At 45.2% G+C, this 121,896-nt stretch overlaps 9 protein-coding genes and 2 long non-coding RNA genes across 28 annotated transcripts in view; 7 read left to right on the top strand and 4 right to left on the bottom strand.

Moving 5' to 3' along the window:
• Window positions 1-8,039: 8,039 nt before the first annotated feature.
• On the bottom strand, window positions 8,040-10,090 carry LOC148391418 (uncharacterized). The gene is made up of 2 exons (XM_088389743.1): window positions 9,775-10,090; window positions 8,040-9,266 (listed from the first exon to the last, which is right to left on the bottom strand). Exons 1-2 carry the CDS (start codon window positions 9,986-9,988, stop codon window positions 8,413-8,415), a joined length of 1,068 nt encoding a protein of 355 aa, XP_088245869.1. The 5' UTR covers window positions 9,989-10,090; the 3' UTR covers window positions 8,040-8,412.
• An 812-nt stretch (window positions 10,091-10,902) lies between these two features.
• Window positions 10,903-40,228, top strand: plekha6 (pleckstrin homology domain containing A6). Of its 12 annotated transcripts, none has more exons than XM_088389065.1 (29): window positions 10,903-11,230; window positions 11,309-11,394; window positions 15,386-15,524; window positions 19,530-19,613; window positions 20,029-20,134; window positions 20,282-20,386; window positions 20,634-20,706; window positions 22,234-22,334; window positions 26,705-26,904; window positions 27,312-27,839; window positions 28,049-28,517; window positions 28,797-28,907; window positions 29,595-29,648; window positions 29,829-29,909; window positions 31,165-31,233; window positions 31,406-31,486; window positions 31,688-31,837; window positions 31,974-32,069; window positions 32,261-32,372; window positions 32,486-32,625; window positions 34,273-34,440; window positions 35,014-35,089; window positions 35,342-35,439; window positions 35,983-36,141; window positions 36,406-36,558; window positions 36,628-36,761; window positions 36,944-37,092; window positions 37,361-37,464; window positions 38,008-40,228. In XM_088389065.1, the coding sequence occupies exons 4-28, from the start codon at window positions 19,564-19,566 to the stop codon at window positions 37,444-37,446; spliced, it is 3,549 nt and encodes a 1,182-aa protein (XP_088245191.1). In that variant the 5' UTR covers window positions 10,903-11,230; window positions 11,309-11,394; window positions 15,386-15,524; window positions 19,530-19,563; the 3' UTR covers window positions 37,447-37,464; window positions 38,008-40,228. The 12 variants fall into 12 exon arrangements, with proteins under 12 accessions (XP_088245191.1, XP_088245190.1, XP_088245195.1 ...); XM_088389064.1 differs by having other exon boundaries at window positions 10,903-11,234; XM_088389069.1 differs by lacking the exon at window positions 19,530-19,613 and having other exon boundaries at window positions 10,904-11,234.
• A 551-nt stretch (window positions 40,229-40,779) lies between these two features.
• Window positions 40,780-42,485, top strand: golt1a (golgi transport 1A). Its single transcript, XM_088389074.1, has 5 exons — window positions 40,780-40,916; window positions 40,996-41,087; window positions 41,185-41,363; window positions 41,495-41,558; window positions 41,670-42,485. Exons 1-5 carry the CDS (start codon window positions 40,892-40,894, stop codon window positions 41,697-41,699), a joined length of 390 nt encoding a protein of 129 aa, XP_088245200.1. The 5' UTR covers window positions 40,780-40,891; the 3' UTR covers window positions 41,700-42,485.
• A 94-nt stretch (window positions 42,486-42,579) lies between these two features.
• On the bottom strand, window positions 42,580-47,904 carry LOC148391415 (macrophage colony-stimulating factor 1-like). The gene is made up of 7 exons (XM_088389073.1): window positions 47,646-47,904; window positions 45,201-45,314; window positions 44,836-44,898; window positions 43,332-43,502; window positions 42,951-43,143; window positions 42,732-42,779; window positions 42,580-42,623 (listed from the first exon to the last, which is right to left on the bottom strand). Exons 1-7 carry the CDS (start codon window positions 47,676-47,678, stop codon window positions 42,613-42,615), a joined length of 633 nt encoding a protein of 210 aa, XP_088245199.1. The 5' UTR covers window positions 47,679-47,904; the 3' UTR covers window positions 42,580-42,612.
• A 1,957-nt stretch (window positions 47,905-49,861) lies between these two features.
• On the top strand, window positions 49,862-53,184 carry optc (opticin). Its single transcript, XM_088389788.1, has 7 exons — window positions 49,862-50,013; window positions 50,912-51,115; window positions 51,254-51,389; window positions 51,467-51,625; window positions 51,690-51,892; window positions 51,992-52,087; window positions 52,554-53,184. The coding sequence occupies exons 2-7, from the start codon at window positions 50,915-50,917 to the stop codon at window positions 52,719-52,721; spliced, it is 963 nt and encodes a 320-aa protein (XP_088245914.1). The 5' UTR covers window positions 49,862-50,013; window positions 50,912-50,914; the 3' UTR covers window positions 52,722-53,184.
• A 622-nt stretch (window positions 53,185-53,806) lies between these two features.
• LOC148391413 (dihydropyridine-sensitive L-type skeletal muscle calcium channel subunit alpha-1-like) lies at window positions 53,807-70,053 on the top strand. 3 transcript variants are annotated; one of them, XM_088390892.1, is made up of 42 exons: window positions 53,807-54,074; window positions 54,323-54,428; window positions 56,745-56,884; window positions 57,097-57,239; window positions 57,353-57,505; window positions 57,680-57,885; window positions 57,944-58,047; window positions 58,145-58,290; window positions 58,452-58,533; window positions 58,943-59,103; window positions 59,590-59,815; window positions 59,898-60,105; window positions 60,211-60,331; window positions 60,410-60,524; window positions 60,677-60,779; window positions 60,851-60,920; window positions 60,986-61,118; window positions 61,339-61,468; window positions 61,538-61,597; window positions 61,670-61,776; window positions 61,847-61,934; window positions 62,026-62,133; window positions 62,242-62,294; window positions 62,454-62,600; window positions 62,698-62,899; window positions 62,996-63,154; window positions 63,434-63,544; window positions 63,692-63,775; window positions 63,896-63,943; window positions 64,057-64,083; window positions 64,141-64,266; window positions 64,713-64,778; window positions 64,875-64,966; window positions 65,319-65,478; window positions 65,650-65,777; window positions 66,081-66,177; window positions 67,580-67,682; window positions 67,771-67,872; window positions 68,120-68,254; window positions 68,332-68,450; window positions 68,637-68,766; window positions 69,044-70,053. In XM_088390892.1, the coding sequence occupies exons 1-42, from the start codon at window positions 53,887-53,889 to the stop codon at window positions 69,079-69,081; spliced, it is 5,025 nt and encodes a 1,674-aa protein (XP_088247018.1). In that variant the 5' UTR covers window positions 53,807-53,886; the 3' UTR covers window positions 69,082-70,053. The 3 variants fall into 3 exon arrangements, with proteins under 3 accessions (XP_088247018.1, XP_088247017.1, XP_088247019.1); XM_088390891.1 differs by having other exon boundaries at window positions 61,538-61,776; XM_088390893.1 differs by having other exon boundaries at window positions 61,339-61,597.
• A 3,399-nt stretch (window positions 70,054-73,452) lies between these two features.
• LOC148391412 (uncharacterized) lies at window positions 73,453-86,914 on the top strand. Of its 2 annotated transcripts, none has more exons than XR_015861502.1 (2): window positions 73,453-73,782; window positions 81,704-86,914. It is a non-coding gene; the product is annotated as an uncharacterized LOC148391412 (long non-coding RNA). The 2 variants fall into 2 exon arrangements; XR_015861501.1 differs by lacking the exon at window positions 73,453-73,782 and adding an exon at window positions 75,133-75,358.
• Window positions 86,915-93,809: 6,895 nt separating this feature from the next.
• On the top strand, window positions 93,810-100,309 carry klhdc8a (kelch domain containing 8A). 2 transcript variants are annotated; one of them, XM_088390898.1, is made up of 8 exons: window positions 93,810-94,023; window positions 96,579-96,916; window positions 96,988-97,198; window positions 97,417-97,581; window positions 97,699-97,917; window positions 98,001-98,102; window positions 98,266-98,414; window positions 98,724-100,309. In XM_088390898.1, the coding sequence occupies exons 2-8, from the start codon at window positions 96,752-96,754 to the stop codon at window positions 98,775-98,777; spliced, it is 1,065 nt and encodes a 354-aa protein (XP_088247024.1). In that variant the 5' UTR covers window positions 93,810-94,023; window positions 96,579-96,751; the 3' UTR covers window positions 98,778-100,309. The 2 variants fall into 2 exon arrangements, with proteins under 2 accessions (XP_088247024.1, XP_088247025.1); XM_088390899.1 differs by lacking the exon at window positions 97,417-97,581.
• On the bottom strand, window positions 98,126-101,584 carry LOC148391410 (uncharacterized). 2 transcript variants are annotated; one of them, XR_015861504.1, is made up of 4 exons: window positions 101,504-101,584; window positions 99,340-99,446; window positions 98,660-98,747; window positions 98,126-98,542 (listed from the first exon to the last, which is right to left on the bottom strand). It is a non-coding gene; the product is annotated as an uncharacterized LOC148391410 (long non-coding RNA). The 2 variants fall into 2 exon arrangements; XR_015861503.1 differs by lacking the exon at window positions 101,504-101,584 and adding an exon at window positions 99,632-99,771.
• Window positions 101,585-102,236: 652 nt separating this feature from the next.
• slc41a1 (solute carrier family 41 member 1) lies at window positions 102,237-119,171 on the top strand. Its single transcript, XM_088390896.1, has 12 exons — window positions 102,237-102,797; window positions 104,120-104,236; window positions 104,411-105,162; window positions 109,109-109,216; window positions 111,772-111,843; window positions 112,120-112,264; window positions 112,838-112,984; window positions 114,286-114,433; window positions 114,642-114,721; window positions 115,129-115,269; window positions 115,395-115,543; window positions 116,076-119,171. Exons 3-12 carry the CDS (start codon window positions 104,695-104,697, stop codon window positions 116,259-116,261), a joined length of 1,644 nt encoding a protein of 547 aa, XP_088247022.1. The 5' UTR covers window positions 102,237-102,797; window positions 104,120-104,236; window positions 104,411-104,694; the 3' UTR covers window positions 116,262-119,171.
• Window positions 119,172-119,403: 232 nt separating this feature from the next.
• Window positions 119,404-121,896, bottom strand: part of LOC148391408 (EF-hand and coiled-coil domain-containing protein 1) — a 4,072-nt gene continuing 1,579 nt past the window's right edge. Inside the window, exons 2-10 of one of the 2 annotated variants that reach the window (XM_088390895.1) lie at window positions 121,790-121,896; window positions 121,581-121,715; window positions 121,174-121,223; window positions 120,847-120,976; window positions 120,642-120,771; window positions 120,377-120,481; window positions 120,231-120,297; window positions 120,031-120,165; window positions 119,404-119,940 (exon numbers count right to left, since the gene is read on the bottom strand). The exon at window positions 121,790-121,896 is cut by the window's right edge and continues 326 nt beyond it. In XM_088390895.1, the coding sequence (XP_088247021.1) occupies window positions 119,939-119,940; window positions 120,031-120,165; window positions 120,231-120,297; window positions 120,377-120,481; window positions 120,642-120,771; window positions 120,847-120,976; window positions 121,174-121,223; window positions 121,581-121,715; window positions 121,790-121,896 (861 nt within the window). In that variant the 3' untranslated portion in view covers window positions 119,404-119,938. Of the gene's footprint in view, window positions 120,166-120,230; window positions 120,298-120,376; window positions 120,482-120,641; window positions 120,772-120,846; window positions 120,977-121,173; window positions 121,224-121,580; window positions 121,716-121,789 lie in introns of both variants that reach the window. The other variant, XM_088390894.1, reaches the window with a different exon arrangement.

Raw genomic sequence — 121,896 nt, 5'->3', positions numbered from 1 at the left:
GTGGTGGTCCGGAGCGGAAGGACCTTAATCCAGGCTCAGTCTTCTATGAGGTGTAGCCTCGCTCATGCAACAGCACATTGCACCACACACGTTTAATGTTGGACCCTAAATGGCCAATTGGCACAGGTTCCAAATTCTTACCCCTAATACTCACGTCCCCTAGTCCAGCTTAGGTGACTAGGCCGAGGATGCACCGGGACCTAGGCGCTGTAGAGTAGGGTTTCTTTTTCAGCCTTTCCCTCCACAGGTATTGCAATACAGTTGAGTTCCCTCTAGGTACTTGGACTTTCCTGGAGCCTCGCGATGGAGGAAGCACAGCAAAGTTGGAGGAACGGATCCAGCATCTGCTTAGGTCGTGCGTTGACCTGGGACAAAGAAGATTGCCCGAGAAGAAAGAAGCTTTTTTTTTTTCAGGTACAACCGGGAGGAGAGCACTGGGGAGGCACTGCTTAGTCAGGGCTGGCTCCAGTGCTCTTGAACCCCGGTCAGAGGAGAAAGGCAGCGGTTCACCGCGGCTGGTTCTCACTCTGATTGGGGAGGATTTATCCCCAGCTCTTCTGCCTTGAGTTGCTTGACCTGGATACCTAGCGGTGTTAACGAAGGGTCAAGCTGACTCAGGGCTCCAGTGCTCAGGGGCTTCAGTGCTCTTGGACCCTGATCGGAGGAGAAAGGCAGCGGTTCACCGCGGCTGGTTCTCACTCTGATTGGGGAGGATTTATCCCCAGCTCTTCTGCCTTGAGTGGCTTGACCTGGATACCTAGCGGTGTTAACGAAGGGTCAAGCTGACTCAGGGCTCCAGTGCTCAGGGGCTTCAGTGCTCTTGGACCCTGATCGGAGGAGAAAGGCAGCGGTTCACCGCGGCTGGTTCTCACTCTGATTAGGGAGGATTGATCCCCAGCTCTTCTGCCCTGAGAGGCTTGACCCGGATACCTAGCGGTGTTAACGAAGGGTCAATGCAACTCAGGGGGTACGTATGCGGCCCCCCTGGGTTCCTACTCTAGGGACAAAGCACGCAGGGTGTGGTGGTCCGGAGCGGAAGGACCTTAATCCAGGCTCAGTCTTCTATGAGGTGTAGCCTCGCTCATGCAACAGCACATTGCACCACACACGTTTAATGTTGGACCCTAAATGGCCAATTGGCGCAGGTTCCAAATTCTTACCCCTAATACTCACGTCCCCTAGTCCAGCTTAGGTGACTAGGCCGAGGATGCACCGGGACCTAGGCGCTGTAGAGTAGGGTTTCTTTTTCAGCCTTTCCCTCCACAGGTATTGCAATGCAGTTGAGTTCCCTCTAGGTACTTGGACTTTCCTGGAGCCTCGCGATGGAGGAAGCACAGCAAAGTTGGAGGAACGGATCCAGCATCTGCTTAGGTCGTGCGTTGACCTGGGACAAAGAAGATTGCCCGAGAAGAAAGAAGCTTTTTTTTTTTCAGGTACAACCGGGAGGAGAGCACTGGGGAGGCACTGCTTAGTCAGGGCTGGCTCCAGTGCTCTTGAACCCCGGTCAGAGGAGAAAGGCAGCGGTTCACCGCGGCTGGTTCTCACTCTGATTGGGGAGGATTTATCCCCAGCTCTTCTGCCTTGAGTTGCTTGACCTGGATACCTAGCGGTGTTAACGAAGGGTCAAGCTGACTCAGGGCTCCAGTGCTCAGGGGCTTCAGTGCTCTTGGACCCTGATCGGAGGAGAAAGGCAGCGGTTCACCGCGGCTGGTTCTCACTCTGATTGGGGAGGATTTATCCCCAGCTCTTCTGCCTTGAGTTGCTTGACCTGGATACCTAGCGGTGTTAACGAAGGGTCAAGCTGACTCAGGGCTCCAGTGCTCAGGGGCTTCAGTGCTCTTGGACCCTGATCGGAGGAGAAAGGCAGCGGTTCACCGCGGCTGGTTCTCACTCTGATTAGGGAGGATTGATCCCCAGCTCTTCTGCCCTGAGAGGCTTGACCCGGATACCTAGCGGTGTTAACAAAGGGTCAATGCAACTCAGGGGGTACGTATGCGGCCCCCCTGGGTTCCTACTCTAGGGACAAAGCACGCAGGGTGTGGTGGTCCGGAGCGGAAGGACCTTAATCCAGGCTCAGTCTTCTATGAGGTGTAGCCTCGCTCATGCAACAGCACATTGCACCACACACGTTTAATGTTGGACCCTAAATGGCCAATTGGCGCAGGTTCCAAATTCTTACCCCTAATACTCACGTCCCCTAGTCCAGCTTAGGTGACTAGGCCGAGGATGCACCGGGACCTAGGCGCTGTAGAGTAGGGTTTCTTTTTCAGCCTTTCCCTCCACAGGTATTGCAATACAGTTGAGTTCCCTCTAGGTACTTGGACTTTCCTGGAGCCTCGCGATGGAGGAAGCACAGCAAAGTTGGAGGAACGGATCCAGCATCTGCTTAGGTCGTGCGTTGACCTGGGACAAAGAAGATTGCCCGAGAAGAAAGAAGCTTTTTTTTTTTCAGGTACAACCGGGAGGAGAGCACTGGGGAGGCACTGCTTAGTCAGGGCTGGCTCCAGTGCTCTTGAACCCCGGTCAGAGGAGAAAGGCAGCGGTTCACCGCGGCTGGTTCTCACTCTGATTGGGGAGGATTTATCCCCAGCTCTTCTGCCTTGAGTTGCTTGACCTGGATACCTAGCGGTGTTAACGAAGGGTCAAGCTGACTCAGGGCTCCAGTGCTCAGGGGCTTCAGTGCTCTTGGACCCTGATCGGAGGAGAAAGGCAGCGGTTCACCGCGGCTGGTTCTCACTCTGATTGGGGAGGATTTATCCCCAGCTCTTCTGCCTTGAGTTGCTTGACCTGGATACCTAGCGGTGTTAACGAAGGGTCAAGCTGACTCAGGGCTCCAGTGCTCAGGGGCTTCAGTGCTCTTGGACCCTGATCGGAGGAGAAAGGCAGCGGTTCACCGCGGCTGGTTCTCACTCTGATTAGGGAGGATTGATCCCCAGCTCTTCTGCCCTGAGAGGCTTGACCCGGATACCTAGCGGTGTTAACGAAGGGTCAATGCAACTCAGGGGGTACGTATGCGGCCCCCCTGGGTTCCTACTCTAGGGACAAAGCACGCAGGGTGTGGTGGTCCGGAGCGGAAGGACCTTAATCCAGGCTCAGTCTTCTATGAGGTGTAGCCTCGCTCATGCAACAGCACATTGCACCACACACGTTTAATGTTGGACCCTAAATGGCCAATTGGCGCAGGTTCCAAATTCTTACCCCTAATACTCACGTCCCCTAGTCCAGCTTAGGTGACTAGGCCGAGGATGCACCGGGACCTAGGCGCTGTAGAGTAGGGTTTCTTTTTCAGCCTTTCCCTCCACAGGTATTGCAATACAGTTGAGTTCCCTCTAGGTACTTGGACTTTCCTGGAGCCTCGCGATGGAGGAAGCACAGCAAAGTTGGAGGAACGGATCCAGCATCTGCTTAGGTCGTGCGTTGACCTGGGACAAAGAAGATTGCCCGAGAAGAAAGAAGCTTTTTTTTTTTCAGGTACAACCGGGAGGAGAGCACTGGGGAGGCACTGCACTGCTTAGTCAGGGCTGGCTCCAGTGCTCTTGAACCTCGGTCAGAGGAGAAAGGCAGCGGTTCACCGCGGCTGGTTCTCACTCTGATTGGGGAGGATTTATCCCCAGCTCTTCTGCCTTGAGTTGCTTGACCTGGATACCTAGCGGTGTTAACGAAGGGTCAAGCTGACTCAGGGCTCCAGTGCTCAGGGGCTTCAGTGCTCTTGGACCCTGATCGGAGGAGAAAGGCAGCGGTTCACCGCGGCTGGTTCTCACTCTGATTGGGGAGGATTTATCCCCAGCTCTTCTGCCTTGAGTTGCTTGACCTGGATACCTAGCGGTGTTAACGAAGGGTCAAGCTGACTCAGGGCTCCAGTGCTCAGGGGCTTCAGTGCTCTTGGACCCTGATCGGAGGAGAAAGGCAGCGGTTCACCGCGGCTGGTTCTCACTCTGATTAGGGAGGATTGATCCCCAGCTCTTCTGCCCTGAGAGGCTTGACCCGGATACCTAGCGGTGTTAACGAAGGGTCAATGCAACTCAGGGGGTACGTATGCGGCCCCCCTGGGTTCCTACTCTAGGGACAAAGCACGCAGGGTGTGGTGGTCCGGAGCGGAAGGACCTTAATCCAGGCTCAGTCTTCTATGAGGTGTAGCCTCGCTCATGCAACAGCACATTGCACAACACACGTTTAATGTTGGACCCTAAATGGCCAATTGGCGCAGGTTCCAAATTCTTACCCCTAATACTCACGTCCCCTAGTCCAGCTTAGGTGACTAGGCCGAGGATGCACCGGGACCTAGGCGCTGTAGAGTAGGGTTTCTTTTTCAGCCTTTCCCTCCACAGGTATTGCAATACAGTTGAGTTCCCTCTAGTTCCCCAGCTCTTCTGCCTTGAGTGGCTTGACCTGGATACCTAGCGGTGTTAACGAAGGGTCAAGCTGACTCAGGGCTCCAGTGCTCAGGGGCTCCAGTGCTCTTGGACCCTGATCAGAGGAGAAAGGCAGCGGTTCACCGCGGCTGGTTCTCAGTTTGATTGGGGAGGATTTATCCCCAGCTCTTCTGCCCTGAGTGGCTTGACCCGGATACCTAGCGGTGTTAACGGAAGGGTCAATGCGACTCAGGGGGGAAGTACACGGCAGGGATGTGCGGGTCATAAGAGGCAAGGGAGGCTTGCTACACCTCCCCAGTCATGGGCTACACCATAACCGAATCATGCCCTCTCGATTTGTTTAAATGTTGAAACCAGTTATACAGCTAAAGGACAATCGTAAAACAATTGTTAGTGCTAAAAATGTTTTTACATATCAAACTTTTCCACCCTTATCATTGTTGGATAAATTGTAAATATATGTTATCATGCGTTCCCTAATGAGTATTTATTAATAAAATTATTGCACAGAATGCTTGCTGTTTCGCCTTGCAGACGTCCACCAGTCCACAACAAGTCATACGATGCTGTCTGGAGCTTCCTGACCTTCATCTCTGGGAATCCAAGAAAGCTGTTGATAGCTCAAACTATTTTGTTGATGTCTGTGACTTCTTATTTCACATAGCATTTTGTCTTTGCACTCTTTTCTCATGGTGTCTTGTCTGGAACTTCTTTTTTCACATAGAATCTTGTTTCTTCTCTTATGAGACAAAGCCCGCGCTTTCCCCCACCCCAGGGGCTAGTCTCACATTGTGGGTAGGGCATTTCCTAAATAAAAAGAGTGGGGGGTGTAACAGACCTTTAGTGTATTTGGATTGCTGTAAGTCTGGATGCACTCCTCGCGAGAAAAGACTCAATATTCTGCCTCACTGGTTTTGTCTGCTGATCCTTTTGCTGATCTTGATCCTGACAATCATGGTGGCATTACCATGAAAAGCAAGATATGACAAAGGTGTAAAATCAGTGTTAAAAAAAAATGCTATAATGATAATACTAATAATAATAAATATAATTCACACATAAAGGGGTTGAGGGGATGATTTGGAGATGCGGTAATAGTATTGAGGAGTCGATTCAGTGAGACCTCTCCTGGTCGGCAAACACCGCGTCACTGGCAAGGAAGGCTCAGCGCCGCCTGTACTTCCTGCGGAAACTCAGGCGTGCATGTGCTCCTCAGGCAGTCCTGTCTACATTCTACCGTGGCACTATTGAGAGCGTCCTCTCCAGTTGCATCGCTGTCTGGGGTGGTATCTGCACTGACCAGAACTTGAAGGCCCTGCAGCGCATAGTGAATACGGCTGGTAAGATTATTGGTGCTTCGCTCCCCTCCCTGAAGGACATTTACTCCTCCCATCTCACCCGCAAGGTAACCGCGATTGTGAGTGATGTGAGTCACCCAGCTCACTCTTTGTTTGACCTTCTGCCCTCTAGGAGGAGGTACAGGAGCCTGCGCTCCCGCACCACCAGACTCACCAACAGCTTCATTTTCCAGGCTGTTAGGACCCTGAACTCGCTACCCCCTTCTGCGTAGCGTCCTGCACTTTTGCGCTATTTTCTGGAATGTCTGCTTGCTGTACGCTCACTTGCTCCTTTTTGCTCCTCTTATTTATTTGTTGTGTTATTTATTCATTATTTATTCAGCACGCTGTTGTTTACTTGATTGTCTATTGTGCGCCATGTCTTGTCACCGTGGGATAGCGGGGAAGGAAATTTCGCTTTCTTTGTGTGTCTTTGGCATGTGAAGGAATTGACAATAAAGCTGACTTTGACTCTGACTTTGACTTTGATTCAGTCGCTGTTACAAAACTGTATCCGTGTAAGTATATCCAGCTTCAAGATAGAGATAAAAACAGTGAATAGATGATTGTGTAAGCAGTGGTTTGCGTAGTCCTCTGGCTGACATGTTATTGGGAAAGAAAAAAAAAAGCTTCACGTTCTCCCAAATTTCACAACAGCACTCACACCCACACTTTTCCACTGCATGTTTAGAAAAGCAGAGGAAGGAATGCGGCCCTGCAGGTCTTTGGTCTGTGACGAGGCGCAAGCTTTTATAGTCTGGGGGAAACGGGCAAACGATTTCATCACTTCTCATTCGTTATTCTACGCCACTCATTCTGCTTTTCTAACTAGGCTTTAATGACGGGGCTTTCCACGGATAGCCAAGATGTGAAGAGTGAGTTTAGAGAGCCATGTCATCACAGCGGAAGTGCAAGTGCTTCTCTGACGGTGTGAACATTTGATATTCATCCCTAATTAAAGACTATAAATACATCTGATTTGCATATGCAACATTCAACAGCCTGGCAGGCAAACAAAAACAAAAACAGCACTTCCATGATGAAATCGGTCAAACTTGATTCCTTTGATGAAAATCACATTTAACATGAAAATAGGACAACTCTGGTGTCATGGTTGACTTTCTTTTTCCTACCTTTCTGTATAGTTAAATTGCTGAATTTTATTGACAGTATTTCTTGATGATTGTTTTTTCTTTTGACATTAGTCAAGTTTTTGTATCCCTTTGCTGTATTCATTTGAGGACCACAGGAAGACGAAGCACCTCTATGCTATGCGCTCGCTAATGGGGGTCCTAATGAAGAATAATGTTTGAGTATCACCTTGAATTCTTTATCAGCTGGAAGAGGGTTCGACTTCCTACAACTCTGAAAATAGATGCATGTGATCTCTACATACTATATTGATAGGCAGGGCAGCTGGCGTATCCTGATGATCGTAGCGATGATCGTAGCCTCGGTATGCTCCTGTGGGAATTTGGTTTATCCCTCTGCACCGGCCGGGCGTTCGGGCGCACAGCGCGTGCGTTATTTGACGTGCCGTGCCACTCACTCACTCACTCACTCACTCACTCACTCACTCACTCACTCACTCACTCACTCACTCACTCACTCATGGGCGCATCTCACCAGTTGCTGACTCCAAGTAGCATCAAATTCTCCAAATAATTGTAGAAATGAGCTCATTGAATGCTTATGCTCATCTTTAGTGTAAACTAGAACAGGGGACTCCAGCAACAATGTCTCCTTCTGCCAGGACTTTGCAGATTTGGCCCACAGATTTGTTTTATTTTATTTTTCTAATGGAACGAGAGGAGCCGTTTCAATCGTCAGTGGACCGTGTTCTCGTTGTTTTTTTTTCAACCGGGTCAAGCCGCATCTCTCTGCGAAATCAGCGCAGGGGCAGGCTGGACTGCTTTGGTAGTTTACGCTGGAAAATAGAGGCCATTGTCTAAAATCATGAGATTAGTGATGATGATTGTGGTCACTGATAAAAGAATTCCAAAGTTCAAAAGTTGAATGTATTAGGGTCAGCTGTAAGTGCAAACGAGCCATGTCTGCCATGCAACGGTGATCATTCCAGGGCTGTATGAAATTCAAATTTAAATATGGAATAATCCCTAAATTACAATTTACTTCTTCAATTGAAGTTGATGGCAAACAGGAGGCGTGCAGAATTGCAATTGAAATTAGAATGGCGGGTTCCATGAAATTCCATGACTCCAAATTAAAGCACACTTATTTACCATGAAGCTTTGCTATTTACATGCATTTCATACAAATGTTGTGAGGAGGTTAAGTACACACACACACACTCAGTTATAGTAAATAGTGAAGTGTAAGCATTCTTTTTAGTGACATTCAAAGCCTACTCAAATATAGCAAATCATCCAAATTGTAAATGTTGAAAAAGCACTTCATTACCCAGAAGAATTTGTTGTTATCAGATCATCAATGAGCTTTTATCTAGGGATTTTGCGCCCCCTTGTGGAGGTGCCCTGTAGACATGCGTTCGATTCCACCTTGATTTGTAGTAAGGTCAGCATCCCACCCACTTTGAAAGGGGTGAAAGAAAAGATGAGAGTAAGATGATGCAATTTCACAGTGACATGTTGTTTCATAACAACATTGAGTTGACATTGACAATTGACACTAGCTTCCCAGTTCATTCAGCTTTCGTATTAATCAAGCATTTCTAAAAAGTTCTATTGTATGATGCGGTATTCGGGAAATGGTCGCGCTAAATCCTTCCTATGTTTTATCTCATGTAATTTGTCATGTGCTCGCATGTGCTTTACCAGCGTGCCTCTGTTATTATAACCTTTCTTGCAAACGGAGCAGGTGAAAGGCCTCTCCCCGGTATGAACTCTCATGTGTGACGTCAAGGAGCCCCTCCTAGTGAACTTTTTACCACAAAACATGCAACTAAAAGGCTTCTCTCCTGTGTGTACTCGCTTGTGCCTCTTCAAAGTTGCCTTTTGATTGAAACTTTTGCCACATTCAATACAGCCAAACGGTTTCTCTCCTGTGTGACATGACATGTGTCTCTGCAAATTGTGGTTATATTGGAACACTTTGCCACACACTGTGCACTTGTAGCACTTGACCTTATTACAAGAGCCAAGATGACTTTGGGGATCACTGTCCGAAAATGGCTGACCGTCAATAGTTTGGTTCCTGCTGTTATTGAAGTTGTCAGCCTTACAAAGGACCGGTGGAGTGTTGTTTGTCGTTTGTAGGAGATGAGCAACATTCCAGTCAAACAACGCATCAGAGCCTTCTTCATTCGGTTGGCCTTGAACCGGCTCGTATGAATTGGAAGGAGGAGAACGTGCCTGTCTGTGCACTATCGTGGGCAGTTTCTCTTCATTTCCCAAAGAGGCAATCGTCTCTTCTGAGTTTTGACCCTGAGATACTAATATTGGACTTGGCCAGACTTCTTCCACTTCCTCTTTGACAAACGGGGGTGGCGTCGGAGCAAGGCTTTGGCTTCTGCTCTCTTGATGCACAGGGGGGATTTTCAGGCCCATTAGCTCAGGCTGGATGCACTCAGATGCATCTGAAATAGAAGAGAACAATTAAGGTGGAAGTCACGCTCATGGTGTAACAATAAGCATTCGGCCGTCTCTCCGTTCCCACTCGGTGACACTGTGAACGCGGTCTGAATGATGCTGCATCTCTGTGAGACCTGTGACAAGCGGTTGTGACATGTCTTGTGAGCTTTGGCTTCTCATCTGAGCAGGCTTCAACAGTTCATGTAACAGGCTAGTTAGGAGTTAGAACAGCACTCGAAGGGGGTTGGGATAATCTCCAGATCAGACGACTCTAGAAAATGGATTAACCCCCCCCCCCCAAAAAACAAAAACAAAAAACTCGTTATTCAAACGAGAATGACTGTAGACTACTCAGTCTTCCAATGGAGCCGTGTTTGAAGAAGTTGAAAATATTCCATTGCTGATTGATGGACGTGTACTCTCAAAGCCCCCCAAAATATCAAGGCAAAATCATTATGTTGTAAATACTGACAGGCAAAATAACATAAGACATTAATGAGCAATGGATTTGACCTGATCCGCGATGATGGATTGTTTTGGTGGCGAGCTGTCCAGAGGCAGAGGCAGAGGCAGAGGCAGAGGCAGAGGCAGAAGCCTGCAGCATGCGATGGTGCTTGAGCTCGTCCTCGTATTGGGCTATTGTTTGCTCAAAAATCAGCATGATCTCGTCAACAGCTACGGTCAGCCTCTCACTGACAAATGCTCTCAATAAGTGAGCAGAAGACATTGTCAAGGAATCGTTCAAACAATACTTGATGCTGCTTTTCTGATGTAGTCTCTCTCCCCACAACCACAACCACAATCACAATCACAACCCCGAGCCCAAGCCCAAGCCAACCCCTCCTTTCTCTACTTCTAGCGTCGCCGGTTGCACAATCATGAATTAAAGTGGCTAGCGCCATCCTGCGTTGAGGATCTACATGAAAGGTAAACAGTCTTTTTTCTTTTTTTTTAAATTGAACTACTACAAGGATGTAGAGTCTACAAAAGAAATGCATGAAAAGTAGGTGGATAAATAAAGCAAGTGATCAGGTCATTATAATAGAGATATTGCAGTTAAATCATTGTCAAAGAATCCATTAACTGTGTGTAATGAAACAACGGTTGCTGGATGCCTTTTTTAAACCCCGACTTAAGAGTAGCGTAAATACGCTGCATGTTCATCCTGAATTAAAATGCTGACCTTATCCTGCACTGTGATGTTGTTACGATGAGATTCACCTTCCAAATGTAACAGCTGTGTAGCTCACTAAAAAGAATTCAAATCAGCAGGAGGTTGTGATATTTTCAGGATTGATTTGAATGTTTTTTGTCCAGGGGATTTCTTTTGTCCTTCTGGGTTTTCTGGCTTTTGTCTCCCTGCCTGCCTGCCTGCCTGCCTGCCTGCCTCCCTCCCTCCATGTTTGCCTCGGTGTTGGCACTTGAGCTCAGGGAGGGGCTGGAATCAGCACGGTACGGTCCTGGTGTATTATTGGCTCCTGCCTCCGATGTCTCGGTGACTGTAATGAAAAGGAGGTTTGAGCAGCACTGTGACATCCCTCCTCCCCGCCTCCCATTCACTCTTGTCTTCCTTCTCGCTCCCTCCCTCCCTCCCTCCCGCTCATTGCTTTTCTCCTCTCCACTTGTTCTGTGACTGGCGGTGGAGATGGGTGGTCATGTGATGTTTTAATACCCTGGGATTTTGTGCCGGGCATGCTGTGAAGCGCCTCAGTCCAGCCAGCCAGCCCTATCTGAGGAGGGCTGGCCTATTTATTGCCTATCCAGCTACCTTTTGATTTTTTTTTTTTTTTTTCCGCTTCTTGAGGGATATACATACGTACATGTATTATTAGCTCCTAGCCAGCCACGGCTCCACTTGTTGGTAGGATGACGGCTTGGAGAAGCGCCCTTTGATGCCTGGCTTGGAATACATATGCGGCAAAAACAGACGCCAGCAAGACGTGGCATCCGTTGTGCAGGTGGCTGGTAGGTAGGTAGGTAGCCTCCGATTCAATTCTTATTGGATTGCTGACTGGTCATGCTAACGGCAGTAAATACCTATTCTCAGGTGGGGTTTCTGCTTCAAAATAAAAGGAATGAAAAAAGGGATCACAGATATTGATCCGCTGTGGTGTGTGTCGACTGGTAACAAATGTACGTATCTCTTCAATGATGAATGCATGGCCCATTTTCATCCTCTATGCATTATCCATTGTACACATGATTATCGATGCCTTGGTTGACTGTTGAATGTGACATGTTGGCATTTTCATTTCAAGCCTGAATTCTCACATTGTAATTTAACGGAGATGTCACACCTCGACTGTCGACCTATATCGTCATCATCATCATCCTCATCATCTATATGATTCATTCGTTTATCTTCCCAACCTCTGTATCCTCACAAAGCATTCCGGAGCCCTCTATAGCAACTCGACAAAAAGCAAAATGATGTGAGGCCAGGTCAGTCCAATTTTTAACCCAAATTGGGTTGTTTGGAAGCCAGCATTGGTAAGGCTATAGACTGGACTCTGCATCACCATGGTTACCGGAGGGAGCAAAATTGTGGAACAGGCCAGCGTCTCCCAAGCAAGTCACCCATTAGTCAAATGTCACAGCATACAGGATTGGAATACTGCAATCATAATGCCCTTTTGTTCGTTTGGGCTCCGTAGCGTTGCTAGATGTGCAGTGTGTGCTACGACACCTGGTCAGGGATCACTCGTATGGAATGAAACTGGACTTGATAAGACAACGCGGTTTTACCGTGCGTGGCCTCTCGGTTCGGGGTGTCCCACTCATTTTTGTCAGAATCAGCTTTATTGGCCAAGTTTGTGCATGCATCAAACTGCCACAGCTGTCATGTCTGGCTTATGTTGGTAAAATTGTCTTTTGAAATAGTACATCATGTGTTCTCAGTTTTGTGTCAAGTTTTCCCAACCACACAAACGATAAACAAAATATCCCAATCAAAAATCCTTTTGTTGGACGATCTTACACCACCCTTGCAAATGGGGACACTACTTTATTTAGGTCTCGTTCAATTATATGTGAAGCAGTTTTATCTCATGCTCTACAGACTGGATGTGCAAGTGTTGCACGATAAAATGTGTGTTCATTTACAGGAAAGAACACATTTCTTTCACTGAGAAAAGAGCTTTGCCAAAAATGCAAAAAGTGGCCAATGTCCGTTCATTAAAGTGACTCATCGGCTTGTGTGTGTGTGTGTGTGCGCGCGCCGCGTTGCACTTTGTCATGTCGCCGTCCGTCGCTGAGTTGAAATGGCATCAAAGAAACCGATGAACCCTCATCCTAAAGAATCATGAGCGTTGGCGTTTTGCAGCTAAAAATAGCCCGAGAGATTTTGTCTTTGGTGCTGATGGCCACATGGCTGCGTTAAACTAATCCAAGCCAATTCTACGCCAATCCTCCCATCCCACTAGAGCTCATCACAAGCAAAGCGGGATGAAAAGGATTTAATTCAAGGTTTCCGCGAGCAGCGTCTTTCCCAAGTCCCAGACTCCGTGTTTCCAAGAGGAGACAGACGGATGTTTTCAGATCCTAGTTGGTATATTCACAGCTGCTGCATGAATAAGGGGGATACCATTTGCTCCATGAAATAAGGAATGACAGCAGTCAGTTGTAATATCCGAACACACCAAATATCAGATTCCCGATATTCCTTATTGGATACGATATGAAATTGATGCTAGCGCAGGGAGCTGTGACAGAAGGCCATGAATGATTCGGAGAGGAGTCACACAGAGAGACAAAGACCATTAGCAATTCCCTAAGGAGACAAGAGAGGGAGGGAGGGAGGGAGGGAGGGAGGGAGGGAGGGAGGGAGGGAGGGAGGGAGGGAGACGCATAGCAACAACTGCAACACAAGGTAATCGAGGAATAGCCAAATAATAATACTAATGATATTCATTGTTTTCTGCTGTAGTGCAAATGCTTTTCTTTAAATGATCCGAATATTTTTCACAATCATCCACCCTCCAAATGGTTGATGGGATTTTAGTGAGCCTTCCCAGTGAACCCATTGCAGATGATCTGATTGACTACAAGCGTGCAATGTTGCACAGGCAGACTGCGAGTGTGCAGTCCCTCTGCAGCAGCCGCCTATTTGTACAACTCTGACTCTTCCCACCCTCTGTAGAGTCCTAGTACCGCCGTCCACTTGGGAATGCAGATGTTGCTCTTTCAGCAAATAAGAGCAGGCTAAACGTCCGCACAGAGGGGCATCTATTCTCGAGGAAACATCTTCATTTATTTTTAAACCTTAGTTAAAGGGATTAGTTGGAATTAAAAATCCGACCTGATTTAGGCTATTGGACAGAAAACCCCCTTGAATGCTCACCAATTACTCGGATGTGCCGTTGCTGAGTAGTGGAGAAATCTCATTGTTGAAAGGTACAAAAATCCTTTGATTCAGCGATTGCCTCAAAAGATTGTGCAGCAAAATATTAAGGGAACCATTTTCGTCCAGACCTGTTTCATGCAGGTCATTTTTCCCCCCCATTAATTCTGAAATCACAATTCAAAAGCAATGTCTGGTTTTAAACTACTCCTACGACTTATACCTTTATTATTTCACATCTCATGATTACTTTTGACATGACGCTAAATATCATTGTTCAACATTTCCAATGAACCATCATCATTTGTCAAGACACCTGACACAACGTAGTAAATATTACAAAATGATATATGTGCTATATTTCTGTATTTAAATCCATTTTCAGCCACCCATGTAGCAATGGATTTTTCTACTGCATGAAAAATGTACGTACGTACGTAGTATATTCCTCCCCTCCCCTCCCCTCCCCTACCCAACCAACGAGTGGTTCATATTCCTTCTGCATCACAGTCACACGCTCCTTCCTCTCCACTGGTGAACTCTGGCAAGTTCAAATCTAATTACTATGCCCAGTGCACGGTCTCTCCAACCAGGCCACGTGATTTTTTTGTTTTTTTTACCAAGTTTGATCGAGAGTCGAACTTTAAGACTTCAAGAACCAAACGGTGCACATTCGAAACCTTCAAACTGTGTTAACAGTCAGTATCTGCTTGCATACATCAAAGAAGTCTCGTACTTTTTCTAGCATTCTGACCTTTCCTCTGCTTGGATGGTCTGCATTTTTTTTTATTAATTGTTTTCTTTCTTACCAGCACAATTCAAAAGACCGCTTCACTTTGGCCCTTGGGCAAATGATTAGTGCTTCATCATGATCTCAATTAACTTTGTTTGTTGATTTCCTAAATGAAAAGCTGCACTCCCTGGATTCGATTGGATTTGTTTTCTGGTGTCATGATAGATGAAGACGTTTGCTCACAAGTCTGAATTCATGTTCATTCAGTTGATTTGAGCGTTTTTGGCAAAAGTTACAACATTAAAGTCGTAAAGTTCAAATGTACAGCGCGGTTGCACTTTTCTCCTTTGCACAAAACCATCCAATAATTTCATGTTGAGGTTAAGGGTAGTCAATTGAGAATCTTCATGTCAGCCTTGTCTATACATTCCACAAGCACCTTGGATGTGTGTGTGTGTCTTGCTGCAATTGTCACCCTTTCAAGCATCTGCTTTGAGGTTTGCTGAAGAATTTTCAGGCTCGCATCCCTTTTCATGACTTTGTCCAAACGCTGCTTGGCGGCCATCGTATACAAATTGGTTCGGATTGAGCAAAGCGTCTTTGATATTCAATTGCTTCTGAGGTGGATGCAATGCAACAGTGGTGTCAGCGGCAACGTTTGACAAAGTGCATCTCCAATTTTCAGCGACATGTGCTGGGAAGAGACACAAACCCCACAAGACCAGATGCGATTTTTGGTAATACAAGATCAAGCCTAATATGAAATACTAAGAAATGAGAAGGGCAAAGACGTCAAATGAACATAGTGTAACCTGGAAACAAAGCACCGTTGAATTGGCATAGTATGAAACGTGCCGAGGTCGACGAGAAGAGCAGGAGTAAAGCGGTGAGAGGGATGGAGCTTGCAGAGAAGAGGAAGGGTGGGGGGTTGATTGTTTCTGGAGACTTGCTGGTTTCAAATTTCTCTTCTCTTTCATTTGTGCACTCACATGCATTCAAGCTCTCTTACTTTCTCTTTCTCTCCTGACCACTCGGGCTTTTCTCCAAACAAGCCCATTCCAGCCCAGCCCAGCCCAGCCCCATCGTCTCGTCTCGCTTCGTCTGGTAGGAGCTTGCTGGAAGCACGCAGGAAGACAGGCAGGAGCGTAGAAAACAACAAGAAGAGACGTGACGTGACGTGAACTAAGAAAGGTAAGTCGCAGCACTTGTACATTTGAGAGTTGAAAGGAGGGAGCACACGTGTTTTTTTTGTCGTTGTGCTTTTTGATTGTGGATCACATGCACATGTGTGAGAGACATCAGGCTAGACATGGCTGTGACCAACATGATTACAGAGAACGTCCTAAGAAATGAAAGGACTTCTCGAAAGATTCATCTTCTACTGAGATGGCCGTGTGGTCAGAGAATTGATGGTTGGAGCAAGTTTCCGAGTCATTGAAAGCGCTGTCCAATAGCGACGGCAGCCAGCCTTCTCTGGCAGGCTGCAGGTGAACATCAAGCATGGCTCCGTTTGTTGGTTAACCATGATATGAAGCTGGTGATGAAATATTTCTTTGCATGATCTGGATGCGGTTGAGCACTGGCGCTTTCAAATTCCAACTTGTGTTTGTTTGTTTTTCTTTCTTTCTTTTCGCCAATAGTTGTATCCTTTCTTTTCTTGTCGTTGTCAGTTCTTGGATCAGATGTTTGCTTTTTAGCTCGTACATTGCGTGAGCCTCTTGTCACATGCTGAGGAGCTCATTTCAATTGGATGATGTAGGTAGATTGTATGCCCAATAGGAAAATGCAAACTAAATTTAAAAGTGATGGAGGGCAGGCTTGCTTCAAGTGGAGAGGGACAGGGAGGGGAGGAGTGGGAGAGCGTGAACAGATGTGTGTCATCTCGGGTTTGCGCTGGCTCGCCTGGAAGAATTGTAAACACAAAGAAGCGCATTCCTTGTCTTTGGACACGCAAAAACATGCGAGGGACACGTGCGCCAAATGAAAAATCAAATCAACTAAATACAAATGGCATGATTTCTATTCATTTGATCAAAGTGCAAATGAGATGCACATCTGTCATGAGCATACAATGTGTTGATATTCATTCATGCAAATGATCCAGCGCTTTGATTTCACACGACTTGAGTCATGAATGACTTAGCACCCAGCGCATCTCACGCTACTGGGCCTTCTGCTCGGATTTGTCATACGCATCAATTCCCAATTTGACAATTCCAATGAAGATCTGGTGAGCGCATGGCTTCGGCGGTACTCGCCGTCCTGTCGTGACAGGCCGACTTGCTGGTAAGGAGGCTAATACCCTAGGGCTCTAGAATTAGTTGCCATCGTGGCTCTTGGTGCGTCAAGGAGCACTTGAAGCACAGTGGCTTTCGACATGATTGCCAGTCATGCCTTCTGTACGGATGACTAGCTCCTGTGCTCGGCCAGGAGGGATTCATGGAAATGAAGACTCCTGCTACAAGAGATGTGCTCAGGGCAGAGCATACAGTGTAGGCAGTAGTGGAGGAGTCTAGCCAATTTTCCTTGCAAAATGAACATACTACATGTCAGAAATAGTCAAGTATATCTATTTCCATGACATTCCATTTGTTTGTTCTTTTTTCATCAATCCATTCATTTTCTGCCACTAGGCAGGCGTGCAGGAGCAGCAGTCTTTTTCTTTCTTTCTTTCTTTCTTTCTTTCTTTCTTTCTTTCTTTCTTTCTTTCTTTCTTTCTTTCTTTCTTTCTTTCTTTCTTTCTTTCTTTCTTTCTTTCTTTCTTTCTTTCTTTCAGCGGTAGGCGGGATATACGCTGCCTGAAGTGGTTGCCAGACAATCGCAGGGCACAATTAAATAAGCATTCGCAATCACACCTACGGACAATTTGGAGCAGTCAATCGGCTTATGGTGTCTTTGGAACGTGGGAGGAAACCGGATTAGCCAGAGAAAAGCCATGCAGGAACGGGAAGAACATGCAAAATCCACACAGGGAGGCCAAAGTCGGAATCAAACCCACAACCTCTGCACTGTGAGGCGGACGGCATTTTTTCAATCACTATGTTCTGTTTGTGCAAACTTTGGAATATAGATAAATAAAAAACATCGTATTGTCACAGAGCATATTGAGTACCCAAAAGAACTGACTATATGTGTGTGTCTGTTTTTATCCACCAGAGGACAGCACGCGTCCTCTGGTGGCTGCATGCCATCGACCGACTGATGAATTTGCCAACTGGGACAGACGTCTGCTGTCTTTGTCATTTGCCCTACTGCTGAGTATTTCTGTAAGCAGAGTGATGAGAAGCACCTGCTCGAATTGCAATTGCGTGATCATAGTATTTACACCATCTGCACCAAGGCACGTCTGCATGCGCTCACAACCCATCCGAGGGAAAAGTGAAGCTTTGAGCCCCATGACCACAGCAATTAACAGAATGCATGGAGTCAAATTAATTTGGACAATAGCCGGTCTGTGAAAATGTTATCGGACAAGAATCCGGTCGTTGGTGCTAAAAAGGTTGGCGACCGCTGAGTTACAGCATACTGCAGTTCAATGTCCTGCATGTTTATTGGCTGCACTATCAACAACTAATGAAGCTAAAGGATGGTTCTTTTTTTAGCAGAGAAGCAAAGGACTGTTTGCATAAATACAGCAAATCTGAGCTGGGCACTTGCCTTAAGCCTCATAGAAGATGTCCTGCCTGAGACATCTATCACATGGTGCTTCGGCTGAACTTGTAGATTTGGAGATTATGACTACTGTCTCTGTTGGAACCGAGGTACAAATGTGAATGTCCTCCTTTATCTGAGAACTGGCTTCTCTCCCGATGAGGGAAATGTTACAAAGAGGTAAACATTCCTGTGGCGCAGATAATATCTTCATTTCGTTGTAAATCAGTTGTACAATGACAATAGTCATTTTATATCCGTACGTACGTATATATAAATGTGTGTGTGTGTGTGTGTGTGTGTGTGTGTATACAGCATGTACTGTATAGCTATGAGATATGCTGAGTTCCGCATTTCTTTGCCAGAAGCCGGCGAGTGTGCCTGTGGTGTGTGCGTGTGTGTTTGTGTGACCCAACGAGAGGAGGGGGACTAAAGAGAGAGAGAAGGGAGAGGGTGAGGCAGGTGAGGAAACAGGCAGCCAGGGGGAGAGAGAGAGGCATGCGGTCTGAAGGAGAAAGAGGGTGGCAGCAATGTGACTCCCTCCCCTTCCCCATCTTTACTCAGCTCGCCTCCTTTCTCTTCCTTTCTACATCTGTGTCCTTCTGTTTGTGCCGTCCGCCATACCGTTTGTACATGAATGATCCAAGGGAGGATGCTGAAGTTCCGTGTGGACAGGAGAGTCAGGTAGGTGGAGGCAGGGCAGTATGGAGGCGGGATGTGGGAGAAGGAAGAGGGGAGGCTGACACACACAGAGAGAGAGAGAGACAGAGAGACAGAGAAAGAGACAGAGGAAGGAGCCGATGGATGGCCAGACGCTTGTAGGTCACAGATGACTGCAATGCAGTATCAATGGGAAACATGAAGCTGTTGCGTTAGCTATCAATGCTGTGCATTGTGTAGCCAAATGGATCGAAAAGGAATATCCCGTGCTTGTGTGGTGACCCACTGAGGCTCAATCTCCTCCTCTGGTGTGTTGTTGTGGCGGCTTTGTCAACCGTTATTTGGCTTAACATCTGGCGTCAATTCTTATTAGCTGTTTGTACTTGGGGAAAAGTGTTTATCCACCCATATACTTCATTAGCAGCTGCCTCTAAATAGGTTTGTAGGTTAACTAGAAACACGTACACACACACACACACACACATATGCATGCAAGCAAACGCACACACGCACATGCACATGCACCCAACACCTGCTCGCACTCTGCTTCTAGGCAAATTCATACATTCACATGCCGATAAAAAGCTTTGATAATGAGTACTATCTAGAGCAGTGGCATGAGAGTGAACTATCGGATAAGTTACTCTCGTCATCTTGCTTTCGTAGGCAGCTCTTACATTCATTTTAGCGAATAAAAGTATGTCGTTAGCAATGTCCTAACAATTTAGCCACCATGTTCATCAACGGACGTTTGAGCGGTTAACCGCTGGCTGCCCTGACACGAGCCGCCGTCCAAATAGCCACCGACGTTCGTAAACGATTTGATATGAAACATCTTTATTTGTTGTTTATTTGTTTATATGTTGCAAATGTGTCTGTTTGCAGTCAACATGACGGCAGTAGAACAGCTGGATCAGCAATGAACGCTCTCCAGCTGCAAGAACCTGCAGCAATACACACCAATCTGCAGTGAGTCAACGTGCTCTCCACACACTTGCTAATTTCATCACAGTGCTGGAAGCTCTTCACACGCCAAACTTTCTCAAAGCGATTTCGATTGGTGGTGATGAGTAATAACGGGACAGTGAATCAGCCTGTATTGCAGGACTGGTCAAAGAGCTTATTTACTCGACTCTGGATGCTGAAGGAATAAACCACAATAACAAGCTGTAGCACTGCAACGCAATGTCAATGATGTATGTACGTACGTACGTACGTAGAGCATACTGTAGTTTAACGGGAAGGTAAATGTGACTTCTTTCCGCTATATTCGCTCTTGTCTCGACAGGACGACAGATTTAAACGTGAGTTTCATGAAGCTTGAGTGCATTTTGAGAAAGATGAGGGAGGCAATGTCACATGTTGACATGATTGTTCTTGTCAGGAGCTGTGATTTGACCATGAAAGGAAAAGTCAACACCGGTGCTGAGAAGGTCAATCACGCCAAAAGTACAACCATGGTGTCTCAAGAAGTGCCACCTTGTGCGCGGGTAAGAAACACACATGTATATGTATAGTTGGTGTGCCCCGAAAAAAATACCATTTCTGTATATACATTTGCAGCACTTGATAGTACGTATCTACCATAGTGGAATAAATGGGCATTTGGTCATTTCAAATGTCCTCCTGACTTTCAGACATCTCGAACTCCCAGAAAGGCAGCTACGTTTGGGAAGCGCTCCAACTCCATGCGCAGGAATCCTAAGGCAGAAGTCCACAAAGCAGGATGGCTGTACAAGCAGGTACCATGTCTATTTTTCAAAACAGACTGGCGTATTTGCCATAGTAGCTGCAGGAAGTGAAACCTTTGCTGGGCCTTCTTCGGGATGGCGCTGATGTTGGACAACTGACAAGTTCCCAAGCTGTAAAATAATAATAATCATAATTCTACCCAGGTCTTAAAGAGATGAGATTATGCCATATCGTATTGGTCGTGCAGTATTTGAATTTGATGGAATAATAATTGCATCGCATGTGTGTTCCCAACAGGCCAGTAGCGGAGTGAAGCAATGGAACAAGAGGTGGTTTGTCCTCTCTGACAGATGTCTCTTCTACTATAAAGGTGTGTTTGAAATTCATCCTTAATAACATCTGGGGTGAATTTATTTCTAGCCAGCAGGAGAGCTAATATGGCTTATCATAGACATAGCGATATGAATAATGAAACAACTACAATTGTATTCATTGCTGAAGCGCGACGATGGCGTTTCAAAACGTGCCACTCTATAAATGATCAACTAAGTATGTGACCTGTCTTTTGGACCTTAGTGCCGCTTTACAACCGAATGGGAATGCTACATGGGTCTGGACAGTCACCGTGCACTTCTATTTGTACGAAGCGGCCTTTTTCACTGGAGGATTTACAAAGTATGTTCATTTGTATTGAAATAGGTCTGAAAAGGAAAAGACAAATCACCACACCAAATCATTTGGCCAAGCTGCAATTGTAATTCCGGTCAAGCTTATTGCTTCCAATTGGGATGACTTAGTCCAAGTCTCTTTCTCTTCATTCTGACCACGTTTCCTTCTTCCCTGTATTTTGGAAAAGATGGCCTGGCGAGGAGCGGAGTCGTCGTGTCACGTCGCGACGTGATAGCTATGCCAGCAAAGAATGGGCTCAAGAAAAGCACTTTTGTGCTCCCTGCTGTGATTTATAAAGTTGCCTGTGCTTCTCACAGCGCTGTGGTTGGCGCCGCTGCATGCGTTTACACATCCACTTAGCTAACATTTCGTCCGACTTGAGTGCCCCTAGTTCAGACAAATCAGTGCATTTGCACTCAAACTGTAGCATCCAACTTTTTGGGAACATTCTTTCTCTTTTCAGTTGTTGTCAGCTTGTCACAATTTTGATCACCAGCTTGAATGAGGAAACAATCTTTAACGTTTAATATAGTAGGCAGTAATTGCTTCTATTGCGGCAGAAAGTCAGAAAGAGGCGTGCGTGTCCCGATATCGTGCCATGCGTGTGCTCGACGCTGAATTGGTTCAGACCGGCAGCAGGTACAGCTTGCGCCGCGGTGCCCGAAATTCCTGCTGCACTGACTCATATGGGCTGATCATTATCACACACACGCACGCACGCACGCACGCACACACACGACGAACATGCACGCACACACAGAGGAGGGATCAGTGTATTGTATGATTGCACAAACCCTCCCCCTCTGTCTGTCTCTTGCTCTCTCGCTCTCTCGCTCTCTCGCTCTCTCGCTCTTCCTCAATACGCACACAAACACACAGCAGTCAGTAGCAGGACGATTGGCCACGCAGAGCTATCCATTCAGAGAATAGAAGGTAAGAGAAAAGGACAAATGAAATCATATCCATTTGAGGAGCTCTTAAGAAATCATGCTGTCATTCATTATTCATTCATTCATTCAACATGAGTGCTTTTCTACAGCGCTCCTATTTGTGACCACTGGAGCCATTAGAAGTGCTTCTCATTTTTTGAAAGGAACATGATGGGTACTGTCAGCGGGGTTCAAAGTGCACGCGCCACGGTCTTGCCCGGACTTTTCGCTCCAGCTCAATGCTCGATGTGAACCTGTTCCTTGAGCACATTTTCACACTGTTGTTTTCTTCTCCACAGATGAGAAGGAGGACGCCGTTCTAGGGAGTTTGCCTCTGCTCAGTTTCCGGATTGGAGGAGTGCAGCCTTCGGATAACATCACCCGCAAGTTTGCCTTTAAGGTCAGTATATCCCGAGCAAGGGGACAGACAGACAGACAGACAGACAGACAGATGGTAGTGTCAAGAGGTCTGCGGAAACTTCACGTCAGGAATGGGACATAATATCTTGTTTGCGTGTCAGCATCCGTGTGAAACACACAAAACGACCAAAAGCTGGAAATTGGTTGCGGTCAGTGTTTGTCATTATGACTTTCCTTCACCTTTCAGGACATGTAGTTCTTTTTGTTGACTCTCATTGCATTTACAGCATGGGAGCAAAGTCCAGCACATGTAGCCATCGTGCACACACACACACGCACGCGCGCACACATGCACACACGCACGCACACACACACACACAGACAGACAGACACACACACACACACACACACACGTTTGTACACATGCAGCTGGATCTGGTACGGCAAATACACTTAGCATGGACTGCCTGCCTGCCTGCCATGGGGTTCATTTCATCAATATTCCTGATTGGACACTGAGTTCTGTTTACTGTCACCGTAGTTAATATTAACAGGGATCAACTTATGATCGCCACTTTCAATAGCTTTCAATGTTAAAGGCCACACAGTAAAACACAAATGCACTAAAAAGTCAAGTCAAATGTAGTGATGCAATGTCACAAGGAGGTCAATAATATAAGATATTTGAAGTCATGTCAGTCCATTTTAAGCTGAACAAAGTGTGACAGTTACATCGAGATCACAGAAAGGCTTGTCTAATTTTAAACAATCCGATAGAGTAGAGTGAATCATCACTATTCCCAGGGCTTAAGGATCAAGACGCACTATAAATAGCAAATTTCATTTATTTATTTGACGGGACACTTTAACTTCATGAACATCATCTACGAATTGCAAAGCCAGGTCGTAGCCATAGGCAAAAACTCTCAAACAGTAGACATCCATCCATCCATCTATCCATCCAGCCAGCCATTTCCTCACAAGGCTCGCCTATCCCACCAGTCGACTTCAGACACCCTGAACGAGTTGCCAGCCAATTGCAGGGCACACATAGCCAAACGACTATTTGCACTCACACTTCGGGGCAATTTGGAGTGCTGAATCAGCCTACCATGCATGTACTTGGAATGTGGGAGGGGAGCACCTGGAGAAAAGCCGCACAAAGACAGAAACAAGAAGGCTTCAGCTCTGATTTGAATGCCAAACAACAGAACTGTGAGGTGGAGGTGCTAACATCATGTTTTCGGGTTGCTGTTTTTTTACAAACACACCCTGAACTGGTGGCCTGTTTCTTTGGCATCTGGCCAAGGCTGCTTGTTGTTGACGTCAATTAACGGCACCAATTTTGCTGCAAATGTTGGGGTTAACCACGGTGTTGATCTGCAGAAACCTCTGGACCGTTAACCAATTAGAAATGGAGACGGGAAGGTTGTGAGTGAGAAAAGCTACCTTTCCTTCACGTCCCCCAAAATTCTGTTATCATGAATCAGTGCAGAGTAAATTGAAAGTATTACTTCCTCAACCCTGCGGCTTTGGAAACATCATTGATTTTTGCACCAGCAATGACACACATTGATTTGAAATGTGCAGCACAGTGGAAGAGAGCTTCGCATGGTTTTCTCCCATTTGGCCACATTTGGCTTTTGAATGTACCGCAGGTAGTATATGTTATCACCGTGCTTGCGTTGATTGGTACGATTGGTGTATTCCCACTCACTCCCGCATTCTATAAGAATTGCTCCTCCTTTGCTACACGCCAAATTGTCTGAGCTCATTATTCTTTCTCGTCACGGTGCTTTTGGTCATTTGTCAACAATGCTGTACAGGGTACAGATGAGGTGACGTAACAATGTGGAAGTTTCCCAATCTCCCTCAGGCTGTCATTGAGAAGGCTCATGTTCCAACCTGTAGCTTCCAAACTGCTTCTGCCTTTTACATGGAATTATGACAAATGACTCACAGATGACGTGAGAAAGCAAGCAAACCTCTGTTTTCAGTCCAAAGTAATATTTATTTGTTTGTTTGTTTGTTTAACAAAAGGAGCAAGCAAGCAGGTGTGAACAGGTGTTGATCTTTCTTCATCTCATCAGACATACTTGAATGAAATCTGTGTTCATGTTATATGGTGACGCCTGTCCAACGCATCCCCACAGATGAGTGACTTTCATACCGAGAGTTGTTTTATTTCTGGTTGTCTATTGTGCAGTTCTCCAAACCTGTTGTACCTGCAACTTTACAAAGTGGCAGTCGTTCAGACAGGGGTGTGTCCATAGCCAGAGGATATCTTCTGCGGGAAAAACGTCTCAACTGCCTGTTTGAAAGCATTTCAGTTCTAGGTGAAGAAATATACGTAGTACTTTGTAATCAATCGTATACAAATAGTTGATCACCCATGAAGTGTAAAGCTACACAACCTAGCCAATCTTTGATTTAATTCATACTTCCTAAAATGTGTCTGAAAGCGATCCGCCTGAAGCCGTTGTCGGTAAACCATTTGGAATTTTGCAGATTTGTGACATCTTAGCCAGCCAGCCAGCCAGCCAGCCAGCCAGCCAGCTAGCCAGCGCAGTGTACGTGTGAGTGTGCAAGTTTGACTCAATACTCCAGCGCACTTTTGTTAAACTTATGGGTGTGTTTGTATGACTTGTGTGGGCCGTGCAAGTATGCCTCACCCTCACATCCTTCAAGTGTCAGCGTGTGAACAAAATAGTCGCACCTTTTTATCGACTTATTTATTTTTATCTGCTGTGATTAGCAGAAAAAACCCATCTCAGATGGCTAAAGATGAATCAAAAAAAGATGAATACAATCAAAAGCATCTTTATTGATATATTATAGGATATTTTTCACCCACAACGAACTGTCAGGTGAGGCAATCCTTTGTCCTTCTTGTTCTTCAGTCCAGACACTGGAAGTGCAAAATGAGTGAAATTCTCAAGGCTTTCCATTGCTCTGTAATTTCCTCTTCTTGCCCCGTGCGCTTATTCGCTAGCGATCAGCCAATCGGAGTGATCGAATGTACGAAGCCGATGAATCCGCCAAAAACGCCCCACGTCGCTTCCCACCGGTCAAGTACCATTGCATCTTTCCTTCCTTCTGTATTCAGTGAAGGTTAAGTCAAGGAACAACGAGGAACAAAGAACAAACACACACTCGCACAGATGCACTCGCACACCAATGCACACACTCGCGCTCATGTGCACACAGCCCCTCCTCTGTTGCTAGGTTACTGCTGGGTGGTGCTGTGTCTGTCGTCCTTCTGCCCATTGCATTGCATCACATCAGATCACAGCACAGCACTGGCACCGCAGTAGGCGGAACATGTCAGTGCTCCAAGCTGGAACAAGAAAATGAGTTCACATCATTTCCTCCTGGTGCTCCTCCTTTAATCTTGAAGGATTTGATCTATAGTATACGTAGATATCTAGTCAAGTCAAGTTTATTTGTATAGCCCTAAATCATATCAATCTCCGTATTCGAAGAGTGGTGGCTGGAAATGGGCCTCGATGTCGAAATTGCATTCAGAAGCAGACGTTTGCAGCTAGAATAGTCATTTACCACAGTAACAATGTATAGAGTGTATTCCTGATTCGTTTATTGTTCTCCTCTCCTCATTGAAAAAAATAAATAAAGGCGTTTATAAGTGAGCCCAAAGAGTTGAACGCTAGTGGTAAAAATGAAAACAATGTGGTCCAAATATCAACTAAAGATTGCCATGGAAGATGCTTCCGTGCTAGGCGCTATATTCTCTTGTTTGGCTCTGCTTCCTCCCTGTGGTAGTTGTAACAATTGCTAGTGTGAGTGCTTTCAACGGGAAGGAAGCGTTGACGTAGCAGGATTTATAGCACAGCTTGAACTTTTCCAATTTTACACGTGCAAATCGTTCGAGCCAACAGACCTTTTTAATCCTAACGTGTAACCTTGCCTCCCCTCCCCTCCCCTCCTTGTCTCTTCTTCCTACCCATCCCCGTGAGGTCTGCCGGCCTTCACTCCTTGTTTCCTGTTTGGCTATAAAAGTAAAGTAGGTACAAGTGGTGTTTTTTTTTTTTTTTTTCCTCTCTCTCTCTCTTATTGAGTGTGTGCAAATACGCATGCCTGGTATTGACATGATAGTGCATGCTACTATTGTTATTTCTGGAAATAGTAACAAGAGAACCACAAAGAATATGCATAACAGATTTTTTTAAAAAATATTTATTGCTTAATCCAAACCCATTTTTGTCAAGATGCTTGTGATGCTCCATATCCAATTTTGGGATCTTCATGCACATGCATAAAAACGTTTGCATCTGAGCAAACATCTCCCGTGCACGTGGGGATGAATTTGTTGCAAATGACTTGAACGGAAACGCTGACGAGCGTGTGCTTCGTTTGTTTTCTTATCTGTTCTTGTTCTGTCATCATCCCTAGGTGTGGTTGCAAGAAGGAGAAGAAGAAGACGAAGAAGAGGAAGAAAATGGGGAGTTGAAAGCTCCTGTTGTGTTTTGCGTACAGGCGGAACATGCTGGAACCAGGACATATTACTTCAGTACAGACAGCTATGAAGAACAGAAGGAGTGGATCACAGCCATGAGCCAGGCCGCCGAGGTCAACGTTAATCCATCGCAGAGGTGTCGCACCCGCACCGACACAGAACCAACCAACTTAACTTGCGTATTAAATACACTCATTCGTTGATGGAATCAGAACGTATACCAATAACGGCAATTGAAATGAGTGCAGTTCAAAGGATGCACTGCAATGGTGGCTGGCTGCTCAGTCTGTAGCAGCCTTCCATCTATATATAGTCTATATACTGAAAGACAAAATGGACACGGCGCATGGCGTTTGCCCGCAGTCTACTTTGTACACTAAGTGGTGGAGCTCTGTGACGATTGCTTGGTGAGCGGTGCAAAGCGTAGGCCAGCCCAGCCCTCAACCCAAAGTCCACTGTGCTCCAGTTCATGAAGACAAGTGGTACAGATAACGGACACATACGTATCATGGAATATTTATTGTTTTATTGTTTCTTTTTTAGATCCAACACAGCCGTCAGCCCAGAGCGGACCATGGTTACTCGAGACAGCGACCCGCAAATAGAAGTCAAACAACAGATAACGGCAAACCAAAATGACAATGGGGTCGACCACTTGGAAACGCCGCCACTGTCAACGTCTTGTTCCGATCAAAGCACAGTGAACAACAGTGCCAGACAAGAGGACTGCGGAGGAAAAACGGAAGACGAAGGTGGAGGGCCTGCCTGTGGCCATGCTCAAAGCAACCACAATCCAAACGGTTGGGGTCATCATTTCCCCACACCCCAAAACCCTAAGAGTCAACCCCCTCAAGCGCAAAATCACAGCACGGGTACGCCTCAGAGACAAGCGGGAGGGGGTGTCCAGCCACCCAATGACACCAGGGAACAGCATCCCAACGTGGTGTTGAGAAGAGGTTTTGTTCCTAGGACTGGCCCCGAGAGAGTGGCCCAAAGGAAAAGCTCAATGGCGCAACTGCAGCATTGGGTCAACCAGCGGCGGGTCATGGTGTCCCAGGAGGACATCAACAGGTACGTACGTAAACATCAACAAAGTTAATGGCGGGCTGGCGGGCTGGCTGGGGACCTCTCCCTCCTCCAAGCTTGCCGATCATTCGGATCTTGGAAGAGCCCATTTTCGTTTAGCTGGTTAGCTGCTTGAGTATGAAGAAGTGTTTGACACATTTCCTCACTCGCATCTCATCGGATTTGTTATTTTTTTTTTTCCTCCCTTCCCTCAGTCCATCGCATTATTACCCGGCAAACCAAGGGTTCAACTACTATGGCTACCCCAGTGGCGGCCCCCAGTATTTGGAGGAGTACCCGCTGTACCCACCAGGAGTCCGTCCTGACAGCATTTGCTCGGCCGCCGGGGCATACGACCACCGCTGGGCTGTCGAGGATAAGCGTCGCTCACTGAGGGACGGGCCTCACCAAGCGTATCCCAGGGACTCTTGGGGACCGCAGTACTACGGCGGCGTGGACGTGAAGTCTTTGAGACGCCTTTCCATCCAGCCTCGTTCCAGGTCTGTGCCCAGGTCGCCGTCCTTGTCCTCCGGGGGGGCCTACTCGCCAGTAGCGCACAACTTTGCCTCACCGGCTCGATCACCATCGGCACGTTTTGACCGCTTTTCGGGGCGAACGAGGGAAGACGGGATCTATGCCGATCCGTCCGCCTATAACCTGAGGAGATCGCTCAGCTCGCCAAAGGTGAGCAAGATTGCGGATGATCGTACACTCGACTGACGGTGCTTTGGAATTTTCCGTCCATGTTTTTTCGAGGCGGCGGGCGCAACCAATGTCCAAACGAACCAAATGCCTGCATTTCATTTCCAGATTTGTTTCTGTGTTAAGCATAGTAGATGGAGATGAAAGAGAGAATGAAAGATTAATGTTGTGAGCATTTTCACCTTTCTCCAGTCTAACGTCCTTGCTGTCACTCTTGGTTTCATCTTCCTCTTTCCTCATTATGGTCTTCCCTTCCTTCAGTATGACTACTCTGGTGATAGGAGGTCCATAAATCAAGGACTATACCACCACCACCACCACCTCCACCACCTCCACAACTACCCTGTTTCCCCTTCCATCCACAATAAAATGGTACGTGCTGCATTTCAATCTAGAGGGCATCATAGAAGATCAAGAAAGTGAAGTGGTGGTAGGCCCGTTGTTTTGAAATATATGTAGTCAAGCTTTGTTTTGCAGCTGCTAATGTCTCTCGCATAGCCATATTGACGGCAATTTCTTCCAAACATTGTCCTATGACCTTCAAGTATGTTTGCGTGCACGTGTGAGTGAGTGAGTGAGTGAGCGCCTGAAAAAACAATGCTCATTTAGAGTTCACATTTAGATTGAAGATAGAGAACAGCAATTGTGGTAGATGCATCAATGCATGAATGGTGCTACTAGTGATGGGTGCTGGCTCCAGCAGATACCAGGGATTTTCCAAGAATGCCAAACAGATACCGTACCGTATGGCTGATATCCATAAATCACTGATTTGCGGGAAAGATTCCTTGCAACTCATGACCACATAATAATATCTTTGCAATGTAATGCGCAACCATAGTTGGTCATGACGTTGTCTGAAGCGAAACCCGGCCGAGCGAGGGAGCGACCGACCGCAAGAGCGCTTTATGGAGTCCTCACCCCACATTTGTTTGTGATGCGATGGGGGGCTTTGTTTGCTCTGCTTGTGTCCGATCTGAAAATGCTGCTGCTGCTGCATATGTATGTGTCTGTGTGCTCACCCACCCTATTGATCACCATTGCTGCCGCACGGTTCAGGACGACATATTAGATCTCCAGCTCCAACGCAACTTGGATTATTTAGACCAGCAGGTAGGCATGCACATCTGCATTGTCTGTAAACTCATGCCATCCCCAGTGTTTCGTGCAGACATGATGACTATTTCATCCAGCCATCATTTTTCCCCTATTGAGGAAAGATTGAATTGAAAGCGCAAGGTGTTCCAGGTTGTTGTGATTGTGAGGTGTATGTCATTTGAGCTGAATCTTCAGGTGCTGGAGGGAAGCCGCTTAATTGGTATGGTTACCCGAAGGGTGGAGAGATCCTCCTCTGCAGCAAAGCTCTGCATTCAAGTAAGAGAGGAGCGAGCGCGAGAGAGAGAGAGCGCAGCAGGGAGGCAGGCTTCAGCGAGCAATACTGCTTTGTTGAGCACCAGATAGAAAGAATCACAGCTCTCACGCTGATGCTATTTTGGAACTTTTGTACAAAAGTTACAGTAAGGAAATCAATTGTATCCTTCATCCAAGGCCAAAGTGCAGCAATTCATCAGATAAACCACACTTCCCTAAGCCTGCCTCTCTTTTGGTCGTGTTTTTGTCTGCATGCGGCGTTCTGTCACCCGCCTTTTTTGCTTTCTCTTTTCCATCACATGGTCGGTCCCGTTTTCCAAAATAGCCGCAATTTTTGTGTATGGCACTTTTGTGACGTGGGCAAAATGGGAAGGACATATTTGCAAATGGCACACTTTCTTGTAGGTTCATATACAGTAGGCACGTACGGCTCTGTCACTCTTCCGATTGAGTACGAGTCTGGATTTTTTGTTTGTCAAAACGAGATGAGTTGATTCGTCATCAAGCCACAGCTTTACATCCATGTCATCGTACTCCTTTGTGCACGAAATCAGATGACTAAAAGCCAGTCTAAACATGACAACTATTTTCCTTGTGTATCTTTTAGGGTGCACATGTGCACACTTTCTAATCCTCCCTTGAAAAGATGACTCATTTTCCAAAAACCCTTGTTTGACCTCTAATCCTTGCATGTATACAGACAGTGCTGATATTTTCATGATGTAGTACGTATATGAAATGCATTTGTAACCATGGTCATCTTCACTTGTGTTTTTGTGCGCTTTGATTGTTGACTTCAGATCAAGTTGTCTGTTTGAGACATCATGCACACCACCAACGTTTGTCAATCATTTTCACCTCAAAACAATGGTTACTTTATTTGACCTCAAAGACTGTTTTCTAAATTGAATGTCTGCAAGAAAAAACGTGCCATGTTGATCACCATGTTGTTTGGTGGAATATTCCAAGTCCCTACATTTTTACCAGCATGTTTGTTTTTGCTGTTTCATTTTTTTTACTTTCATGTCATGGGGAACGTGCCATTTTTATTATTATTATTTTTTTTTTTTTAAATGAAGGAATCCGGAATGTGTAACCCTAACCCTTTTATGTATCTCGAAAAACTCAGGTATCATGTACCTCGAGGCACCCATCCATGTTCCATTAGTAGAAATGGCGAAAACTGGTTCCCACATTGCAGTGTTTTCATTTGTTTTCCGCCTTTGGGAACACGCCTTTTGATGTCTTTGTTTTACAGGTGCCTCCTTTCCATGATGTCTACAGAGAGTTGCACCCAACACTCAAGCTAAATGAAATTGAAACGAGTGTAAGTTACACTCTAAATGGGCTCGCGCCTTTTGAAATAGACTGTGTGCGCGTGCCTCCGTATGTCTTTGTCCTTTGTGTGCGTGCGTTTGTGTTCGACATACCTTTACATTTGTTTTCATCCCAGTTTCTGTTTGTTTGTTTATTTGTTTGTTCGACATGATATCTGACAGAAACTCTTGGGCCGGCTCTGTGAACAGAATCACATTGTGAAAGATCATGAAGCAGTTGTTCACAGATTACGAATGGACAAGGTAATTGTTTTTTCTTTTCTTGTCACGCTGTAACACGTTCATCAATGAACTGCTTTGTATTTAACGAGGAGTGTGCAAAACATACAGAGTAAATCTTCATAATAGGGTAGGCATAGTCGTATGAAACCTCCGTTGGAAACCCTAACCCTAGTTTGAAAGCCTAACCTAAGAGGATGTTGCTGTCGTGGTCGCTGTTTACAGGACAGCCTCGAGGAGGCGTTGGTGGCTACTCATCAGGAGATGGAGAAGTACCAGAACCAACCTGTGGCCATGGAAAAGCTACATATCAAAAAGGAAACGCTACAAAAGCAGCTCATCAACATCAGAGGGGAGCTTTCCCAGGCCTCCAATGTAAGACAAAGCCAGATGCTTGCCTTTTACACTTGGAGTTGGTTTTGAAAAACCTCTCAAAGTCACTGTCAGTTGCCACGGCAAAACATCCTTTGCCCAACTGCAGAAACAATGCAATCAGAAAGTCTACTTGCAGGCTTTAACTACCACTCGTATGGAATTTGAAGCATTAGAGGATGAGGCTCATGCCATTCATGGAGATCTCTGGGAACAACTTAACGCAGGCATCCAGGTAATTGTTTTCATCTTTCACTCCAAATCTGGACCGGGAAGGTGGAGACACTTTTTTGAGTCAGTATTCTTTCTGCAATGATGTCATCTTTATGTCAATTGACAAAAAGAAGTCGTACGTATGTGATTCAACTGCACATTCTGCAAGGATCTTTTCTGATATGCTATTCCTTTCTTTTGTTTTGGGTGTAGAGCGAATTGGTTCGAAGGCACATCCAGAAAGAGTTTTGGAGAGTCCAGGATGTATTAGAAGGTCTACACAAGAATCACTCATCCAGAGGCACGGACACAGCAAAGCACAAAGGTATCGTCAGAAATAAAAGCATGTGCTTTGCTACAAGTGCAAGTGTCTCACTATCCATCAATCAATCAATCCATCAATCAATCAATCACCTGTCTCCCTCTCTTCACCTGCAGTGGCCAGTGGTGCTTCGGGCTCCTTTAGCACCAATAGTCCAGCCAGTCCCCTCAGCTCAGTAAGCCTCACCAGCCCTCTAGGCCCTTACTCCCCAGTGCCCGGCTCCCAGGTCTCCCCCTCTAAACAGCTGGGCCCGGAGGTAAGCACCGGACACACCCAGCGAGGAGTCCATCCTTTTTCAACACCCGTCTCGCACTCTAGAAGCAAGCCTACCCCTAAAGCTCGTCCCAAATCTTGCGTCGTGCCTCAGTTCGACACTGAATCGAGTCCCAAAACAAGACCGACAAGTTACAGGGAACCTGACAAAAGCACAAATGCTGAAAAGATGAACACAGCCGCTAGCTGTGAATGCGCATTTCCTCCGTCGGCCTTAGTTTTGCAGAGTCCGAACGAATCCTCGGCTAGATTGGACACTGTGATTGAGGAAACGGATCAAAATATCACAAGCAGGTTTGGAAAGCCTTCCAAAGCCACACATATTGACTTTCTCCAAGTACAATGCCAGGACTCTACTTCCAATCAGCATTCAGACTTGGTACAAGATCACATGCAACTCCAAGATTTTGCTTGGATCAGGTCAAATATCTGTAGCCAAGAGGTCAAGATTGGACAAAGAAAAGATGTATTTCCTGACACCATTCGTGCATCTCCCTTGTTAGTAGAATATCCGAATGGTGAAGAGAACAGGCACTTTACTGTGCCTGAGTCTCCGATCCTGCTTTTCCAGGACATCTTTCAAACGAATGTGCTAACATCATGCCATGGCCCAGATTTCCCACTTGCTGACACGCAACAGCACCAGCAAGTATTCCATCCGACACGTCATGCTAAAATGCTGACTCGCCCCTACGATCAAACGGAACCTCACGCTGATCCAATGCTTTGTATGCTAACACAATCGGATTCATCAAGTCAGCCTTCAGATAAGGTTTTTATGCAGACTCATCTTTAGAAAATGATTCAACTTCCTTAGACTCCTTAGATCCTGGTTATTACAGTCGTCACATCCCATCTTTACAAGAAAAAAAATAAAAATAGAACCATTAAGACTTTAACATATTACATATATCAACATTAGAAACGATTTGAACTCAGTGGGATTACAATCGGATTCAATATGTTCCAGATGATATGATGACTTTTTTTGTTGGGCCAACTATCCTCCTCACAATGTCCAGTTTTTAAGAAATGAATATTTACTCATGTCCAACATTGGTCATCCAAAATAAGTCAGCACTACGGTGCACGTCGCAAGTCGATTCGATTCTACATATCGGAAGAATTAGCTCAACCACTAAAAGGATGAAAAATATCAACATGACTTTCCAGATCTTGTTTGGTGAGTCTGAAATCCGATTGGAAAAAATCGGCCATTGCCGATCGTGTGTCATCAGTGAAGGGCAGATTACAGTGACGTGGCAACACAAGGAGGAATAAATGTGAAAAGCGAATGCTCCATTTACGCAACTGGAGTGAGGCTGGCCAACCGAGAGAATGGCTATGAAATGAGGATAAAATCGTGGTGAAAATAAATAAATAAATGAATGAATCGAATTTCATTCAAGTTGTAAATGTAGTAGGTTGCTACTGATAGGGTCCAGGCCAGGTGATTCCTGGGCACATACGTACGTACGCACGTACGTACGTACTTGTTTCCTCACTCCTTGCTACTCTGCATTTAGCTGGCTTGTTTTCACTCCCGCTGAGGCGCACAGTTCTCTTGCTTCAACCTTTTCCATGTTTTGCTTCCTTTCTTGCTTGGTATTCTTCTCTTCTGGTGATCTAGGAAAGTGCACCCCCAAGACCCCCACTCCCCAAGTCCTATTTCCCTTTGGAATCCTCCACTACCTTTCCCCCTTCCATTCCCCCCTTGCCCTATGACAGCACCATCTGGCTACGCGGCTTGGGCATCGATGATGATTACTTTGATGTTGAAGATTCTCACGTCGGAAAGGTATTTTGTAGATTCTACGTCTGCCGTGCCCCACCCGTAAATATTTCTCACCGTCACGTTTTTGAATGCGCTTCATCCGACACGGCCGTCTGTCGGTTGAAGCCGTCGCTGAATCCGATAGCCCTTGGTCCGGGTCGATGATTTGTCGCTGATTCGAAACCGGGTCAAACCGTGGCAATTCAATGCTCTGCATTTGCATTTGAAATGCACTGCAAACGAAGGCTCTGCACCAATGATGTTGGACTAGCCACTTCCTGTCATCAAACATGTGGCGCGTACGTAACTCACCTCATGGATACATTTGGAGTGACCATTTCATTTTCCACAGTAACTTATTGTAATGGGTGAAAGATTTTGAACGATTAAAGCTGCCTGAGCTGGTGTGATCAGGCGCAAGAAGTAATGCAATGCTCGTGCCATTCAAGTACACTGTGGATGTTCAATGGAAAGAAGCGCACGAGGAAAGAATCAAAGTCTTAAATCGTATTTGCTCCTTTCAGATGCTTTATGTTCTCATCTAGGAGGGACGTTCAATCGCTCAAGTATACGTAGTATCTATCTTCTCTCTTGCAGATGACTTTTGGCGGTCCGAATAATATGAGTGAGCCACAAGACCAAGGGCTGGAAAGGCAATCCGGCATCAAGAAAGGTACAACAATTGAGGTTTTCATGCGATAAGTTAACTTAGCGAGTCCGACTCAGCTGATGATTATTCTCCTGTGGTTGGTACAGAGTAACTCATGGGACATGGGATTAACATGCCCTCTGGCATGTTTGGAAGCCAGATGAAAGAACAAATCAAAATGCATAACAATGATGCTTTGTCATGCACAAGAGAATCATGCTTTGAGCGCACATAATCTCCTTTCCCACGGTGGTGACCAAATCTTGTTGCTTTCAGGGCTCCCTTCAAGAACCAAGTCACCTGCTGATGATTCACGGAGCTGGTCTGCTGGACTTTCCCGTCAGAATGGGAGAATGGCTAATGGGATTTCCAGGGTAAGTCAACCAAACACGAGCAGCCAGTCAAGCTACGTACGTACGTCTTGCTTCAAGCTTCAAATAGAACTTGTCATGTGGAATTCACACCATGGATTCAATTGAGAACAATACAGTCGGGTCTTTTTCAGTCTCACTGAACAACGACCAGTTGGTATCGCTAGGGAAATACCGTTAGCAGTCAGTCGAGGAAATGAAAAGCTGGACAAAGCATGGCCCTTGCATTTATTCGCTCCGCAATTTTGAAACTATTTATACAGGCCTCCGAGATGGCAAAGCATAACGGAACCCAAAAAACCCCCAATGCGTGTAACAACGGCCGAATCTCACTCTCGAGACAAAGCGCGTTATGTTGTGCCTAACGTTCCGACCATCTCGGTATCGCTTGGTGAGGATCAATCCGTTTGGAAGACGGATGGATGAAGTTGAATGGTCTAAACGCTTGAGTCCACCACCACTCATGATGATATTTGGCCATTCGGATCACTGTGAGTTTTGGTAGTTGAAATATCACGTGTTTTTTTCTCGTGGTCTTTGACGCAGGAACGTCCGAAGAGCGCTGTGTTTCCAGCTGAGCTTCGGTCAAAGATGAGTCTGGAGGAACAAAACGAAAGGATCCGGCGCAACCAGAGCAGCTCTGTACGAGACAAAAGGAGGAGTCTCAATCTGTCAGGCGTGCAGTCTCCCGCCGGCTACAAAGTGGTATTTTGCCTCTGCCGCTGTGAAATGTTGAGGAAGCTCACTTATGTTCTTGGACTGCTTGCTTGTTTGTTTGTTTGTTTCGAATGATTGGCCCCCCCGTCTTTGTCAAATGTGGCTTGCGCTCTGTGAGCGTGCAATGTTGCCCCTGAAAAATGCCAATCTGGTTTTGCTCCATCAGCAGTCCAAACTGACTGTCAACAGTACCGATGCACTATGAAGTGGAGCGCCACTGCTTTAATATACGGTAAACCATCATGTGTGCAGATTCGACGGCGGCTAACAGCTCACGAGATTGACATTAATGACTTGGAGGCAGCAGTCAGAGGTCAGGGACTGGAGTCACCTCGCGAGGAAATTGCCCGCTTGAGACGCTCGCAGGTCGAACCCGAACATTATGATCTGGACATCAAGAGAGAGGTAATTCTTGACCAATGAAATATATGAATTGCACATCCTTTCTGACTAATGATACATTGTACCTCTTAGCTAATGGCTCCGGAGAAGGTTCTTATCCCAGAGCGCTACCTGGAAATGGAAGACAACACCCCTTTGAGTCCGGAAGAGCAGAAGGAAAAGCAGAAGAAACTTGAGCGGATCAAAACTCTGATTGCCAAATCCAAGTATGTTTGTCACACAATTGAAAAGGTTCATTCAAAATTCAATTTCCATTTAGTTAGTTTGAGCAACAACGACGACAAAACAATCTGTAGATTGTGTGTGGGCGGGACTCCAAACCCAAACCCAAACCTTCCAGTTCTCACCTGTCTGTCTGTGTGTGTGTGTTTGTTGTGCCTTTGCTCAGTCTGCAAAACGTTGTTCCTGCCTTGGACGGGCCTGTGGAGGGTGGAGCCCCAGTCAATTCCCAGCAGCAATTGCAGGAGCAGGAAAAGCGCATTGAGATCTCCTGCGCTCTGGCTGCCGAAGCCTCCCGTCGCAGCCGCCTTCTCTCGGGTGAGCCGAGCCGTCCAAAAGATCCCATGCTGTTTGTCTGAGAAATATTGTAGACGTCAGGACATTGTCACAAAGTGCGCTTCAGTCGACTGCCTGAGAATTGCTTCCCACAGATCTGATGTATGTTGTGTTGCGCCCTATTAACAGGCACAAACAACCTCAAGGGTGTTGTTTGTGTGTTTGCATGCCGCAATGAGGGAGAAAATCCCGCCTTGAGCTCCTTGACGTCTTTATTTTTGATGCTTTCCCTTCCTTCATTTGACTCCAGCCCAGTGCGCCCCAGATACCCCCACTTCCCCAACCAGCCTGCACTCTCCCCCTTCCTCTGCTGACTATCCCACCTCCTCATTATGAATGCCTGAACGGGACCAGGTAAGTGACTGTTCACCGATCGACCGACCGACCGACCGACCTTTTTCCTCTGGCACCTTGCTTCACCGGCTGAAGAAGTGGAGCAATTAGAAAGAGAATCGATGCGTCTTGACTGCACTTTGACTTTATTTTGCATTCACTGGAAATCAAGGCAGGTGGCACACTGCCCGCCCGCACGTCCGCCTCACAGTTCAGACGTGCGGGCTTCCGTTTCGGATCAGTTTGCATGTTCTCCTCGTGCCTGCGTGGATTTCCTTCGGGTGCTCCGTATTCCTCCCACATTTCAAGAAGCTGCGTGGTAGTTTGAAATAACATATAACATAACATAATGAGAGAAAAGCTGCAAATTTAGTACAATGTGAATGCATGGGTGAGCGGAGGAAATGGCCAGTGCACTAAAGCATGGTCAAAGTATCAAGTCCTAGTCATGGTCATCTTGGAAAGGAATAAACCAAAACGAATGCCACTGCTCGGTACTATTTGACACCTGAAAATGTATTCCCTTTGACATTCTCTCTTTACTCTACATTGTGTTGCCTACAGCTCAAGCCCTGTCTGCTGTCAAGTTTGATGGAGCATCTTTTTGAGGACTTACTGTGTGAAATTTACAAAGAAGATTACCTCAAACAAACAAACAAACAAACAAAGTGACATGAACTTTTGAAGCGCCCCATCCAACACAAGCATGGCCAGCTGTCAACATGGCCATGAGCATTTGTCTCCTACCAAGGAATCAATCTCTCGCTACAGTACAGGCTTAGTAAATATCAAGAGCCCAGCTTTGAAGTTCTCAAGTCCTCCAAAGCAGTTGCCAGTATACAGCCGATGTTCCCTGAGCCAGTACAAGAGCTCTATACGTCGTGTAATGTATCGAAATTATGTCAACATAATGTAGCTCAGGACAATTTAGAGATGACTGACGGACTGTGAATGAAAGACAGGTAGCGTAAGAAGGTTGCATTCTTGAACAATCTGCAGTAATAAGAGCTGGTTTCATATTTTAAATGACACCTCAAACCCATTCCTTTGAGGTTGGGCCTTTAACCACCATAACGGCCAAAGGAACCTTGACAATTGGCACGCGCACACTCGGTCATTGTGAAAAACCGAGTTCTCTCGTGGATGGTAGAATGGGGCCGCAAGAATCACATTAGGATCTTTTTTTCGGCTTGGGAAAATTGTCGCATTTCCGTTTGGGGGGCCAGAAATCATTCCAAAATTGACTCGGCTTATGCGCCAGAGATATTTTGCAAGGGCCGCAAATGAGTCCAAAAGCAAGCATTGGTGCAGGCAGCCAGGCAGGCAGGCTACCATGCGCAGCTCATCCACAGATTGATTCCAACACATTGTACATACTACATATAGACGTCCCACTGCTCAAGAAATGAAACCCGTACACGTGTATGTTTCGAATGATGGCTATTTGTTGAAAAGAAGTAAGCTACACACGTTCAGTGGAAATAGAAGTGACCTTAGAAGTGGAACTCAAAAGATTGTCTGTGCAAGTTGGCGGGGAAATACAGTATCTGAGAAATACTGTCTCACAAGAAAATGATTACAGTTCATGCAAACGCGCATTGCAGTCTGTCTAAAATGTGTTTGATACGTACCTTTTCCTTTCGATAGTGACATTCCAAATCATGTTCATACAATGAGTCAGTCAAGTTTTGAAAGATACGTAAATGTCGTGCCAATACAAGTCCACAAAGGCCAGCATAATGTTCGATTTGAATGGAATCAAAAGACATTTTGGAAAAATCATGTATAATTGTACATTTGGGGACTTTATTTCTATTTACTATGGCACTTAAGTATTTCTTGTCATCGTATAGCTTTAAGAGCGCAACTATGTGAATATTGGTCCAGAATGAACTACCTTTATAAAGCAGGATAAATGAGTGGTAACATCTCGTCTTGTGTATCACCCACCATTTCCATTTTCCTTTCTTCAACTCAATGTCCAAGTGGCCTGTCTTTGTGATTTCAATGGGGGGAAATTCATTTTATGCTGAAAGCAGTTGTGCTCCTAAGCACGAAGCAAAAACAAAACAAAGATTTATTAGATGGATCTCTATTTTTTCTTTTTTTAAGAGAGGCAATATGCTCAAAAGTGGCAGTACTTCTATTTTTAGATGCATGGAAAGACAAGATGTCATTTTTACACTTTTCATCAACAAAAGATTTGCTTTAAGTTTGTTGCGCTTGTGGATGGATTGAACATAGATTGCTATTTTTCAATAGATGGAAACATGTCAGCATGGTCAGCCAGCCAGCCAGCCAGCAAGTGGTTTTCAATGTTTATGTTGGGGTTAAGGTCCAATTGTTAAAGAATATTGGGTGGTTCTTCTGGTATATTTTCCAAATCCCCCAGGTTGTCTGTCCTTCTCTTCTGTATAGCAACTATTACTATGGTGGAAGAAAAATGTACAAACTATGCAAATGATTCAAAAGAAAGTCCAAAAGACAATGTGCTTGCTTTCACAAAACTTTGCAATAAAGTGAATGTATCCAAAAGTCTTTTTTCCAGCCAGATGCTTCATCACAGTATTTTGTATGTCTTGTTTGGAATGAAAATACAGTACACATGTACGTATGTATGCTCTTTAACTCCACTTGCTAATGAGGTATTTCACTGCCAAAAACACTGCGAGAGACTACTGAGGTGAAACCTGCTTAACATCAACAAGCGCATTCATGATGATGATGATGATGATGATGACGCTCTTCAGTCTTGCTGTATGTCGAAATAAAAGGCGAAATCAAATCACTTTGTCGTTCATGTTGAACAGTAGACCATGCGCACAACCTCATGGGTTGAGAGTTGTGTTCACAATAATGTTGAGTTCCTCATATTGGTCAAATGGAGTCTGAATGACGTACTACGATCAAACCCAGGCCGCGAAAGCTCCGCGTCCTACCCACTGGACCATCAGGTCTGCTGACAATGAATAAATGAATGAATAATTGAGTTTATTTAAAGGACAGCATGTAATACCATAAATCATTGTCGCATCAGAAACAATAACCAGATTTAGCAGAGGTGCTATTTTCCACCCGTCGTCCTTCATGGTTGCTCGCGTGCTACCGCACTGGCTTCCAATAATGTGAGCTCTGCTGATGTGTTTCTCACGATGACCATTCAGTATTAAAAATATGTAGGTGATGTTAATGGCCACCTCAACAGTGTACAGTGTAGTACATGCAATCAGCTACAAAGAGGAGACAACCAATCAATCACGCCAGCCAGACCAAGGATCAATGATCTCACTGTAGGGCAGGGCGAGTCTGCATGCTTCGAGTTAATCTTCACCTCACATAGGCTACATGACACAATCAGCGCTCAAAGGTCAGATGAGAAAAAGAAAGCACTCAGTCATTGAAAAGCACAGTACTGGAGGAGAAACCATCGCAAGGGTTACTTACTACCATGGTTGCCATTACTGAGTTTCAGAGTAAGTCTTCTATGTTGCTTTGAAGTGCAACAACATTCAAACAATTTGATGTTGCAATGGCAAATGTCGTTCCTTTCAGAGATTGGCATTGGCCTGGTGGGATTTGCGTTGTTTTTTCTGCTCTTTGGTGTATTGCTCTACTTTGATTCTGTTTTGCTGGCCTTTGGGAACGTAAGCCGTATTCAGTCGGACACTTTCTCGTTTCCGTCGGATCAAATCGGCTTCAGTCCAAAACATGTTTCATTCTAACCCTTTTCTCTGTTCTCAGATTCTCTTTTTGACAGGTTTAACGTTCATCATAGGCTTCAAGAGGACATTTCACTTCTTCTTCCAAAGACACAAGTTCCGAGGCTCCTTCTTCTTTCTGGGAGGTGTGTCGCTCGTGCTGTGCCGTTGGCCCATCATCGGTATGCTCGTGGAGGGATACGGCTTTGTCCTTTTGTTCAGGTCAGTTACAGACAAAGTGTAACCAACAAAATGAATTTGGATGACGTGTGTACTTTGAATGGAATCCCAGTTCAAATAAACAAACACCTGCCTTAGTACGTAAATTGATGGTGGTGACTTTGTGTCCGTAGGTCTTTCTTTCCAATGGCCTTGGCATTTGTGCTGTCAGTGGTCAACATCCCATTCCTCAATGCTGTAAGAATATTTTCCCAGTAGCTCAACACACAATTGGCTTCATTTCCAATTCCCTTTCTTTTTTTGACTCTCACTACGATTGGCAATCACATGCTTCTCTTTCCTTCATAGTTTTTGCAGAGTGGTTCCAGCATGGTCTAAGAGAACATTTCAACACTGAGGGATCGATCAAACGTTGTTCAGATACTGGAGAAGAGACTCTCAACTACTTCATTCTTAGTACATTTCACCACAGTATTCAAAAATGACAGTGTATTTACTCCATGCGAACTACTACATGGTGTAACGCTTAGACCTCGGTGTGTATTTCAGACTTTTTTATTTATGAATAGTATATTACATTTGTTGTGCATTGGATCGAACTCTTTTTGTTGCATGACCTATCCGGTGGCTCTTAATGTGTTCAAAAAATCAATTGCAGTAACATGACATCCAACGGTTTGTGGATGTCTTGGAGACAACGGCGCCCAAATGTTTTGTTTGCATTGAAAATTGGATTTCACGACCGCAGTCGACTGTGGTTTGCATTTGTCTTTGCCGCTGGACTTTGATTGGCTTTGATGATAGGACTGCGCGTATCTTTCTCATGATCTGAAAATGAGCTAATCGTTTCTGGGCAGCTGTCCTCATCCTGCTACCAGGGAAGGAACGCACAAACGGTTAGCCCGTGCAAAAGAATCATAATTGACATTCAAACAGCAAACGGACATTCAATGCAAGAACTCATTTGGCGCACATTTTCACCAAGTTTCCATTCGACATGACCATATGCTTTCCCGAGTGTCACTTCAATCCCCAAATGAATCATAATGAATCCTCATCCAACAGGTTGTATGCACGTGTGTGGGTGTGTGGTTGTTTTCAGGGTTTTTGTACGATGCACTTTTTTGTAGCTCTTCGTAGAGTCATTAAACAAACGTCAAGGAATCATTTTTAAAACCATTTTACTTTATAAAATTACAGCAGAGCTTTTTCAAAATCAGATTCAATTTACTGTTATACATAATGTGGATGTAACATCGTTTATTGTTTAATAAACCCTTGCTTCAGTTCCCTAGTATTGACCTGCAAAAAAAGAAACGAAAACGCCTCTTAATTGAAGTTGTTGAGCTTGCGAGATGTTGTAAAACCTTGGCTGGCAGTCTCACACGTACATAGGTCATACGTACGTACCGGCTATTGGAGGAGACGGGCTTTCTTTGTGGCCTCCTTCTGCTTCACCTGAAATGAAGATTGCAACAAATTGCAAACAAACTGGTTAAATTAGACAGTGGTACCTGAGAGTTTCAACGTGGCAAAAGTTGTCATTATGTCTGTGTTTTGAAGAACGTGAAAAATGTTGAGGTACCACTGTACAGCATTTGTTTTCCATGTGAGGATTGTTTTCTTTACCTGAGGTGTCGGTGGGTGTAAATTGAGTGGCATTTGAATAATCTCCGGCCGAATATTCAGATTGACAATTCCAGTCCACAGGACAAGTGCTTAATGTCATCAGTTTCATATACATCCGGATCACATGTTGGGCTTTTTTCAGCGCCTCCCTTGGTGAGCTTTCTACCATCTTCAATAACCTTGAGGGACTGTCCTAAATACACACAGAAATGGCCTTATTTTTAAAAGATGGGTTTGCCCCCCCACCCCCCATGAGGATAACATGAGACTAATCAGGAAGAATGACTATTCTAGCTGCAAATATTGCAATATTATCTCCATAGAGGCCCATTTCCAGCAACCATCCATTGCGTTTGCTGATTGTGCTCATGAACATCTTACCTCAATCTCTTCATTTATTTCCGATATACATCCTTGGGAGTAAAGGTGGTAGATGGCCTTTTCCACAGTGTCGACATATCTTCCATTGTCTGAATTCCTACTGTAATGGAAATGCGTTCTCAGAAGCTCAAGTACTTGTGGGAGCGCTGCTTTGACATAACAGATTTTACTCTGTAAGACATAATCAATCCATAAATAAGGACAGCAAAATATGAAAAGAGCAAGGCACGTTCTTGGAAAGCATTTAGGAGGCTGTACTTTCATTTTCCAACTCGTGTACATTTGCTGATTGCATAATAGGCTCGAGATGAGGCATACGCTACTACATATACGCTTCGCATTGCTGCTCTTCTTCTGCGCACATTTAACGAGCGTAAGCTACCAGATGAAAATAAGGCAGACTGGCACGGAGGATATGTCCTGCCGCGAGTCACATTCTTTCATGGTAAATACGTATTGATCAAGTGTTCCAATTCTGTTCTTATGGGCTCGACAATTTCCGCAAACTCTAAAAATGTGATTTACGTCACCGCTGTAGTGGAATTTTCCACACTCTTGTGTTCTACAATTCTTCTTGTCCCATTTCTAAACCGAGTCACTCGCCTGACTTGACTCGTGTGCCGGGAGCGTGGGAATGATTCCCACTCGGTGGCAGTGGTGTGCATGTGGCTGGGACTGGTTGGCTCTCTCTATATGTGATGTGCCTTTTTTCTTTTTCTTTTTTTTGGGGGGGGAAATGATCATGACTCAAGATGTAGTTAGCTTTGCTGTTAAGATGTGAGTAAAACATCTGGTGAACTAACATCAACAAAATGAGATGATCACTTTGGACTGAGCTCAAAGTCTGTACCACCTTGAGCAGGGTCATTGTTGTGCAGATAATGATGATATCTTTTCCACAAAGCGATTTTGCAGCTTCTGAATTGGAGCTAGTCATAAGAGGGAGGCATGTGATAGCACTTATGAGAACACTCCTTCCTACACTGTGTCTCATTTCGTCTGGGTCATTTCTGCGCCCTATGACAGTCGGTGCTGCCCCCTCCCACTTTGAATATTTCGATGCAATGCAAAGCAAATTGCGCACGCTCGCCAGTTCCAATTCTCCCACGTCATACGAATTTTGCGTGTGCAGTGCTGTAACACATTTCTCATGAAGAAAAACCCTAAAGCTAACGGTGCAAAATCCCCTTTTAAATAGGCTAGTCTTTTGAATACAGTAGTCTTCACCATCCTTCCATTAACCGTACGGCTTGTTCCCGCCCCCGACAGGGGTGGCCTATCCCGGCAGTCATCGGGAAGCAAAGGTTTTGCCCTATCGATTGATTTTGTACAATTTAGATGTTTATTTTTAGACTGCAATTGAGGTAGATACAAACCCAACAATCCATTTAATGTCATGGTTATAAAAAGATGACCATGTTTATGACAAATTGTCCAAAACCGTATTCAAATGAATAGGAATTGCCCAGAAGGCAGAAAACGTCATGCGTTAATATCCACTTACCAAATTCAAATGTTCAGTAAACTGATAGATTAGTAAACAGCCATGGTCCAATTGATTGTCAATCTACAAAGGGACAAAAGAGTGTTAGTTTTCTTTGAAAGACTCAAACAAAAGCAACCTGATACGGGACCAAGTTAGGTATATTTCAATCAAGCGTTTCGTCTGAATAAAGTGTCCATGTAAACATAGCCAGTATTGATCCATTTTCAGGAAATGGCTCCGTGTACTATTTTAAGACAACACGATGTCTCTCAAAGGCCTATTGAAGCTCTGGCATAGTATGTTGATGGCTGGATGGATGGATGGATGGATGGATGGCTGGATGGATGGCTGGATGGATTGATGGATGGATGGATGATTCTCACCAGGCGATTGAGGCTCCGCAGGTGCTCCTGCGTTATTGAGTGTCGGCATGGACCGGGAACACCACCCAGTACCAGGTGAAAGCAGACGATGAGAAACAAGCGCGGATGCCGAGCCTAAAGGAAAGGACAGATGATAAGTCGACAAATGAAAGGGCATATGTACGTATATTAGGGTCGCGTGGTCATCTCCCAACCCAGAGGTTGCCAGTTCCATGCCCTGCCACTGTGACCATGTTGAAGTATCCTCGAGCAAGCGACTGAACTCCAGGCTGCTCCTGATGCTATGTCACAACTCGGTGAATTAGGAAATGGTGTGAAAGTACCAAAGGTAGAAAAGCGCCATGGAAGGGAAAGCCCATTGAAGTCAGACCTCTGGCTTGGGAGTCCCAGACGGCACATAGTACGTATGTATGCGTGCATCCATTCGTCCACACAGATTACTTTCTGTCGTTTGGATCAGCTACTGCAAATGCTGTGACCAAGGCAAGCTGATGAATGATAGTATTAAGGAGCCACCTCTAGAAATAACAATTCCTAGAAAGCATCGCTATGCATACCAGGCCTAGCAATAAAGACAGATACTCACTCTGTGTGTCAGTGGTTAGACAAAGCCTGGAAGAGCAGGTCATGACCACACCAGCATCAGAGCAGCGATTAGAAGAAGCAGGTGAGGGAGGCTGAACAAAGAGGTACCTGCACATAGTAGCAGGCTTTATTAAGACCCAGGCCTCATCCGAGGCGCAGATAACTAGCAAACAGCCACTTCAGTGCCAAACACGCATAAGAAAGTTATAATATACCACAAACCACGGAAGAGAACAGTCAACAAATAAAGCCGCAGTCTTGCAATTCTGCTTCTAATTCCAAACATTTGTTGGCTGATAAATTGCACATAGTGGTGAGTAATAGGTCACTTTAACCCAAGAGTAACATTTGAAAAGAAAGTCGAAAAGAAATCTATCGAGAGCAGAAGGAACCTCGCCGAGCCCGCAGAGCCGACCGAGGAAGAGCCACTGCGCTGAGCCATGCAGCGTGCCGTGATGCGCGACCCCACTCAACACATGAGCGGTGTGCTCGGGGGGCAGGCATGCGTGCGTGCGTGCGTGCGCTTTGCTGACAACAATGAATTGCGCAAAGTTCACACATGAAAGGGATCGATCATCCGTGGTGCATTTTTCACTGACAAGCACACTTTATGTCTTCTTTGTTTTCTTCTTGTCTCTCCATTCGTTTTGATGGAATAATGGAATGAGCGATGCTTTGAAAAATGGCCATTTTTGACGAGGATTCTGGCCATGGCCCGTCCCTTCCCCACCCTTCATGTCTCGGTGGGAGTGACGACCCATCGATCACAGTTTGTCTATTCCAAATGATTGTAAATCCATCTGTCCATCCATCCATCCATCCATCCATCCATCCATCCATCCATCCATCCATCCATCCATCCATCCATCCATCCATCCATCCATCCATCCATCCATCCATCCATCCATCCATCCATCCATCCATCCATCCATCCATCCATCCATCCATCCATCCATCCATCCATCCATCCATCCATCCATCCATCCATCCATCCATCCATCCATCCATCCTGTGAGGCAGACATGCTAACCCCTGCCCACTGAGCCACCCTACATTGATTGATCTACAAAACAGCCCGCTTTTTCCCTCGCTCGTATCACTCATGCACTTGTCCGGTGCGGGTTAGGCTCCGGTTGCTACCGTACTAAAGCGTTGTTACAGTTTGGGCATCCCACCTGCCACTGACAAAAGGTGTCGTCTGTCTCACTGTGGCAATGTCACCATTCTGTTGCACCTGATGTTGCCCGGTCGGTGTAGTCGTAAGTTAGGAGAGGCACAATGTTACCCAACAACAAGAACAGCACAAACCTAGAGAACAAAAATCTCTAGTGACCAAAATACAGACTGGTAAAATGATGAATCTATCTTAAACAACATGAAAGGGGATATTTGTCTCAAGTCAACCTTAAGAATATACTACATGCATCATATTTTGCGGCGAAAAATGTCATGACACCAACCAAGCGCCAGGCTTGCTTTTTCCTTGAAGCACCTGTCAAGTAGCACGCAATGAACATGTGAGGCCAAAGAACTCGCCAAAGCAAGTCACGGATGAGAGAAGTCGGAGAAGGAACTGGGAGCAAAGTGCTCGACTGGATACTTTGCAAGTCGTCCTCTTGAGCACCGAGTTCAAAAAGTAGGTTTGACGTTCATTAGAAATAGCAAATAATAATAATCATAGAAGGAAGTCTCTCATTTGATTCATTTCTTTCCCTTGTTAGATGAGGTGAGATGAGATGAGATGCTTACATGATCTTGATCTGTAGCAAAGTCATATTGCTTGAAATAACACAATGGAGCAAGAAGCAAATGATTTGAGCCACGATACTGTACTAGGGAACATTTGGACATGACTCTTACCTTAGTGATGAAGTCTAGCGCGTGTGTGTTCATCTGGATGAGATGAAAAGCCAAAGAAGTTTCTGCGTCATTTGCCCAACAATGGAGCCTGTAGAATCTCAGCCGAGGTGCTCAACACTCCGAGGGTCTTGCGGAGGAGATCTGAAGACTCACTGAGCCACAACAATCCATGCATATAGACGACATGGGTGGGAGGCTGGATCACAAGTCTTCACCGCCTGCCTCTGCCTTTGGAGAACCTCCTCCCACTTACTCACAGATGAGGCAGGTTAACAAATGTTCTGACAACCTCATATTTATTGTGATTTCTAGATTTAAAAAAAAGACATTTTTTGGGGTGTTATTGATTTGCATTTTTAGTCCAACTCTATCTTGTGGTCTATTTAAATATTTAATGATGTAGCTGACGTTAAATTATTGATTGTATTGCGTCAAATTGGATTGCTCTCAAACGTAATGACGTCGTATTGAAGAGTTCGACCCTTTCTAATGGAATGGCAACTTGTGTATCACGATATGGCTCAAATCTTCCCAAGGCATTGTATGAAGCTAGATGTCACGTCTCGTCCCCAACTGCTCCACTATGTGTCTGTTGTCTTGGTTTCTGTCTGTGTGCTCGCCCCTCCCCTCCCCTAACCTCCCCTCCCCTCCCCTCCTGTGTGCCCATGATCAGTGTGATTATTCCCACCTGCCTCTCTCTCTCGTTACCTGTCGTGTATATAAGTCCTGTCTGCCTGGCCCTCGCTCCCTGTCGGATCATTGCTTGTGGTTGTTCGGTGTTGGATTTACGTTGTGTGTTCCTGCCATGAAGTCTTTTTTGGTTCCTGTTGTCGTCCGGTCTTGCTGTAGTCATGTCCTGATGTCGTCCGGTTTCACGTCCCCGTCGGTCGTTCATGTTATTGTGGTTCCGTCGTGTCACTTTGCCTTTTTTGAGTTCACCGATAAACCAAGCTGGTCCAAGCTGCACTCGGTCGTCGTGCTCCATGCTCCACCCGACCGTGACACTATACATGGCATGCTCAAGACATTTCTCGAATTCTTCCATTATTGCCCTACAAACATAGCCACTTTGTTTTTGTATTGGATCGAGCACATGATCTCTCCAAAGATTGTTAAATCTTATCGTACAGTCTCATCACAGCAAAGACCCTCAGGATAGGCAACATTATCAAACGGCGTTTCTTTTCACGTTATCACATGATAAGAAATCTTTCAATTTCCTTTTGCATCCACAACCTACTGCAAAGTGTCAACGAACAGCTCTCTTGTCTCTTCATCTATCATTATCTCAAGCCTTTTAGATTGGGCAGTGATTTTCAATTGGAGCGCCAAATCAGTTGTGTTGTTTAAACCAGCTGCTTGCTGCCTTTCTTTTCTCAACAGCACTTGGAAACACTAATTCATGCCTTGCTTCATTATATCTCGGTTGGATCACTGTAATCCACCAGTCCTCCCTCCCCCAAGCGTCTCCGGTTGGTCCAACATGCCGACGGTGCTTGTCAGAGGGAGCGCATAACCCCAATTCTGGCCTCCCTTCACTGGCTCCCAATACATTTTCCGAGTGCTGCCGGTCCTTCCCTCTGCAAAGGCCTCCCCTTGAATGTTAGTTGGGCTAGCCCCTTCCCTCTCTGTCCATTCATAAAAGGTATTTCTTGGCTTTTGAGGGACTTTGGAGCATTTTGTCCCGATGGGGAGGGGGGTTAGGTGACATCCAAATTGCAAATGGCGAGATCTGAGGCCTCAGATGACCCCCTCGCATGACAACTGAGGCCAGGCATCTTCCTGCGCTTAAAACTCATCTCTATGTTCCAAAAGACATTTCGAGTTTCAAAGAAACCAATTTCCTGTCATGCATCAACACCATCACGGTTTGCACATCACTCATTGACGTTGAACTTTTCTCAACAATAAATCAAGCTCGAAACACAATAAATCAAACCAGAAATTGGTCAAGAAACAAACTCAACATAAGCTTCATTTCGAACCCTCATATCTCAATAACAATGGTGAAACATTTTTCATTGCTTGGGTTCAAGCTGATATGGCAGAGCGCATCATGTTATAAATATTTCCGTAGAATTTGACAAATGGTCCTTACATCTTGTTCCATGTTTGTTGTCAGGGACATGTTGATTGCTGAGTACACATTTAGTGCAATGAGCTGGCCAGCCCCCTTTTCATTTTGCTAAGTCATCAAAACAACACCCCGCTGCCTTCATAATGAAGCATTGTTCAGAAACGCAGCTGAGGCCAAGGCTAGAACAGGGCACGTCCGAATTCTGGGACCAGTCTGGGAATCCCAAAAGGAATTACAAATTGAACGGAAGGTCTTGGACTCGTCAAGATCACAAAGAGGAGAACAAAAACCGTAAGTTTCTTACTTCACCGTTAGTCAATTAAACCGGGTGAAAAATCAAGATAGAATCATGTTCATACGCCATACAGATATTGGTGTTGAATGTAGTATTTCTTTTCCCCACTTGACATCTGTATAACGTGTTGGCATGTTCATCATCTTACGGTGAGCAATCAATCCTGGCCAACTTTTGAAGAAGAATTACTTTGACAAATCATTGTATAGATTATTTCAAAATAATAATCAAATAGGTTTTCAAAATGATTGTTTTTATCCACATGACAGAACATCTCAAGTTCATTGTAATTGGTGTATGCTGAGCATATGCAGGAAAATATTGTTTCATATACGACGTAGCTCTTGTCACGGATCTCATCATCGGATGTGTCGTTTGTGATGTCCAGTCAGGCGATCAGTCATGGCTCCTGCCTGACAGGAGAAGATTGGCTCCTGCAGTCCAACAGCATTCACAGGCTCGTGTCACTTTCAAAGTCAACATTCTTTCGGCATTCTGACCAAACCGTTAAAAATACCCCTTTGACTCGGCTCAACGGGTAAACATCATAAATAGCCCGCTCGTTGATTCCAGTGGAAATGATGCCACCGTATCTCGATCGATAGAGAATCGGGACTTTGTGTTCAACATGAAAACAGAACACACCATTTGAAAATGAATTTAGCAATATAGCAATTGAAAACACGACAAAGACACCATGCAATGTTGTACTTCCCCTTATAGACTGGAACATTTACAGTAATGCCAATTTGAAATGATAGGTAGCTATACTATTGATGGACTCATAGCCGCCGCCAACAGTAAGGTTGACAGCTGAGGTGCCTGCCCTTGGTGGCTCTCTCTCCCAGCCACCGTTCCTAACTATGGAAACAAAGCTCTTTGTTCTGCGTGCAGGTGATGAACACCCTCATCACCTCTGCAATTTTGATGGCCCTGGTCTTCTCGGGGCCCTCCCCTTGCTTGACGGCCCCCCTCCACGAATCAGATGATGAGAGTTTTGACCTGGACAACTATGACCTGAACAGCGTAACGGACTGGGACAACCTGGAAGCCCACATTTACGGTGACACGTACGATGATGAGGACTCGGACCAAGAAGTAAGTGGCTGTTATCCATACCGCTATTTTTGACCGGGGTGGACAAAGTAGGCTACCCTTATTATACGACCTCTTGTCGGGGTATTTGAAGCAACAATTACCAACAGATCACTCAACTCAATTCCACTCAATTGACAGATTGAAGTCGAGACTGAAGCAGCAAGCGTCGAAGGGTTCGGCAGCGAAGCAAAAGTTAACCACCGTGATGAAAAAGTGACTCTGCCTACTCTGGATTTCAAAGGATCCGGCCTATTTGGACTTGAGACCGGACTGGGTTTGTAAACACTCTCATTGTTCTTATTTGACGGCACTCAGCCATGAGAGTGAGTCTGTGCATTGGTTTGTGTGCAGGAATGCCTACCTGCCTTCTGTGCGTGTGCATTGGAGGGAGCGTGTACTGTGATGACACAGGCTTGAAAGAGATACCTCCCCTGCCCAAGGACACCAGGCATTTTTACGGACGCTTCAACAGCATACGGCACATTAAGAACACTGACTTCAGAAACCTGGGTGGGAAAGCGCAAGCAGATCTATTGTCAGGCTAATACAATGACACGTGAAATTTGCCTTGCAGGTAAGCTTCAATCTATTGACCTTACTGGAAACCAGATTGCTGAAATGGATGAAGATGTATTTGGCTCACTGGAGCAGCTGCGTGACTTGTTCTTAGCTGAGAACAACCTCCAGGCCTTGCCAGAACTCCCAGTTAGCTTGACGCACATCGATGTGCGAAACAACAGACTCAACAGCCAAGGGATCCATTCAGAGTCCTTCAAGGTAGAAACAAGTCAAATAGGGGTGCAATCCATTTGGGGACCGTATTCAAAGGGTTACTGTTGTATTGTTGCTATCAACGTGTATTTCTCTTTCGCATAGGATATGAGTCAGCTGGAGTTCCTCTACCTATCAAATAATGACCTGGATTACATTCCAACGCCGCTGCCATTGAGTCTCAGAGTATTGCACTTGCAAGTAAGCACACAGCGAGAAGGAAGGAAGAAACACGACACTTTGGTTTCATTTGGTGGCCATCTGATATGTTTTGGTGATGAAGGGCTAGAGAAATGAATTTGACTTGGCATTTTTCGCAAGAAGCTGCACTCAAAGATCTCAAACATTTCCTACATACCCAAAAGGCCTGTCCTCTCAAATATTGTTCAAAACTTGGTCTAAATCCGTGGCATCCGATCCATATCCATGTTGGCCATGCAAGAACCGGGGTGTCTTCAACTTTCACCCATTGTGGACTCGTGCAACATTGACAAGCTGCAACACAGGGTGATGAATGGCACAACAATGGGCTTGAGGCTCTCGATATGGTATCGCTGTGTCCTCAATAAAAGGACACGGAGAGCTCCAGCAAAGAGATGGCACCGTTTCACCTCGACTTTGAAATGTGTGCAAACAATAAGAAGTTTTCTTTGTCATTTGCAATCAGGGCAACAACATCCAGTCGCTGCATGAAGACACCTTCTGTGACAGCCATGACCGTTACTTCATTCGGCGCAAGCTCGAGGACATCCGTCTGGACGACAATCCCTTGAACGTGAATTTATTTCCTCATGCCTATGCATGTCTGCCACGCCTGCCTGTGGGGAGTCGTTAATACGTAGTTACTGATCAAAAGAAAAAGAATGATGACTTTTGTATCAGAACACTTCTTTGTTTATACACTTGGCTGTGGGTACGCTTGGTTATTGACGGCCCAAGATGTTGCTGAAAACCTCCCTGTCTTTTGCAGCTAACATTGTACCATGTGGGTCAAGTCCCCAGGCATTAGGAAATAGGCTTTTCCAACACTGTATCTCGTTTCATAGACATGAGCAAAGCCCTTTCACAATTCACTTTGTATCGCGCATTGACCTGTTCATGACATGTACATCGAGAAAGGGAGACGGACGGACGGACGGATATATATATATATATATGAATGCATGTAGATGGATACATAAGCGTCATTATTTGTTTGAAATAAAAGTACACTAAGCCAGGCATATTGACGCTGCCTAAGTCGCAAATCTGTAACCCCATTTTGTTGTTTGAACTGAATAAAAAGGCGTCGACATTCAGTTTGTCACGGTGCAAACCACACAGATGGAGTTTCGTAAGAATGCAGTTGTACTTGAAATCTATTTCAACTACAAGTGTGGAGCTCCCGAGCTACAGCGCTTTGAGTGTCACATTACTGAGCTGCAGCTGTCTGAAGACTAACACCTCTGGTGCAAGCATCCGTCAGAGCGTAATGTGTGTTGATGGCTCAGCTAAACAGTCAGCCTTGTGTCTGGTCCATTTTGTCTGATGAGCACACTGCCCATGATTTGTTGCCTCCTTACCTAGCCCTGTCCTACCTATGCTTTCACACACCTAAGGGAAGCGGAAGGAGCCTAGCAAAAAGAATTGTGCTTGAATAACCTCAAAGGTTTCAATCCATCTATCAATGGATCTATCAATGGACCTTTCTATCTCTCTCTCTCTATCTCTATCTATCTTTCATCTCTGTCTTAGACAATAACCTCACTCCCTCCCTCGCTCGCTCGCTCCCTCCCTCCCTCCCTCGCAATCCAGACTATCTGTGGCCATACGTCATGTCAGCCACCTCACGCTACCACTGCCAAGTTCATTGTCTATATTTATTCTCTGGAGCAGGCAGCTGTTCAGTCAAGCAGTGGTCTACAAGTCAAGTCTGGGGACAGCTATTCCCCAGACGCATAAAGATGAGCGGGAGTGCAGCATGAACACTGTTCGTTTTCGGTAAAAAGTCAATTGTTGCCATGGCAGACAGTAACAGTCCCCCGTTGTCGTCCTTCATCATGGATGAAGAAACGCTGAAGAGAAAACAGAAGGAGAAGTTAAAGAAACTGATGGCTACCGGTGGCAATCCGAGGCCTGCTCGTTCTCTCCTCTTCTTGACGCTCAAGAATCCCTTCCGTCGGGCTTGCATCAGTATCGTGGAGTGGAAGTATCCTCATTTCAAGGCAAATGGATCAAACATCTATTTGGATGAGTACACTTTGTTAGTTTTCAACTTGACTCGATGATTTTGGAGTGTGAATTTGAGTTGGTGAGCAGGAGTTTGAAAGAGGGGTTCGTTTTGAAAAATGTCCTTTTCCTGTCGACAGCGAAGCAATGTTTCTAACACCGTACGGAATGTGAACGGATTCAGGTTCAATCAAGGTATGCATGTTCCTTCCTATAAATGACATTCAGGCCATTTGAAATTATCATCCTCCTGGCCATTTTTGCCAACTGTGTGGCCCTCGCTGTGTACTTACCCATGCCTGAGGAAGACAGCAACATCACCAACAGCAATCTGGTGCGTCCGGTGCATGATTGTGTGCATTTTTGTCTACGTCTATGTCTACGTTGTCTTTTTACTCTTTTTCAAACCACTTTGGTTTGGAGGAGCTGAAATAACCCAATGTAGGATCAGGGACGCGAGCATCAGTGAAAAGGAGTCAAAATGCCACACTTGGCACGGCTCTGAACAAGAAAGATCAAACAGAAAATCAATGGGTGAAGTCTGCAAAAACACCAGGCTGGTTTATTGGTTTTCTCCATTTGTGTGACGCCATTGTCATCGCGTGACCAACATGTTCTTATGCACCATGAAATAAAATGCCAGCGGTGGGCCGGCCACCTCACAGCACAAAGTTAGGGCTGCTTATCTTGGATTGGACCTGGGGCTTCATGTTCATCCTGTGCTCATATTTGCCATGAAACGAATGTTGGTGGAATGTGCCCTGTGGCTGCTGATCCTTCCAACGTCTACTCTGCCCCTTGCTCTACGTCAGCTGGCACAGGCCTCGGCTTCCCCGTGACCCTGAATAGAACAAGGAGAAAAGGACTAAGTGGATAAAATCGCACTACACTCAGTACAGAAGGGAGTTGTAAGTACCGCGTTACTGTAATTTCAAATTGTCCCTTGAGAAAATAATCAAACGGCTACTGTGCTGTTGTCACATGTCGGTCACCTGGAAAGAGCAACACAACACTGGTTATGTTTTAATAGGACTGTCGCTTGTTGTTGTGCCACCAGCAGAGCGGCAGAGTAACCAGCCCGTTACGCCTCCGCCGCCGCCACCACCACTTGTTTTGCTGAGATGTCATCGGTGCGGGCTTTTCCCGGTTTCATTTTCCAGCAACTCGGCAAGGGGAGAATGTTGTAAAGGAAGCAGAGGAGAAAAGAAAAGAATGAGCGATGCGCAAAAAAATGTGACGGTCCAAAGAGCAAAGCAGAAAAATCTTCAGTGGCGTCTAAGATGCTGCTGAGGCAGGATAAAGGCAAAATCGGAAGCCTAGCATACCACACGTTTCTTATGCAAATGATTTGGTCACACATTTCAACATTCATTTTCTAAACCGCTTATCCTTACGAGGGTAGAGGGCGTGCAGGAGCCTATTCCATCAGTCCGTACCCTGAACCGGTTGGCAACCAATCGCAGGGCACATGCACGGACAAGTCCGTATGGCCTACCGTGCATGTCTTTGGAGGACCTGGAGGAAATCCACACAAGCAGGCGGAGAACATGCAAACTCCACACAGGGAGGGCCGGAGGTAGAATCGAACCCGCACCCCGACTGTGCTCGCCGCCCACTGTTCTGCAGTATTGAGAATGTCTTCCATATGGAGGAGGAAAAAAAAAAGGTTTGGAACTGCAGAGAATCCTTAATGAATTGAATTGGAATTTTGAACATCAGACTTAATAGCCAGCCCTAGTAGCAACTCTTACTGATGCCGACATGCAACAGCATCAAACTTTGATCGTATAAATGGTCCAAAAAAAAGGTGTCAGCAAAATAAAGCAACAAAAAAATCCATCCATCTCTACAGATCCACTCGCTCGCCTTAGGGTAGCAGGATAATAAATCAATCATAGAAAACACTAATAACATAGAAAGTTTGATTCAAACAGAATCGGAACTACCTACACATTTTCAAATGGAATGCATGATTACTTGCAAGTTGCGAGGACAAGTCTACAAGGACACGGATGGGCTCATGTAACTGCTTTATCCCCATGAAGGGCAGCGGGATAAGTGCGGCAGTGTGTTATGTATCGAAAATAGACTACGCTACCATGCTCGCTGCGTAAAAGCAGAGCGCATGCCTTGAGAGCGCTGAAATGGGAGAGGCCATAAAAAACATTCCCATACACTGCGGCCTTGTAAGTGACATGCATACATAGGATGGACTGCAAGTTAGTAGGCATAGGTCCAAGGCAGAACAGGTAGAGTGAGAGGAACAGGTAGGTAGAGGGGGGATTGGATTGGATTGGATTGAATCACTCCAATATACGTAGTTCTAGGAGTGAAATTGCTTCAACCCCTTTCCCATTTTGGCAAGTGAGGTGATGACAGTGCATGAAATGAAATGTACAAACAAACGGATTGTATAACAAATACTAGTCTGGAGGCCTAAGAAAATACTGTTGATTGGTGTGTGCGCGTGTGTGTGTTTTTTTGAATGTTGTAGTTACCGTACCTTTTGTGCAGCGGTGTGATGGTGCGTGCCCTTTAACAGATGTCAACTAATCCTTTGTGAATGAAATCAAATCATAATTTGCAAATAAGGTTGAGGTTGTTTTCAGTAGCGTCACTTAGCAAGTATGTCATGGTTGTTGTCTTACAGGAAAGCCTGGAATACATTTTCCTCATCATCTTCTCTGTCGAATGTTTCCTGAAGATAATTGCCTATGGATTTCTTTTTCATGCCGACGCTTACTTAAGAAACTGCTGGAATATTTTAGACTTTGTTTGTGTGTCAGTTGGGTAAGTTTTGCTGGTTCCATTGATGACAAATATGACAACAATCTTTTAGAATTGTTACTTTTTTATTTGTTTGTTCATTGTTTCCTTCGTTTGAAAATTGTGATGAAATACATGCACATTATTTGCTAGCTTTCACCGCGTTTGTAAGTCAAAAGTACCCGTTGATGTTCCGATTGTTACTAAGCCCGAACGTACTTCATGTGCTATTTCAGACTCTTTACTGTGGCGGTCGATGCTATTAATCATATCAGTGGAGTTGAGCCTGTAGTTGGCGAAAAAGGTGGTGGTTTTGATATGAAAGCTCTGAGGGCTTTCAGAGTCCTTCGACCGCTCAGACTGGTGTCCGGAGTCCCAAGTAAGTCAACCGCAGCCATCCGCAACACACAACAGTCGATAGATAACCTTGAAAAGAGAAAAAGACGGAAAGATGGATGACTTTTGTCCAAAATGAAATGTGTTCCTCCTTAGGCCTGCAAGTGGTCATGAACTCCATCCTGAAGTCCATGCTGCCCTTGTTTCACATAACCCTACTGGTCTTTTTCATGGTCACCATCTACTCGATCATGGCTCTTGAGCTGTTCAAATGTAAAATGCATAAAACATGCTACTATACAGGCACTGGTATGCTGTACTTTCTTCTTTCCGCAGTATACTGTACACATGACAAACACGTATTGTAGGCTTGTCAGAGGCGATTTAGTCGTATTTCCTGCATGTGTAGAAGGTGTACCTATTTAAATACGTATGAGGGGCACGCCCAGGAAGTGACCTTCTTGCAACGTCGTCCTTACGCAGACATCGTTGCAACAGTGGAGAACGAGAAGCCGGCCCCATGTGCCCAAGCAGGGAACGGCCGTCGCTGCTCCATCAACGGCACGGAGTGTCGAGCCGGCTGGCCCGGCCCGAACCATGGCATCACTCACTTTGACAACTTGGGCTTTTCCATGCTGACTGTGTACCAATGCATTACTACACAAGGGTGGACGGATGTTCTATACTGGGTAAGATGCGTGCTGGCGAAACATTTTGGGATCAAATATGACACAAAGCCTCTAACAGGTGAATGATGCCATTGGAATGGAATGGCCCTGGATCTTTTTCACCACACTCATCCTGGTCGGTTCTTACTTTGTGCTCAACCTGGTTCTTGGTGTGCTTAGTGGGTAGGAACTTTTGAAGCCTTTGAACTTTCTAAGTGATGATTTTCTTTTCGGATCATACGCCCGCTCGTGATCTTTGTCTCGTCTTCTTTCTCGCTAGTGAGTTCACCAAAGAACGAGAGAAAGCCAAGTCCCGGGGTGAGTTTCAGAAGCTGAGGGAGACCCAGCAGCTGGATGAGGACTTGAAGGGCTATATGGAGTGGATCACCCAAGCTGAAGTCATGGATAATGACAATGAAGGCCAGAGTAAGGCCTACACAACAAAGCTGAAGAAATGAATACTGTTGACAACACAACAAAGTCTGCTCCACATTCAGCCAGGAAGCAAAAGCACTATACGGAGGCCGTATTTGGTGGTCACAATGTCAACGCTAACTGGATGGAAATGTACGTATTCCTCTATTCAGGTTTGCTCCCCACTGAAAACGGAGGATCAGAGGCAGGAAGTGCGGGTAAAATGGACACAATGCAGTTGATCGTCTATTACTAGTAAGTTTTGGGTTCCTACCAGTGGCGGCTGGTGGAATTTTCTCCAGGGCGGACATGATATACTTGTAAAATAAATCAAATCAAATATAGTATGCAAATGAACGAATGCAAATCTGTGAATGCAAATCTGTTCTAAATTACATTTAAAAAAAGAAAGACAGAAAAGAAAATGCAACACATTTTGGAAAATTCTTGCAACAAGGTCTTAATGAGGATTTAAAAGCCACTGCTATTTTGTTCATATCTTGACAACTTGGTCTTATTCACTCAGCCAAGCTAAGCTAAGCTAAGCAGAAGCACTCTTTATTGACCAGCTGCCACTGTCCATAGCTGTTTTTTCCTTCATTACAATCCAAGTTGTATAGATGCATTTTCTTTCTTCTTCTTCTTCTTCTTCACATTTGCACAGTAAACAGGCTCGCAAGTGGAACCGCTGGTTACGCCGTAAATGCCTAGTGTATGTCAAGTCCAAACTTTTCTACTGGTGGGTGATTATGCTGGTCTTCTTCAATACACTTGCTATTGCGACAGAACACCACAAGCAGTCTGAAAGGCTCACAAAGTGGCAAGGTCAGAGCAACGCTTCCCTGACACTTTTGCATGAACCCATTCGGGCCATTGAACACACACTCTTGGTCATCATTTTCGCTCCAAAACCAAAATCACTTGCAGATGGGTTGCCTTTGAATATCTCCCCCCCCCCCCCCCCCCCCCCCCAACATTGGGCTTGTATCCAGTTACTCACTGACTTCAAACTAGATATATTCTGTATCTGTTTTTGTAAGCCCTTTCAATATTTGCCTGACGAGATCAATCAATATATGATTTCGATTATTATCATTCATTTTCATTTGGCATTCCATTCTATTTCCTAGGGATCAAGTGTAAAAGAATAAGCAGACAATATGATTCATTCCAAAATGTGATGTTTTCATTGTTGATTTGGATCCAAATAATTGAAAGCATACGTATCTTTTGGAATGTATAATTGTAAAACTCTTGAAATTGTGGTCTTGTCATTTTTTTTCCGCCCCTGGGCATTCCTTGACATTGCAGACAACACCAATACTCTACTGCTGGCCATGTTCTCCCTGGAGATGTTTATGAAGATGTACGCGCTTGGCTTGCCGGCGTACTTCATGTCACTCTTCAATCGTTTTGACTGCTTTGTGGTGTCCACCGGCATTATGGAGCTCATCCTGGTCCAAATGAACATCATGTCGGTCATGGGTATCTCAGTGCTGCGCTGCATCCGCCTGCTACGCTTGCTCAAAGTCACCAGGTCAATGATCTGAAGTACGACGTAGATGACATTCCAGTAGAATAACAACCTCATACGTACATATGGTTGCTATACTTTTTAGATACTGGACCTCTCTGAGTAATCTGGTGGCATCCCTCTTGAACTCAGTCCGTTCCATCGCCTGCTTGCTGCTCCTGCTTTTCCTCTTTATCGTCATCTTTTCCCTGCTGGGTATGCAGGTGTTTGGAGGAAAGTTCAACTTTTCGGACCAACCAAAACCCCGCAGCACTTTTGATAGCTTCCCTCAAGCCCTCATTACTGTTTTCCAGGTACAGGAAGAAGAAGAAGGAATGACGGTTTTGCTTTGAGGGCTTTGTTCTCTATTGCTGATCATTGCGAGCGGCTGGTAAATGAGTGCCACCTACGTGTTTCAGATTCTTACAGGTGAGGATTGGAACGCCGTCATGTATGACGGTATCATGGCGCACGGCGGACCCAGCATGCCCGGAATCCTCGTCAGCATTTACTTCATCATCCTGTTTGTTTGTGGAAATTGTATCCTTTGCCTTTGCCTGCATGCTCATCACCCGACCCGATCGTGAAATGGTATTCTTTGACCAGAAAATTATTCAGTCATTCTTTTAAACGTCTTCCTGGCCATTGCGGTCGATAATTTGGCGGAGGCCGAGTCTTTGACTTTGGCGCAGAAGGAGAAAGCAGAGGATAAGAAGAGAAAGAAAGTACTCAGGTTCATCTACCTTGATGCATGCATGCACAATAACTACGAAAGACAAATGTTCTGTGACTGACTGACCGACTGACTGACTGACAGACCGACCGACCGACTTTCCACCGCTGATATAAACAACTGAGCGATCCTCTGAATCTCCTGCTCCATAGGACCGACTTGCCCAACAAGACTTCTGAAGAAAAAGCAAATCTTGCAAAGAAATTAGCCGAGCAGAAAGCCAAGGGTGTTGAGGGCTTCCCCACGACTGCTAGAGTAAGAGATTTTTAGGCAAACCTAAAATGTATTTCACTGCTTTGTGTATTAATCCAATTCTTAACTTTCAGCTAAAAATTGACGAGTTTGAGTCCAACGTGAATGAAATTAAAGACCCTTTCCCTCCAGCTGACTTTCCTGGTAAACAATGCTTCAATATTTGCGTCGAAAAAAGACATGCTAATCCCCCTTTCCATGTGACTTAGGTGACGATGAAGAAGAGGACCCTGAGATCCCGGAAAGTCCGAGACCCCGTCCAATGGCTGATCTTCAGTTAAAGGAAGAAGCGGTACCGATGCCCGAAGCCAGTTCCTTTTTCATCTTTGGGCCACAAAACAAGTATGATGTTGTTGATTGCTGACTTCCACAAATAGCAAAAATGAATCATGATCATAGAAAAGAGGCAAAAAAGCTTGCTCTCAGCTCCACTTACATCACTCGTATTGCTTATTTTTACCCTAATTGGTACCTACGTATATGTGGTTGAAGTCAAATTGACTTCCGTAATGTTGAATCTGATAATTGCTGAAACTTTCTGTTTTTCCAAACCCTTTTCTAGGTTCCGCAAACTGTGCCATCGCATCATAAATGCAACCACGTTCACCAACATCATCCTCCTTTTCATCCTTCTGTCATCCGTTTCTTTAGCGGCTGAGGATCCCATAGACCCTATGTCCTTCAGAAACCAGGTGATAAACAGTACGCATGCGTCGGCTGGGAAAACTTTCATTCACACAATTGCAATTCACGTGAAACAGGTGTTGGCGTACGCTGATATCGTCTTCACTTCAGTGTTTACGGCAGAGATTGTACTCAAGGTCGTGAAAACCTCCAAATTCAATATCGTGGCAAAACCAAAAGGCTCAGTTGTTGTGTTCACTGCTTTTCAGATGACGACGTATGGCGCATTTCTGCACAAAGGCTCTTTCTGCCGGAACTCATTCAACATTTTGGATCTACTGGTCGTCAGTGTATCGTTACTCTCCATGGGAATGGAGTAAGTGGCTTCCAAAAACTCTTCAATTCTTCCATTTCAAACGCCTGTAATTCTGTCCTTTTCAACCTAGATCCAGTGCCATCTCCGTGGTGAAGATTCTGAGGGTGTTGAGGGTACTTCGACCGCTGAGAGCTATCAATCGAGCCAAGGGCCTCAAGGTACGTATGGGGCTGGAAACGATGGCATGGCAAGCTTTGGGTTCTGCCTTCATGAGGTATTCAAGTATTTGTCCTTTCCTTTGATGTCCAGCATGTGGTCCAGTGCGTGTTTGTTGCTGTCAAGACCATCGGGAACATTGTTCTGGTGACCATGCTACTTGACTTCATGTTTGCCTGCATTGGAGTTCAGCTTTTCAAGGTAATCATACCGCAATGAAGAATAGCGTTCTTTGACTGTCGTTTAACTTGATACGCTGTACGTCGACACCTTCGAGTGCTGACAATCTTTTGTACAACGCTTTATCAGGGAAAGTTCTACTCCTGCACAGACCCAGACAAAATGACGGAAGAAGAATGCAAGTAAGCACATTGATGTCACTGTAAAGCATGGTGAAATGCCATTGGCTTGTGCCGCTGATGGCTATTGGATAATAGCGCAGAAAATGAAACCCAAGGGTAACTCGGAAGCAAGCAGAGTGCAATATCGGTGTTCCAAAGTCCTTTACCTTTGTTACTCAGAGGTTGGTATATAAAGTATCAGGAAGGAGCACTTCACGAGATGGAGGTCCGCAAGAGGGAATGGACCAACGCGGAACTCAACTTTGATAACATCTTCAACGGGATGCTGGCGCTCTTCACCATTTCCACATTTGAAGGATGGCCCAAGTAAGTCACCATCATAAGATGGACAAATGCACATCATGACCGACCACTGAAATACCTTTTCTTCCTTTCTCTCTTTTTCCTGTGTGCTTACCTTCAGGATCCTTCACAAGGCCATCGATTCAAATATGGAGGATCAAGGGCCAGTGTACAACAACCGAGTTGCCATCTCAATTTTCTTTATCGTCTACCTCATCCTTATTGCCTTTTTCATGATGAACATATTTGTCGGTTTCGTCATCGTCACCTTCCAGGAGCAAGGAGAGCAAGAGTATAAAAACTGCGAGCTTGACAAAAACCAGGTATGTTTGCGTGTCCCAAAACCACCTCCGTTTGTTTGATTTTGCAAGGCGTACGCTTCAAATGGTTCAATGACGTAACTTGAATGCTTTCTCCAGCGCCAGTGCGTGCAGTATGCTCTCAAGGCCCGACCGCTGCGCTGTTATATTCCCAAGAACCCGTACCAATATCAAGTGTGGTACATTGTCACTTCCTGCTACTTTGAATACCTTATGTTCCTTCTTATAATGCTCAACACCATGTGCCTGGGAATGCAGGTAGGTACACATGATACGTTCTGGTGCTATCTCGGCAGTGCTCCTTTTGCCTAATTCCATCCAAGGCAACTATTATGATACAAGACGATCATTTAGACTCAATTCATTCGATTCATCCATTTGTCTTGAATAACACACTATAATCATTCATTTCAAAAGTATCAAAGTGATTGGTTCCATTCCCTGGTTGTGATTCACCGCACTGTATGAGAGCAAATCTTGATTACAACATGGACCTTACCTTACCTTACAGATTTGCGTTTGTACTTTGACCCACAGCACTGTAATCAGTCCGACCATGTTTCCCACCTATCTGACATGCTAAATGTCATCTTTACTGTGCTCTTCACTGTGGAGATGATCCTGAAACTGATGGCCTTCAAAGCTAAGGTCAGTAAAAATCGGTGACAGTGCACATCACATCAACTCATGGCCTCATAATGATTTAGAAGTCAAGAAAAGTTGAAGGCACTATTTGATTTACCTTTTGAGCAATACAAACAATGCTAATAAGCCCACATTCTGGTTTTGTCTTAGGGTTACTTTGGAGACCCCTGGAATGTTTTTGACTTTGTCATCGTCATCGGAAGTGTCGTGGATGTGATTCTGAGTGAAATCGATGTGAGGATTTCACCTTCTCACTTCTGTGCTCTCTTTTGTTCGATAGTCACCAATTTGTTGTGTTTTTGAAGAACAAAGTCCAATTTTGTTTGACTGGATTTTTGCCCTCCCGCCATACAGGCAGCGCTGGTGTCCTCCGGAGGGCTCTACTGTCTCCATGGCTGTGATGTAACTATATCAATGCATTGTGATTGCACGTAGACTGTCAAATGCATACATTGTAGATGCTATCGTGCACTGTACATTTTGGCAACAAGAAAAAAAAAACCTTTTCTTTGCAGGCGGTGGATCCGATGCAAGCAATTGCGGTGAGTTGGAATCCAATTGAGTGTTGTGGACTGCTCTTACTATTTCTCTCTTTTTAGTCTTCGGAGAATATGAGTGTGTCAATCACGTTCTTCAGACTGTTTCGTGTGATGCGTCTCGTGAAACTGCTGAATCGTTCTGAAGGAATAAGGAATCTCCTATGGACCTTCATAAAATCCCTTCAGGTGAGTTCCATTTTTTTTCTTCTCGTGTAAGCCCTCCAAGCATCCATCTTGAGAAAGTGACAAGATCAAAAGGTCATCTGGATAACATCGTGAAAAGCACTCTTGAGCTTTTGTGTAGAGAGGCTCATCAAAAACCTCACTGAAGAGGCAAACCAGTGGCGGTATACGATTCCTCCAAGCACAGATAAGTTGATAGAAAAGAGTCTGTAGAAGGGAATCATCTGCACGATGCATTCTTATGGCAAAAGCAAATTCTTTTCGCATTGATTTGTAAGGCGAGAGCTGGAATGGACTTGGCTCAGTATCTATTTGGATTTAGTCCGGTGAAACAACCCGACTAATCCCCCAGAGAAAAGTGGTGTACCAGTATGTCAACCTCTCAAGCAGCCATGTTATCCAACAGATGTTGAATTGAATTGATCAGGCTGTTGCTCTTTTTCTTGTAGGCTCTTCCCTACGTGGCCCTGCTGATTCTAATGCTGTTCTTTATATATGCTGTTGTTGGAATGCAGGTACGTACGTACGCACGCACGCTTGCCAAATCTCCGTTTGACAAGATTGATTTGGCAAGACTGAACTGACTTTGATGGCATGCATTTTCTCTCCAGATATTTGGTAAAATTGCTTTGGTTGATGGTACATACATCAACAGGAACAATAACTTCCAGACCTTTCCACAGGCTGTGCTGCTCTTATTCAGGTTGGTGCTAGAATTCAAAGTGGAGAAAAAATGTTCTTTTCTCAAGTAACACTAAGACGTGCACCAGAAAGAGCTGGCCGTTTAGCTGGAGAGGAGTGTGGGTGAGCCAACCCCAGATCGTAGCAGTAGGAAGGAACGTGATGACGCCTTTACCATTTACAAACAATTACATGACGGAAACGGAGGCTACACAAAGAGAAGAAGGCACACGGCAGTATACAGCTTCACTTTATAGCTCCAAGACTGACGCACTAGCAATCGAGATGAATTCAGATTTGCTCGTTTGAAGTTTACAGTATGCAGACGCTGACCTATGATGAATGAAATGATCAAATCATTTTTTGCTTGGCAGATGTGCCACAGGTGAAGCCTGGCATGAAGTGATGCTCGCAAGTATGTATGGCAAGAAATGTGACGCCAAATCAGATTACCTACCTGGAGAAGAGTTCACCTGTGGATCCAACTTTGCCATCATCTACTTCTTGAGTTTCTACATGCTTTGCGCTTTTCTGGTGAGAAGGCGGAAAAAACACTTTGATCGGCCACACATTATTCAGCCATGAAAAAAAATCAGTCCACGTAGTCTGTGTACGTATGAGGTCGAAGAGCGCTTAACGCTCACTTGAACCGTCCTTTCGATCTTTTGTCACCTCTCATGGCAATATTGCTCATCTCGTTGACAGATTATAAACCTGTTTGTGGCTGTCATTATGGATAACTTTGACTATCTGACCCGTGATTGGTCCATTCTGGGGCCCCAGCACTTGGATGAGTTCAAGAAAATATGGGCGGAATATGACCCAGAGGCCACGTAAGTGTCCTTGCTAACTGATGATATATGGAGTCAAAAGAGAGCTTTGGAAAAACGCTGGCCGATGCGAAGACTTGATGTCATTGTGTTATGTCAGACACGTGGGTGGGCTGACACATATGGCCATTTTACTGAATTGGGGATGAGTTTGCTTGTTTGATCTATCGCTTCAAGCAGGCACATTCCAAAACATGCAACATGCTTGATTGTGTACGACACGCGCCTTGCGATCGGCCTTTGTAAATGACGTCAAAAATGCATTCATCGATTGACTCGTCCTTGTATTTTTGTTTGCCCCCATAGAGGGCGTATTAAGCATCTGGATGTAGTGACCCTTCTACGGAGAATCCCCCCACCTCTGGGTTTTGGCAAGTTTTGTCCCCATCGTATTGCCTGCAAGGTAAACACAAACATTGGCCCAAAGTCTGCTGTGAGAGACTCCGCTTAACCTAGAAAAAAATGGAGGAGTCAGATGGACTTGTTTCGTACATCTACATCTGGACCACGCCCTTGATTTATTATGTATCTTAACTCAAGATTAGAACTCAGTATACTCTTATATCGAATTAACATTACCCAGAAAAAGGAATAAAGGTACTATTCATCTGTTAATAGCCCCATTTTCTTTTCTGTGTTACAAAGAAAAGCAGCCCTGTATTGTATAAAGTCCTCTTTCTAGAGCACTTCACAAAACGGTAGTGTTGTTGGGAGTGCCTTTCAGGGACGAACGACATCAGCAATGTATTTGAATGTCCGGACATCCATTTTTGACTTTTCAATGCTCAATGCAATGTTGCTGAAGAAATTGCTGGCTTGCCAATGTGCTCTCTCTGAGGCAACATTGTGGTGGGTATTTTCAAAATGCACGCAAATTGAAATGTTTTCGACCGACCGACCGAGCGAACTCACAAAAAAGTGACATTGCAGGACATGCATGTTCATACGTCTAGCTTCCCCATTAGGATATTTGTAGTGCATTGACATGAGTTAGGAAGTCAGGAATTCATTAGGAGGCCGCATTACTTCCTTACAAAGAGAGCAAGATGGATGAAAAAGGTTTGTGTGTGTGTGTCGAGGATATATCCACTGAAAGAGCACTTTGCACTTTTTCATTTCGTTGAAATGCAAAGGCAATCACGTTTTTGACAGGCATACCGAACATTAAATGGCGAATACTAATTTGGTCCGATAGCGGCAACGAAAACAACTTGATGAAAGCTCAAAATGAAGATAAGGAAAACTGGTCAGATGGTTGCCAAGAGCTGTATAGCAACTCCAGTCACAGGAATTCCTTGCAAATAATGCTTGTGTTGTTCCACTGACAAGGAAGCTTTGTCCTACTCAACCGGCACGTCAACAAATATATTGGTTATAAAGTCCCAGAAAAGAAGGAACATATCTTTTTTGCAAAAAGACACTCATGATACAAGTGGAGCGCTTGTACCAATGAGTGTGTACCTGGCCACTCGTTCTTTTGAGTACAAGTAGAGGGAGTCCGGGTAGGTACTCCTCGCAGCACACTTTGCACATGTGGCGCTTGACGGACCTAGTCACGCAGGCTTTAAATAGGGAAGTCAACTAGCAGTGACAGTGAATAGCGTGATTGCAGGGGCGTGGCTGAGAGTGACCTGGATTTGCCAGCTCTGCTTGTGACAGAACAGATAAATACACATCAGTAAAAAAAGAAATAAAAGTACAGACAAGCATGATCTACTTTTGAATTTAAATGTCAAAATTAAAGACAAAGAAAAATGAATTCAAAGTATGACAGATGTATTTTTTTCTTTTTCCTTATGATGCAGAGGCTCGTCTCCATGAACATGCCGCTCAACAGCGATGGAACAGTCACCTTCAACGCAACGCTCTTTGCCCTGGTTAGAACTGCACTGAAAATAAAGACGGAAGGTTTTTCATTTCTATTCTTTCATTCCTTTTCTTTTTTTTTATCCAACTTACACATGGATTCTTCTTCTTATTGACCCTTATTTTCCAGGTAATTTTGAACAAGCCAACGAGGAGCTGAGAGCAATTATTAAGAAGATCTGGAAGCGTACTAGTATGAAACTGCTGGACCAGGTCATTCCACCCATAGGAGGTTAGCGTGAAGACCGAAGCTTCGTGCATCACAGTACATTTCATATTACGTACGACAGTACAGAAAAACGAGGTTGAATGGTAATAATTACAAGTAGAGATGGTCACTATTAGGCATTTTTGGAAAAAAAAGAAAAAAAAGAAGACATTTGGACTTATTGGTCTTTATATCACCTTTGAGTTGACTACAGTACTAAGCAGCAATCATGAATAACTCATTTCTTGCTTTCTCTTCTCTTTACTGTCAGATGATGAAGTGACTGTGGGAAAATTCTATGCGACATTTTTAATTCAGGATTATTTCAGGAAAATGAAAAAAAGACAGGAGGAATATTATGGTTACAGGCCGACAAAGAAAAGCGCCACAAATGAGATACAGGCAAGTATAGTTCATTGTACGTAGTATGTCAGAAACAAGGACAACGATGCCATAACTCCAGATGCGATATCCTTCAGGCAGGACTTCGAAACATTGAGGAGGAGGCTGCTCCGGAGCTCCATCGAACCATCTCTGGTGATCTACTGAATGAAGATGAGATGGACAGAGTTACTGATGAAGCTGTAGAAGAAATCTTCAGGGTAAGTGTTCAGGTATATGTGTGGATGTGTAAATGTGTAAGTCTGTTACAAATTCTATGCAATGCACAATCTGATTAAATTCAAAATTCAATATGAACGTTTTTATTTCAATGTCAAACAATTAGCTGTTTTTCCACATATTTGTGACTCACTGTAAATCAATATGACAATTCCTTGGCAAAACAGAGGCAAGGCGGTCTTTTTGGAGACCATTCTGATCCCTTTGCCATGGAGACTGATATGACCAGCGGCAACCAGGCGACAAGTCAACGGCCGCTGCAAATGGCCGAAGGGATCACTAATGATCACTCGAAAGGTATGGATTCAATGCACGCTTGAATTTTGCAGCATAGCACCATTCTTTTTTGCATTAAAAACAAAACAAAAGACCGGCACCAAAATGATTGCATGTTCAGGCCAAACGATTGACTTGACCGTTGCATAAGACTATGCGACTCCGCCACTTTGCTTTAAGATAAATGACTCTCGGGTTGCTTTTACTTACTACTTTCTTCGCCACTCGATGAACTTTCAATTCGTTTTGGTTCTCAAATGTATTCTTTTTAACCTCCGTTTCACACTTCTTTTGACAGAAACAGCTGGGAGAAATGAGCCACGTTCAGCAAATTAAAAAGCACTTTTGAAAGAAGAAAAGTGAAGCAGCTTGTTGCAATGGCAGCCTTTGTGTGGCTACTACAGTGAACTGCTTTCTTTTGGGTTGTTGGTTGTTGTTTTTTTTTTTATGTCTGGCCTATGCTGGATGTACAACGCTGTCAGAAAGTGAAAAATGCATTTCCTTGGGCAATTTGAATTGAGTAGTGACCACTGTGACTTGATTTTAAAGTCCCCTTTGTTGTTTTAAAAACAACTTAAGTCATTGAGGTTGTGTGCTTCAGATAAGTGCAATTTGACCACTTTGACTTGATTTTAAAGTCCCCTTTGTTGTTTTAAGAACAACTTTACTCATTGAGGTTGTGTGCTTCAGATAAGTGCAATTTGACCACTGTGACTTGATTTTAAAGTCCCCTTTGTTGTTTTAAAAACAACTTTACTCGTTGAGGTTGTGTGCTACAGATAAGTGCAGTTTGTCCGGGGCCTCTTCTAGCTGCCTGGTGTCTAAGGGCTCCAGAAAGATGGCAAAATGGAGCCATTCCAACTCAAACCCCCCAGACAGCTATGACACATCATGATAAACACATGAAAAACATCGATGGCTCTACTCAACACATGCCAACACACAAGCGGCTATCTCAATCAAGTGGCTAGTCGTTTCAACGACAGTAAAAAGTGGCGGAGGCTGGTGTGATAATGCTGGAATTCCACTAGAGAGCAGTCATGATGTAGCCCAAAGAAAGCTAAGGTGAGCGAGCGCTTGACTGCTTCAGTAAATGATCACGTGTAGAAATGTACACTATAGGAAGTATTTGTTGGGCCTTGATTTGGAGAATTGGCCTGAATGGAATTGAATGCATTCATTTCAATTGTAATGAAAGAACAAAATTGAAAGTGTTTCTTACAGTGGATAACAAAAGAATACTTTTGGTTAAGCCCACAAAGGTAAATCTGTTTGTAAAACCATCCAATAAAGCCATTAAAGGCTCCAATTCTTGATTGGGATCTGAGTTGAATGCAGAGGTGGCATTGAGAAAGAAACTATTTTCGAGTCTGTTTGTTTTTCCACTTGTGTCATGTCTGCTTGATTTCTCTGATTTCATTTTGCACCTTAGTGAGGCAGCGAAAGCTGATCATGAGAAAGCAAAGGACAACTGCTGGGCCTTATGAATGGCCTTCCTGTCTGCGATTGTACCGCTGGCAAATGACGCACATGCAGTCGGTGAGGCTAGTTCCAAAAACACCGCAGAGGTTTGTCATTTTAGGCTGAAGCACCATTTTCATTTTCTGCACACTTGCATTGTCCAAAGCTTATCTTTACCGCAAGATTCTACGTTGAAAATATTCACTTGTCAGTGTCGTGCTACATACGGATGTCGCGGCAGATTACAAGCTACAAAAACACTTTGCCCATTTCTTCAAGGCTATTGTTCAAGTTCAGCCTGGGCAACATGGAGCCTGCTTGATTGTAATGACAGAAGTCATGGTAACGATGTCATCAATCGAAATTGAATCGAATACAAATCACATCTGAAAGGGAAAAAGAACAAATTCATATTTTTTGTCATCGTTCCAGCTCATCCACACAAACACAACATTGTTCAACGCGTGAAATAATGACTGGGATTGTGCAATAAGTTTCATGGCAGCACTTTAGAGAATTCTTTGACATTTGAGTCCATTGGCAAAGCAAAAGCAAACGCAAACGAAAATGCCCATTCGAAGACAAACGCAGAAGGTGCAGGACCTGTCAAAAGCACTACCAAAGAAGAGTAGCAAAATGAAAGAGATCGCAAGTACATAGTAGCTTTTTTCAAAATGTTGCCCACGCCAACGTAGCCAAAGCACAGGAGCTCCGTTGACACGCACAAAATGTCTTCCTTCCGATCAGAGTTTGGATTCCAATGATCGTCGGGTAGCGACTAGAAAGATTCATCCGATGAGTACTTCATTGACAGGGCCGTTACTCGATTTGTTTGGTGGCAATATCCAAAAGGCATGGTGCTACGTATGTATGTGGGGATGTGACTTTGTAATGTCGCTGTGAAAATCATTCTCTTCTTCCTCTTGTAATTCTCTGTTGGCAGTGACATTTTCTAGGCGAGCGATACATTTGGCCTTTCACGATGGGACCACTTGGTGTCCGTGCAATTTAATCAAGGCAAAATAATGAAGCCATGACATTTGATCCTCTTTTTAGCCCTGAAATACGTTTTGTCTCCGGAAGACTTCGAATGACAAACGTCGGGAAGAATAACAAGTGCCAAACTCAAGCATTATGTCTAGCACTAGGATGAATGAAGAATGATTGAAAATGCTCTGCTCTGCTGATAGTTGCTTGCTTGACATTTGAGTGCACCCCCACCTGACTGGCTCTCCATCAAGATGTTTTATGACGAAAAGCACTTGGCGTGTGTGTGTGTGTGTGTGTGTGCGCAAATGCAACTGTCATTTGCCGACTGCTCCAACCAATCAAACACCACGCAGACAACAGCGCTCATGTGTGCTAGACAGGGATGACATGTCTCACACACACACACACACATCTGTCACACAGCCACTGTGACTCATACATCTTCATTAAGAAGCTAAGCAGCAAAGCTTGCGTTCCTAATAGTGAGGGGAGACAAGAGTGTCTCTGCAGGTAAATGAGGATGCACAAGTTCCTTCCTTCCTTACTTCCTTCCTTCCTTCCCTCCTTCCTTCCTTCCTTCCTCCCTCCCTCCCTCCCTCCCTCCCTCCCTCCCTCCCACTCCCTCTCACGCCATTAAAAGATGCATACATTATGAAAACGTGACTTCTAATTGTAAGGTGACAGCAGTCCTAATTTGATTCCAAATAATAGCTGAATGGTAATTGTCGTGAAAAGGCATTCCCCGACCAAACTTTTGAGTGATGTGGCAACTCTTGAAGTCTTCCTCCAAGGTTAATGGCCTCCCTCCAGGCTTTAACATTCCCCTCGTAGCCCCATAATGCTCACTCTTTGGGCCTGGGGTACAAATATATTCTATTCAAAGTGCTCCAGAGGGGCCACTAAAGCACAACACGGTGGTTGTGCGTTTCAGAGTGTGCATGTGTGTGCATTGGTGCCCGTGCGAGCCAGCCAGCCAGCCAGCCAGCTAGCGAGCGAGCGAGCGTGCCTTTATAGTGTCTTTATTGTTTTAAACACCCATCGGTATTTAGTATTCTTTCCACCGTGTGTCCTTGCATCTCTTTCATCCTCTGTTCTTTTCCCCTCTATTCTCCTATTTCAGATGAGAATACAAATGTTTAATGGTGTGAGAAGGGCTTTGAATAAACAGATGCATTAACATCAACTTGGATTATTTAGTACGATGAGGTCCAAAAGGGCTGAATTCTTTGCTCTGCGTTGCATTGGCAGTTCATTGCAATGTGCTGCTTTGCGGTCGAGGAAATGAATGTTAAAGTATCCCGCTGTGGACCTGGACTATCCACACAATATTCTCACAGAAGCTAGTTTTGCTCAGTGCGCTATCAAACTAAATTCAGGGCCTGGTTTTGCTTCGTACACTATTGAACTAAAATGCGGTTCCTCATCAAGAGCAAGCCCTAACTGATCATGGCTTTGGAGAGATGGAACTATGTTTAACCGTTCCTGTGAAGAGCGCAAACACTAACCATCCAAGAATTGAAATATGTATGGTTGATCATCCAGAATAATATGAACAGTTTCGATTTGCCTGTGAAGACTACGTAGAGTCAACGAACTGATGACAATCTGGTATGGGTCATCTTCTCGTGCCGGGTACAGGATGATGATGATGATGATGATGATGATGATGATGGAATTGTTCAGTGGCATGCAGGGATTGTATCAAAAAGAATGTCAGCATTACATGTTACAGAAGATTTATAGGACACACAATCCCAGTAATGATCCAACATTTTTGTTTTGGTGTCTGGATGCTGCCTGTCTGCAATGGCTCAATGTGTGGCTCCTTGTACTTGATCACAGGTTGCCAATAGCACTCTCTTCAGCAATAAACTCCAGCCTCGTAACAGAAAAGCTGCCTTTCAATCCTCTTTCCCTTTTACCCGGGTCCCAGGATAGCCTCCTCCTTTTTTTTCCAGAGAACATAAAGAAATGCACACACACACACACACACACATCCAAATTCCGGACACCACACACACACACACACACACACACACACACACACACACACACACTCACATCCCTCCCTTCCATTAGGATTCTGTTCAGGGCACTTTCCCATTTGCATGAGTCGGTTAGCCATGCGTGGGGAAAGCAAATTCATGAATGATAAGCAACCCAAAAAGTTTGTGCATGTGTGAGTGGAGGAGGTGGCGCCCTGCTTGTTGAATCACCATCCACTTTTCTCGAGCAATCTGCAGCAACGTAGATCATCTGACACACGCGCCTGCCTCCATGATGTGTCAGTGTGCTTCCATCATTTCCCGCCTGCTACATACCTACCTACCTACCTACACTTGCCTCCCCCATCCTTTTTTTTGTCTTCATTCTTTCTCTCCACCTTTTCTTCTCCTCCTCCCCCTCTGCACGCACGCACGCACGCACGCTGTGTCATCAACACAAGTTAGAAAGAAAAATGTTACGGCAGATAAAAAGAGGAAAGGAGCAGCGTAAACGACTCCGAAAGAAGACTCAAAGCTGGAGGGAGTTGTACTTCTAAAGCCCACCAGTCGAATCTTTTGTGGAATATCCCAGAAGATGAAGGTAAGCAAGATGGAGAAGGATTGGAAAGCAGAAGATGCCTGAGGAGGGTACGCATTAAAAAGTCAAAAGAACATGAACTGAAATGAAATGGTGTGCATGTGGTTCTCCTGCTTTTGTTTTTGATCTTGAGCTGCTTCTTATTCACTCATGCTGCTCGCTTGTGACTGCAGGCTCACGTCTTTTCTGGACTCAAGTAAGAGCGGCTTTCTTTTCTCTCCATTTTTTCTTCTTCTTCTTCATTCTAATTAATTCCCCCCAGTGCAGATTCTCAAAGAGCTTGTCTTTCCCTCGCTGGCTCCGTCCGTCTATCTGGGTCCCATACATGTTTTCCACTCTCCCCATCTGTCTTCCTTTGAGAAGCAAATAATTGGATGTGGAGATTGGCTGCTCTATGCTCCTGCAAAGAAGCCGCTTGTCGTCACACACGGAAACACACACACCTGGAACTCATGGTGTGTCCGCGCGCGTGTGTGTGTGTGAGACAGAGACTTTTTTTATCCACAAGAAAGAGCCGAAGTGAAGTGTCAACCAATCTAATATACTCTCAAATCCAATGTTTTCAATTATCGACACACACACACTATTGGACAAAGAACGAAAGAAGTTGAGTTTTTGAGTTTGAGCAAATCTGCTCCTCAATTCTGAGATCCAGATTTCCAATTTCTGCTTCAGTTTTCCAGTGTTTAGTTTGCATGTTTTCCACATGCGAGTGGCATGACACAACTTCATATGCAAGTCAGAATGGATTTGCTCATGCACGTCAAGTCAAAGAAAGGATTCAAATGATTAGCACTTTGTATTCTTGGCATGGTCTTGCACATCTTTGCAAACTAGTTCACATTCGGAACTTGAAAATGTTGTATTCCGCAGATGAGAGAGAGGGATGCAGAACTACCAGAGAACATGAAATGTGCGATCGTTTGGGAGCGTAAGAAAAAAAGGGATGAATAGAGAACTCAGAGGCAAGAAGAGTTGAACAGCTGCTCTTTCTGGTAGTGCAGTAGGTGACAAAATAAAAGGCTCGCTCGCTCGCTCGCACGCACGCACATAGTATGTCGTATCTATAAAGGGATGGATGCCCGCCCTCTCAGGCTTTTGTGCTCTTACTTTATGTTGTGCCACTCCTGTGCCTCATTATTCTCTCTCATTCTGCTCTTCACCTTCCCGCCCGCCCGCCTGCCCGCCCAACCCTCTCCTCTCCTCTCCTCTCCTCTCCTCTCCTCTCCTCTCCTCTCCTCTCCTCTCCTCTCCTCTCCTCTCCTCTCCTCTCCTCTCCTCTCCTCTCCTCTCCTCTCCTCTCCTCTCCTCTCCTCTCCTCTCCTCTCCTCTCCTCTCCTCTCCTCTCCTCTCCTCTCCTCTCCTCTCCTCTCCTCTCCTCTCCTCTCCTCTCCTCTCCTCTCCTCCTGCTCTCCTTTTCTCCTCCTCCAGCCGCTCACCTCCTTCCAGTCCATTCCAGTCATGGTCCTTCCTCACACACGTGCATCGCTAGCGTTTGTGCATGTGTCTGTGTGAGGACAGGCGTCATTTTCAACACGTCCGTCCGTCTTGCGGAGGGAGCGCCATGCTCGCTTCTGAGGTGAGTGCTTTCCTTCTGGATTCAACTTTTTTCACCATTTTGCTTTCATTTAAGTTTGACTTCAAGCGTGCATGTTGGCTCTTTTATAATAGACACAGTGTCAACTTTATTTTTTCTTTAACACTGTGTTGATTACATTGCAAAAACAAAGGTCAAAGGGCTTAAAAGTGTCTATTTTCTGGATGTTGAATTAGTGACACAATTGCGCTTTGTCCAATGTGTGTATGCATGTGTGCGTGTAGCCAGAGGGTGTGCTTGAATTGCCTGCTACGTGCTCTGCTTCAGAATGACCAACTATAGCGCTTATTCTGAGCTAGTTCATACAAAGGCTCTGGTACGTTTGTATTCTCTGTCCTGAGAGACTAGTTTCTTTTTTTTTTTTATTCTTCTTCTTATTCTTATTATTATTACAGGTACTCCTGTACTGTTTCTGATGTCAAATGTTTTCTTCTGCTTAAACTCTTTTACATTTTCTCTCTCCCTGGCGCGCTCACATATACACATTCCATAGCGGATTTAAATATTTCCCAGTGGGGTTTAAGAGTGAGCCGAAATAGATCTAATTCTAAATCAGGACCCCAAGCTCAACTCAAATTGGCTCACCACCTTCCCTTTACAGGCAGAAGCCGCCACAATTCCAGTCCATAAAAAGGATTTGAATCAAAAGCTTCATTTGTGTTCATCCACAGAGAAAAATTGGGGCCAAAGGAATCCCGGTGAGATGACGGTGAAACATTTTCCGTCGACATGTTTGTCTTAGTGCCGTCATTTTCTACTCACGACAGCTGCCTGTAACTGATGACAATTTGGATCCTTCAAATGATAAAAATAGTATTAGAAAGCGTGGTGGTACCCAAGAAATCAAATGTGCTGATAAAACACATGATGGCTCACCAGCTGCCTCTAACAGCCGCCCAAATAGATGCAAAAAAGGAAGAGAAAGAGAAAGAGAGAGGGGACAGAGGAATGGGCCATGTGCTCTCATACTGTGTGTGAGGGTCAATTCGGGAGGCTGTGAAAATGGAGAAGAAAAAAACAAAAAAGGAGTTGTTTCAACAATGACTTTTACGGTGGCGACTGTTGTTGTAGCGTGCTCGGAGGTAGGAGCAGATATCCGAGCATCCTATTCAAATGCCAAATTCAAAATGCCGTTCATCGCATTTGATGACATCACATGGCAACTCGCTCACCTGTTTTGTTCAACCACATCTTGAATAAGTAGTTTATGAACCACCCCAGCCATCCCAAAATCAAACATTGGAGCCAGGCCTGGGGGACGGGCCAAAGAGGTTGAGAAACTAAAGCATCTCTTGGGACATGGAATGTCACTTCTCTGGCAGGGAAGGACCCCGAGCGAGCTGGTGTGCGACTAGATATAGTCGGGCCGGGGGGGCTGGCCTCCAGACATGGCTTTGGCTCCTCGCGGAGACCGTTCCCCTCCAGAGTGGTTGGAACCTCTTCTATGGAAGCGCTGAGCAGGTGTGGCCATACTTGTTTGGCTTGGAAGGGCGTGGAAGCATCAGAACCCCAGTGCTGCTCTATGACTCTTTACAGACGGTCTGCGCCCGAGGAGGGGAGAGTGCTTTTTACGCACAAGTTGTTGATTGGCTGATATGGACCTAGTGACCTTTGTTTACTGGATCAAGTCAGCATTGAAGCCCTGGGCTTTGCTTTGGTATCTCGCATGGCTAATCCGTGCATGCCGACTGAAACGATCAAACATGTGCATCTGATGGAAATTGGTAGTTTGTCGCAGCATATCGTATCATTGTACGGATTTAAGGCTCGGTGTGTATTCAACAGGAATGTTTCGACTGGACCCTTGTCAATGTAATCGGATTATTTTATTTAGGAGGCGGAAATGGTAAATTGCGTATTTTTGGTGTTTGCACCTGTCAGACTTAAGTGCTCACTCAGACTGCAAATATGATTTTAGCTTCAAGTGTTGGCCATATATACATATATATGTTGGCCATATAAGTGTTGGTGGGTGTGTGTGTGTGCGTGTACTTACTTTCTTAGTTTGCACTCATGTCATGGTGTTGTTTCCCTTGTGTTGTGTGTTTTTCTTTCCCAGGTCATCTTTTTCTTTCTGCTCCTTTCTCATTGCCTCCCTCCTGTTCCTCTGTTTGTTTGTTCTCCCCATGCTTCACGCTTTCACTATCCTCTCCTCGCCTCCTGCCTCTCAATTACAGCAATCCCCATGTGCAAGCTTTACCGACAAGTGTGTGTGTCTGCGCGCGCGGGCGCACGCAGCATCACGATCGATGACATCATCGGCCAATCAAGTCAGTGAGTGGGATGCTATGGAATCGAACACAATGGGGTGAAATTGGCTATTAGAGATCAAGAGGAGTTGCGTGTGTGTGTGTGTGTGTGCGTGTGTGTGCGTGTGTTTGTATTTTTGTAATTAATATGCATTCACACTGAGAATGCCGAGGAGTATTCCCTGATTAGACGCGAGTCCTTAAAGTCTCCACATCATCATCATCATCATCATCATCATCATCATCATCATCATCATCATCATCACTGCACGACAGAGCCGATCCCTTCCTTCCCCCGACAATGTTTTTGTATTTTTCAGCTTGCACCCCTCTGGGAAGCAGGAATTTTCTGAAGATGCTGTGTTGTTGTTGTTGGATGGCTTAATTCGTATTTTGAGTATCTCTTCATCTACATATGACCTGTCACCGAGACGGATAGAGAATGACACATCAAGATCCATGTCATGAACTCTGGAGGTCCTCAGACATCTTCTTTGTCTCGCGGCATAGGGGGCAAATCACAGTGTGTTTCCATTCTGATTTACAGCAAAGGCTGCCAATACCAAAGCACATTGTTTCCTCCCATAGTTTATCGTTTTAAATTGTTGTTTATCATTTGCTCTTTCATAAAACAAAAATACCCCACACATATTCTCTATAGACAAGAAAATGTTTGAGTGCTCCATTTTAATCGGAAGATATCAGGTCACGTCTTCAGTTGGTGTCTCTCAGCTTTGCTATAGCTCCATCTGTATGGCTCTCATGGTTGCCAGTTGATTGCCTTCTGGAATGATGATCAGTCATCAAGTTCAGAGCTCCACAGCGCAGCGCTGCGCTGCTGTCATCCCTCTGCTCCCAGTCTGGCCCTTGTATAACCTCAGTCCCTAAGGTCACTTTCTGCTGGTTATTAACACACCAAAGTCTATTCCAGCTTTGCACATCTGTGGGGATGCTCCTCACCTCACCCAAAGATGTTTTGGTTACAACGAAAGAACTCGAGTTTTGACAGATACCATCAGCATGCAGCACCCTCCAGTGTCCCATTTATTCGAATGGCACATGACTTAATGGCACAATATTTCATGTCCGTTGGTGGATTGAATCCATGCTAATAATCCTCGGCTTGTCGGATAGTATTGCATATGTTTTGCGCCAGCGCAGGTGTACCTTTTCTAGGCTTGTGTGTAAGAGAGATGGTGGGGGTTATCTTTGGGTGAGTGGCTAGCACAAAGCCTGAGCCTGTGGAGAAGACAGAATGCTCCTGTTTGTTAAGTCAATAGGTTCTTTGTTCCCCCTGCATGGAGGGCATTTTGCCACACAGACTGAGAGTCCATCAGACGCCAAGGTATACCTGAACCCCGAGATCATCTTTGTCTCCTGTCCCGGCGCACGTCAATTAGCAAGCCGTCACTATCGGCCAAGCTCATCTTTACACTGCACATATTTCATTCTTTACGTTTGGCTATAGCTCTGGCTTTTCTTGAGCCTTATCTAGTTTGTGAGGATCTCTCTAGGAGGCTGGAGTTTGTTTCATTTGAAACCACGACAAAGGACCTTTTGTTTTTAACAAGGGAGTAGAAGAGGATTGGGGAACCATCAAGGGGAGGCAGGGAGGGCTGAAGGGGGCCCAGATAAGAATGTTTCAGCTTTTGTGCAGGTACCTGAAACCAGCTCTGAGGATTAGAATAGCGTTATGGAACTGCGGCGGTCGAAAAAAGACAAGAAGAAGAGGAGGAGATGATACCTTTCCTTGATTAGTAACTGGCCTCGTATTGAGCCTGACATCAGATTCATGCTGAAAAAACAAACCTCGCCTTGTGAGTAGAAAAACATCTGCAGGTATCTCTCCACGCTTTCGGAATTATTATTATTATTCATATGGAAACTGTTCCTGGATTTCAAGTATTATTGATGGTGTAAAGAAAGACATCCGTGTTGAGGGCCGTCACATGCCATTTTTTCAGCAAGCCAATGTAAGCACAAATGACTGCATCTCACCCTAAAAAACCAACCGGGCAGTCACACGACAACACGCCACTTCTCTGGGGCCTCACACACGAGCAAAGATTTCAAATTGATACATGGCAGACAAAAACAGTGTAACTTAGGGTCAGAAGAGGCAGAAGACTCCTGGCCACACCTTCGCCCAAGAATTACCCCGCAAAAACGGTAAACGGCATTATTTAGCACGCCACCGTACCCAAAACATTTTGATGACACAAGGACTGAGCGTGCATATGGAACTTTGACCGAGTATATTCGTGTTGTTCTGCAACACAATTGTTTGACACCATTGTACTCACAAATAACGATACTTTTGCTCATCTAAAAAAAAGCTCATTTAGTTCATATCGACTGAAATGTTCTCATTTGTAGCTCAGCATGCAATGTTTTGCAGGTAGCATGCCTTCCACTCATTTGTTGCTGCTTTGCCTGCCTCTCGTTGCCTCTGTGTGTTAATGTTGACTCATCAATTTTCACCCAATTAATAATACAGAAGGTCTGCAGGCTGTTGTTTTCCTTTGCTGTATCTCTGCATGCCCGCCCGCAAGTCAAAACACAGCACAGCACAGCACAAGTGGAGTGAGCCTCTCCATCCGGTGTTTAGGGACTTGTACTTTGGAAGATACACGGGAGAAAAGAGGGACAGCAGGGTTCGATGTTTTGGAAATCCTCTGCGGGGCCTTGTAAACTGTCAGACAAGCTGGCTCTGTTAAAAGCCCAGCGCTCGGCCCTACTGAACCCGCATGCAAAAGTTGACTTCTGCTACCACCGCACCGCAGCGCAGCGCACCACAGCGCACCGCACTGCACTACCTGTCTCGCTGCTGTGTTTTATGGCTTTCTATTCCTATGTGATTTACTCTGGCATGTCACATAGGGTCTAAAGCCATTGGCTACGGAGTGGGAACTCTTCACACAAATGACTACAGCGGGTAAAACGAGAGCAGGAAGAGCTCTATACGTGTGTGTGTGTGATATATACATACTATGTACTTATAGCTCGTTTACTACCGCTGCTCACTCGAGTACCCCCTTGCATACATCAACTAAAATCACAAGTTTCAAAATAAAAGCACAGCATATTTGAACGTTTTACTTTGGGCGGATGGTCTCTGTGAGGGCCAATCAGAGCCGGATGTGGCCAAGTGTTTCGTCGAACATGCACAGCCTGGGACTTTTTTGCCACTGCTCATGGGTTGGCCAAAGGCCGTGTCAGCTAATTACCTCCATCCAAACAGAATGATCCTTTTTTTTTTCTGTCCCTAAAGTCACATGCATGCACACATGTGGTGTTTTGTCGCTCTCCTCCACACACATTGGGTACATTCCCTTCCCCGGCCGGCTCGGGTTGCCGGTCCCGCTGACTCAGGTTTGTATTTAATGAAGCTCTCAATTTCACCTTGTGTCTTCTAATCTCGCTGCTCGTTTGGGATTTGCCGGCTGCACACTCATAAAAAGTGTTAACGCTGGGAGTTTAGTGAGCCTTAACACTACCCGGGGCTGTTTGTGTGCTTGTGTGTGAGAGAGAGAGAAACAAAGCATGCAATAAATTGACAACTGGATGCAAAAAATGTTAAGTAACGGAGAAAATAAAGAATTTGAATCAACCACTATATGTAGCACAATTCGTCTGTATGTCAAAGTAGGGAAAGTGTTGAAGTCAATCAAGCTTTTATCAGACAAAGAAAATCAAAACAAGAAACGATTTGACAATGACCTAATTGAGGCTTTTACGTGCCGAACTGTGCTTTATTTTTTGTCCAATGATTGAAATGAAATGGCACTTTTATAACAAGTGAGGACATCCACCCCTTGCTTGCGTGAGGTCCAAAATCATTGACAACCTATTTTCTCTCCTTTAATTTGAGATCAGCCGTTGTTTCCGGGAAAAAATAGAATCTACCGTATTTACCCGACGCTACTTTTTGCACAAGCGTTGAACCCTGCGGCTTATCGTCCGGTGCGGCTCGTCTGTGGATTTTTTTTTCATGGTTTTTAGGATATTCACTTTATGTCAAAGCTGGAACGTTTTAATATGATATTTTCTTCTTCCTTCCCGTCCCTCTTGTGAACAGGTCTACGTGACAGCGGTGGCAAATTAGTTTGGAGATGCCCTTCACCTGTCTCTGCTTTTGTGGCCTAAACAGCCTCTGCAACAGACTCAAGTTGAAGAAAAAGCAACAGTTACAAGAAGAGGAAAGTCAGAAGGTAGAGGAATGGAAGGATCGGGAGACAAATGTGTAACAAGCTTTACAATGTTAAAAAGAATGTTAAACAAGCAGATTGCAATATAAGACTTTTTTTGATAGACTTCCTGTCTCATTTCAGACTTGTTAGGTTTAAGCAGCAAGCCCAAAGGTGTGACTTTTTGCCATTCTTTGCTTTCTGTTACTATTGCTTTTCCAATTTACGACCATTCCTTTCCCGTATTATTTGGTGACATGAAGTCAGTGGGCTCCAGAATTCCATTATTGCTCTGGTCACGCCTCTCGGTGATACCCCGTTGCTCTTTTCTCATCCTTAATCTCCGCTCCACGCTGAACGGGAGCCAAAGCCGCCGCCGTCGCCGCCGCCGCCGCACCTCCGGCCTCTCCCGTCGACGTCAGTTCAACTTAGTGAGAATTCCAACTCGGCGAGAAACTCGACAGCCATTTTCCAAAGTCACCCGCGGTGCGCCGGAGCTCATCTCGATTTTCACACTGAGCTGGGCACGATCGAAAAGCGAGCAGCTGTCCAATCAGCGGCGTCGCTGGAGTGTAAAGATAGGAGTCAGGGGTCACAATGAGCAACAGGCTTTGACAATTCCCTCCTCAGACAGCTCCACATCTCGCTCTCATTAATAGAGAGACGAGTAATTACAAAAAGTGCCGGCCAGTCCTCCAGCGGGAGGAGTGTCAGCCCGCCCGTAAATACCAGCACAGCTATCACCTGTTGGAATGCCGCACTTGAATCTTTATGTGTGCATGGCGGTGGCGGCGGCGGCGGCCACAATACATGCTCCAGCCTGAAACAAGTGGATAAGATATGCCTTTAGCCACTACAACAATGCCTTTTCAAAATATGCATGCAGACCCAAAGACAAAGATGCACACACACACACACACGCACACACACACACACACACACACAGACCCGCCGCATATTCCTCAGTCTCATTAGTGTTTGTGATTATGCATCACACGTCCAGTCAGGCATTGGAGATGTAATTAACCTTTTCCAGCAGGAAACAGATGCCTGGATGTCGCACACACATAGACGTACACAATGACACACACACACACACACACACTCACACACACACACACACACGGCCGCTGTCAGGGAAACAAAGCCAACGTCACGGTGTCACGGAAACAAAGTCCCAAAAAGCAGAGCCTGGCACTCTGAGATAATCCCCCCCCCCCCCCCCCCCCCTTGCATATTACATTTAGGCTCAGCGCTGCTGTCTCCACTCGGCCTCTTCTATTTCTCGTAGCCTATTAAAATGTGATGCTCATAATTGCAGATTGTTTACTATTACTCTCACTGCACGCTTTGAAATTCAACAAAGCTGAAGCTATTTCACAGTGCGGAACACCTATTAGGATTCACGAGGCGCCAACACCGAGAAAGAACGCCCATGCCAATAAGGAGGGGATGAGTTGAAAGACAGAAAAGATGCGAGGGAGAAATGAAGACGGAAGAAGGAGTCCAATTGTAGACCAAGCAGTCATGTTAATTGGCTACAGTGGGTAACTTTCCAAAGTGTGTGGGGGGGGGGGGTGGGGGGGAGATACTGGAAGGAACAGCCTGAGCTGTCAGAATTACATTGGTTTAACGCTCACTCCATTTCACCTCATTAATGAGAGAAATGTTGGCTTCAGTCATGGTGACTGACTTGAAATTGATAACCGTGCACACACACACACCCGCACACACATGTACGTACGTATGGGGGAGATTTTTCCCCTCCTCCTTCATGGATCACAGCGATGTTCAGGGATTGTAATTCAAGGACAAAAAGATAAAAATAGAAGGGTGGCGCACGACTTGTGCAGTCGTGGGACGGGACGGCACGGGACAGGAGGAGGTGCGGATATGTGTGAGAGGGAGGTTACAGCGAAAATGAGTCCTGTCGCATTAGATTTGGGTCAAGAATGTGGGAGATGAACCAGAGGAGGAGGCAACTATTACAGAAGCTGCTGGGGAGGGAGGGAGGGAGGGAAGGAGGGAGGGAGATTCACCCTCCGTCTATCCCATGGGACTTGATCACTTTTTTTTCTTCACACACATACTCACATGCACCACAGGAAGAGAATGAGGTATTAGGGGGAAGAAAAAAAAGGCTATAAACACAAAAGAACCAGCAGCAGGGAAGGAAAAGCAGAAGAGAGAATATAAAATGGGGAGAAAGGCAGGCCAAAGCTCAGCTTAGCTATTATATTTATGCATGCAATTCCATCCCTGGATTTTTGCTGTATAATGAGAGAGAGAATTTGAATTCCAGTTCGACAAGAGCACAAATGATTATGTGTGTGTTTAACTTTAAAGTCGTGTGTGCATGCTGTGAAAATTAGAGCGCTTTTCCTCAAGGAAGCTTCAGCCCATGCTTATTAATGCTAGTGCTGGGCGATATCCATAGCACATAGACATATTTGATATCACGCTATAGTAGATTTTCCAACAGTCCTAAAAATGATAATAGCTCACTGAGTTTAGCCTTCCTTCCTTCCTTCCTTCCTTCCTTCCTTCCTTCCTTCCTTCCTTCCTTCCTTCCTTCCTTCCTTCCTTCCTTCCTTCCTTCCTTCCTTCCTTCCTTCCTTCCTTCCTTCCTTCCTGTGTGCTTGCTGCACTGCACAAAGTCTTCCCATCAGTCCTTTTTAGCTAATGAAGACGATGGTCTCTCTGGCCAACAAATAGGCATTAGAGCACCGCTAGACTCCGAAGAGAGTCACAACATGGCTCAGTTTCCACAAGCAGCAGCAGTGAAGAAAGCAAGAGGGCAGATTAAGATGAATTGAAGAATAACCAGATGGATTCATTTTGTCTGGAAGGGCAACATTTATTTTTTCAGGAGAATTGATTGGTAATCAAGCCTGCACCAAATTGCTAGCACTATCATCATACTTTCATGAATCCCTAAAAAAAAATACACGGTAAAAATAATTATCGGGAGTGGATCCCTTCCTGTTTTATTGTGCAATTTTCCTCTCGTTCCAGTCGGTGTGTCCTTCCCCTGTGCGTCCGGTCACGTGAACCCCTGATTCCAAGTGTGTGCACCTGCGTCAATGACCAACTGTCTTCACCTGTGTTCCCCTCCTTCTGTGTCCATATAAGCCGCGCCTTTCCCCGTGTCCAGTGCCAGTGCGTCTTGCCTTGCTAAGAACACTAGCCCTAACCCTCGAGTTCCACTTAGAAGCCTTGTTTGAACGACTTTGATCACCGATGTTAACTTGGTTGCATCGTTATCTTGTTCTAGTATTTCCCTCGTTTCGAGGCGCTTTGATTTCCCCTGCCTTAGTTGATTTTCACAGCTTGCAAGATTTGCATCCAAATTACAGACAGGTATAGAGACGCTTGCGATATCTCAATCTTCTTAAAAATGAAGACAGCTTGCAATGTTGGTATTTTAACAAGAGACATTGACTCAACGCATTTAATATGCAATGGCCTGATCCCTCAGGCTTTGAGTTTGACATCGGCTGAAAAAAACAGACCTTTGTTCATGTCAGATCACCACCACCGCCAATGGATCTTAAGTCTCTGACCCTTTTACCTCCTTCCAATCCCAAGACAATGCATGGGCCCATGGGCCTCCCACCTCCACCACACAAACAGCCGCTAAATGTGGTCGATACCAGAGCAGCTATTGAGCAGTGGCTGTGGTCTGAATGAGACTTTGATTTCTCCGCTGGTGTTTTATTCCCCCAGTAAACCCGAGTGTCTACTCACTCCCCAGAGAGCACTTCACCAATCATTCATTGCTGTAGCGCAAGCTTTAAACACCATTTCATTTTGTTTTGTCCAAGAACAATACAAGGCCAACAGCGTTCAATAAGAAGCCTTCATCCAGGCCACGAACGAGTTAGTTGATCTTCTCATCGAAAAGCAAAGCTATCTTTTGAGCGCAAAAGCCAAACGTGACTTGAGTGCAAGTTGAAATTTCTGTCAATTTGTATATTTATTTTGGGGATAGTAAAGCTATACTGACACGCATTCAGTCAATGCTGCTTGTGGACATGAACCGTCTAGAATAGATAGAATGGAACCTGAACACAGGAACCACTTTTCAATATAACATTCCATGAATACACAGAATTGTGTGTATGACTCATCTCATTTCCTATTTCATAATTTGACTATCTTGTAGCTGGATAGAAGTGAATTGAGATTCATCAAAGAGGTGTTTGACAGACCGAAAAAACAACGCGGCCTAACGAGATACATAAACATGAGGTCAGAGTGTGTCACGGTGAGACATTGAAAGGGGAAGAAAATACAAATACTATCGACAAGCTTTTACTCTGTTCAGAAAATCCGCCAATCAGGTAACTTCATTGACAAGTTCCAATCAGCGTGTCAGGGTGTGTGTGTGTGCGTGTGCGTGCGTGCGTGCGTGCGTGCGTGCGTGTGTGTGCGTGTGCGTGCATGTGTGTGTGTGCATCCAAAGAGGAATGTGTTTAAAATGCATTGCACACCAAGAGTCATAAGAAAGGTTTTTTGCTGCAAAGCCTCATTAAAGAGACACTTGCCTTAAAGCAAGGATGTGCTACCAGACCACACACACACACACACGCACACACAGACGCACGCAAAAAGTAGATATTCATGGGAGCAAGCTAAAACCGATGCTCATGTAGAGGCAACAGCTCGACAAATCTAGCTCAGAGAGTGACTAAAGTGCCTCCACCGAAATTCCCTTTTGTTTTGTTTTGGGGTTTTTTGCATTGTTTCCCCAATCCACCCAAGCGAGCAACCCACCAAGCAACCACACTCAGTGACTTTTTTTTGTTTTAGTTATCGTTGCTGTATCTCGTGTGCCTCTTAAAATGCATTGATGAATAAATAATGTCAGCAGCAATGATTGAGGAAGCCATATAGCCAGAAAGCCATGATGAAATGAGAATGTAATATCTGTCCCACTTTAGAATGAAATTGTGCCCACTCCATTTTCCCTTTTGAAATGAAATCACCAGCTCTGCTGCTGCTGCTGCTGCTGCTGCTGCACCTTATATTGCCTGGTGACGTTCCTTGTACATTTTTCCATTGCCGTGCATATTTGAATAAAGTCTCTTTCTATGCATTTGTGCGGCCGTGTGGTTGTTTGAAGACGGCGGGCGATGTCGAGATGAATGCCATTTTCCTCAAGTGACTTTCCTCCTAATTGGCAGGGAACGCATCTCACAGGCTGCTGCTGCTGCTGCTGCTGCTGCTGCTGCTGCTGCTGATGTTTGGAGTCTAAAAAAGAAGCATCACCAAGAGGTGTGATGCAGATCACGACTCCACTCCCTTCCCTCCCCTACTCTTCCCTTCCCTTCCCTTCCCTTCCTCCCACTCCTCACCCAGCCAGCCAGCCAGCCAGCACGGGCTGATTAAACTGATAAACTGCACCAAAATGAGGGGGAGAAGGAAATGTAAATAATGTAATAGGAGAGTGTTAAGCTGAAAGTCTGTGGGAGAGGTGAGCTGGAGATAGAGAGGGGTGGGAGAGCAGGCACAGCACAGCACAGCACAGAAATAGAACATCAGCATCTCTATGGCATCTTTAACCCGGCACTCATTCCACTAATTGTTTATTATGTACTTCTCTATTGTACTATGGAGTTATTATTTTCAGTATTTTTTACTTTCTTTTCTTGTATTTCTTTAAATGTTCGAAATAAACAAACAAACAAATGATTGTGACCTACGTATCCACACACTGAACCTTGGTGGTGGCCATCTCACAAAGTGTACGTATACACACCCAAACCCACAGGAAAGGCTTTCTTAGCATCATGTGGCTTTGATATGTTCTCATTAGCATATGAACACAGAGCTGGCCATCCGATGGGATACGGTAACCCAGGCAACCAAGGCTGGATGCTCAATTATGGCAAGTGGGGGCACAAAGCCAGTGTCCTTTACTTCATTTTAAGATGTCACAAGAGTGACCATGTGCATCCTAAACAAGTCCAATCAAGCTTTCTTGTGCAATTCAGAATGTGTTGCCTATTTACGTAGGTAGGGAGATACGTTTATTGCAGCTCACGTGAGGAGAATGCAGTGTTTCGACTGCAACGTAGATTGTTGTAAAGAAAGTCGTTCTAAGTCCGGCCATGCCTATTGCAATCCATCGGTTGTGTACGTGAGACTGGCGAGCATCGACCGTGTGGCAAGTGTGCCCCAATGGGTGAGGTCAGCATGCGTAGACGGGAGGGGACTTGTCTCCATGCCGACCGTATCGAGACATCCTCTTACCGGATGACTGACTTTATTGCTGCGAGTGCAACCTGTGCTGACACTTTGCCAGCTGGAGAAGCAAAACGGTGAAGAGGCTCCCCAAACAGCAGTGGCGAGTGGACAGCGCAGGATTCTGCGCTGTCCACTCGCCATCTCATCAATCACCTCATGATGGACTGGGGAACCCAAATGCACCAGTCCCTACGTGTCTTCATGCCTCCAGAAAGACGCAAAGTCCAGCAAGACTGTTCTAAATTTAAATGTATGAATTCCAACAGCATTTTAGAGGATGGCAGTGAGTGGGTGTTTGTGTTCAGTGGGCACTGACTGTTGCGTCAAGACCAAAATTGCTTCTATTATTAGAGTGAATAATCCTCTGTTCAAAGAGAACAAACACCTTTCTGATCTGGCCATGGCAAAAGTGAGAAAATCTTTGGAAAGTTACGGTTATTTTTTTTTTGGTGCACCCCCCAAAGACGCAAGTCGGAACATATCGATCCTTTTTTCTTGTACATTCATTTGCCCGCAAAGGTAGACGGGAGCAGAGAAGAAAAAAGGATAGCCATGCAAAGTGCGGCGCTTTAGAAAGGCTTCGCATGCACAAAGCCGGCCGGGCATTTTTCCAAAAAGACTCTTGGGGGGTCGGCTTTGTGGCTGTACAATTCAATTCCCCTATTCAGAGATAGTCTTCCTTGTTACGCAATACACAAGCTTCCGGGAGTAAAAAAAACAACAACAAAAAAAGAAATCTTTCAACTCGCTTTCAATGGCCTCGTGAACAGGTACAAAGACGGCATACTCTCACGTTTTTTAGGATCAATTGCAAGTGTATGTGACCTAATGATTCCACAAAAAGATGAGATTAAAACATCAACCAATCACAAAGTAGCTTATGCTGGCAAACATACTAGCATCTAGCAATAGTCGTCACCCAAAGTTTAGTCACACAAGCATGAGCTCATCTAGGAGCTGGATGCAAACTAAACAATTCCCATGAATTAAAACAATTCATCTCCATAAGATGAAGTCAAATAATGACATGCTAATGAAATAATGGAAATGCTCAATATCACGATATAATATAGAAACAGGTCATGCTGAAGAAACGGTCCCTGTGAAAGACGGACGGACGGACGGACGGATGAAAAAGTACGGACGTACTTATGTTTACTGTGAAAAAGCTGCAGCTTTGTGTTTGTGTGGCCACATATTGGTAGGACTGGACCCGACAGCCTGTCTTGCAACCTTTTCAATAAGATGCAAAGGTTCCCTCCTAGCAGAAGAAAAGAAGAGCCTGCCTCCACTCTTCAGGGACACCGTTGCAATTTAGTTTACTCTTACTGTCAAAGAAAACATGAGACAGTTGCATATCTTGTTTAGGATCTCCACAAGCAGTTTGTTTGGAATCCACAGTAGGATTCCGTCAAAATGATTCACCTTCACTGTGATTTGTTTCATTGAGTTATGTTCCTTTGAATTGGTTTGGAATCATGTTGCTTGCTGTTCATTTTCCCTTCACAGCTGGGACCACCAACGTGAACTGCTGCTGGATGTTCTGCCATTGCTCCCAAAACTCCATGTTGATCACAACACAATTACATGAAGCTTTGGTCACTCCAGGACTTTAGCATATTATCATAACATAAAGCCGATTTAAGGATTAAGGATCTGTGGTATTTACACATTCCGCTAATCCCTGAATAGGATTTTTATTTATTATTTCCCCTTGTAGTCTAATATTTATGATAACATATGCATATGAACTACTTTGTGAAATAAGTCATTTGATCTGTAAAGCTGGGTTGGGAGAGCTTTGTTGAGTCTCAGGACAAACTTCAACTCCATGCATTCTTAGCTACCTACCGGTGTTGCAGCGTCACCTATAGGCAAATAGCAGTACTGCATCAGCTACCGCACCAATTAGTCATCAATTTAGGTCAGCAGCAACAGGCAAGCAACAAATGTCAGAAAATAGTGATTGATGTTTCATTGTCACAGAGATAAGTACTTTGGGTCAATGTGATTCAAATTCCACATTTCTTTTGTGGCTAACCCAAGAGATCAATGCGAAGAGGAACTATAAAGCCAGGTATGTGTGCATGAATGCATTTGGAATATTTCTGAATGACTTGAGGCTATTGATTTGACCGAAAAATGAATCTGTATTGCTTACAGAAGATTTTGCAAAAATATTTGCCTATTTTTCGAGATGGGTTCCTATTTCAGCATGGAGGTTGGAAAAAAAAACGGGGAAGTCATCTGTTACGTTTGTTGTACTCCATTGGTGCTAGATTGTGCCATCAAAGAAAATGGTGCTGCTTCTGTTTTGCAGTTATTATAGATGAGTTTTTGTTCATTCTCTGGTGGTTTCCATCTTTTTGTCCCTCTGTGCTAATTGTGTGTAGCCCATTCTTCCGTTTGCATCCAAGCACACTCCACCTGCCCACACAAGTGACAGACAGAAATAAGACGTGGGACTCAAGACACTTATCATAGGAAAGTCCCATTGTCTATTATGGCCTGTTTGTGTGCAGCAATCTTGCAGCAGCACTTCACCTCCCATGGATGGATGCCTGGTTTATTTGAAACAAGGTGGCGCGTACGCCTCCCCAGACACAATTACGTGTTGATGCGCCTTTTGTTTTAATGTGTATGTGTTTTCCAAACAATGTGGGAGGCTGACTCCCCAGCTTCTCATCTATCGGCTCAGAAAGGTTGCTATGGGAACTAGTGTGCCGACAAAAGTAATAAAAGATGCTGTGAATTTTTGCAACGCTACCTTCAAATCTCATCGGCTGCTAAGATGTTCAAACGTATCGTGGGCTCGTTCCCAGTGGCAACTTAGCAAGAAATGCTGCGTTTCTCTCACAGTTGATCCTGCATCCATTTTTATACGTGCAACCTTTGTTCCCTATTTTTCCGTCATCCCAAACAAGCCTATTTTACATATGAATCCGTATTTATTCTCAGATTGCAATCAGAAGCTGGCATATTAAAACACGGAAGCGTGGTCTGAGCAAATTAGTGCCATTAACTGGCCAAGTATGGGAAGGGGGGGCGGGGCAATGGCAGCAGCTGCACTCCATAATCAAGAGGAGGACACATAGCTCACTGGATAGACGTGTGCATGTGCGTACGACGTGTTTAGGCAGAGGAAATGGGGTCAGGGAAAGTGTGGCCCTTCTTCAACAGATTCTTGTTAGTGCCAAGCAACTCATCAGAGTTGTCTGCTCAGAATAACCTCCGTAACCTGCTGTGATATCTTGATATGTGTGCCAATAAAGTGGAGCTTCACGCTCAACTGATTGCGATGCACTCTCTTCACCTTTTCACTTGTTTACTTGTTTTCCCAATTAGCCCGCCTTCAACAAACTGGAAGTCTTCACATAAGAGGTGAGTGAACAAGGTGGGGAATGAGAGAGCGTCAAATCCTGTGATGGGGTCCTCTCGCCATTCGATAGGAGGAAGGAAGGTTGGCAGGGAAATATTCACCGGTGAAAGATCTTTTTTTTGTTTTTTAAGGAATCAAAGTTTTTGCAGAGTCCATGATATGACTCGTAAAAGATAAATATTGTAAGTTGCTATTTGTAATAAGTGATCAATGTTTGATGGCTTTGACTTTTTCAAAAAATGACAGTTGTTAATGTTTTGCGAACTTGGAAAACAAGACGAATTTAGGTGTTGACTTTGTGTTTTGTTTTGGTTCGACGCAACGTATGATTCACTACTTTTTGCTGGCTCCAGCAGCTGTGTAGTCATTCGAGTTCTCTGAAAAGCGCTGTCGCCTTTATTTTCTATGGAAGAGAAAAAAAATACTTTCTTGAAGGTCATCCCAACAATGCATTCATTCATTTGTTGCCTTCCTGGGACATCACCATGATGCTGCATATATTCTGATCTCGGTCGTCCTTGTGCCTACAGACTTCAACGACGACCTTGTGAAGTGTCCTTCACAAATGACTCTTGTAGCCAGTGTCAAGACATCACCAATGACTGACTGCACAAGAGCAATGAGTCCAGTTGAGCATTTCTTGGTGGTGACCACTCAAAGAGTCAAGTGTCAAGGCACATCAACAAATATGACATTCGATTGGCACACATTATTATTGGATGACCTTTAAGAGTATTTCACAACATTTCTGCAATACAAATGAGATGTCTTGAGGCCATTGGATAATTGATGGCTAATTTGGGTGACAAATACTACATAGGTTTTATACTGTGGTGTTGAATGTTGACAAAAGAGCTCCCTTTGCTTCAGACTAGTGTTTTTCGCCAACGAGTCCAATTACTTGAACGGCCAGCTGACCCTGCTCGCGTGGCGATTCCATCCCACACATCTCAGGCAAAGAGAGCCTGTCATTGAGGTTGCGGGAGATTTGAGGCTCGAAATAACATCTTTCAACTTGGTCTTGGGGGGGCGGACAAAAAACAAACCCACAGCAACATGCATCAAGAGACACTGTGTGCGTTTCGGTGTGTATTTGTGTTGAGCTGCATAAGAGGGAGAATGATGGCGCTCTAATCAGGCTAGGTCCCCAGAGGACAAAGCAGTGCTGACAGCAAGTGAGTACTCACTTTTCCGAGCAAGGATTTCTGGGGCATAGTTCCACTGTCTGCTTTTAAATTACACACTGATCTTGACTTTAGTGTATAGCTCCTCAACTCCACTGTAAATGAGGCTCACTATAATCCTGTCCATTTTTAGTATGGAAGGAGCAGGAGGCACCTTGTCGATGCCCTAAGCATGTATCGGAAATTCCTATCTGCTCCTGCTGGGTCTCACGACATTTGGTCAAGCTAATGGTAGCACATGCAAACATGGGCACCTTGCATTTTCTACTCGGCTGTAAATATTGAAACAGTGATGCTGTTTTTTGTGTGGAGGACAATCTACTGTAGAGTGCTAGACAAGTGATTCTCATTTGTGATATGCAGGCTCTCCCTAGTGGTACGCCAAAGAACCACACATAAGTCAATTATCTCGATTCTTCATAATGCTGCAGTACCTTAGAGAGCTAAGTACTTTTTTTTTTTTTTTTTGCATTTGGTGTAAAATGTTTGATAGGAACTGAGCGAGAAAAATAAACTCATTGTTTTCTTTTGCTGTTCCTGGCGGGTATATTTGTTTTTCACTCCGTCCTGTACAATTCCTCCACGGCATTATTACAGTTTTTTTTTATTTTATGGATTTTAGTTTATGTTCACCCTGCTTCTGCAGATAATAACAGATAAGCGTAAGGTTTGTTTGAATCAGATGGGAGATTGAGACATAGCCATCTCCCCAACATGATAGTAAGTATTAATATAGGTGGATGGTTGTTGAAGACAAGTGTAAATTTATAGCCCATTGGTTTTGATAATTAAACTATATTTCCGAAGATTAGTGACCATAGTCTTATGCGGTATAGGGCAATTGTTCACAAATACAACACTTTTTAACAATGAATACAAAGACAACACATAATCCATTCTTTGTTTAGAAAATGCCATCATTCGGCATGGAATTTTAAACAAAGTCTTGGTGAAGTATGAAAACGGCGGAGTATATTTCAAATAGCAGATGAGAATAAAAAGGAAATGATTCAAACGTCCATTGCTTGTAGCGCACCCTACTCATCATCCCCAACAGAAAGCGCCTGCCCCCGTTCCGTTCAGTCCATAAAAGGGATGGATTTCAATTTGCAAGCCTAGATCAATATTTCATGCGTGACCCACATCATTCCAAGCGGAGGGAGGGAGGGATGGAGGGATGGAGAGAGGGAGCTCTGCGTCTTGTCACAGTCTGGAGCTGTTAAGCCATCTTCCGCCTCCGCCTCCAGCAGCTTCCTTTTCCCAGCTCCATTTATTGGGCGCCATCGAATGAGAGAGCAACGGGGAAGGGGAGCGGCAGCGGCAGCGGCAGCGGCGGCGGCGGCGGGCAGCAGCACACACCGACGGAGAGGCGACACAAACGGACCGACGCGCGGCAAGTGTGAGTAGCGCCTGACAGCGAACGCGGCATATGCTTCTGGCCGTCCGGTTATTATGTTGCTCTTCTGCACCATAAAACGAGATGCACAATACAGAAAGTTAATGAGTCAACTTCGCGAAGCCACTTGATTAATAAATAGCATTTAGAATGCAACGGAGGGCTCTTATTTGCCTCATTCCAGAAATAGCAGAAGCGCTCTTCAGTGGTCAATTACGCGCGCTCATGGATAGTAGATTACAATTTATATTGCTTGACGCTTTGGCGTGCCATCTCAAATATTCTAGTACTTGACAATGCCATCTGGTTTTCTTTTATATATACCCAAAAATAGAGCAGAAGACAATGAAACGTCCCATGTTACAGCATGCATTATGTCACAGTGATTATGCTCAAAAGTGGTCCGGTTGGCAATAAGCAGGAGGTTATGACGTTTTGAATAAATGGCTTTAAAATCACATTGTAAAAAGCAGCAAACCGTATTTTCAAACCAATCGAAATTCCAGCCAAAGTTGGATGAGCGGCTCGTTCCAATGAACTGGGTAGCTTGTAACTGTGCAAAAAACACACCTTCAAAGCTTATGTCAACTGATTTTGTCTCCGCTCACTCCGCACAGGGCCAAAAAGCCCCACTGCCAGATTTGCCTCGCTAATTCCCTTCATTCAGTGCAGCAACAGCTGCGCTGGAGCATTTGGAGCTCTTGTAAATATTTCAATGACAACATCAATGTTAAGGCATCCAGCAGCATGAGAGAGAAGCGGATCATTGCCATGCTTCATTGTTATAGGAACACGGCTAATATGCGGCACTGTGACTTCTCACTGAAGCCTGCCTTAAGGATCATATTTAAAAAAGGGAACAACAGTTGAACAAAGCAAGCTATTGTACAGAAAACAAGTTTCCAGAGAGAGATAGAGAGCGAGACCGAGACGGACGCTGGAGTTTATTTAAGAAGGCACTCAAGATTTTCAAGAGCTAACCCGGCACATTCATCACCATTCTACGGAGAGTTTTGGACAAAGACAATAAGGAGGCTTGTGGACTTGGATCTATGGAAAACATGTTGCTGCGTGCTCGGGAGGGAGGAGGAAAGTCAGCATGGAGAGAAACTCACTTTGCAGCACACGTTCCATCCGAGGTAACTCACTGGCTTCTAGCTAACAAATTCAAACGTTACAAATAGTTGTAATTCAATGACAGAGTGAAGTAGACTAGTCAAGTAAGCGTTGAGCTTAGGAAGTAAATAATAGTATATTTTGCATTAACTACTACTCTTCAAACTGTAATCAAGAACAGTAAAGCTTTAATCCCCAATGTGGATGTGCCAATTAAGGCATGTAATCAAAGTGTGGGGACAATCATTTGGTTTGTCTTGCAATTTCACAGACACCTAGTAATAGCACAGGTGCTTGTGCAGGAGCTGCACAAAACACATGTTTATGACCAAGCACGGGTAAGAGAATGCCACTGTTTATTTTTCCGCTCTGGGGTTTTGTGCGTGCGTGCTTGCTTGGAATTTCCTGCTCATCCTTTTTTTGCTTGCTCGGCAATTATTTGCATCTCTAATAGGCAAGTGAGGAGAAGCCACCTGCTGATGAAGCAGCCCGCCGCTGCCGCCACCCAGCAGCCACAAAGTTGTCTGAAAAAGCAAATGGCCCTGCATCATCCTCACTGAGGCGTGATGGCTGGCTGCTTGCAGAAAATCCACACCAGTGTGATGCCTATCCGCTCATCTCGTGGGCTGAAGAAAAGTCCAAATGAAATTGCTCTCTGGCCAAGTTAGCTGGAAAATAGCCCGCCCTCAGCGCCGCCACGCAGGAGCGTAGAGAGGCTCTTCAGTTCACAAGAAAGAGGCTCCAGAGCGCCGTCTGTTCCTCAACCTGCTACTTTCCTTTTCACATTCAGATCGCAGTTCAAAGTTTCAAACGATTCTTTGCTGCAATGTTTCACTTTGAAATAAAACTCCAGGAGAGTTAACGCTTCATTGTCTTACTAAATGGAATTTTGATGTCTCAAAAGTACGTATCTGTGAGCACTGAAGAGTTGAGTCCTCATTCTGGCAAAAAAAACAAAAAAACAGTAGCTCGCTCCTGATATTGTGGGGGCAGGAGGCACTATGGAAAGGCCTGGCTGGGGGCTCATGAGCCGGTGCCAGCTCGTGCCCAGTGGAGCGCAGTGAGCCCAGCTGGCTAGCCCAATGACAAATCACGATGTGGATTTTCTCTTCAATACTATTCAGTGATACTTTCTACTGCCACCCAAACGCCTCATCATTTTTGAAGGTGCCACCCACTCGCAAAGCAGTAGAGGACTTATATACACTCCGGAGTTAATTGCTATTTAGCTGCAAGCCTCCAAGTGCTCCACTCCAGAAAGCACCCTGCCCAACCAACCACAAATAATGAAGCAACCTCACAAAATCAAAAAGAAACAAGCTCGAGAATATTACCGACACACAAATCAAAGCCACAAAGTATGAACCGATGTGACTGAACCGTTGGATTGATTTTCGTAGGTCGTACTACTTCATTCATTTGTCTCGGTTTGTATTTTGCAGGGCCCGCCCGACTGAAAGGAGAGCCGTCACCCTGGGGGTGGGAGTCTTGTCTCAAGCCAACGCTCCCCTCCCACTCCTCGCAGTCTCCTGACTGACTTTTGTTTCCCCGTCACCGTCCGAGCAGCGTTCTTCTTCCTACCAGCCGACGCCATTACCGGTACGCCGGCGAAGCCATGGCGGTGCCTTCGGCTCACGAGTTTCATTGGCAGAGCCTGGCCCGACTGCCCAGCGGCCGCGTCTACCACTCTCTCTCCGAGGTGGGAGGGCAGATGTACATGCTGGGGGGCTGCGACGCTGCAGGGAGGCCGTGCGCCACCTTGGAACTCTACTCCCCAGAGGTACAAAACACGACCCAAACTTGACTCCAGGTATTCTTTACGCTCGAGAGAATGCCCCTTGGTATTTTTAGGGCGACCGCTGGATAGGCCTGCCCTCGATGCCCACCCCACGTGCTGGAGCTGCTGTGGCAGTCTTTGGGAAACAGATCCTTGTGGTGGGGGGCGTGGGACAACACCAGAGACCAGTCAAAGTGGTGGAAATGTATAACACAGATGAAGGGAGGTGGAGGAAGAGGAGCGCCCTGCGAGAGGCCCTGATGGGCTTGTCCGTAACTGTAAAAGGTATGATGGATGGAAGCGATTGCTCCGCGGTCCATCGGCCGACCGTGCATGTTTTTGGAAAGTGGAGCACCCGGAGGAAACCCACAATCAAACGAATAAAAAACAAATGGAGGCTGAATCTTGCAGCAAAACAACAACATAGCTCTTGTGGCATTATGTCATGATAGCTCTTTTGCTGACTCTCCAAGGCAAAATTGTACACGTCTGTGTGCACGTAGATGGCCGTGCTCTCGCAGTGGGCGGAATGGGTGCTGACTTGCTCCCTCGTAACATCCTTCAACAGTACGACTTTCGTAAGGATGTGTGGGCTCTACTTCCTCCCATGCCGACCCCGCGCTATGATGCCAACACGCATTTATTGGATCACAAACTCTATGTGGCAGGTACTTTCTAGTACTAGGGATGATGAAGGCAGGCAGGCAGGCAGGCAGGCAGAGAGAGCGCTTGATCACAAATACTGAGATGCTTCTTCTCCAATATTCACGGATTGTCTTTTTTAGGCGGGCGGCAGTGTAAGCGGCCCGTGAAGGCTTTTGAGATGTACGACACGGAGACGCGCTCGTGGACGACGCTCCCCATGCTGTCGTGCAAGCGCTCCTATGCGGGTGTGTTGTGGGACAATGGCGGGAGGCTGTGTTTGCTGGGAGGTCTGCGCCAGGGAGCAGGACATCAGACGTCAAAGTTTACCAACAATGTCCACATTTTTGACTGTAAACAAGGTACAATCAATGTCATCCCCACCTTGTTTCGGCGCTATGTACGTATGTACGTATGTACGTGTGTACGTATGTCCCCGCTTCAGGTATGTGGCTGAAGTCAGATGAGACCGTGTCCTTGAAGAAAAAGAGAGCTGACTTTGTCACGGCTTTGCTGCGTGGACGCATGGTGGTCGCGGGTGGATTAGGTAAGCTTAAAGCCACTCCAGATGTTTGGTGGAATTTGATGTTAAAGCTTGGGTTGTATTTTTATTTGTTTTTAATTCAATTGTTTCGGTTCAAATTCCAACATTGGCCTTCGTATTGTGATCATCTACCGCCATGCATTTTAAGTGAAGCCACTGTGATCAGGTCATGAGCCCTCTGCACTGGACACAGTGGAGGCTTTTCATCCTCTGAAGAAAAAGTGGGAGCCATTGGCTTCCATGATGTTCCCCCGCTGCTCTGCCTCCTCCATCGTCATCAGAGATCGACTTCTAGTCGTGGGTGGAGTCAACCAGGTGCGCTGAATATACCAGGTCTCGTATGTAATGGAGCGGGTTCTGTCATGTTCTCGAAGATATGAATTTAGATGTCGGTTGAAATGCTTGATTGGTCATTTGGAAAGCAAAAACCGTCAGACAGCATCCTTTTCAAAAGACAGAAAATCTATGGAGCATTTATTTTGGACAAAATATCCTCCTCAGTGCAGAGATGAAGTGATAAGGTAGGAGTGAGTGAGTGAGTGTATGGAGCAAGTACGTACGTGGTCCACTCCTGCTGTGTCTGCTATGTATTTTTTAGGATCTGTCTTTATTTGTTGTTTCTAGGTGCCCAGCTCAGCCCATGAGATACTATATGTGAAAGAAGAGGAGTATTTGTAGTCGGATCCAAAATAAATGAAGACATCAGCAGAAATCACACACAAATCACAGTGTACCAGACAACACTGCCCTTTGCTGGGCTTTAGGAATACTGCAGCTATGTACAGTCATGCAGAGGACGGAAGGACGGACGGACGCTTTTGATATGCAAACGTAGCTTTCTGGGGAAATCTTAGTATCGGTTTCTGTACATGTTTTGTTGCTTATGCCTTGTATGGTAGAGATTTTTCCGTCAAAGAAGCTGGCATTATGTTGTTTTTTTTTATACAGCATGTCATGTAGTTTGTACGCAATCCACATTTTAAAGTTGGATAGTATGAGTGCCATATTACAGTAGACTGCTTCAAACGTTCGGTGAACTTTGCATTTGCACCGAAGCTGAAAATTGTCATCAATATTTTGATCCGATCGAAAAAACATGCTATTTTTGCCACATGCACCTCTCGATGCTGAAGCAATGTAGGAAGGTTTTCATCATTTGTGTAAGAAATAAGATTTTGCATTTAGATACAAGGCAATAGGATAAGGGCATATACGTACAGTAAAGTGATTGTACACTTACCACTGAAGCAATACAGCTGTATTTTTCTTTTCTGGTGGACGGAGCAGCATGTCGGTTGACTCGTGGTGTCCATATTAGCAATCCCCTCGGCTTCCGTCACCCATTTGCTGTCGGAGTTTGGAGAGATTGTGGTCAATGAAATGTAAGTCAAATGTTTGTCTGCTGGCAGGGACGGCTCCGTGGATTTGGGGCTCAGCCAAAAGGAAAGGAAACAAAACTGAATGAGATCATGTGTCTTGACCAGGGCTCAGCAACTCTGGCCTGTGTTAAGTGGCGCCCTGCTCCAACATACCTGAAGCTCCATTAAGCCTGATAGGCATGCTGATGAATTGAATCAGGTGTGCTGCATCCAAAACAGGCTGGATAAGGGACTTGGTGAGGCCCGGTCCAAATAAAACAAACTTCTTATGTTTCATTGAACATGGGTTTGCATTTGTGCATAGCAATGGGAAGTTTGGGTGAGCTTGGACTTTTGTACAGTTCACCCTTGAGTGTCTTTTGCACAGAATGAGATTGAAAAGAGTGTGTTGCATCATTGCTCTGCTGTGAATGTTTGCCAAAAGGTCTTATTTGAACGAGACGAACGCTTTCCACTTCACCACTTACATAACTTGTTGCAAGGTGTATTTGTCTCGTCCAATGTTACATGCGTTGTTTTTCTTCAGCGCGCACCCATCTCGCTTGCTCCGTGTCTTCGTTAAGTTGGAAATAGAACTAGCACCCCAAGTGTTTCATTTGCACCAGTTGACAAAAAGCGTTGCGTAGTTGTTGAGAAAATGTTTGTTTAATCAATGAGCATGGCTCATTCAAATTGATGTTGAATCATGCATGCACTTGATTCATTTGCTATCCATCCACCCATGCTTAAGGCTTGAGCGTACGAAACATACAGTACAAGAGCAACTTGATGATCTTTTTCTCCATGCTGCGATGACTTTGCTTGTTCAATGAATGAGCTATGTGCAAGCTGCGCAATGTTACGCTTTACTCACCCATGAATGTTCACTTACAGCATCGCAAAGTTGAACAAGCGAGTTAATTTGTAAAACTCTTTGTTACTTTCTAACACCTTTCTTTTTTTTTTCCACTGGCAATAAGCCGTGTCTTGACCAGCAGCGTGTGGAAAATGAGCAGAACACTTTCACCATTCCAAAAGAAAAACACTTTTGACAAAGATTATTGCACACGTGCTACAGTAGGTGGCAACAAAGTGTGTTCCTCTTCCAGAACTGCGTTTGAATGATGAAATAATGACGCTCGGGACAACCAAGAGGAGGAGAACGGATTGCTCATATTCTCAAAATCGAAGAGGAAGGTTAGAGGAGATCGCTGGTGTTTTTTTTCCCACTCTCTTTTTTGGGTAGCAGCCATTCATCTTGAGCAGAGGGAAGGATTCCAAATCTCCCCCTGGACATTCTTGCGGGCTCAAAGAATCGCCAGGACAGAAGTGGCCCAAAGCTGGCAGCGACTGCCGCTGTGTTGCCAGGAACCGAGCGCAAGATGGTGAGGAGGCCCAGCGCCTTTTTGTCCTTAGTCTCACCTCACTTCCTGGTTTGCGGCTGATCATTAACCAGAAGAAGCAGCCCTCACAATAAGCAGCTTCCTGCGGCCTGCCATGTCATTACATGACCTCTGCGGCACACTTTAACTTTTGCTCGGTTCAAGGCAAACATTAATTGATTCTTAGAGTACATCGATTTCTCCACCGGAACAATGGGATCGGAGTACACACTAATTGCCACCGGGGCAAAGTCGCATGATATTGGAATATGACATGAAGTAAAGAGCTTTCCCTTCGTTTCGCTTTAACTTTTGTTGCTAACCGCAGTTAAATTACTGGCCAAGAAACGATGATGATTTCCTGTGGGCAACGGTGCTCGTGATGTATCCGTGGGTCGCTCCTTTGCTCTCTGATTGGCTAGCTTCGTTCACCACCACCTTGTGATCAAAAATATTTGCGATTCAATTTGATGTGGCCAAAGATGGATCGTTTTCTCTTCAAAACATTTTCAGATACTGACAAGGTGAAAAACAAGAGAAAAATGTCTGCAAAAATGGAATCTTTTCAATATGTATTTATGATTTGAAATCAACCAAAAAAGGAATAAACGCATTTTAACAAACCGATGTTAGGGAAGCAAATATCTTTCATGAATATTCTCACCCAACAGTTTGTAGTCTTTTGACACTTTCCTCTGCTTTCCACACAGAACATGGAAACGGACAAAAAACTCCCTTGATCTCAAGGCCAGAGCATGAATAACTGTACTGCACACACACACTCACACACACTTATGTAAGAAGTTTGTATTTAGTCTGCGAATTGGTTTATTATTAACAAGGATCCATTCAGTCCAGGTACCCAAAGATTCCAAAAGGCTCTGAAGTCAAATTTCAATCTTTTCCACTGACAGTTAATTGAGTTACGTGCCAAGTCAGCAAGCCGTTTAAGCATTAATTTCCAAACCGTGCAGTGGTGTTCATTGCTGGTGAGCCACTGAGATTAGTGTAAGATTTAGACTCTTGTGAGACAAACAGAATGCCGTATTTGTAGTGATGGGGAAAATGAAGCTTCAAATTGGCCTTATGAAGCAGTTGAATTGTTGGACTCCTCTAGATGGCACTGTTGGTTCAATAAAGGGTTTGAAGAACTGCGAGTCAGCCCAATATTAACCAGAGTCCCAGAGTCAAAAAAAAAAAAAAAAAAAGAAAATCACAAAAACTAACTGGTTTATGGAGCACATTTGAAGGCAGACTACATGTCCCTACAATATATCTGTTGCATGATCCAATATTGATTCCAAGTCTGGAATGACCCACTTGAGAAGCCCTTAAGCAGGATTTCAGCAGCGCTGTGCAATAAATGCCCAAGCAGCTTTCTTTTCGCATAGCAGCAGTGGAGACTGACTGACTGACTGACTGCCTGCCTGCCTGCTGCAGCATGGGTGCTTTAGTGGACAATTGTGGAGACGAGTGGAGCAGAACAGAGCAGAGCGGAGCAGAGCAGAGCAGAGTGGAGGGTTGCTAGGCCCGTCCCGTCAGCGAAAAGTGCGGAGGGAGGGCTCGCCTTGTGGCTTCCTGGCCCCCTGCATCGGACGGCTGTATTGCAGATGCGCATCCGAGCAGCCGGGTAGCGGGGGCCAGTGGACGGACGGACTGAGGGACAGACAGACACACAGACAGACGGACAGACAGACGGGTGCGGTACGCCGAGAGGTCGGGATCGAGCCAAGTTGACAGAGTTTAACTATTAACCATCCATGTAACCGTACGCGCCGGCTACACCATACTTAAGGGGTGCACAACGGCACGCGCCTCAGCTCAGCCCAGCTCAGCTCAGCCCAGCTCAGCCCAGCCCGAGCGTGGAAGCAAGCAAGGAAGCGAGGAAGGATATTCATGCAGCCAGACACTTCGCTGGACTCCAACCCGGGTCGTGTCCGGGCCACGGACACGCAAAGGTAACCACTTCGCAGACGTGACGTGCGGTGAGCCGCAAAACAACGTGCGCTTTTTCTCATATGTTTGAACCGCTGACAGTCGCGCAACATTCACTCTGGCGGCGGAATGTGTCATGAGTGGCTGGCCGGCCAGCCGGCCGGCTGGCTGGCTGGCCGGCTGGCCGGCTGGCTGGCTGCAAAGTGTGATCGCCCACCCTCTCGCTATCAGCGTTTTATTCCAACCGCGGTGCCACGTCTGTGCACGCCACCGCGTAAAGCAGTTCAATAGGCATGCTTAGATTGTAGCACTGACTTTCTCTCCCAAGCAAGCAAGCAAGCAAGCAAGCCGGGCTTGGAACAGAAAGCCTCCTGGCCTTGACCAAATGAGGCAAAGAATAGAAGAGGGAGGCTTGCTCTATTCAGTGGTGAGCAGGGAGCACTAATTTACGCCTTTGCCATGTTGGGTTCGCCTGGTGTTGGTCGTGACTACTAAACAGGATGGTTTCAGCAGGGATAAACGCGATGTCGCAACATGCCTGCGCGCGTGCGTGCGTGCGCGCGCGCGCGCGCGGAGAAAAGCTGCGTTATGTCAAGACTGGAAGCTAAGCTGAAATCAAAACTTGTTGTTTTTTCTTCATGTGTCGCTAAGTACCCAGCACAATACGAAAATGGCAGGTGGAATGCGCACCTGCAACTTGCCACATTTGCTGTGCAGTATTGAGTGGTGGCAAAAGTATTCACACGCTCTAATTCAAAGAACGACATCTTTTCATGCTCCCATGGTTTGGTTATGCTTAAACAAAAGCTTTCTTCATTTAAATTATGTCTATGGATCGACCTATTAAGTGAGAAGTATTTTTGATATTTTAATACATGGACGAAATAGTTGTTGAGGAAGAAAGAAATAATTCAAGAAATGTTACTACTACCACTACTAATAATAAATGCAACTTTGATTTGAAAAAAAAGAATGAAAATCAGTCTTTGTTTTTGAATCGTGGTTCAACAGAATTAGTTTAACGATTAAGCTCGTGAAACAGGCCTGGATAAAGAAAAACAAAAAAAAAATGCTTCTCTTAAACTAAAATGATTTTTGTAGCTTTCAGTGAGACTTCCGCACCTCTCAGCGGGTGTTTTGGGAACTCTCTTTTTTCACTCAGTTGACAATATTGCAGTCTAATGTCTCTGAAGGAATTGCACTTTGTCTCCACGTACATACATATTGTGATTAAGGCTCACGCGTCAAGATCATTCTGGCTTTAACAAATGACGACGGTCTCGGACTGGCAGCTGTTTGAATCCGATGCTCAATGTCTAATCAATTGATGTATTTCTTCTCTCAGCTTATGGTCCACTCTGTTTGGAGGAGTCCTTTCCCGTGGCTGGTAATTCAATCTTGGTGCTGCAGACCTTTAAATATCTTCAGTGAAAAGACCTTTCCAGCAGCCACGTGGTGTAAGGTGAGACACTGCCAGCCCCTCGGTTACGTATATTGCAATCAGACCAGCCGGCACTTCAGACGTCCGACCTTTCACGTTTAACTTAAAGCCGGGACTCTTGACCAACGGAGGTTATTGTGGTGAGTCCCTCGGCCAAGCCGTTGAACTGGTATGCTTTGTTGTTTTTCTTGCCAGCCCACAGGGAGCTGCTTGCATTGAATGGAGAACATACTGGTCCTGCTCCCAAAACACCGTCAGGAACACAGGGTGTGCAGACAAACGGATGCATGTGCTTTGCCCCAATTTATTTTCCCCAACAGAGCAATTTCCATTTGGGCTTTGGAGAACCATAACACCGCATTTTTAATGGGCTAAATTACTTGGAGCCATCAGGATCAAAAGCAGGCTCGGGTGGCGCTCCAGCGACTTGAGGCAGACATCGTTTCTCGGTAAGCCCATTGTCTTCCAAAGGCTTCCGCATGGTACTTTGGTCGAAAGAACAAGACAAACTGCCCGACAAAATGTCCTCCGGGGCCGTTGAGATGAAGAAGGAGGGGGGGCCCCTTCCGCCGGCCTTCCTCAACTCCAACTCCACCGTCCACCCGGTGATCTTCACTCAGGCTACTGAGGAAAGGAACCCAGAAAGTGGGAGTGAGTTTGAGCTGAAAGAGGTCACGCAAATGGCCAACGAAACCTCGGAGAATGGAGAACGGCTGGAGATTGTAGTGATGGACTGTCGGGCTAACGCCAAAGGTCAGCGTGAGGAGGATGCTCTCTTGGAGAACGCCAGCCAGAATGAGAGCGATGACACCAGCAACGACCAGAGCCCCGAACCGCCGGCACCCCTCAAAGAAACCTCCTTCTCCATTGGGCTGCAGGTGGTTTTCCCCTTCCTGCTGGCCGGGTTTGGGACAGTGGCGGCGGGAATGGTGCTCGACATAGTCCAGGTGAGTGACGGCACCTTAGGCTCACCGTCCAGTCTGTGTTCAGAGCAAAGCCAATGTTGTGGCCGTGTAGCCGGCCATATGGCCATTTTTGATGCTCTGGAATTTTCATCGAAATAGCTGTCACAGGGTCCAGCAAAGTCGTACGGTAGATCGCACGACTCGATTTGATAGTACGTCTTGGAAGTGTGTGGGTTCCTTCCTCTCAAACGTCAAAATAATCATAGGTCAGAGTTAACTCGAAGCACAACTGGTTGTGCAAGCGGACCGCAAGTATTGCAGCGGGCCGGCCTGCCGGGCCTGTTGCTCAAGCGTTTGAACAAATTGGCGAACGGAGGAATGGCTTCTGTTAACGACGCGATTTGGAGAGTGAGTGCCTGCTACCTTGCGATGATGATCAGGCCATGCTTAACTATGGGAACGATGACTCTTGTTGACATGCAGTCAATATGTATCTGTCTCAAAACCAGAATATTGACGATATTCCGCTTGCTCAAGCAAACAGCCCTAAGGTATGCTTAAATTCTGGCTTCTATAAAGCGGATTCATTCCCCGTAAAATATGCTTATATTCTGGCTTTTATAAACCACACGAATCCCCCCGGGTTGGTTATGGCACCAATATTTGGTCACATAAACGCGTGGCCGAATGTTTCCATTGTCAGGAACACGCAAGGCATCTTGCAGAAAGACGTGTCTTTGATGAAGAGGAGAGAGCAAGCAGCAAACACGACACGTATTTGCCAATTAAACAAAACATGGAATTAGTTCATCAGTAGAAGAGAAAGCATGTGGTAAAAGGTCAGGCTGTAAGAATTCCGATATGGAATCATTATAGTGCATGTTGTCTGAAGAGGACAGAATTTCTAAACCTAGTCAGATAAGAAAAATACATACATACATGTGTGAAAACCTTAAGTAGGGTATCCCGACAATTGTGGAATTCGGAGGTCAAGCATTTTTCACGCTGTCCCATGTTAGGCCCCATGCTGCTGTGGTGTCTCTGTTTTCCAAAACAGCCGCCATTGCTTAAGGGCTGCTTCTTTCCCCTCTGCCTGCCTGCCTGCCTGCCTGCCTGCCTGCCCGCCTGCCTGCCTGCCTGCCTGCCTGGCTGCCTGCCTGCCTGCTTGCCTGCCTGCCATCATACAAGCACTAGTCTCTGTAGTCTCTTCCCTCCATAACATTGTTAACTGCTAACTCAGCTAATCCCCAATGTCCTTTCTAACTAGCTCTCTCTGTCTCTGTCTCTCTCTCTCTCTCTCTCCCTGCCTGCTACATTCCGACTTTGCCTTTCAGCAGGCCTTTGAGAAATGTGACCTTTTACTGTAAGTCACTTTGATTTCCTACAGCACTCACTCACTCACACACATGCAGAGTTTCTGGCATCATTCCCACATGAGCCTGGCCCAGAAAAGAAAGACTGTCCCGAGATGTCTGCGTAGCTCCGCTCGGTGACTTGACTTGGCAGTCGAATGGCCTAAAAGTGTCAGTCTCTCACTGCCATGGCGAGAATCTCAAGACTGAGGTTATACAGGGTTATATATGGCTTTTAAAGGTCGTGTGGTTTCAGTCGTGGGAATGGCAATCTTGAAAGCCTCCTCAACATTTACTAGAAGCGTTCATTTTGCTTCAGCTGTGGCAACTTGAATGCAAAGCATTCTGGCGACGTTGGGGAACGACGCCGGAGTAGATTCGTCATTTCCGGGATTTTGCGCGTATTTCGCGCTCAATAGTCATTGCAGGAGACTTCTGTTGGGCTTTATGTTGCTCAAAATACCTTTCGTCAAACGCATGACCTTCATATTATATTGAACAGGGTGGGAAGCTCATCCGTGAGGGACTCGGAGTCAAGTCGCTTCTCTTCCACGTTGACAGGAGATACGTAAATGAGGTGGCTCGGGCATCGGATTACGTTGCCGGCGGGAGACCCCCGGCCGGGGACGTCTCTCAGCTGCCTCGGGATCCCTCGGGATGAGCTGGACCGAGCTGCATCTTGGTAGCGTCCATGTTTGGAGGGATGGAGTTGCTTTGGTAGTATCGGGTGAATCTCGCGGCATACCGGTGAATGAGTCGGAGCTGCGGCGAGTGCGTGTGAGAAGCACATGATCGTGGTGCCAGCGTTTGGAGCCAGGACGTGGCCAGGATTTTGTCCGGAAGGTGTTGGTCACACAGAGGCCTTGGTAGGAGCGGAGCTCTCCAGGCGCTGCCAGTTGTTGACACTTTTTGGAGTCAAACCCTGCGGGTGGTTTTTGCATCCGCTCACGGCCTACGTTACCCCTATTTACGGGATTAGCCAGCCCACAAATAGAGCAAGAGAGATTGAGGACTGACAAAAGTTAGCGTGTTGTCGTCATCAAAGATCCATATTTGCCGTATGGATTATTTAGTTAAGACAATCGGGCCCCGAAGGCCACGAGCCGTGTGTTTACTTTCATGTGAATGACTCAACGTTAGCTGTTGGATTGGAGAAATGGATGCAAATGGAAGCGGATCCCCAACGGTTAGAAGCATTCACGATGCATGTCGTCATTTGGTCGTGGATGAACCGCAAGTCATGTTCAGTGGTTAATTTGATGAATCAATGAATTGCATCAGAAAACACGTTTCCCATTTCATCGCTTTATTTCAAAAACTTGTTTGACTTTTTCTGTACAAACAATTTGAAATGATTAGGATTCAGTTATCGTTTTAGTTCATAGCCTGCAGATTTTTGTTTTCCAAGGTCAATGCAAATGTATTTTGACAAATAGAATCATGAATCCGCTTTCATGGAGGTTAGAGACTATTAGCTATTGACAGGATGACAATTGACTCATACTATTTACTATTATTAATCTATGATTTCCTTTATTATTCATCGATTCATCGTTGCAACTCGAGATGTTTCATTTTGCCAAGAGCGTTTGAACATATTTTGTGCATTTGTATAAGTCGTGTATAATGAACTTTATAAAAACTCTTCAGTGGGGTCGTATCTAAACCGTATCTTCCATAACTGTAGCAAAGTGAAAGTGAGCCCACGACGGCGCCGAGTTGCGTCAACATTGAGGTTCCTTGAGGTTCAGCTGCCCAATTGGTACAGCAAGTGATCGCAAGTGCAATTCAGTCATGTTACTTAGCCGGGCTACTTGACCCTTGAAAGGATGGCATTCCAGAACTCCTATAGGTCGGGACACTGTGAGACTGGGGTTGTCCTGTCAAGTTCCTAGAACTGAGGAGAGAGAGAGAGAGAGAGAGAGAGAGAGAGCTTCTTTGGCAAAGAGCCCGTTTTGGATGGAGACAACAACATATATCACCACGGGAGAGCCAGCTTGTGAGACACAAGTAGAGTGAGATGGAGTCGGCCTAAAAGCATGTGGCTGTGAAAGAGGAGTGCTCACAGAGGTGGGAGCCAAGTCTTAGCTGGATGGAGCCAGCAAAAGCAGAGTCATGAGTCGTGGAACTGCTAGTCTTTCACTGGCACACCTAAAAGTATCTATCGACGTAATCTACGCAGCTATCCACGTGTCTATCCACGTATCGACGTATCTATCTAGGTATCTATCCATCTAGGTATCTATCCATCTAGGTATCTATCTAGGTATGTATCTACCCATCTTTCGCCGGATCTATCTACGTACCTATCTACGGATCTACGTATCCGTCCATCCGTCTGTCTGCTATATACATATGTACAGTATATATACACTGCATGTAATATGCGTGCGTGGTGTATGGGTAGATCGTGCTCTCACAAAGAAAATAGGAGGTAAAAAGCATTTCAAAGATGACAAATGGTTGGTATGAAGCTTCACTTGACCTTGTCGCTAGAGGTTCAGCATGAAGGGGTCTAAAAGCATGGCCTCAAGGGCCTCACCAGTGTCAAGTCGAGAGACGCACAGAGGAAAAGAATTTGTCAAATAGATGTGCCTGGGTGGCTTGCACATCTGATGTCATTGTGATCATTTCAGCACTGGACCGTGTTTACGGAGGTCTCCGAGGTGTTCATCCTGGTTCCTGCACTACTGGGGCTAAAAGGCAACCTGGAGATGACGCTCGCCTCCAGACTTTCCACAGCAGTAAGTAACGTTTGGCTTTATTTTCCATATTTCTTTCATTCGATCGTTTCCCAAGAGTTGCCTCATTCTGGCAAGCATTCATTTAGGCAAATTGTAAATGGGTGAGGTCACAGGTCATATTGACAAAGTAGTTTGAGAGCAGCCGATAGCAACATTCCTCTTGCTTGTCTGTTTCAATTCAACCAGTTCTACCGTTCATATGGCTTATTGTTGTTTCTTTGATCTCAAATGTGCACGCACATGACAGCTAACTGACGTTACAACCTGACTGGTCAGTTTGGCTTCCCTCTGAGCACTTCTACAATACTGACTCAAATACTTTTCAAGTACATTCCATGAACTCCTAGCCCTATTGTACACATGCACCCTGATCAGAATATGCAGCAACAGAGACAGTACTTTCTTACAACAATGCAAAGAGTTACATGTTTTTCTTTCTATTTTAACCTAACATTCAAGCTTTTTGTAGAGCCCAAAAAGCCAACTGAGAAGTGTGTTCGTCAGTGGATCTCATGACCAAGGCAAGGTTTTGAGCTTGCAACACTGAAACACGATTGTCCGTTTGACATGCTGAGAGGTCAGCGACCTTTCACTATTGCACACCACCACCTCCTTGAAGAGAATTAGAGCAGAATTGCAGCGAAGCAGAGCAATCCTCACATTCTTTCCACTCATGTGTGGGAAACAAGTGACAATGCTGGTTACCTACCTCTGGGTGCAACTGGCATGGCTCAAATGAGTAAGTAGACATTGTAACCAATTGAGGTTTCAATGAAATCCTCAATGTGACGTCTACGTAGTATCTTTCCAGAAGCTGTTGTTAAGCTCTTGAGACAACATTTGCTCAAAGCAGCAACTTGTTAACAATGGGCAAAAAATGAATCTCCTGCATACAGCTGTTGTTGAATCAGCACAACAAAAACAATCCAGACATGAACTACATGAGATGAGGTGCGTGAAATCCAAGCTCTGCTCTTCAAACCTGTTTAAGCCTACAATGCGTCAATCCTCACAAATTGGGCCAGAATTCGGAGCTTGTCTTGATACATTAGTGTCAGCTTTTTATTGGTTGGCTCCAGTGGTTTCTTTCCACGTCACTGCTGATTAAGAGATTAGAACGACTGTAACTTTCCTTGGTATGTTTTAAAAACATCATGGAGGCGGCTTTTGGATTTTTCTTCTACTTGTTATTCGATAGAGACCATATTGCACCTTTTTAAAGGTTTCCGTGAAGCTTTCGGTTCACCTTCTTTCTCACTCAACCTCCCACAGTTGAGGTCTGCAAATGGCTTTGCATTTTTGCATTTGTTCACTGTATGAGTAAGAAAAGGCTACAAAAAGAAATGTTCTGCCTGTCACTTTGTATTTGGAGTTCATTGAAAGTCCCCTGTGCCGATATTTGCCTAATATGTTCTTATCTGTTCCACCTAAGCTTTCTTATCTACCTACATCCCTGGCCGTTTGCCCTCTTTGAGCAACTCTGTGAATGTTACAGCGGGAGGGAGGGAGGGAGGGAGGGAGGGAGGGAGGCCCCGAGGCCCCTATGCACATGGTTGGTGTGCTCAACAGACATGCAGTCCACTTTTAGTTGCATTGCGACGCATCGCGATGCATCGCGTCTTTGACGTAACACTGCTGCACCGCCGCTCGTATTAAAGCCGGTTAACCGATCCACATTTTTCTCCTGCTGTCTATTGGCGTAGCGCGATGGTTAGTACTGTCCGCTCACAGCAGGAAGCTTTTGGGTTCAAACCTGCCCGCTGGGGCCTTTCAGAGTGGAGTTTACATGTTCTCAATGTGCCTGCATGGGTTCGCTCTTTCTCCCACAGACCAAAAACATGCAAGTTTTTACAGGTTGGTTTGACTTTAAAATAGCTTTATGTTGCTTCATGCTCCTTTCTTGGTGGCTGCCATTCTTCTGAGTATAGATTTCCATCACTTGGGCTTCTCCTTTCAGCGATTTACGTATCGTGGCATTGCCTCTTTTGAAATGCAGATTTTTTGTTTCTGTGTGGACACGCATTCCTCAAAACCTAGAAATCATGAAACTAGACCAGCTCCATTTCTGTGTGGGTGGGGCCTTTGGAGTTGGTCTCAAACTGCAGAAACCATCAACTCCTTTGTAGTTTGACTTCATCAAACGTGAGCAGGAGGAAGCCATACCTTTTTGTTTGCTAGATGACACAACAAGCAAAAGGTCAGAGCAGTCGTGTCATACATAGGAACAGACGGATGGAGGTGAAGGATAGGGGCAAACTTTTAAAAGCGGGATGAGCCACGAAATCCACTTGCCATGAAAAGTCACGGCTGACTGTGGCTCCTGCACAGTGGACCACTGTGACCACCAACCAGCCATTGATCCCATTTCTGTGTGCAAGAGAGGAGATGAGATAAGTGGATTGGGCCTGGGTGGGGATCCGAGATCAGAGCATCTTTGTCTGGAAAACTGATCTCTTATTGTTCTGATGGGGCCAAGAGGCAACGCCGGGCACAAGCAGATTCACGTGTGCAAGTGAGAACTAACTGGCTGTGTTTTGTTTTGTTTTGTCTTTCAGGCAAATATTGGTCTGATGGACACCAACAAGGACATGTGGAATATGATCATGGGGAACCTTGCTCTCATCCAGGTATAGAATGTGATGGTTAACACGCATGCTTCTTCTTGGAAGTTGCCATGGCCAGAGATAGCTCACAACTCCTGTTTGTTTTTGCCCGCGCTCATTGAATTGTCGGTTTTGATGCCGATTGGGTTGTTGCAAATATCAACCGACCGTGCAGCTAGGATACATGAGGGCTAATAAGGGCTTGCTTTAACAAAGAGACCATTGTTGGGTGTCAGCCAATTGAAAATCCAATATCTCTTGTATGTCCAACTCTTTTGCCGATTGTGTGCATGTGTTCAGGTCCAGGCCACAGTGGTAGGGTTCCTGGCCTCCATTGCTGCTGTCATCTTTGGTTGGATTCCAGAGGGCCACTTAAGGCTGGGCCATGCAGTGCTGCTTTGTGCCTCCAGTGTCGCCACGGCCTTTATTGCCTCTCTGCTCCTAGGTATGTGAAATGATTTCCCCCCCCCCCCCCCATCTGTAGGCTAATAACAGTTGAATTTCATGTCGCAAGTCATCATTGCACGTACTGACATTTGGACACAGCTTAGAAAATATCACCTTGCTGTTTTCCATCAGAGCGAAACTATTCCACCATATGACTGACAGTATTGATGAATTAGTAACAACAATGAATGTCCACATTCACTTTCAGATGTTAGTTTTGCCTTTGAAACGCATCGGAGGAATGCACTTCGCCTGTTTTCATGGCTTCTGCTAAAGAGGACTTGGAAAAGAGTGTGCCCCTCCCACCCCAAATCAAATAGGAACTGAAAGAGGGTGTGACAAAAGCCTGTCAAACCAGGACTTTTGGTTGTTTATGCTAACTTATTTGAAGTCTAAAATAAATGAGTGTTCTTTCACAAATACAGATATTATCTTCAAATTTGCAGTTGCCGCTGTGAACGTGGCGATACATCCGAAATGTTGTTCGTTTGTCTCCATTCTTTTTGAGGGAGGGGAACGTCGACGTCACGGCAATAAGCAAAAGTGACCGTCTCCGTGCTTCGGCCCACAGGTCTCATCATGATCGGCGTGATCATTGCATCCAGAAAGGTCGGCATCAACCCAGATAATGTGGCCACACCAATTGCTGCCAGCCTCGGAGACCTGATCACCCTGTCCCTGCTGGCTGGCATCTCCACGGGGCTGTACAAGGAACTTGGTAACAAAAGCAAAACTTTAAAGACAACCTACTATTGTAAAGCGAATTTTAGGGTGGACTTCCATTTTACGCTAGGTTCGGACCAAAAAGGAGATGTTGCGTGGCCTTGCGTTTCTCGCATGTTTTTGTTTGCATAGAACTACACAGGGGAAGAGGAGCTCCTCTTTCTCCAATGACAGAAAGAAAGAAATTTGAACGTCATTAGACATTTTGGTTGTTATTGCTAACTGCTGCTTTTGTTGACAGTTTAAACAGTCCCACACATTTATCTGTATTTTCTGAATTATGGGAGACGTTTATACAAAATGTTGCCCCTGCGGTGGGTTGGCTGGTGACCAATTTGGGGTGTAACCTACCCACAGGCCTAAGATAGCGGAGACAGGCTCCAGAAGGCCCGCGGAAAAAACGTTTGGAAGATGAATGAATGAATGAATGAATAAATGAAGCACAAGCAATGTTAATTTCCACGCCTGAAGCAGCGAAAGGCAGGAACAAACAAGTTACAAAGAGAGGTAGCGGGGAGGAAACATTTTGGAAACGTTGACAACGACTCATCAAGTCGAGTCAAATGTCGTATGTACCGTTTTGTCCGCACCATAAGAGCCTTTCATTTTCTCAAAAACCAAAGGTGCACCTTTGAATGAGGTGCGCCTTTTGTGTGGACCAAATTCTAAAATGTCTAAATGTAAATACTACGTAGAGCAAGGCGGTAAACCAATCAGAGGACTATAGGTAATACTCGGCGATTGGGTTTGTGTCATGCCTTCGATTGTTCTCTTCCACTGCGTGTCACCTGACTCCATTTTGTTGCATTAAATGGCACGACACGATGTAATCCTGTCACGTGTTTGCGAAGGGCAAGCCACACGAGGTTTTTATTTGCAAACAATACTGCGCTGAGCTGAATCGTACAGCTATGTTTCAGATGTTGAACGATGCGTGAAAGAACAGGACAAAAGATGTGTCAACTATTTGCCTTCATTGTCGCCACACCCGGCCGGTCTTGTGACGTTATCTCCTCTTCCATCATCTGCTGTCGGCGGACAGATAGGCAGATAGACAGGACAAACACAGCACACCTCTTGGAACAATCAAAAACATTGTGACTCGACTGAGGTGTCACCTCATACGTACCATACCATTGTGTTTACACACGGTCTGACTTGCATAAATCAAAGTTGACACATCCCGGTTTCCAAGTATTTCGACACTGCTGTCCCAGTTCCCATTTCTTTGGAATTGTAGGCACAAACCAAATGAAATGGATGGACTCAATGACAGAATGTGCTCCTCTGATGCAGACTACAACAACTACGCCAATCCTCTGGTGTGCGCCGTGTTTGTGGCCTTGTGTCCGATATGGGTGCTGATAGCCAGGAAGATCCCATCTACTAGGGAAGTCCTCTACTCCGGATGGGAGCCAGTCATCATCGCTATGGCCATTAGCAGGTAGTATGTCCTTCTCTGCTTTACTTTGCGCTAGCCGGCCTGCTACGTCAATACATACGTGTCAAATCATCTGAAATACTTTGCACAGTATTACACAGCTCATTACGCTTTCTCTTCTTTTCGCTCGTATTATGTATTTCATCGTTACTATGTCCGTTCTACTTCCAAAACCCGTGACGGTTAATCGTATCAACTTGCTGTGTTTTAGTGTCGGTGGTCTTATTCTTGACAAGACCGTTACCAACCCAAATTATGCTGGCATGGCTGTCTTCACTCCAGTCATCAACGGTGAGGACTCTGTGCTTGTTGTATTTTAGGTCTTCAGAAATGATCTGAAAAAGCATTGTAGTGACTATGACCTCTTTCCAAATGAGCAAAGGTCAGGAGAGAGGGAGGGAGGGAGGTCAGGAGGGAGGTCAGGAGGGAGGGAGGGCTGCATCGCTGTGGGAGTGGCCAATTTCAGACTTGGCCAATCAAAGCGACTGTGGCACCTGTGGCTGCTCTCAGCTCGTTAGCCGCCCTTTATAAACCAGCACACCTAGCCCTCTGTGTCAGTTTTGTTCTGTCGCACTACTGACATGCTACCTTTCTGTCGCACTACTGACATGCTACCTTTCTGTTGCGTGACCTGTTTGCCGCTACCCTGTACCCTTCAATAAGCCTTTACAAGCTTCATTTGTGGTTGTGGTTGTCAGGTGTGGGAGGTAATCTGGTTGCTGTTCAGGCCAGTCGAATCTCCACCTACCTGCACATGAATGGTATCCCCATGGGGGATCCCAACCCTGCTCCCCGGAACAGAAAGTGCCCCACACCCTGCTCCACTTTCTTCACCTCCAGTACGTTCTCAGTTGATGAATGATCATTGATTTAAAATGCAAAGAATGTGTTTCTTCAAACACAGAGCGAACGCTGCAATTTCCCTAAGTGAATCTACGTAACTGGCTCACTCGTTGCTCCCTAGCTGTGAACTCCCGTTCAGCACGTGTGCTCTTCCTCCTGGTTGCCCCGGGTCACCTGGTTTTCCTCTACACCATCAACTCGCTGCGGGGGGGACACACCACACTAACCCCCGTCTTTATCACCTTCTACATGGGCGCTGCACTGCTGCAGGTAAAAAAAAAAAAAAAACGCATGTTACTCAAGAATTATTGATTCATTTAGGTAGGATTCACTTGGATGTGCCAATATCCATAAGGACCGCCTGGATGACACTAGTGTTGGATGTGCCCAAATCCATAAGGACTGCCTGGAGGGCCCCCGCCCATAGTGTGCTGTGGATTTTCTTGTCAGCCCTCGGCTGATCTTTATTTTATGCTGTAAATAAGTTGAATCAGTCAAATAAGATGACGTTTAAAAAAAAAAAAAAAATGTGGAGAGCAGATGCAGATGCATATGCAATGCATTATTATGGAGTGACGCGAGCTCCTCGTGACCCTTTTACAGTCTATTAGTAACTTCTAGTGGTGGAAAGTTGCTACTACATTCACGCAATGAATTCAATAAAGAAGGCAAGGCGTGTGTGCGGTACAAGATGCTGTGCGTGCATTTAGTGATGTTCCGCAAAGAAATTGGAACGCGCGCATACGTCACGGTGCGGAAGGGCTAAGTCTTTGCGTGTTGACTCGTGTTTGTTTTGTGGCAGGTGATGATCCTGCTCTATCTAGCGGACTGGATGGTCCACTGGATGTGGGGCAGAGGGATGGACCCCGACAACTTCTCTATTCCCTACCTGACCGCTCTGGGTGACCTGCTGGGAACCGGCTTCCTCGCCCTCTGCTTCCACATGCACTTTTTCATTGGTGACCGAGACTCCGATTTGGGAAACTGAGTGGGTTCCCTTCCTTCCTTCCTTCCTTCCTTCCTTCCTTCCTTCCTTCCTTCCTTCCTTGCACACATCAACACTAATGATGGAAAACTGGATGTTTCCTATGAAAGGGCTAATCCCTTGGAGGGAGGCTGCTGATTAAAAAATACATGCTATCGTGCTCCGGTTTACAATAATGACTGTGTGCACTGCGGACACATTGGAAACTCTTTTTGTCTCTTTCAGCCCCACAGACTGATAAGAGAGTCAGTCACCTGACTCTTTATTACTGTATGATTGTAAATGATGATGATTATTATTGTTATTATGGGGGCAAAAAATCAGCTTGATGTAAATTGATATCAATTCTATTTTGAAAGGCTTTTCCTCATTATTTTCAATGGGGGATCATGCCAAGAAATCAGTTTTACATGATCATCTGCAAAAGAAAAGAGCAAAACATATAAATAAAAAAACCCTAACAAGCCAATATTCCTTAATCACCAAGTGCTTTGTTTTAAAATTCTGTGAAATCATTGAAATGCAATTGTACGTATCGTAGTGCTTTAGCAGAGTGCATACGGCTGGCTACTTAAGCTACTATACTTTGTTCTGTTTTAGCTTCATTTTATGACAGCAGATGTAACTGTCATTCATATTTCTTTCCACAGCAAAATAAATCGCGGTTTAATTCCGTTTTGTAAAAAGTGGACCGTCAGTCCGTAGGATCACAATGTTTGTTCGTTGGCTGTTCTCAAAACAAGGCGGCTCATACCTAATTCTCTTTCCATTAATATTTGACATAAAGACAACCCAGGTATTGTGAAGAGAAACAGCAAAACAATTTGCCAACTGCGCCCTAAAGCAGGCCAGTTGTCACACTTTCAGTCGTAGACAAGACACTTGAGACACACACTGTCCAGTCCAGCCCAGCTCAGCTCAGCCCAGCTCACTAAACCTTCATGTCCTCACACATTACCATGGCTGTGCTTGTAAGAATTCATGCACGATGGCAATTTTGTTTTATTATTCTTTGTATTTTGGATCCCCGCTTCATTGATAAGGCCAGCCTTCATCATTACTGGGGGCCTGGTCCATTAGCTAAAACAGCACCAAAGACTTACCATCAGTCCTCATAGAGCCAATATGAAACGGCTGCTTCCAGGAAGTTCACGTCTTCTATTTGATTTTAGCTCCAGTATATCCATGTTGTTATGTCGTGTTCTTGACATATGTTGTGGTACGTACATAAAGTCAGGAGGTTTTTCGAGACCAGCAAAGCATTTAATGGATGTCAGTTAAGTGTATACTTGTTTTTCCTCTGCCTACGCTAAATAGCAACATTTGGATTTTCTCAAACGGGAATGAAGAAGTCAGTGGACTTTCAGTTTGAAGAATAATGTTCAGCCACAACTGTTGGCAAAATTGGAGAGAACATCCTGAGTGGCCCAAAATGAATCAAATTGAGCGGCAAACTTCTAACTGCCCCAATTTCCATCTCAATCTCTTTGTTTTTGTGATAGTGAATATAAAGAATGAAATGCAGTTTATGATGAGAAAGTAAAGTGGCATTTTGACCAATTGCAAAAAGTCCAGATGTTTTGACTAAAACTCACATGAGATGCTTGAATTATTTGCCTCTTCTCAGACTTCTGTCTTATCTCAAAGGGGCCAGAAGCACAATCCATGTGCAGTGCACATCCTATGAATGTGAAAATATCCACTGTCAATCTTTTATTTGGGGAGAAAGTGTATGGTGGTTTTTTTTTCCTTTTAACATAATCATTTGAACTCTCCTTGGTGATTTCTGTCACAAATGAGATTTTGAAGAAAAGAAACCTTTGTAAAGATGCAATTTCTCAAAAGCCGGGCCACAACACAAAGTACTGTAATTTGCTAATTTGACGTTAGAGAGCGCTAGAGATCCCCCCCTCCGTTCAAAATTACCTTGAGGAACATTATTTTTAGGGTTTAACTGCAATTTGTCTATCCATACATCTGTTCAGTTCTCCTTTTTTTTTTTCTTTGCTAACGCTTCTTACTGACCAGGTGGCCAGCCTATTCTTCTAGCCTATGTTAATGGAGAGTTGTGAATACTTCTATAAGAGGGCAGATAATGGTTTTGTCTATTTATTATTAGAAGCACACAAAGCAATTTGTACATACTATATTTATTCTATATATAAGATTGTTTATTTTGTCCTGTCATTGTGCCTCTGTTACCTTGTCACCCTGGTGTCACCTGTTTTTTCCTTCTTTTTCACATTTTTATTTTCCTTTTTTTTTTTTTTTTTTTGCAAATGGCCATTAGTTGTGTTTGTTTGGCTGCTTGCCACAGCCGTGGTGAAATGTTTGCATAGTGCCTAATAATGACCCAAAATGGCCTTAACTTCTATGAGAGCCAAGCTCAACTAAGAGTAACCAATCAAAAGCTTAGCGCCTTAAATTAGTCAATGATTTACAATTCCTTGATTGTGACATGCATTGTAATGTAATACGGTAACTTAGCTGTAGTGGGGGACTGGAAGCATTGCTTACATGCCATGCACAAACACCTCAGCAGTTTGGCGATGCATTTTGTCAAGGGCCTGGGAAGGACAAAAGAACGATTTTGTCTGTCAAACACCAGGAAGCCTCAAAAAGTGCAGTGTTGCATGTTGTGCAATGTAAAAGAGCCAACCAAAACCCACGTACTGCCTTTTTAACCTCAGCGCTGCAACCCTGTTGAACTCACAAGGAACCAGATGGGCTCCCGGGCTATTGCTATCCACGTCTTTGCTGCATACGAGGCTAAATTGTAAAAAAAAAAATAATAATAATAATATGAGATTTAGGGGTGGCATGTATATTCACACCAGGGCTAAAGCTTGTGGGTTTCCTGTGGGTTCTTTCCTGACTTGCTGGGAATAAACGACTGTCTTGTTTCATACCAGTCGACTGTGTCAACTGTCTGGTCTTTTCTTATAGATTTCATCACAGACAAGCTACCTTTTACAACCGAACCACTCAGAAAGGTCCAAAAAAAATCTGGTGATTAACTAGAAAAATGATTGCAAATATCTGGTAAGAATTAAAACAATTCTTCACTTTTTTTTTTAAAATGATACAAGAAAATTTGTATTAGGCCCAAAACTGCTATTGTTGTAGGATTTAGCCACAACCCGTGTTTTGAATTAAGTTGAACATTTATTAGTCACAGTGATTTTATGTTGGGAATGCATCACAAATATAGCAACGTTCAAAAACACTTTTCTGTCATTGACTCATCCACTGTTCTTACACGTTACGTACTGCTAGAAAATGGACACACACAATTCACTTGTGTACATTAACACGATTGATATGGAATGAGCTTCAAATCAACGTAGCAAAACAATTTCAAACCTTGGTTGGGGGCGTTGTCTCCAAGTGGAGCAACTTTTATACAGTACTGAGGAAAGTACTTTGTGTACAGTCGAAAGTGAGAGGAGCCGCCTCCGCCTCCATTGGTTGGGACTCAAGTTGGCTGTGCTCACTTCCACGACGGCGCGAATGCCCCTTCCTAACTCGAGAAAATGCCGATAGGAAGAAAACTCAACATTGTATATGGATTTGATAACATTTACGTTGCTGCAAAAGCAGAAGAGGAAAAAACAAGTTCATCTTAATTAGCAGGAGATGACCAGCGGGCTGCTGTGCTGCTGCTGCTGCTGCTGCTGCTGCTGCTGCTGCTGCTGCTACTGCTGCTGCTGCTGCTGCTGCTACTGCTGCTGCTGCTGCTGCTGCTACTGCTGCTGCTGCTGCTGCTGCTGCTACTGCTTGTTTGATGCCCTGACGATTTGCCTTCCCTCCCTCTCGCTTCCTTTGGCCTCGCCTTCTTCCCTAATATGATCAGTGGAGGATAACCGCACATAGAGGGCATCAGCGACCTGCAATACCTGGGATGGACCTAGACAGAGAAAAGAGAAAATTAACAAGAAAGAAAGAAAACAATATTGGCAGAATATTGTGTACCATCTCCATGAGTGCACATATCTAGAGTATCCATCATGATGCTTCCCAGCTCCCGGCGGGATAAATTCTACACAGACAAGAAATATGTTCATATGATGAAGTTTCGTACTCATAATACCAAGTGGAGGTGTGGCGGTGAGATTGACCTTATTGCGTAACTCCAGAAGTAACATAAGGGCATCTCTGAACTTTCCTTCCGTCAAAGACACATTCTCCCTTCTCTCTGCCCTTTCCTCCTTTTGATCCGGCCTCTAAAAAGGAGCAATATTGCAAAGGATATCAAAACGATATGCCATTATTTGGCTGGGACGAAGAATATGCAGGTAACTTTTTTCTTCCTTGAAAGGTTTCCACAATAACAGCTTGTGGAATGGCCATAGCGAGGCTGTTTTTCTCGTCGACTTCACCCACTTTGTCCTCAGAGCCTTGGCTGCTTGCCGCTTGCTTTTGTCCCTTCCAGGTGCAGCATCTGATGTTGCCTTTAGAATCCGTGCTGTCGTGCAGGTGCCCCTTCAACAAGACCAGGTGACTGGATGAAAACCTGGCAGAAGAGGAACGTTTTTGGAACCACAGCAATGATGACAATGTTTGCTTTGGACGCTAAGAATGAGCTAACCCTTTGGGCCATCCGTGCCATGGCCTGACGTGCTGCTTGACCTCAGATAGGCAGCGTTGTCCTTCGTCAGCTGCCTCCTCTTCATCAGAGGCAGCTCTTCCCTCGACCGCTCTCTGCAGACACTCGGCATCTGCAAACACACCAACTGGTTGCTTGAGATGTACAGCACGACGAAACAAGTGAAACCTTGGACGTTTGAATGAATGGGTCTCAGATTTGGATGTAAAACCCGGCAAGTCCAAATTTGTGAAGGAATCTATCAAAGTGGCTTTTACATCTTGTTTGATGACAAAAGTCAGCTCTATTTCTTATTCATCAGTCCCTCACCTGTCTTACTGCCTAATTCTTCTCCTTTTGGAAGACAACTGCAGCCGGATCTGAAGGAAAAAAAGAGAAAAATACTTTTTTCTCACTCACAGTGATATTTGAGATCACGCTCAAGTTTAACGCTGAAAGTTGGCCGCTGGTCACTTTGATGATGTCAACTGTGGTCCTATTTATGAACGGAATGTGATGACATCTACCCCCACGCCCACAAAGCTGGCAGTACCTTGGCCTGCACCTGCATCAAATCCACCCAAATGCGTCACGACTCCGACCGGCTTTGAGCTGCTCGAATATTTAGTCTCGGTTTGGCCACCAAATGGTCACGCGTCAAACCAAACGCCTTCGGTCCGCAGCACGCTCAAGGAGCCTTGCGCTAGCATGACAACCGAGATGCCGTGTCAACGTACCTGTACTGCTGCAGTTCATTCTCCAGCTGGCTGATCTTGGACTGGAGTTGTGGCACAGATTGGGCTTGTTCCTGAATCCTTCGCACCCGCTCCAGGCCCAAGCTCAAAGCCTCCCTGGCTTCCTCCGCTCGCCGCCTGGTGGAGGTCACGCACACCATGCATGGCATGTGAATCAATCAGCTGAGCATTTGATTGAAGCCAAAGCCAACCTAATGTGGATGTTCTCCCTCCTGAGCGCAGACTCCACCCCTTGAAGCTTGCTCACTTCCTGGTATGCCCATCGCAGCTCCTCCTCTAGACGTTGGTTGAACTTGAT

This window comes from Syngnathus floridae, chromosome 11 (genome assembly GCF_059516105.1).
Source record: "Syngnathus floridae isolate MCC-2025c chromosome 11, RoL_Sflo_1.0, whole genome shotgun sequence".
NCBI lineage: Eukaryota > Metazoa > Chordata > Actinopteri > Syngnathiformes > Syngnathidae > Syngnathus > Syngnathus floridae.
Note: the sequence above shows the minus strand (reverse complement) of the source record. Positions and strands in the feature narration are given on the sequence as shown.

What these genes read in the sequence shown, in the direction of transcription:
- slc41a1 (XM_088390896.1), top strand. Translation starts at nt 104,695, where the DNA reads ATGGTACTTTGGTCGAAAGAACAAGACAAACTGCCCGACAAAATGTCC. An exon ending in GGAACCTTGCTCTCATCCAG is followed by an intron (nt 111,844 to 112,119) that starts GTATAGAATGTG and finishes GCATGTGTTCAG; the next exon opens with GTCCAGGCCACAGTGGTAGG. An exon ending in ATCGCTATGGCCATTAGCAG is followed by an intron (nt 114,434 to 114,641) that starts GTAGTATGTCCT and finishes GCTGTGTTTTAG; the next exon opens with TGTCGGTGGTCTTATTCTTG.
- LOC148391413 (XM_088390891.1), top strand. Translation starts at nt 53,887, where the DNA reads ATGGCAGACAGTAACAGTCCCCCGTTGTCGTCCTTCATCATGGATGAA. An exon ending in ACATCACCAACAGCAATCTG is followed by an intron (nt 54,429 to 56,744) that starts GTGCGTCCGGTG and finishes GTTGTCTTACAG; the next exon opens with GAAAGCCTGGAATACATTTT. An exon ending in ACATGCTTTGCGCTTTTCTG is followed by an intron (nt 65,479 to 65,649) that starts GTGAGAAGGCGG and finishes TCTCGTTGACAG; the next exon opens with ATTATAAACCTGTTTGTGGC.
- optc (XM_088389788.1), top strand. Translation starts at nt 50,915, where the DNA reads ATGAACACCCTCATCACCTCTGCAATTTTGATGGCCCTGGTCTTCTCG. An exon ending in TGGACTTGAGACCGGACTGG is followed by an intron (nt 51,390 to 51,466) that starts GTTTGTAAACAC and finishes GTTTGTGTGCAG; the next exon opens with GAATGCCTACCTGCCTTCTG. An exon ending in TCAGAGTATTGCACTTGCAA is followed by an intron (nt 52,088 to 52,553) that starts GTAAGCACACAG and finishes ATTTGCAATCAG; the next exon opens with GGCAACAACATCCAGTCGCT.
- LOC148391415 (XM_088389073.1), bottom strand. Translation starts at nt 47,678, where the DNA reads ATGAACACACACGCGCTAGACTTCATCACTAAG. An exon ending in CGCTAGACTTCATCACTAAG is followed by an intron (nt 45,315 to 47,645) that starts GTAAGAGTCATG and finishes CCTTTCCTTTAG; the next exon opens with GCTCGGCATCCGCGCTTGTT. An exon ending in TACACCCACCGACACCTCAG is followed by an intron (nt 42,780 to 42,950) that starts GTAAAGAAAACA and finishes TCTTCATTTCAG; the next exon opens with GTGAAGCAGAAGGAGGCCAC.
- klhdc8a (XM_088390898.1), top strand. Translation starts at nt 96,752, where the DNA reads ATGGCGGTGCCTTCGGCTCACGAGTTTCATTGGCAGAGCCTGGCCCGA. An exon ending in TGGAACTCTACTCCCCAGAG is followed by an intron (nt 96,917 to 96,987) that starts GTACAAAACACG and finishes TGGTATTTTTAG; the next exon opens with GGCGACCGCTGGATAGGCCT. An exon ending in TCGTGGGTGGAGTCAACCAG is followed by an intron (nt 98,415 to 98,723) that starts GTGCGCTGAATA and finishes TGTTGTTTCTAG; the next exon opens with GTGCCCAGCTCAGCCCATGA.
- plekha6 (XM_088389061.1), top strand. Translation starts at nt 18,622, where the DNA reads ATGATCCAAGGGAGGATGCTGAAGTTCCGTGTGGACAGGAGAGTCAG. An exon ending in ACAGATTACGAATGGACAAG is followed by an intron (nt 31,487 to 31,687) that starts GTAATTGTTTTT and finishes CGCTGTTTACAG; the next exon opens with GACAGCCTCGAGGAGGCGTT. An exon ending in ACTCTGATTGCCAAATCCAA is followed by an intron (nt 36,762 to 36,943) that starts GTATGTTTGTCA and finishes GCCTTTGCTCAG; the next exon opens with TCTGCAAAACGTTGTTCCTG.
- LOC148391418 (XM_088389743.1), bottom strand. Translation starts at nt 9,988, where the DNA reads ATGTCTTCTGCTCACTTATTGAGAGCATTTGTCAGTGAGAGGCTGACC. An exon ending in AATCCATCATCGCGGATCAG is followed by an intron (nt 9,267 to 9,774) that starts GTCAAATCCATT and finishes CTTCTATTTCAG; the next exon opens with ATGCATCTGAGTGCATCCAG.
- golt1a (XM_088389074.1), top strand. Translation starts at nt 40,892, where the DNA reads ATGGTTGCCATTACTGAGTTTCAGA. An exon ending in TGCCATTACTGAGTTTCAGA is followed by an intron (nt 40,917 to 40,995) that starts GTAAGTCTTCTA and finishes CGTTCCTTTCAG; the next exon opens with AGATTGGCATTGGCCTGGTG. An exon ending in TTTTGCTGGCCTTTGGGAAC is followed by an intron (nt 41,088 to 41,184) that starts GTAAGCCGTATT and finishes CTCTGTTCTCAG; the next exon opens with ATTCTCTTTTTGACAGGTTT.